Source organism: Lycium ferocissimum, chromosome 7 (genome assembly GCF_029784015.1).
Source record: "Lycium ferocissimum isolate CSIRO_LF1 chromosome 7, AGI_CSIRO_Lferr_CH_V1, whole genome shotgun sequence".
NCBI lineage: Eukaryota > Viridiplantae > Streptophyta > Magnoliopsida > Solanales > Solanaceae > Lycium > Lycium ferocissimum.
Genome location: NC_081348.1, coordinates 47,700,696 through 47,844,874, shown reverse-complemented (window position 1 = coordinate 47,844,874; position 144,179 = coordinate 47,700,696). Strand labels below are relative to the sequence as shown.

General features: G+C 34.8%; 6 protein-coding genes across 7 annotated transcripts; 4 read left to right on the top strand and 2 right to left on the bottom strand.

Annotated features, from left to right (window-relative positions):
* Positions 1-4,342: 4,342 nt before the first annotated feature.
* Positions 4,343-11,730, top strand: LOC132065456 (alcohol-forming fatty acyl-CoA reductase-like). The gene is made up of 10 exons (XM_059458862.1): positions 4,343-4,533; positions 4,652-4,755; positions 6,684-6,886; positions 6,982-7,082; positions 7,705-7,897; positions 9,248-9,409; positions 9,530-9,611; positions 10,223-10,495; positions 11,147-11,274; positions 11,386-11,730. Exons 1-10 carry the CDS (start codon positions 4,455-4,457, stop codon positions 11,537-11,539), a joined length of 1,479 nt encoding a protein of 492 aa, XP_059314845.1. The 5' UTR covers positions 4,343-4,454; the 3' UTR covers positions 11,540-11,730.
* Positions 11,731-35,826: 24,096 nt separating this feature from the next.
* LOC132065455 (fatty acyl-CoA reductase 1-like) lies at positions 35,827-42,669 on the top strand. Its single transcript, XM_059458860.1, has 10 exons — positions 35,827-36,014; positions 36,659-36,762; positions 38,373-38,578; positions 38,683-38,783; positions 39,239-39,431; positions 39,687-39,848; positions 40,015-40,096; positions 40,688-40,966; positions 41,657-41,784; positions 42,313-42,669. The coding sequence occupies exons 1-10, from the start codon at positions 35,936-35,938 to the stop codon at positions 42,458-42,460; spliced, it is 1,482 nt and encodes a 493-aa protein (XP_059314843.1). The 5' UTR covers positions 35,827-35,935; the 3' UTR covers positions 42,461-42,669.
* A 32,156-nt stretch (positions 42,670-74,825) lies between these two features.
* LOC132062272 (uncharacterized) lies at positions 74,826-75,245 on the bottom strand. The gene has a single exon (XM_059454873.1). The coding sequence runs from the start codon at positions 75,243-75,245 to the stop codon at positions 74,826-74,828; it is 420 nt and encodes a 139-aa protein (XP_059310856.1).
* Positions 75,246-84,775: 9,530 nt separating this feature from the next.
* Positions 84,776-90,062, top strand: LOC132065453 (flagellar radial spoke protein 5). Its single transcript, XM_059458858.1, is given in 10 exon segments — positions 84,776-84,991; positions 84,993-85,071; positions 86,581-86,665; positions 87,143-87,259; positions 87,922-87,986; positions 88,067-88,155; positions 88,236-88,315; positions 88,621-88,732; positions 89,171-89,290; positions 89,589-90,062. Coding segments are annotated over 10 exon segments (981 nt in total). The 5' UTR covers positions 84,776-84,943; the 3' UTR covers positions 89,775-90,062.
* A 2,262-nt stretch (positions 90,063-92,324) lies between these two features.
* On the top strand, positions 92,325-101,377 carry LOC132065454 (uncharacterized). Its single transcript, XM_059458859.1, has 6 exons — positions 92,325-92,535; positions 93,735-93,884; positions 93,966-94,039; positions 94,329-94,447; positions 95,092-95,175; positions 101,022-101,377. Exons 1-6 carry the CDS (start codon positions 92,529-92,531, stop codon positions 101,116-101,118), a joined length of 531 nt encoding a protein of 176 aa, XP_059314842.1. The 5' UTR covers positions 92,325-92,528; the 3' UTR covers positions 101,119-101,377.
* An 890-nt stretch (positions 101,378-102,267) lies between these two features.
* Positions 102,268-143,691, bottom strand: LOC132065451 (DNA polymerase epsilon catalytic subunit A-like). Of its 2 annotated transcripts, XM_059458856.1 has the most exons (49): positions 143,511-143,691; positions 142,872-142,937; positions 142,400-142,459; positions 142,197-142,292; positions 138,151-138,311; positions 137,863-137,951; positions 137,545-137,762; positions 137,107-137,193; positions 136,892-137,026; positions 136,188-136,310; positions 135,237-135,320; positions 133,576-133,740; positions 133,187-133,363; positions 127,710-127,823; positions 127,419-127,523; positions 125,766-125,884; positions 125,538-125,679; positions 125,358-125,452; positions 125,121-125,226; positions 124,942-125,021; positions 124,655-124,831; positions 124,367-124,454; positions 124,136-124,216; positions 123,859-124,002; positions 121,563-121,658; positions 121,216-121,416; positions 119,962-120,016; positions 119,737-119,879; positions 119,219-119,658; positions 117,600-117,744; positions 117,318-117,515; positions 117,150-117,224; positions 114,566-114,756; positions 111,229-111,412; positions 111,071-111,135; positions 108,449-108,575; positions 108,246-108,347; positions 108,075-108,158; positions 107,745-107,819; positions 107,547-107,606; positions 107,159-107,415; positions 107,034-107,082; positions 106,607-106,767; positions 106,449-106,515; positions 105,551-105,697; positions 105,186-105,356; positions 104,872-105,084; positions 103,359-103,465; positions 102,268-103,226 (listed from the first exon to the last, which is right to left on the bottom strand). In XM_059458856.1, exons 1-49 carry the CDS (start codon positions 143,676-143,678, stop codon positions 102,866-102,868), a joined length of 6,654 nt encoding a protein of 2,217 aa, XP_059314839.1. In that variant the 5' UTR covers positions 143,679-143,691; the 3' UTR covers positions 102,268-102,865. The 2 variants fall into 2 exon arrangements, with proteins under 2 accessions (XP_059314839.1, XP_059314840.1); XM_059458857.1 differs by lacking the exons at positions 137,107-137,193; positions 137,545-137,762; positions 137,863-137,951; ... (3 more) ...; positions 142,872-142,937; positions 143,511-143,691 and having other exon boundaries at positions 136,196-136,310; positions 136,892-137,031.
* Positions 143,692-144,179: the final 488 nt, after the last annotated feature.

The window sequence follows — 144,179 nt, the reverse complement described above, 5'->3', positions numbered from 1 at the left end:
ATGATAAACGAAAGTAAATTCAATAAAATCAATAGAGTCATTAATTAGCAATAAAAGAAATCTCATTCATCCAAGGGGATTCTATTGCAAACTGTTGTATCGACTTCACCAAACATACGCAGGATTGTAATGCATAAATTATATTTTATCGAATGTTTAGTTTGATATATTAAATATCAATATGTATAATTAAAATATTTTCTTACTTTTTAGACGAAATAATTTTTCTTACTATTTGAAGGTTAATTTGGTTACTTTTAGCAATTTAATCAATGTATTATTACTTTTTGTATTCTTATTTAATTTTTCAATCTTGCATAAAATAATAACTAAACTCCAGCATAATATACGCAGATATTATTTATCCTAACAAGGAAAAAAAACAACCCAACATGGGATAAACACTGTTGAAATTTATGCAGGTTGAAATCAAACAACCCAAATATATGTTATGTTATCTTTATGCATGTATTGAAATGTTTATAAATCCACTAATGCTTGAAATAAGGTAAGTTGTCTACGTCACATTTTTTGGGGTGTGGTCTTTTTTTCAAATTTTGCTGATGTGAAATACTTTGTGCACGGAACTGTCCTTTTTTATTGAAATGTTTATACATCCTATCAGAGGCCCCCTAAATATATACTGACGATAATTAAATATTATTATGATTAGGCGGATAAACTTTTTTACCCACTTTGCTAAAAATAGTAACAGTTAATTTCTCTGAATTTGGGCGGTGGGGGTGAGGCGGAGGGCAGATGGAACAGAAGAATTTGGTGGAATTGTGATTGGGTAGGTTAACTGTGACCTCCTACTGGATTTAATTAGGCCATCACATTGAACAAATCTTTAATGATTCCATACAGTATTTTCAAAATTCCTCTTAAATTAGAAATATAGCTAAAAGAAGAAAGTCAAACCAAGAATTTTAGATGCCAATGCTTTTATGACAAGTACTCCTCTTACTTTTTAAATATCATACTCTGTGTTAGGTACCCGTTCAAAGCTTGACTAATCCGAATTCATGCCTAATAAAACTCATTGAAGAGAAAGCATTTCTTATTAGGACTTTTTCATTTTTAGGGCTCGAACCCAAGACCTTTAATTAAAGATGCGGCGATGTTATTCATCCAATAACAATGTTGCCATGTTGGTGGGATTATTCCTATTAGATCTATATTATAATCATCAACTCAAACTCATCCATTTATTGATTGGTTTCAAGATACAAATGATATTCAAAAAACAATTGTTTTTTTTTTTCCTTCTTTTCTTGAACTCTGTCGAAAATTTTACTTGAATGAATTATCAGTTAAAAATTTGCTCCGTCAACCTATTGTCAAGTTGGGCCAAGAACTTGCATGATGACAATCTACAGCAGTACCCTGTATAAATTGGGTAGGCAGCAGATTTAGGTTATTCTCATATTTTAAATATTTGGATAAAATACTAACCACCGATTGAAACATATATTTACTTTATTTCAGTCTATGGGACATTGTTTTCATCTTAGACTGTTTAACGAAAACATACTGGCCTTTTTTTAATATCTGAAAACTATCAACTTTACATTTTTTTGTTATATTCTTAATGAGATTATCTTATAATCATAAAAATATCATGTTATATTTCAGATTTCAAATTGCAAAATTATACATTCAATTATATTTACTTCTTTAATCCATTTTAGTTTAAAAGAAAGCAGCAGCGAGGAACAACCCGCCCATACAGGAGGATGACATTTTGATAAAAATTCTGCCGCGTCAAACGTATTCATATAAATTGAAATGAAAAAGCATTAATTAGGCAGCAGAAAGTTAGAAGCTAGTCACATATACAGTTGAAATATTAATGGTGTGAATGGTAATACTACGGCCATAAAATAAAGACTTGGTCGAATTAATTGGACCTTCAATTGTGTCACTTTCATAGTACTACTTGTGTACTAGGAACAATCACAATACAATCATCAAAGGATGTGGTGCAGTGGATGAGACTACTCCTTCCTTAATCAGAAGTTTCGAATTTGAGCTCTTAGGGAGCGCTTCTCCCAAGAAATGAATCCTACCTGATGTGAATCCATATATGGTCGGGCTCCAATACGAATACCGAACACCGATTAAAAAACTGGAAAAAAAAAAAAAGCAGGCGCAAAACAAGACTAGGTCCCTCGACAAATTAAAGTTTCATAAGGATTTTTGACAGATCACAATTAGCAGGACCAGTTCCGTTAAATCAATACTTTTGCAAATAGTCACCGATGCAATGTACTTTCAAAAATAGGTGAATATGTGTCACAATCTGAGTTTTGGCACGCGTTATCCGTTTTGGGCCGACGTGTTTAACGAATTTGTCTAGTGGGCTATTTCATATGCGAGCGTAATTAATGTAAATTTGTGTTATGCGGTGAAATTCGCTTAAGGTATCATTATCATGTGCATCCTTTCTTAATAAACTTGCCAGACTAGAAAGTTGTTGGACTTTCTCTGTGACCTGCTCTTGTCAGCCGTCCTCCACATGGACATCACAGTATGAATTCAGTATTACACAGACATAGTTCTCTATTAAATTTATGTGATACTGTTTGACTAGATGCGAAATTTAAGAAAGAAATAAGACTTTTGGAACTTATAGAATAATACAAATCTTGGACGTTCGTGTGACTATGAATCGTTTCACTAAGAGTGAAACTTTTAAAATTAAATTGTTTTTATATATAAAAAACTGATATTCCATTTTTAGAAAAATTAAAAAGAAAAATATGTGAGATCAAGAGTATATATACGTGAATATTGTTAAAATTTTAACAAAGACTACGTTCCAGACTTAGAAATGTAAACGATATACAGTAATTAATAGTGAGAGTATACACATTATACACTCGTTAAGTTTAAATTTAAAATCCATCCGTCCTCTAAACCAAATAAGACTGTAAAAAGAATCAACTAAGCATCAGAGATATTGTCGTCCAATTGATTTGTCTACAAGGTTCAATGGATGCAGAATCTACTCAAGTTGTCTAAATTTTTGTGACTACAAAGTTCAAATTATAAATGAATGCTCACACCCTACCATTAAGATTCTTAATATTGAAAAATTCATCATTCTTTTTTAAAATTGTGGATTCCTTCCAATTATTTGTCGCACTCTTAGTAAATTATTTATAAATAAATTTATGTTATGCGTCGATATAATAAGTTCAAATGAAACCAGTGCTGCAATGTTGCATTCCCCTTTGGTTGACAAAGAAAATGGATTTTTAAAATTAAGCAGGAAAGCATCAAACAACAACTTCAAATACGCCATGCTACATTATAAAAAATAAAAAATAAAAAACAAATACGCCATGCTAGCTTATTAGGTAGGATTCATAACAATATAAATTGCATTTTTTTCCCTTCAATTTGTTTCAAAATTGAATATATAATAACTTATAATGGAACATTCGATTTTGTGAAATGTCTCCAAGAAGGTTGGTTGAACGGGATTAACCAAATTTAGCTCACCCTTTTCTTCCAAGCCCTTACCAAATTTATGACACACGTTTCTTCATTACTATATTACATGTAGGTGACCTCGCCAAGAAGGAAACAATTTTAAACAATAAAAATAAAAAATAATATTTAAAGTTGACTAGTTTTTGGTTTTTCGCCCGCCCGTTTCTTCATTACTATTACATGTAGGTGACCTCGCCAAGAAGGAAACAATTTTAAACAATAAAAATAAAAATAATATTTAAAGTTGACTTTTATGTTTTGGTTTTTCACCCGCCCGTTTCGGGGTTCAACCAATCTAGATATGTTTGCATCTGAGAGTCCCACTTTGACAGTAAAATACAATGACAAAGTGAGAATTTTCACTAAAAGAAGATTCAAATATAAAAAAATAAATATTCAAAGAAGCTACGAGAACTCAATGTCTGATATTATTTATATATATAAATAATTTTAATCTTGTATATATACATATGATGTAATTTTCTCATGGAAGCCTCTAGCTCCACCTCGGTAAAGCAATTTTCTACCGAAGACAATTTCATTTCTAATTAAAAATGAAGGCTTACCACCTATGCATCCATCAACGTGGATGGTATTTATTGATTTTGAAGTTTCACCTCACCATGTTTGGTTTGGGGTTACAATAAAGAATAGGTGTAATAGTTATTTAATAGGTGTAATAATTTTTTGTACACTAGACAGCATTACTTTTTCCAATGTACTGACATTTTCACCGACTTGCGTGTACTCAATCCCAATAACTATACGAACATCATTTGCAAAAAGAAAAATAAAGGCATTTTCTTCAACGCCCTTCTCAACTATATATAGAACATGCACCAAATTTGTTTCTATTGCTCTCGGCTCTTTTGTGTTTTCTCATATATAAAACACTATTCTCGTTCTTTCTTTCATACTCAAATATTTTCAGTTCATTTGTCACTGTCTTTAAAACAATGGAGTTAACAAGTGTTGTCAAGTTTCTTGAAAACAGAACCATTCTTGTTACTGGTGCCACTGGCTTTTTGGCAAAGAGTATATATTTAAATTCTCCTATTTTTACCCCCTCCCCCCTTTAATCTGGTTATTATTATTATTATTATTTTTGGCAAATATTTGAACCATTCTTGATATTTTAATTGTTTATTTGTAGTTTTTGTGGAGAAGATACTTAGGGTTCAACCAAATGTAAAGAAACTCTATCTTCTTCTAAGAGCTGCAGATGACAAGTCAGCCATGCAACGTTTCAATACTGAGGTACACAAATTTAATTAATTAAGCCTATTAATTAAATACCATCTTAATTCTGCGATGAAAACATTTTTAGTTTTTTTTTTTTCCTCTTATTTTCCTTCATTGTACCCTTTGGTGTGCGTGTGGATTTTATGGTGCACGAGATGCTTCGTGCACCATGCTGAGCCTTCCTTTATTATTTTTCTTGAACAAAAGCTTAATGTCGAGTCTCTTTCTTCTCTTCGTGATTCCATAAGCATGTTCAGTATATGTTTGAAGTATATGATCATTTTATCTAAAAGTTTAAATTGTTAGAGAGATAACACACTTTTCTTTATTTAATTATGACTTGAACAGGCCTTCTTACGTATGAATTTGGTTTTTTTTTATGTGTCAATCACGTGAAAATTCTTTTTGATAATGGAGGTAGTGAGATTCGAAAACGAGACTTCTTCCTGATATCATGTTGAAGTGTGACACTATTTCAGTTAAAGCTTAAGTTGTTTGATAGAGAACACATTTTTATTTTGTTCAACTATATCTTCAACCAGACATACCGCTTTCCTTTCCACAATAAAATAGTAAGTTATAAAAAGCTTGTTGATTTTAAAAAGAATTGTGCAATGTAGGAAAAAAATGTTATTTACAATTTTCCAAATTCAAACAAAAAAAAAAAAAAAAAAAAAAAGAGAAAAAGAGGAGAATTGAAACCCAGAGGAAACTCCAGTACGTACAAGAACAACGAAAATTGAAACCTCGGACCCCATGACAGCTGAAAAGTGAGCAATATTAAGAAAATATTTTTCTCTAAATATGAAGAATTATAATCCTTTACTTTAAATTTACCAAACCATATCTTCGATTTCACAATCTACTTTTCTTGGCAATGAACCCGTTTGGATTGGCTTATAGGCTAAAATTTGTTTGCATACATATAAATTAAAAAAATAAGTTGGGGTAGTAACTTATTTTTTTTAGCTTATAGTTCGTTTTCGACTTATAAGTTCGCTTTAGATAAACTAAGTTAAATGGGTCCAATTATTTTTTTGAGCTTATTTTAAGACAAACGACTTTAAATGAGCTACCACCCAAACACTAAAAAAAAAAAAATTTTATAAGCCCAACTTATAAGCCAATCTAAACGGGCTCAATATGTACATTAATAAGTAACATGTACTATTACCTGAAGCCAAAACAAAAAAAAGTGTTACCATTTCTTTATTTCAGAATATTGCACATTACGACTATCATCATTTGAACTCAATTTTTTTAATCGATGGCCATGACATTAATTAGTTCCGTTCAGAATAGACCCCACACTTTTTCTTTGTACCCTTTTGCGCCTTGTCAAAATCAGAAACTGATCAACAAGTATAAACACAAACCTAACCATGATTCAAAGTAATTAAACCAAATATTTCTCTGGTTAACAAGAAAACATAGGAAGAAAATTACAACTGTCTGTTTTTTTTTTTCTCACCCGGTATTCCGGTACTCAGTTTTGGGATCCGATTAATTTTATTTCACGCCGAGAAAATTCCATTCCGGAGTAAAGCGCTTCTTATCAAACAATAAAAAATTCAGGATTTAAGCTCTATGAGTTCAATTTTTAAAGTTTTCAGCATTGAACTCATTTTACTTTTTAAATTATGTGTTCAGACATACTATTTTTGCAGTTCTAATACATTTTTATGCATTATTTTATGTTTCACATTAAAAGTATTGCGTTCAGATGAACCCTGCAATACAACACTCCATCCGCTCCTGTTACGAAATTCGACTCCATATCAGGGCTCGAATCCTAGATATCTGATTAAGGGTGGAGGAGTATTTATCATTCCAGCGCAACCTTTAGTGGTGAACATATATAGCTGTCAATCATATCACTAATTAATCATTTAAGAATTGACTTTACACCTATATGTGCAATAACTAATATATTTTTTAAACAGGTAGTGGCAAAGGACTTATTCAAAGTTCTAAGAGAAAAATGTGGGCCAAATTTTACTACTTTTGTTTCACAAAGGACCACAATTGTACCTGGTGACATAACTTGCGAGAATTTAGGTGTGAATGACTCAAATTTGTTGGATGAAATGTGGAAGGAAGTAGATATTGTTGTTAATCTAGCTGCAACTACCAACTTTGATGAAAGGTACCCGCCAATATAATATATGTTTTGTACATTTTTTAATTAAATATTGAGTTTATTATGTTTTTTAATTCAACTATATGTATTCTGATATGTAGATATGATGTGGCCTTGGGAATTAATACATTTGGAGCTAGACATGTCCTCAACTTTGCCAAGAAGTGTAATAAATTAAAGGTTCTGCTTCATGTGTCAACTGGTTAGTGTACCTATCTTATAAAATAATATATTAAACCTCTCTATTTATTAAAAAATTACATTTTTTACCTCAATGCTTGTAATTAACCTAGTCTTCCCTTCTATGTACGTTTGCAAAATCAAATTGGTGAAAAGTAAGTCATAATAATTTTGCAATAATGCATAGTAGCTATATATAATACTCCATAAAATATCTATCTTTATGACGAAATGTAGATGTGCTCCTTACATTTTCAGTCTAGTTTCTAATCTTTTCTGAACTTGATATATATGTATATATATATATATATCTCAGAAACCAAAAAGGAAACAACTACTCTCTGTTCAATTTCAATGTCTTACTTTCATTTTTAGTCTGTTTGAAACATATTATCTCTTTTTATATTTGGTAACTCTTTAATTCCACCTTTATAAATGACATATTTAAACGTACAAGATTCAAAGAGTATTTTGGTGCATTATCATATCCTTAGTTAAAGACCATAAGCTTCAAACTATATCTTATTTTCTTAAACTTTGTGCCTAATCAAACTAGGGCACTTAAATCCAAACAAACAAAGGGAGTATAAAATACAAGTAAATCATGATTTTTTATTATTTTTTAATTTGGTTTTTTTTCCCAGCATATGTATGTGGTGAAAAGGAAGGGTTGATGTTGGAGAAACCATATAATATGGGTGAAGCCCTAAATGGGACATTAGGGTTAGATATTGAATCAGAAAGGAAAGTGATGGAGGAAACATTGAAACAACTCAAAGCTGAAGATGCTTCTGAGAAATCAATTACAACAGCAATGAAGGAGCTTGGCCTGGAAAGGTATGCATTAATTGTTAATCTGTCGTTAAATACTTTTTAGCTAACAAATTATTGTGATAATTCTCACTAATACGTCGTTAAATAAAATTATCAATTTTTTTGTTGTTTAGCGACAAATAACTCCATTTTTTCTTTTGTAATGGAGACTAGCTAATTAAAGATGACGTCTTACAGACTAAGTTGAGAATAACGATCGATTGTCTTTCGAAGATAGTCGAGTACTCGTGGATGCCCATTCATGCTAATAGAGTTTAAGTTTTTAATGTTTGACATCATAAACAATATTTACACAAAATTGAGTTATTTATTAGATAATTACAAGCAAATTTTTTGATAACTTTTAATTGATAAGCTGATAAATATGATAATTAACCTACAATTACCGGTTAAAATTTGCTAGTGGTTGGGAAATAAGTTATCCTAGGATTACTTATTCTGAGATTAACTATTTCGTCCTCCCACAGGAATAAAATAGCACCACAATTTTCGGATAATTAATCCCGGAAATACGGCGATTTTATCCCAATCAAATTTGGGATAAACTCATCTCAAATTTAATCTCGAGATTATTTATCCCTTATCTCTTGTACCACACGAATATAAGTTAAATCTGTTCTAACAATAGGCAACATAGCTAGGCTCTCTGTTTCAGTTTTTTTCTTAATTGCTCGGAATACTTATCTTTTTAGTTCCATGTCTTTTCCAATATGTTGACATGACCAATAAAAGTTTGATTGAACAAAGACCATTAGCATTAATATAGGAGTACATAATAATATTGATGTGAAATTCCAGAAGAGGAGTATTTTTCTGATTTCACTGTACTGAATCAATGAGCCCTACTTTATTTTGTGAAAGGATAATGTTCAAGTTTAATTTGAGAAGCAAGATATGACATCTTTGAGTTGTAAAGTTTAATGATTTATAATTTATTATAGTATAAACTAGTGTATACTCTCCCTGTTATATTCCTTTTTAGTCTGTATAAAAAAAAAATATCACCTTTCAATATTATAAATAATTTAATTTTAAAATTTTGATTTTGCCCTTAATTAGATGATTTATAGTCACACAATGTCTAAGGTTTGTTTTAGATTTACAAATTTAAAAAATCTTCCTTCTTGCTTAACAGTGCCACATATATTGAAAACAAGGGAGTATAAATTCTTATACTATCAGTGCAATTGTCTTCGATTATAACATGTCACATAGCATGTTTTACAAGTTTCCAGTTCATGTTTGTTATAGAAAATTACTTACAGTTGAATTTGAAGTAACCTAACAGTATAAAAATCATTTACAGTCAGTCACAATTAATTTCTTTCGCATTTTTTTTTTTTTATCATGAAGAGCGAGGAAATATGGATGGCCAAATACATATGTATTCACAAAGGCAATGGGAGAAATGCTTTTGGGAAAATTGAAAGAAGAAGTACCTCTTGTTACTGTTCGTCCTACTATCGTAACTAGCACTTTTAAAGAACCTTTTCCTGGTTGGGTGGAAGGTATCAGGTACTCACCAAATCAAAACTTTTCATAAGAAATTCAATTTTTTAATGATTTTTCTAAATTTATTTTCACATGTTGCAAAAATAATTGTTTTGTCTTATATTTATTTATGAAAATTTGCAGAACTATTGACAGTTTAGCAGTTGGATATGGTAAAGGAAGAATAACTTGCTTCCTTGGCAATCCTAAAACCGTATTGGATGTGGTAAGTATTTATGCTACAATTATTTAGCCATGTGTACTATTAATGGTACGATTTAATTAAGTTATATATATGTTTATATTAAAATTGTTTCTATATTATCGGCATGATTAAGCAGATTATAGCATATTATTATTTATATGGGTTTCAAATGTATGCAATAACATGTCAAAAGCATTTTTCATCGTCGGTATAATTTGACATGTTAATACCCATTTTACTAAGTTACCAGTTAATATTCATTATGAATTATCTATACTAACCTCATAAATGATAATCTTTCTATATTTTTTCGTGCATAGGATTTAAACTCTTCTAAAGTTTAGCACATATCATACTTGTGTTTAAGAGTTGTCCGATGTTACCATAAAAAATTATGGTAGGATGGATAGAATTTCTCTACCCTTAATTATAGGTCCCCGATTTGAGCCCTCAGAAAGGACCTTCCCCTTTAATGAGTCTTATGGAGCGACCGGGCCTCAAAATAAGTACTAGATGTCGTATGAACCAATTTTTTTTTTTTTGTGCAATTAACTATTTTAAGTCAACTTAATATGATAGTGTAAGACACGCTTGCATAGGTAGTGTTTGCATTAATATTTTGTCTTTTTTAGATTCCAGCAGATATGGTGGTGAATTCAATGATAGTAGCCATGGCGGCTCATGCTGATCAAAAGGGAAGTGAGAACATATACCATATTGGATCCTCAGTTTCAAACCCAATGGAAATCATTAATCTTAGAGATTTTGGATTCAATTACTTCACAAAAAATCCATGGATCAACAAAGTGGATGGAAAACCTATTATTGTTGGCAAGGTTACAATTTTGGGTAGCATGGATAGTTTTCAAAAATACATGGCCCTTCATTACTTGCTTCCTCTGAAGGTTTGCTTCATTTCTTTGTTTTAACAAAATAGTAATTTATTACATACTACATATATATACCAGCAACAAATTCAAACGATTATGATTAGGGAGGTAAAAAAAATTTAACCTCCTGATTAAACATGTTAAGATCACATAATAACTTATGTCATGTCCATTCAGACTGGAGTTAATTGGGTTGAGCATAGATCCTTATTGATTGGCAAAATTTTGGTCATGTATGGCTCGTCCAAAAGATTTGATTAATTTGAGCTGCATATATATATATATTCCAAATTCAATCAGAAAAAAAAAATTAAAAAAAAGGAAGTCTTTTGAGTTAGTTATAGCCATAACAAACCAGTGTGATTCAGTAATTAAACAAAATGATTTGTCGATCTTAACCTAAGAAAATATTAAGCGCATTATGAGACAATTCAGTTTATTTATTTAATTTGTTTTAACAAAATAAATATAGTTCAACCTGTCCGTTTGACACATAATGTTTCTTTCCTTTTGACACTGGGAAAAACTTTTAATGCAAGACTTATTCCTATATTGTTGACTTGTTTTGAATTTCTTTTCCAAGCTTTCAAAATTTTCTTTGATATCTGTTTATTCTATTATCAGTGTTTTATAACTATTTTTTTTTTTTTTTTTCGTTCTATGTAGGGACTAGAGATAGTAAACGCAGCATGTTGTCAATATTTTCAAGGCAAATACTTGCAGCTTTACAGGAGAATCAAATTTGTAATGCGATTGATAGACCTTTATGGACCCTATTTATTCTTCAAGACAGCGTAAGTAAAATCCTCATTTAGATATTATAAAATATTAAACCGTTCTTTCAATTTTAATTTTATTTTATGGCTTCATCAACTAATTTATATAATTAATTGAATTCTCTACAGATTCGACGATTTAAATACAGAAAAATTACGTATGGCAGCAAGAGAGAGTGGCATTGAAACAGACATTTTCTACTTTGACCCAAAGATTATCAATTGGGAAGATTATTTCACGAAAATTCATCTTCCTGGAGTTGTAAGATACGTATTTAAGTGATTTATTATTAATACTGAAATTTGATCAGTATTATATAAATTAGATGATTTATATTGCTAGGGTGAATTAAAGTTTTCCATTTAATTTTAAATTGTATCAAAATGTATTTTGCCGTTACGAATTACATTCAGTTTATCTATTTCAATTTGTTGTATCCTTGACCCTTTTTGTTCTAAATGAAGATGTTATATCATCCTTTGTTGAAATAATTTTTTATTAAGTTGGCTTGGAAATACACAAAGGTTGTGAACGTTTGTTATTTGGTTTGCATGCACACACCTTTCTATGGCTATTGAAAGTTGAATGATATTTTTCTTATGGAGCTTATGATATCTGTCATTTTCTAGGAGAATGAGATATCACGCCCAATTGTAACGTTTGATTTTTTTTATTTTTTTTTAAAGTTTGCCTGCATTGCTTGAAGTGGCGTCAGGTCTTCTTGGTCACCAGCTATGATAGTGGTAATTTCTTTATATATATATATAAAGTATAAAAATAAGACAAGAGGGGCATCAATAAGTAATTTGGAACAGATCAAGGGCAAATTTATTTATTTATTGTCCACGTGTTTTACTTATACGACAATGTAAAATCGTCAATATCGATAAATTAAAGTACGTCAGCTGAAACTCTCTAATGATACATAGTTTTTAATTATACACTTTTAACGGAGGAACGAAGAATATAGAAGATTAATCTCGCAACAATTAGGGGTAAATGTGAACCTTTTTATGACATATTTAAACTTAAGATTAACAATAAAGCCACTTTCAGGGCTTCCATTTAAAACATAACTAGCTAGCGTTTGTAAAATATTTAAAACAAGCCGCTTCTTGATCTGAATGGCACATGGCCACTTGTTTTCACATTTCTTCTCCAAATTCTTGCTGATTTCTGGTTTAGCCAAGTACCCAAAAAAAAAAAAAAAAAAAAACTTAGTAGTTTGTGAATTTTTACACCTAAAAAACTAGATAACAAGCACGGTAGAGATGAATATACTGATTTTAAGAAAATCTGCTCATAGGGTGCTTAAAAATATATTTGGACTAAATGTTGATGATGCTCAGCTAATCAAGGGAAAGAACATATATCAAAATAAAAGGTGATGTAGGTGTAGCACAAGTTACTTTAGGGCCCACTACAAAAAAGAAATTATAATTAGCTACAAATTTTGTCGCTAACTTGTCGTTAAATTGTTCGTAGTTAACAGAGTTTTTCAATAATCTGTCACTAAATAGAATTAGCAATGAATTTTTGCTGTTTAGCTACAGAATTTGTCAGTCGCTAATTCTTTTCTTTTTTTTTGGTAGTGTTGTTAGTTATAAACTTTAGATATTGTGTCATCAAGTTCGAACTCTTTCATCAAAAGAATCACCAATACAATTTTAAAAACTTCATACACTTTTTACTTACTAAAACAACTTTTAACCATTAGATATTATGGTTATGTCAAGGACCATACTTCATTTTCTTAGTTCTAACAATATAAAATTTGTTGATGAATCTCTTAGCTGCTTTATTGATGTATTCATAATCGTCTTCTTCTCTCATCTTAAGTAAAAAGGAAGGAGAAGTGGATTCCTGTCGTTCTTTTTAAGTTTGTGACTATATTTTAAATATATTGAAAGCTGATTATGTTTATGTTTTAAACAAGGCAAAAGACATAGATTGACCCTTAAACTATACTCCAAAAGTCATTTTCACACTTTAACTTTAGTAGTGACCTATAACACACCTAATATATGAAAAAGTGATATTATTTGCTCCCTGAGAGCTGATGTGGCATAAAATGTAAAAATAATTAAAAAATAGGCGCGTTTTAATTAAAATTAATTCATTTTTCCTTTTTTTTAATACCAAATTTATATTTTTTTAATCCCACCCCCACCCCCCCACCCGTCCCTTTCTTCTTCATTTCCCCGGCCCTCCCACCTTTCTTCTCCATACTCACCCACCCACACCTTTCTTCTGCACTCCCTTTTTCTTTCTTATCTTCTCTCCTCCCCCTCATTTCCTCCATTTTTCTTATCATATCCTTCATTGTAATTTTTCAGAGGATCAAAATTAGTATTTCTTGGTGTTCATTGACGAAAATTGGAATTCAAGAATTCTTTAGGGACCAAAATAACTGGAAAGAAAAATTAAAAAATAAAATTGCAAATGAAAGATGAATGTCTTTGCTCTCAAATCAATGGTGACTTTCTATTGTGATTTATGGTGATGGGTTGGTGGGGAATGATAAAGAGGAATTGATAGTGGTATTTTGATTTTGGTGGTGGCTATTGAAATCATTGAAGGTGATGGTAGATGAAATTAATGGTAATGATATCGTGACTTTTTCTGGTGTTGGTGGTGGTCTGAAATTGCAGTGCTGGGGGCGGCGTGACGATGGTGCTGGCGGCGTGAAGGATTTCGGGGGTGGGCGGCATGAAGCATTTAGGGGGTGGGGGCGGCGTGACGGTGGTGACTGGTGGCGTGAAGGAGTTGGGGAGTGGGGGGGTGGCGTGAAGGTGGAGAAGAAATTGTGGGGGGGGGGGGGGGTTTGAAATGAAGAAGGAGGTGGAAAATCAATTTTTTTGTTAAAATTTAAAAATCATTGTTTACTTTAATTTTGTGAATAAAATTAAAAAAAAAAAAAGAAGCAAAATTGTGAAAGAATAAATGACGTGTTGCTGACGTGTCGCGCGCGTGTGGAGCACTTCCACATCTGAGACTGGTTATATGTGCGTCAGGGAGCAAATAATATCACTTTTTCATATATTAGGTGTGTAATAGGTCACTACTAAAGTTAAAGTGTGAAAATGACTTTTGGGATATAGTTTAAGGGTCAATTTATGTCTTTACCCTTTAAACAATGATCTTAAAAATGGTTACCAGTGCACTTAGGCCCATTTTATAAAGACGGGGTTCGATTCTTTCATTTGGGAAAGAAAGCTGGAGTTGGTTCAATTTTCGGGCTGCTAGATAGGATTTGCATGTACACTAACATTTTTTTGTACGGAATGTCCTTCAAAGGCACTGGTCTTTATTTTTTGTTCCTCAAATTTGAAATCTTTAAGTTTTGTTCTTTGCCTAAAATTCATGGATTCTGAGTTCAAATCCAACTCAGTCAAATATTAAAAAAAAAATTGCAAGGTAGAAGTTTGTAGCAAAGTTAGGCTTTAAGGCAGAGGTTTGTAAAATTCCAACTAAGTAAAAAAAAAAATATATATATATATATATATATCCTTGAAACTCTGCCTTCCGAATCCAAACTCTGCCCTGCGATTTTTTTAAATTTTTGACTAAGCGGGAGTTCGAATCCAAAACCAAGAAATTTTTAGTGAAGGCCAAAATTAAAGACCACCAATTTAAGGGACTAAAATTAAAGACCAGTGCCTTTGAAGAACAATCGTGCAAATGACCCGTATACTAATGGGTCAACACTTATTGGGCTAAGGAATTAATTCTTGGGCTCTAAAATAAAGGGATATAAGTGAAGTAATTGCACGGTTTGCCTTTCAAATGGACTGGTCTTTATTAGGGAAAAAAACAAAAAAAATGTCTTTTATGATACCATGTCAGTATATGATATATACGACATGGGTAATTGGGTATCATAAAAGACCAAGGAGTTCTTTGCAAGGAACGAATCAGTCCTTTATGATATTTTGGCAGTATATGATATACCATGTGGGTATCATACAGGACTGAGAAGTGTATTTTTAGTGTTTAAGGAATGAATTAGTCTCTATGAGACCTGTTAGTATATGATATATGCCATGTGAGTATCATAGAGGATTGAGTAGAGTTATTTTTTTAAGAAATAAGTATGCCATATAAGATACCTTGTCAGTATATGATGTATGGCAGGTTGGTATCATAGAGGATATATCTTGTAAGTATATGATATATACCATGTGGATATCATATAAGATTGAGTTGTGTTTTTCTTGAAGGAATGAACCAGTCCTCTATGATTCCCTATCAGTATATGATATATACCAAGTGGGTATCATATAGGACTGAGTTTTTTTTTTTTTTTTTTGAGGAAATGAATCAAGCCTTTATGATACGCTGTCAGTATATGATTTATGCCATGTGGGTATCATTCAGGACTGCCAAATATTTTTTTATTATTTGATAAGGAATGAATTAGTCCTTATGATACCCTGTTAGTATATGATAAATACCCTACATAGAGGATTGAGTTGTGTTTTTCTTGAAGGAATGAATCAATTATTGTGATACCCTATCAATATTAGATATATACCATATGGGTTTCATAGAGGATTGAGCTGTGTTTTTCTTGAATGAATGAACCAATCTTTGTGATACCCTATACGTATATGATATACACCATGTGAGTATCATAGATTTTGAAAAATGAGTCGGTCTTCTATGATATCTTGTCAGTATATAATATATCATGTGAGTCATTCATCCATGATACATTGTGAGTATATGATATATACTATGTGAATATCATATATGATTGAGTTAGATTTTTCTTGAAGGAATGAAGCAGTCCTCTATGATACCCTATCAGTAGATGATATATACCATGGGGGTATCATAGTGGACCGAGGACTGTTTTTCTTGAATAAATGAACCAGGCCTCTATGATACCTTGTCAGTATATGATATATACCATGAGGGTATCATAAAGGGCTTAGTAGTGTTTTTCTTGAGAAAACGAACCATTCCTCTATGATACTTTGTCAGTATATGATATATACTATGTGGGCATCATAAAGGATCAGGCAAAGGTTGGAATGAATCATACCTATGATACCCTATCAGTATGTGATATATATCAGGTTGATATCATAGAGGGCTGAGTGTTTTTCTTGAAGGAATGAACTGTCAGTCCGTTATGATACCTGTCAATATATGATATACTATTTGGGTACCATAGAGCGCTGAGTAGTATTTTTTGAAGGAATGAATCAATCTTCTATGATACCCTGTCGTATATGATATATACCATGTGGGTATCGTAGAGGATTGGGTTGTGTTTTTATTGAAGGGATGAATTAGTCCTCTATGATCCTTTGTCAATATATGATATATACCAGGTTGGTATCTTAGAGGACTGAGTGTTTTTCTTGAAATAATGAACCGCCAGTCCGGTATGATATCCTGTTAGTATATGATATATACCATATGGGTATCATAGTATACAGCAACAGTATACTTCAACTGCTACTGATTTAATGTACTGTATGCTAGAATAAATTATTTTTTGAGATATGGAATAAAATAAAAAAATAAAAAGATAAAGGAGCCAAAAGGTGTGTATAATCTAGATTATGAAAAAAAATTGAAAAAATAAAGGAGCCAAAAAATTGAAAAAAGAAAAAAAAAAAAGGAGAGAAATAAAGGAGCCAAAAGGTGTGTATAACTAGATTATGAAAAAAAAATTGAAAAAAAAATTAAAAAAGGAGAAAAAAGTAAATGAAAATCACCAGAAATTTAAAAAGAAGAATAAATAAAATAGCAAAAAGATGAATGAAATTTGATTATGGAGATAAAAAAGAAAAAAATAAATGAAATTAAAAAGGAACAAAAAATAAAGAAATAAAAAATATAGAAAAAAATGAAAAGAAAGGAGTTAGAATTAAATATGGAATCAGATTATGGTGAAAAAGAAAATAAAATATAGTGTGATTTGGAAAAAAATAAATGAGCAAAAAAGGAGAAAAAAGAAAAAAAAAAAGAGAAAAAAGAAAAGAAGAAAAGAAAGAAAAACAAGATAAGAAGTAGAAAAATAAAAAAAAGAAAAGAATGAAAAAAGAGATAATTACCTACAAGAGCTACAATTGGTATTAAGGGTAAATAGTTTTGGGGGTATGAAAGTAAGGTGGGCATGGAAGGGTAATTATTTTGTGTGTAGTGGACATTGGTGTTCTTTCCCCTTAATGCCCTTCAAATGGGCTGACCTTGAATTTGTCCTTCAAAATCGTACTGATGCCAATAGGGGCATAAGTTCTTTAAGGCCGCTGGCATAACTTATGGATATAATGATGTGTAACGTATGTCCCTATAGGCATAAGTTCAATTTTGAAAGGTAAAATTAAATACCAATCCATTTGAAGGGTAACCGTGCAAATGACCCGATTTAAGCGGGTCATTTGCGCTTTTTCCCCTGTTTTGTGTTGGTCTTTAATTTTTTTCCCTTCGAAATTGAACTTATGCCTAGAGGGACATAAGTTACGCATCATAATTATCAACAAGTTATTCCTACCAGCTTGAAGAACTTTTGCCCCACTAGGCATAAATTCGATTTTGAAGGGCCAAAAAATTAAAGACCATCCCATTTGAAGGGAAAATATTAAAAACCAGTCCATTTGAAGGGAAAACCGTGCAATTATTTCGATATACGTAGGTACCAGTGATGAAAGCTGCAAAGAGTTTGGACCCCTCATTGGGCTATTTTATATGTTTAGATGACATTCTTTCTCTGGTAACTTACGAAATTTTTACACTTCAATCTAAAAATTTGGAAGTTATTTAGAAGACAGTCTAATATCTTGCCTGTAAAGTTAAGCAGTCTATTAGCAAACTTTAGACCTGAGTCTAACATTGCCCCAATAATAATTCCCAAAGAAATATAGCATTGCTAGGTCTTGTTCAATCTACCCTTAAACTCGTATAGAGAATATGCTATAGATGTTGCATGACTATACTTTGAAGTAAATGAGGTATTGATATTGGATAGGTGAAGGGAGAAGCAGCTGATATCCGGTTGGTTGATACTTGATACATATCCCACACTCTACATATTTCTCTTGGTTAAATAAAATCTTTTATTTATCAAGAAAACGTGGACTCGAACATTTTATATATGTTAAAACTTAACAAAATATGCACCAAGAGGTAGACTTCGAACCCAATAAATAATATAGGGTTAGTAAAATCTCGAACTCTAACTCATAATGTTCAAATGTTGGATTCATCTCTGACTTTAATTTTTGTTTCCATTAAAGACTTAAAATTGATGAGTCTTTAATCACTCATTTTTGAGTCTTTGATCGTTTGTCCTTCTTGAGTCTTTGATCGTTTGTCCTTCTTTTAGAAGCTAGCCCATTGCATGATTCCTATTTTCCATTAGATTTTTTCAATTTGAAGTTGCATCCTAGTTTTCGTTTCTCACTTTTTCTTACACTTCATTTTCTTAAATGAAAAAGAACGTGAAATTAACACTCAAAAGATAGAATGACATATAGTTAATGTTACAAATATTTCATCGCTAAAGTCTGCACTTACACTTTTGTATAGTAGGATTTATTCAATTATTCTATAAGTTGAAATCGTCGGTTTAGAGTTCCATTGAAATTTCTCGAAAAGCCAAGTGGTAGATTTAGTCTGTTCACCTAATCAAAATTGTTCATTCCCTCTTATCAACGGACAAAAAGACAGGAAAACAAAAATGTTAAATTAAATTCAGATTGTGGGACTGCTATAAATGTAAGCTCTAGTCAGGGATGGAGCTAGGGCACATGGGATCATTTGAATTTCCTTGTTAAACAAATTACACTATATATATACAGGAAAACAAAAATGTTAAATTAAATTCAGATTTGGGATCGCTATAAATGTAAGCTCTAGTCGTGATGGAGCTAGGGCACATGGGATCATTTGAATTTCCTTGTTAAACAAATTACAATATATATATATATATATATATATATATAGGGAAGCGCAAGGGGCTCATCCAAATCTCCTTCTTTGAAAAATTACATTGTTTATTAAATATCAAAATTGTTTATTATGTGTACATAATAGAAGTCGAATGCGCTTGATATTCATGTGTTTACTTCTTTGTATTTCAAATCTTAAGTGAAAATCCTAACTCCGTCACTTTATATAGTAGATGTTGAATCCCCTTGATTTATTTACGTGTTTACTTCTACATATTACAGAATTCCCTTAGTGAAAATACTGCTAGTAAATTCCCTAGCCTTTTTCATATGGTAACCTCTCTATACATTGAATTCCATTATTGAAAATTCTCGCTCCGCGAGTGACTCTATTGCCATGTTTTGGACTTTTAGTTCAATCCTTGTGGTCATTTCTGTTGGTCCATTAAAGGTCTAATAAACAAGTTTATTGAAGTTTTTGCACCGATTGTCCTTCAAACGCACTGGTCTTTAATTTTTGCCTCTACAGCTTATTAAATGAAATATTCAAATCTGTTTCACTCAGCATAAGTTCTGTAATATTTATTTTCGGAAACTGAACTTTTGCTTTGCTTGGCATAAGTTCTGTAGGAATTAAGTTATGCGACATAAGTTGTGTAGTATTTTCAGAATTTGTTGTAGTGTTTAGAAACTGGAGTTATGTCTTTTGGGGCATATGTTCTTTATCCTTTTTCGTGCCTGTTTTTGTGGAGTTTAATGTGTTTTTGGCCTTTTTATTTTGAGTTTTGGCAGAGCAAAATCAAAACTTATGCCACGCAAAAAGTGCTGAAGGACAAAATTAAAGAACACAAATTTGAGGGGCAAAAATTAAATGGGAAAATACCACTCTGTGTCTATTTGGAGAAAATATTTACCCGAAATGGCTCATATTTCTAATATTGGCTGAAATAGCCCTTTTATACATTATTATACACTTTTATACAAGGTTGATACATTATCTACCGGAAGTGTATAATATTGTACATCGTGTGTATAAACACGGTTGGAAAAAGCATGGGCTATGATGTAAATTAAAAATATATCTACCTAGCTGTAAAGAATGGGCTATGATGTAAATTAAAAATATATTTACCTAGCTGTAAAGAATGGGCTATGATGTAAATTAAAAATATATCTACGTGGATGTAATATTTTATGCTGGATTGTATATATTAAAATTATCCAAATTAAATACTACCACGAAAAAGCGCACTTCTGAGAATGACCCAAGTGGATTCATTTGCCTTAATTGCGTCGGTGGGTGACAATAAACATATCTATGGAATTTAATGAAATAACTGTAGAAAAATATAGCAGAAGAAAAGTAAATTGGGGAAACCTTCTGCTAGTCCAAGATCGTTAACTAAGATCGGAAGATTCAACTAAAGAAGAGGAAGCTATGAAATGGAGAACTTGGTTATGGAAGAAGACTTCTTGAATTGGCTTGAATGATTTTGTATTGGGTTGGTTACAAATGACTAAGGTCACCCCTATTTATACTTGTGTAGGGATGGTTCTAGAAATATTTCTAGATACATTCATAAGAAAAATTTAATTATCTCTTTCTTCTAGCACTACTCAGAATATCTAGATATTTTTATCATCTACTATAAATATCTAAGTGTCTAGAATTTTTAGACATTTCCTAAATACAATATATATCAAAGATAGTAAATTATAACTTTCTAGAAACTCTTCTAAATATCTATGATATTTTTGTTCTTCTAAAAAATTAACTTTAATTTTTCACACTCTCCCTTAAAGTAATTTTTTGGAAGCTAGAAGCTATCTCGAACTTATCGTGGAAGAACTCAGACGAAGCTTTTGAGCGTGCCATGGTGAAGATCTCAACAATATTTTCCCGACATTTCTTCCTTCTTCAAATGATGATGGTTTTCCGCTAATAATTGGGCCTCCAAAGAAACATGAATATGTCTTGATAAAATTTTCATCTCTGTTACGGGCAGACTTGCCACTATTTCTTTTTGGCCTTTGCGAATCACGTGAATCATCTTCATGCTGAATTTCACATTTTTGAGTTTCCAAACTCCCCCTTTCTCTTAGCTCCTTAACAATTGTGTTGTCTGGAGAAGCACCTGAGTCGGTGACGATCTGACCATGAATTTCCTTCGAAGCCTCAATACCAAAGATAGGATCCACCACTAGATTCCCTTTCCAACTCCTCAATAAATTGTTTGGCAGCTTCAGAGCTTCCAAAAATCACACCGTTTGTATCTCCATATGAAATTGAACCTTCAAGGTCAACCTCTTCATTTATTTGACTGTCAGCTTCTCCATCTGCTTCCAGTATTTGATCTGAGCTAGTGATTGACTCTGATACGGCAGATGATTGACCAAAGACTTCAACTTCCACTACAATTTCCTCAATGCTTTCTCCAGAATGGTCACCATTGCCATATATAGTTTCAGACACTGCCTGCTCAGGTTCTACTTCAACATCCTTCATGTCCAGCCTTTGATTGATTTGGCCATCGGTTGCGTTGATTACCTCTACCGAAGCTACCATGTCACCAGTTTGAATGTCTTTGAAATCTTCTTACTTCTTGTTGATGTCACCAATGCCTTCCTTCTCCACGTGATGGACCGTATTATTTTCTGTCACAATTACATCATAATCATTGTGTTCTCAGAAGTTGGAAAATTTAGATTCATCTCCAAAGGAGACGGTGTCCACATCCTGAATTCACGAACCAGACTCTTTCGAAATTAAGGGAAGCCAAGTCATCTACTGCTCGAGTTTCAGCTACGAAACACCTTCTCCAGTCTTCTTTTTCTTCATGAGCTCTCTCGGTTTGAGCCATGTTGCTTTTCTTGGCTCGGCAAAATATTTTTATATGTCCTAATTCACCACATCGGTAACATTTAATAGTCTTCTTACCATTATTAGAGGACTCCTCCTTCTGTCTTGGCGAGCTTGAACCCTCATGGAATTGAAAATGTGTCATCTCTCTTGAGCCCCTTCGCTTTTGTCTTCCTTTAAAATTCCTCTTGTTAGCTACAAGAGCATTTTCTTTCCCTTCTTTAATAGTCACACTAGCCATCTATTTGGCTAGTAGCTCCTGTGATGATAAAAGATTCTCAAACTCTTCCAAGGATGGTTGTTGAGCCTATCCTTGAATTGATGTAACAAAAGGAATATATTCTGACTTCAAACCACGAATGATAATTCTTCTCATTTGTGCTTCAGAGATAGCCTCGTCCGCATTTAAGAAAGAGATTTCTGAACATAAGTTCTTAATCCTCACAAAGTACTCGGCAATAGAAAGATTACCTTGAGTGGTGTTCGCCAATTCATTCTCCAATATCTATAGTCGGGCTCCATCCTTCTTGTTGAACAACCGATTGAGGGTCCTCCATATCTCATGAGCTGATTTGCACCTTATAATATGCTTAAACAAGTTGTGTGAAATGGACCTCTTTACGATGAATTCCGCCTTTGCATTAATCTGCTTCCACTCTTGCATGCGACGCCATTTTCCGGTTCGTCGGCAGGAGGACTTGTGTTACTCTCATTAACAACATCCCACAAATCCTCACCAGCAAGGTATGACTCCATACAAGTCTTCCATACCTTGTAATTGGACTGATTCAACAATTCCATCCCCAATTCATTAACACGACCGCTCAAATCCATTTAGAAAAACTAGTTGGTTATGGAAGAAAACTTCTTGAATTGGCTTGAATGACTTTGTATTGGGTTGGTTACAAAATGACTAAGGTCACCCCTATTTATACTTGTGTAGGGATGGTTCTAGAAATACTTCTAGATACATCCATAAGAAAAATCTAGTCATGAATTTCTTCTAGCACTGCTTAGAATATCTAGATATTTCTATCATCTACTATAAATATCTAAGTGTCTAGAATTTCTAGACATTTCCTAAATACAATATATATCAAAGATATTACATTATAACTTTCTAGAAACTCTTCTAAATATCTATGATATTTTTGTTCTTCCAAAAAATTAACTTTTAATTTTTCACAATAACTCTCTATTTGGACCATATATATTCGATAGAGCTGCATGGAATTTTCGAAGCAAACAAATTGGATATAAAAATTATTGGTGATTAAATAAAGTATCCGCGTATCTAGAGTTTCTTCCACTTCTTTCAAATTTAATTCCAATAATGTCTAAGGAGAGGAGGAGGAAGACAGAAACAATTAATTAGAACAAAATGAATAATAATTGGTCGAAAATGTGACTACGTTGCAAGAAGAGATGAATTGCCATTAATAGAGGGATAAAAGCTAGTTAATGAAAGGTGTCGAAAGGTAGCTGAATTATAACTTGTAAATGAGCTGAACATATAGACCACCCACAATTAATGATTTTCACCCCTCAACTTTGCTTAATCCCTCCCTCAATTTTGAACAATAGACACTCTCCCCCTTTTGTCCTATGTAATGTTTATTTTACCTTCAACATTTTCAATCTTCCATTTATGTAATACCTTTTATATTATATAATTTTTTTAACCTAGGTATTTATAGATTTTTATTTAAATTCATATTATAAGTAGAATACACCTTTTATGAATTCATCACAAAATCTACTGTTACTTTTTATGATTGATATTTTAATATTACATGCATTAAGTCTGTGTATATATATTTTCTATATATAAACGAGTTTTGGTTGTCATTAATGGAATATTTTAAATTATAATTTAAAATTTATTTATAATAAAAAAATCTTTTTTTATAGAATATACCTTTATATTTATTAATTATTTTGATTACGTGCATTGAAATTTATTTATAAAGTTATTATTACCAGTTATTTTTACTTGTATAAATAGATATCAGAGTTTTGATTGTAATTAATAAAAAAAATTTATTCTTCTCATTTATTTCATTACAGAAAGGCATTAAGTTATATACTCAACTAGTATTTCTCACTTTTCTTTTGCCATCTCGAAAATAATATTTATTTTTTATAGGAAATTTGTTACATAGATTAAAGAGATACAAATCATAATTTTAAAGAAGTAAAAGAAAAAAAAAGACAAGTTGATAATGTAAGGGTAAAATAGGAATTTAAAAAAGTCAATTAGGATAAAGGGGGGGGGGGGGGGGGGAGAATGACTATTGTTTAAAGTTGGAGGGTGAAAATCATTTTCACCCACAATTAATTGATATGTATATATTAAAGTTTTTTATTTTAATGAATCTATAGATATTTAGATTTGGGTGAAAATCATTTACACCCCCAACTATGCTTTATAAATCAAACTCCCCCCTCAACTTTTAACAATAGACATTCTTCCCCTTTTATCCTAATTGACTTTTTTAAATGCCTATTTTACCCTTACATTATCAATTGTTGTCTTCTTTTAAATCATGATATTTTTAATTTTTTTAATTTTGCTAGGCGAAGAAACAAGTGAGAAATACTAATTGATTATATAAGTTAATGATGTTCTATAATAAAATAAATTAACAGAATAAATAAAAAATTAATTCTATTAAAAATTATAAAAACTTTAATATTTATTTATACAAGTGAAAAATTCACAATAACTTCATAAATATATTTCTATGCAGGTAAAACAAAAACAATTGAAAAATAGATGCAATTTTTTAAGAATGCTTTATCTATACTGTAAATGAATTTTATTATAATTTAAGAAATATTCCATTAGTGACAACCAGTTGTGTATTTATATAAACAATAGATAATAAGAGAGAATGAAACTTAAATATACACACATGCATGTACATACATATATACATACTTACTGCATATAATATTGAAATAACAATCATAAAAAATAGCATTAGATTTTGTAAAAAATTTCATAAAAGTATATTCAACTTATAATGTTATTGAACTTAGATAAGAATCTATAGATATCTAGATTAAAAAGATAAATATTATATATATTATAAAAATGTATTACATAAATGAAGGATTGAAAAAAATAAGGGTGGAACAGTCATTGCATTGGATAAAGGGGGAGAATGTCTATTGTTCAAAGTTGAGGGGGGATTTTGATTTTTAAAGCATAGTTGGGATCCCAAAGCTTAGGGTGTGATGTTATCTTAAAAAGACAACTTAGGTCGAAGATTCGTACAATGAGCTATGTAAATTGTAACGACCCGTTTGGCCGTCATAGTGTTTTGACCCATTTACCCTTTTTGACCCTTCTCCCAGTCCCGTTAGTATGATTTATGACTTAGTGAAGTCATTGGTTTGGTTCACGAAAGGTTTGAGTCTGATTTGAGTCATTGGTGGAGGAACTAGTTAAGTTAAAGAATTAGAGTTGACCACGGTCAACATCGGGTTAAGATAACCTTGTGTCAATGCTTTGAAAGTTCCAACAAGTTTGTATAATAATTTTGGACTTGTCCATAAGTTTTGATGAGGTTCCAAAGAGTTTCAGATAGATTTGGGGTTTGTCGCGCTCGTATTCGCTATAGTTCGTTGGTTATAAAGTGCACCATATTGATCAAACTAACTTTGTTTTGTGTTTTTATTGGACCATTAGATCCATATCGTAATTATGAAGCTATAGCAAAAAGAATCGTCGTATTTCGCCTTCATATGAGAGAGTTATAATATTTTAACGCGGTATCGGGGGGGGGGGGGGGGGGGGGGGGGGGGGGGGGGGGGTCCGCAGCTCGAAACTAGTTACCGCTGCAACGAAGCTAAGGACCGCTGCAATGAAAACGGACGGGGCGGGGGGTGGGGGAAGGAGGTGGGCAGAAACCTATTTTTATATTGAGGAGGGGGGCCAACTTTGACCGTTCTAAGGCGCTTCGAAAACAGAAGGCTCGTATGGAGTAGTTCGTGGCTCTGCCGCATTCGAGGTAGGTTACGATTTACTTTAGTTAGACTTTGATTAGTGAAACATATATATTGTGTAGAATTGACGGGAGAAAGCATGATTAGGTCTTCGGACAAGATGTATAATTGGATATTACCTAGGTTGGTATGACTTCTGATTATGTGGGCTTGTCGCCATTACTTTATGTATTGAATAGGTGGTGTATTTGTTGTGATATGGGAAGGAAGGAGTTAATATGTATACTCGTGTTTTTGGTTGTGGCCCTGTTATGGTGAGTAGGTTCGTTACTTTAATTGCTGGGTTGTGATACGTGTTGCACTCATCTCTATCTGGTTATGACATTTATCATCGGAGAAAGGAACGTAATGAGACTAGGCCTTAGTCCTGTTGTATAATTGTGATGATATCATGCATGACATACATTCTCATTTCACATATACATTGATATCGAATTATGACTTGGTGCTGATAATGATACATGAGAAAATGGAGCACTTGATGTCGTAAGATTTAGTTGTGAGGCGTACTTGCTATATTTAGGAGTAAAAGGTATTATAGACTCTTTATGACGATTGAGATGGGTTGTATGATTCATTCCATAGTTGAGTCGATTTATCTAAATCTTGATATGACTTATGGCATTATGACTTGTTGTACCTTCATTGTTATTTTAGTGCATTGATTTACCATATTTACGCCCATTTCTGCATTCATACATTATGGAAATGGTTTGGAATTGTTGAAAGGAAGGTGTTCATATATACCCTTCACTGATTGATTGAGATAGTTGTATAATTAGGCTATGGTTGAGCAGAGTTATTGGTAAGTCTTGATATGACTTGTGTTACTATGACTTTACTTCATTGTTTCTGGCTTTGATATATGTTCAGTTATTCATTGTGATTCGATTATGAGGCATTGTTGATGAGATTTTGAGATGGAGCATATACATCTATTGAGGCACATTTGATAGGGGTGACGATATGGCCTAGTTGTGAGCTCGTGGTCAGAGGTTCGTTCCGAAATGAGTGGTACATGGACTCCATGGGTCCCCTGTAGGTCATGACTATTTGGGAAAAATATTACCATTTAGCATGTGTGTACATGTTTGGAGTAATTGGCTAGTGCATTGCATTGTACATCATTACATTTTATTCTGCATCATCACATGGCTTCTTATTTCTGATTTGGTATGTTTTGTTGTACCTTTGTTATGGCATGGATCGGATTATGGACTGGACCGAAATGGTGGACTAGTGACTCTGCCTAGTTCCAGGACTTAGATTTGTGATTATAGACTTGAGATTATTGAGACTTGTTGGACTTGTGGTTTAGAAGCTTCACCTTAGGTTGTGATTCAGTTATGTGATATGTTGTGACCTTGATTTGGGTATTATGTGTCTATCTGCTTATCTTGATTGATTTTATGCTTATATGCGTGAACTAATCTTAGGCTGCCTATGATGGTTACTCAGTACGTGTTGTTTGTACTGATGCTACTCTTATTGTACTCTTCTTTTGAGTGCAGAGTCTGTTGCTAGTTCCAGTTCCTATCATCTAGAGTGATCTGAGTCTACTTGATCGAGATTCCAGGTGAGTTTTGGCTAGATCTGCGATCCGGAGACTCTTCCTTTGCATTTGGCTGTCTACTTTGTATTCTTGCGACAGTATTGATATTTTGAGATTTCTATTTTCTTATCAGACTTGTATCTTCTTGGTAGTAGCTCTTGTACTAGTCCAGACCAGATTTTGGGGTTGTTGTTACTTCCGCACTTGTTATCAATATAATTTGAATTTGTTAACTAAATCATTGTTTATTTTCGCATAATTTTTATAAATGATTAAAACAAGTTGGGAATGGTTCGCCTGCCTGGGGGGACAGTGTAAGTGCCATCACAATTCACGAATTGGGTCGTGAGATAAATGGTACCTTGTACATGGTCTTATCTCATACCATCACCATTAGCTTCTAAATAAGCACGTGTATTTTTTGTCGTCCTAAAAAAACCTTTGGTGGGGCCTCCAAGGAGAAATTCCTAATATATCCCAAAGCTTAGGCTATGATGTTATCTTAAAAAGACAACTTGGGCTGTGAAGATTTGTACAATGAGCTATGTAAATGGTACCTTGTACTTGGTCTTATCCCATACCATCACTATTAGCTTTTAAATAAACACGTGTATATTTTGTCGTCCTCACAAACCTTTGGTGGGGCCTCCTAGGAGAAATTCCTAATATATCCCAAAGCTTAGGCTGTGATGTTATCTTAAAAAGATAACTTAGGCTGTGAAGATTTGTACAATGAGCTATGTAAATGGTACCTTGTACTTGGTCTTATCTCATACCATCACCATTAGCTTCTAAATAAACACGTATATTTTTTTTCGTCCTCACAAACCTTTGGTGGGGAATCCTAGGAGAAATTCCTAATATATCCCAAAGCTTAGGCTGTGATGTTATCTTAAAAAGACAATTTAGGCTGTGAAGATTTGTACAATGAGCTATGTAAATGGTACCTTGTACTTGGTCTTATCTCATACCATCACCATTAGCTTCTAAATAAACACGTGTATTTTTTGTCGTCCTCACAAACCTTTGGTGGAGCACCCTAGGAGAAATTCCTAATATATCCCAAAGCTTAGGCTGTGATGTTATCGTAAAATGACAACTTAGGCTGTGAAGATTGATACAATGAGCTATGCAAATGGTACCTTGTATTTGGTCTTATCTCATACCATCACCATTAGCTTTTTAAGCACGTATGTTTTTTTTCCTCCTTACAAACCTTTGGTGGGGTCTCCTAGGAGAAATTCCTAATATATCCCAAACCTTGGGCTGTTATGTTTTCTTAAAAAGACAACTTAGCCTTTGAAGATTTGTATAATGAGCTAGGTAAATGGTACCTTGTACTTGGTCTTATCTCATACCATCACCATTAGCTTCTAAATAAACACGTGTATTTTTGGCGTCCTCATAAACATTTGGTGGGGCCTCCTAGGATAAATTCCTAATTGGTGAAAATCAATTACACCTCCCAACTATGCTTTAAAAATCAAACTCACCCCTTAACTTTGAACAATAGACATTCTCCTCTCTTTATCCTAATTGACTTTTTTAAATGTCTATTTTACCCTTACATTATCAATTTTTGTCTTTTTTTTTTTAAACTTCTTTTAAATCATGATATCTTTCATTTTTTTTTTTAATTCTGCTAGGCGATGAAAAAAGTGAGAAATACTAATTGATTATATAAGTTAATGATGTTCTATAATAAAATAAATTAACAGAATAAATAAAAAATTAATTCTATTAAAAATAATAAAAACGTTAATACTTATTTATACGAGTGAAAAAGTCACAATAACTTCACAAATATATTTTTATGCAGGTAAAACAAAAACAATTGAAAAATAGATGCAAATTTTTAAGAATGCTTTATTTATACTGTAATAAATTATATTATAACTTAAGAAATATTCCATTAGTGACAACCACTTGTGTATTTATATAAACAATAGATAATAAGAGAGAAATGAAACTTAAATATACACACATGAATGTACATACATATATACATACTTACTGCATATAATATTGAAATAACAATCATAAAATAGCATTAGATTTTGTAAAAAATTTCATAAAAGTATTATTTGACTTATAGTGTTAATGAACTTAGATAAGAATCTATAAATATCTAGATTAAAAAGATAAATATTATATATAATATAAAAACGTATTACATAAATGAAGGATTGGAAAAAACAAGGGTGAAATAGTCATTGCATTGGATAAAGGGGGAGAATGTCTATTGTTGAAAGTTGAGGGGAGATTTTGATTTTTAAAGCAAAGTTAGGATCCCAAAGCTTAGGCAGTGATGTCATCTTAAAAAGACAACTTAGGCTGTGAAGATTTGTACAATGAGCTATGTAAATGGTATCTTGTACTTGGTCTTATCTCATACCATCACCATTAGCTTCTAAATAAACATGTGTTTTTTGTCGTCCTCACAAACATTTGGTGGTGCTACCTAGGAGAAATTCCTAATATATCCCAAAGCTTAGGTTGTGATGTTATCTTAAAAAGACAACTTAGGCTGTGAAGATTTGTACAATGAGTTATGTAAATGGTACCTTGTACTTGGTCTTATCCCATACCATGACCATTAGCTTCTAAATAAACACGTGTATTTTTTGTCATCCTCACAAGACTTTGGTGGGGCTTCCTAGGAGAAATTCCTAATATATCCCAAAGCTTAGGCTGTGATGTTCTCTTAAAAAGACAATTTAGGCTGTGAAAATTTGTACAGTGAGTTATGTAAATGGTCCCCTGTACTTGGTCTTATCTCATACCATCACCATTAGCTTATAAATAAACACGTATATTTTTTTTCGTCCTCACAAACCTTTGGTGGGGCCTCCTAGGAGAAATTCCTAATATATCCCAAAGCTTAGATTGTGGTGTTATCTTAAAAAGACAAGGTAACGCCTTTGAAGATTTGTACAATGAGCTATGTAAATGGTACCTTGTACTTGGTCTTATCTCATACCATCACCATTAGCTTCTAAATAAACACGTTTATATCAAAGGGGACACAAAAACTTTAGAAGCAGTAACAGTTAGAACCAGTAACAACTAAAGGGCACACAGAACTTTAGGACTAACCACATGATTTTGTAACAACTCAGTAGCTAGCAATAGGATTCAGGATCCTTCTAGTTTAGAAAATAGGATAGCTACTGTTGTTAACATCTTGTTTCCCATTGGATTTCTAACGGCTCTCGTGTTCTCTTTACATAATTTAATATAAGAAGTATCTTCATTACCAATCAAAGAAAAAACACATCATTTTACCAAATAGTACATTTTTCGGTTCGATCCCCTAAATATAAGGCTAAATTGTTGGCAAATCCTGTCATAGTGATGAGAGATTTAGGCAGCTTCCCGAAGCGTATGCATTACTCCAAAACGTAATAGAATAGTCCTTGTTTCACATTGAAAAACAAATAAAAGGAAATATATACAAATTAATCAAAGGGGACACTGAGACCAACATGAATATAATTGTGGTGTGATGGTTGGCATAATCAGAGGTTTCACATTCGAGCTTCTGAAAATAGAAAAAAAAATTGTTGGGAGCGCCGACCCCAAAAATAGGCCATATAATATGCGATTCGAATTTAATCGAGTTTCAATACGGATATCGACCACCGAATGAAAAATCCAAAACACACAAAGGGGGACACAGAACTTTAGAACTAACCACGTGGTTTTACCTACTCAGAGAAACAACTGGACATGCTGGCACGTGCATGTTACAGTACTTATCCACCAATAGTTAGAAATGGAGTGAACCAAAACGAAATATGGCCAAACTTTTGGTCAAATTAGCCGCTCAATTAATACTGTAGGTTATCAACTTTCCATCCAATTTCTTAGCGGCGATCCATGTCCGCGCTTAGCTGTTTTCGCATTTGTCCGTCCAAAGTCCTTTCCATTTTGCGTAAGTAGTAGGAGTGGACGGTAGCGTATGCAGAATATGAAATTGTTTGACTGGATCTATCGAAAACAATCCTCTACCCCATAAGGTCTGCATATTTTACTTGTGGGATTATACTGGATATGTTGATGTTGTTGTTATTGTTGTTTGACTGGACATAAAGTTTAAGAATAAAAGAAGGACTTTTGAAACTTGTGATCCAAAAGATAATATTGTTAGGATATCTAAAGGATAACTATATGGTTATTTAAATTGTATCCTATAGTTTTCAAATTCATGCTTTGGATAGACTTACCAGACTCCTTATCCCATGAGGAGTTTATCTCCTCTGTATGTATATATTACGTACATGTATATTACAAGAGATCGAAAAAGAGAACCCTAATTATCTCTAACTCTATCAAATATATCATTTTTTTTTTGGACTGATTATCTATATATTATGTACGTGTATGTTACAAGAGATTGAAGACGAGAACCATAATTATCTCTAACTCTTTCAAATATATCATTTTTTTTTTGACCGACTAAAAAAAATTATTGTCACATAAATTGAGATGGAGGGAGTAACTTTCCTTGACAAGTTCCCGTCCCGTTCTTAGCAGCGTTACGAAACAATCTAACATTACTTTAGTTGAAAGAATTGTGTTGTTGCTCAATTTAAGCCACATGGTTTTTGGCAAAAAGCCGCATTCAAGAAGGTTCAAACACCCATCTTTATTAGCAATTAGAAAGGGCATCACTTGCTTCTTTTGATTGTTCTTTCTTTCCTGAGAGCTAGATCTAGAGTCAAAACAAACTAGTTGTACATATCGCCTTATTTGGTTGAATAAAATATTTCTCTGTTTGACCAAAAAAAAATAAAAAATAAAACGACATCAACGATAGTATGCAATTTTTGTTATACAACTGCGCCCTGTCACTTTATATATAATTATTTTGTATACATACTATTTATAATCTTATCCTTGAGTCGAATGATTGATGTCACTTCTTCGACCAACTTATAAAGGATTAAGAATTTCTCTTCTACCCCTAAATGACTCATATTTTCTACACAGAACATACATACACACACACACACTAATTTCTATCGTGCTTTGCACGAATCATATAAGCGGTTGAATGTTATGAAATGTGTACTTAAAATAACATATTTTCAACTGCATATATATTCTTAATAATTGTAAGATATTCTAATTTTATCCAATACAGAATAATTTCTTATAAAAATAATATAATTTTGAAGGGCATAAAAATTGATCGATATCATCTAATCAACATTGAAGTAAATGTCATAGATAATTATTGGAGGAAGATTGTTCAACATCAAATTTCCTTCATCTACTACAACTATTCGTCCTAGTTCTGAAAACTAAAATTAAAACAATGGAGTATTTGGCTAAGAAAAATAAATGTGGATTGAAAAATTATTTCGGAGGGCCAAACAAATAACTACCATTTACAGAGCACTTGCGGTTCTAAGAATCATATTCGATATATTTTTGACATAACTAAGTACCTGAATAGAAATAATAAAAGCAAATAAAAATATAATAATATGAAGAAATAAACTTAAACAAAAAATATTGTTTTTCTTGTAACGTTTAATGTCGTAGTTCTCTTCACTTACAAACTTTATTTTCATAAAGTTATTCTTGAACGTTTGTTTGTTTAACTATGAATTTTTAATTGATTGAATTGATTTGAATAGGTTAATCAGCTTGACAAATTAATTATGTAAATAACAATATGCCTTGCTACAAATCCTTTTATTGGGAGGTGAAATAAGCGTCCTTTGTAATGCAGAGGTTTCCTAGTAAGTAATACTCCCACCTTCCTTCTGGCTTTCTTACCTTTAAAATAGAGCATGGTCATCTGAAACCAATACGACACCATAATAATAGCCTGTTTGGCCAAGCATTTTTTTCTCCCCAAAAGTACTTATTTTTTTTCAATAAGTGCTTATTTTAAAAAAGTATGGTGTTTGGACAAGCTTTTGAGAGAAAATAAGTGTTTCTGGGGAGTAGTAGAAGCAGTTTTCCAGAGCTTAAAAAAAAGAGCTTTTGCCCAAAAGTTTTGAAAAACATTTTTGAGAAAAATACACTTAAAAGCACTTTAAAAAGCTTGGTCAAATACTATTTGCTGCTCAAAAGTGCTTTCTAAATTAATTGGCTAAACACAAACTGTTTTTCACCCAAAGTACTTTTCGAATTAAGCTGATTTTAGAAGCTTGGCCAAACATGCTATAAGTTGACTGCATAAAACTAAGCTATGACACACACACGCTAGAGGTCGTCTCAAGGAACGTGAGAAAAAAGATTTAGGCCACAAGCTTAGAATTAATGACGGAGGCACGATTTTCACTAAAGAGTTCAAAATATGAAGAAGTAAATATGCGAAAATTACGGTTTAAAAAGTGGAACGAAGCGGCGAAGGGCAGCTAGAACCTGAAAAAATATTCATAAGAATCTCTTAATACCAAGCATAATCGAAGTTAACCCCTATTAGGGAGAATTATTAGCACAAGTGAGAATTACCCAGATCAAATCAGACGTGGATGAAAGCAAACCAACTCTTCGGACAACTTTTAAGATTATGATGGAAGTCTTGATCCTCTTAAGAAGTTAAGATTACTCCTATCTCAAGTTGCTTCATATTTAAAAATTTATCTCAAATACAAATATACATGTGCACGTAGGTGTTTTTATTTTTTGTGTTAGACTCTGAGTTGGATTATCAATTGAAATTTGAAGTCTATTGCATTACGAATTCAAAAGGTCCAATTTTTAGTTATATGTATGTATGTGAAAAATTAATAACTTCAATAGATATTAAAATTCAAATTAACCTATAATTTTAAAAGTGAAAGTGCTCATCCCTCCACAACATTTTAAACAATTAAACCGAGAAACTATTTGACGTTACCTTTTCTTATAAATAATAATTCAGACTTTCACCTTTCGTGATTGGGATTTGTGGGTGTGGGGGAGTTGGATTTGTCATTAATCCTTGTCTCGTACATGCACATAAATACAAATAGCAGAAAAATACAAACTAGGTGAACCTAACCTCCAGTCATGGCACGTATTGGTTAAACTAGTCAACTACCTTGGTTATATGACGTTACGTAGTTTCTAATATGTAACCATTGTATATATCATTTGATTGGTGTGCACAAAACTTTGTCGACTGCCTATATAATACCAACTCTAGATACGAAAAGTATCAAATTCTACGTATTGACCAAATAGCAAATGCCTTTTACATGAGCCACAAATAAATGGATTAATTCTCGACTAATCTAAGATCATCTTTCTTAGATGAGTTTAAGTTAATATACTATTGTAAAAAAAAAAAAAAATTATATTAGTAGGTCACTTACATAAGCGGAATCAGGATTTAAACTTTATGAGTTCTAAATTTTAGGATAGCGACATAATTAGGTGTTAGTAACTGGATTCTAGATTTAATTTTTATACATAATTCGTGAACATCTTAATACAAGTATAAGGTTTGAACTAAAGTTACTGGGTTTGGCCGAACATCGTACACATCAGCTTCTAGGTCCGCCCCTGGTCACCTATACCCGTTGTAAAAGATATTTTGTCTTATTTTCAAGATACAAATCACACATTTCAAGGAGATTTATTTGCAAATATTCTTTGAATAACCTGGTATTATATAAATTATTTACACTAACAGTGTACAAATAACTTAAATCTTAAGACAAATTAAAAAATACCAAAAAGAATGAAGGGCTGTTAGGTTGTCGTAATATGTGATGGAAGTTTTACGACAGGATCTTTGGAGAATTATATCACAGATTAATTATTGCTCTATTTCTTGTAATTAGGGTCATAAATGCTACTTTTTGATAGTAAGGGTTAAGCATTTGCTTCCACTCTTGGCTTTTTATTACTCCATCCGTCCCATATTAGTTGGTCACATTACTAAAAATATATGTCCCAAAATACTTGTCCATTTACAAAATCAAGATACAATTAATTAAGTTTTCCCTATTTTATCCTTACCATTAACTTTTTTTCAAAGTAACCAGTATTGATTAGAGTATAATTTATTGGAGAGAGATAAGGGTAATATAGTAAAAATACACTTTCATTTATGATTTCTTAAAAAGCGTGTAAAGGAGAAAGTGAGTACCCTTGACTTAAGGAAATGAGGTGACCTAAATTTTAGGTAAGTGGAAAACCTACAGTGTTAATTATTGAAGCCGCCTCTTTAAAATCGTTTAATTTGTGCTCTTCAAGTTTTTTTCTGCCTCTATATATATTGAGAGATGAGTGCATGAGTTTCATATCAAAATACTATCATTTTTTAAAAAAAATCACTATTTTGTATAGTGCATGAGATCAAGTGTTTACAATAAAATTTAGCTGCCCAAATTCTTGATTACACCATGGAAGCGTCTAATATTGAACCTTTTCTAGATGGCAAGACTATTTTCATTACTGGTGCTACTGGTTTCCTTGCAAAAAGTACACACATTCTCTCCCTCTCTTACATATTATTTGTTATTATAGCGTTCTAAACTTTTGTAATTAGCAAACTTCCCAGTTTCCAAGTGTCAAGTCCCCAGGTTTTGTGAGCATCGAAAGTGTTATTTTCCCTTTAGTCTTCTCTTAGGTGCTGCCGAAATCAACTTATTTTGAGAAATTTATTTCTTATCAAAAGTGCTTACTGAAAAAATGATCCAAGAGAGTCGTAGATTGTGTTTGGCTAAATCTTTGGAGAAGTATTTTTTATAAGAATCCTTATTTAGCTAATTTTTTAAGAAAGTACTTTCAAATGTCAAATTTGGAAAACGAAGTTATAAATAGGAAATTTAATTTGGTTTGATATGGGTATTCATGATCAAAAACACTTAATTTTAGAAGAAACAATTTTTTTCAGCTTTTGCTTAAAGGTTGAGAACAACTTCTGCTACTACATTTTTTTAAAAATGAGCACTTTTAGACTTTCATAAACTTGATCAAAAAGGCTAGAAATCAGTGATGCAAGGAACTATAATTTTTATTTTGCTATCAAGAAACTTTATCATAGTATAAATACTATCAGTTCACTTAAGCTTTAAAAAAATTACTTATATGTGTTTTTTTTTATTTGTTTTTGTAATATGTAGTTCTGGTTGAGAAGATACTTCGGATTCAACCAAATGTGAAAAAATTATTCCTTCTGGTAAGAGCTGCAGACACAAAATCAGCCCAAAAACGATTTACTAATGAGGTAAAGCATATTGTATTTTTTTGTTTGTTTTTCATTATTTGATTTCATCATCTATTTTTTTTTTTTGATTTCTTAATTATTTGGTGTCCATTACTCACGTTTGAGCTCGAATAATCTGAATCCGTGCTAGAATGTTTTATTTTGCTGTTAAAACACTTTCTACCAAAGACGACTTTGTTCCCCGAAGAGTTCATTTAATTTGAACAATACTATTAAGAATATTTTATATTAAGACCTGTCTTTATTAATGTTCCAAGAATGTCTTCTTTTGCTGAAATGGAAGTCTTTTTTCCCATGCTTATGCAATACTTTTTCATTAATTTGTTTGTTTTCCTTGTTAAAAAGATAGTAATACTATGTATTATGCATCATATATTGAGATACAGGTTCATTTCTTGCACGAAAATTGTCCTTATTCACTAGAACTGACTCTAAATTTTCTAATAAAAATAGTTCCTAATTTATTTGCTCTAACTGCTTCCTGACCAAACATAAGAGGAACTTCTAGGTACAAAAAGTTCCATCACTATTTTGTTATGATAAAAGGACTTTGTGTACGAGATTTATTCAAAATCCTTCTTAATTATATTAGATTTTTTTTCTATATAGAAAATATCATTATTCTGGGGGAAAGGTTAGACCCTGGACCCGTACCTATCAATTAACGTTAGAAAGTGAACATGGAGATGGGAACATGATGTCTTAACTATATTAGATGAGGCGTTATGGAAAGGAAAAAAACGTCGAACCTCATAGAATTACTATTAGTTCTGTTTCAAAGAAAAAACAATTATGGTGGTGGGGTTTAGGCCTACAACCTTACATGTCAATTAATATCCAAAAAGTGAATACATAGAGACGGGAACATAATGTCTAACTATATTAGAGTCGAGAGAGTAAATAATGGACCAAAGAAGTTACCTAACCTAAGTCATTGTAAAATATACGGGAGGTGTGTTTCTCTTTTGCCACATCTTATATTTAATGGATGTTAGATTTTTTTTTTCTTTTTTTTTTTCTTGTTATAGCAAAATAACCTAGGCAATTTCTCGCATATAAGTGGTAGTAATATTTGAAGGATGAACTTAGACAACCGTCCATTCAATTGATTAAATATAAAATAGATGGTGAATATATATTATGCATAATTCATGTATAATGTATTTATACCCGTGTATGATTTTTGTATAATCTATGTATACATGCTAAGAAATATAAACATTGAACCCGATCCAATACTTGTGTAGAGATCTCTAAGTATTTACTATCAAGAGTTTAACTCCTCTATATTGATAGTATTTTTTTTTTTTTTTACATTATCATATATATTATCGAAGAAATAATTATATGTAAAGTGGAGCTAGTAATTACCTGAAAAATAAAACGAACAATATTGATATTGTCTGGGAGTACAAGTGGGGTGGTTGGGGGGGGGGGGGGGGAGCTACGTGGTGCAAGGGGGTTCATTCCTACCCAATTGGCCAGAAAATTGTTTTATATCGTAAATGTTGAATTTTCTTGTCTTCTCCATGTGTTAATTTATTTATATTTTGTATGCTGATCTTAATGAAAAATCTGGCTCCGACGTTAATATTTGCAAGTTTTCACAGGTTATGCAGACTCAATTGTTTAGTGTTCTAAGAGAAAAGATAGGTGCAAATAACCTGAACTCTCTCATAAAAGAGAAGGTATTTCCAGTCGCTGGTGACATTTCATTTGAGGATTTTGGGATTGAAAACTCAGAGATGAAAGATAAAATGTCAAAAGAAATTGACATAATCATAAATTCAGCTGCAACTACTAGATTTGATGAGAGGTATGCATAATACATCTTATTTAATAGACATAATTTAATTTGATTCAATTTACTTAGTTTCCCTATTGTTAATTTCACTAATATCCTTTTTGTTCTTCTTGTAGATATGATATTGCCATGAATATCAATGTCCTAGGTGCCCTTAACGTCCTCAAGTTTGCTAAAAGATGTGAAAATGTGAACATTATTGCTCATGTATCCACTGGTCAGTTTTTAAAGATCTTCATAAGGGACCTTAATTATGTTATTTATTTTTGAAACAAAAATATGTGATTCTCTTTTGATGTACTTTTTCCGACCTATTTTATGTGGCAATACTTTGCCTTCTAGTTTATTCAAAAAAGAATATCTTTAGTTGCGGAGCTTGAGGGCCGAAATATTCGAACCCCCTTAGCCGGAAACACATTGTATACGTAGATGTTGAATCCTCTTGATAGGAATCTTGTCTCCGCCACTGAATGTCGTATTGCCTTTAACGTGATGATTTACGGCCACACAACTGCTATCGCTTGTTTTTGACCACATGTTTCAAAAGTTTTTATTTCTTTCTTAAACTCCGTGTTCAATCAAACACCACCGCATAAATTGAGACAAACAAAGTATATATTATTATTGTTAAAATTTCTTGAAGAACTTGTCTTATAATAATCTTTGTCGTAGCATATGTTTGTGGAGAAGGGGAAGGAGTAATACCAGAGAAATCATTCAGTTTGGGTGAGACACTCAACAAAGACACAAAATTAGACATTGATGTGGAGAGGAAAGTGATAGAGGACAAACTCAAGGAACTTGAAGCTCAAAACTTGACAATAAAGGAAGTAACAATGGCCATGAGAGATCTAGGCATTCAAAGGTTGGCAAAGTCTCAACTCATAGAATTTTTTAAATAATATATATAGAAGTTGTTTTGTGATTTAACTTATATATATTGATATTGAAAGAAAAATGCATTATTATTGTAGTCTAATAAACATTGGAGCATTAATAATAAAAGTTGTCTTCGTCGGTTTGAGCCGTGGAATTAACCATTGATCTTTTTATTGATGCAACAAAGTCATACTTACCAATTGTTTTTATTACATTAACATGGCTTATATTGATCTTTTAGGGCAACTATGCATGGATGGCCAAACACATATTCCTTCACAAAAGCCATGGGAGAGATGCTTTTAGGTCACTATAAGGAGAATTTACAACTTGCTATAATACGTCCAACAATTATCACTAGCACTTATAAAGAGCCATTTCCAGGATGGATTGAAGGAGTGAAGTAAGTGAATCACCAAAATTTATAAATTCCAAAATACATCCTTTTTTATTATGACCATCACTAATTGGACAACTAGTGTTACTCAAATTCTTGAGATCATGATAATTAAAATAAAGCACAGCATTTAAAGAAGTGACTCATGTCTCTCATATATTTTCAATTGCAGGACAGTGGATTCTTTTATTTTGGCATATGGTAAAGGAGTGTTGAATTTCAGCTTCGGTGACCCAAATTCTTATATTGACGCGGTATGTGCTCTCTATATACTAAGTTCAATTTATGGTACTATCAGTTTCATTTTATATGATTTTTTTTTTATTGATCTGTTTTAAGAAAAAACTAATATTCTTATATTTGAAAATAGTTAACTTGACACTTCTTTTTTTTTTACTCTTAATGAGAGTTTTTTTAAAGCCGCACTAAGATCATGACATGTTTAAGGCACATATTTAAAATTTTTTATAGCCGCACAAATGTATTGGCATTTTAAGATCATAACTTTCAAAAATCATTATTTTTTCTTAAACAAATTTGTGCCTATTCAAATTATGTTATATAAATTAGAATGAAGGGAGTACATATCTCCCAAGAAAAAGAACGGAATCTCTTAAGTTATTTGCACCGTTAGTGTAAAGAATGTTTACACTATCGGGTCATTTTTACGTATTGTAATAGGTAACATGTCATATTGTAAGATTATAAATGCTACATTTTTAAAAGGCTTGCTTATAAATATCTAGTGTAAAAAATATATTTATCGTGTGTTGATATATATAACTTAAACTCTTTGCTAAATTATAAGGAAAATATTTTTACCCTTTTCACCTCTTTAATTACAGATTCCAGGTGATATGGTGGTGAATGCAATCCTTGCAGCAATTATAGCACATACTGGAAATCAATATAATTCTTCTCAAGGATTGATATATCACATCAGTTCTTCTAGAAGAAATCCCCTAAAATCTTCTGATATTCGATTGTTCTTGTTTAATTACTTCACCAAAAATCCATGGATCAACAAAGATGGGAACATCATCAAAGTGGGGATGCCTACACTATTTAACAGCATGGATAGCTTTCGAAAATACATTTCAACCTATTATTGGCCACTGTTAAAGGTTTCTTTTTAATATATAGTAATATTTTTTCATCTTGATACAATTTTCCCTGGCTGATGTTTTAGGTACTTAAAAGTAACCATCTAAAGAGTTGAATAGCCCATCTTGAAATGAAATTCGTTTGAACCATCTCTTTTGCAAATCCCATATATGGAATGCTTGGACACTTTTCTTCCCTATTATTGAAAAATAGCTTGGAGTTTCACACGTGAACTTTGAAATTCCATAACAGTGGCTATTTTTCAATTATAGGAGCTGAAAGATGGCTATTTGTGAATTTCATCAGTGAATTAGGGAATTCAAATGTTGTGTCTTTTGGATTAAAGCCCAAAGGAACAAATTCATAAGGCCCTAAAGGTTGGCTCATATTGAATAGTACTTTAACCCTTAAGCCCGGCCCAATCTTCAAGAAAATAGCTGTATCGTGTAGTTTCACTTTTGGAATTAACTCCAGGTCAGTGATTATTGTTCGATATAATTACAAGACTTGAAAAACGGCTATTTGTGAATTTTATCAAAAAAATGAGTTCATGGCTAATGCGAGTTTACAGTTAGTAATTAATTAATCAAACTGTTAAGTAAATTATGATTGCCTATGGTTAAAACCCTTTATTGTGTGCCAAAAACTTTTTATTGTTGATCATGATAAATTCGGTGAAACTAACTTGTGGTTTATTTCTTATGTCTTAGATACTTGAGTTGGCAAATCTATTATCATGGCGTAGTTTTGACAAAACATACAAGGATACGAAAAGGAAGATTGATATGGCTATACGTCTAGCTGAACTCTACAAACCTTATTTGCTTTTCCATGGAAGGTATTTGAATCTTTGAATTTTTTATCTCTTTCCCAATTACTTCATTAGGTATATGTGATGCACTTTCCTTTTTAGTCCGTTTTAAAAAGAATGATGTAATTATAAATTTGAAAACAATTAGCTTTACACTTTTCATTTTATTTAATGAGAAGCTTTTTAACCACACAAATGTTATGACATGTTTAAAATCACAAGTTTCAAAATTTATAGCGACAGATATGCTATAACATGTTGTAGACTAGGGGTAGCAAAGCTAGCCCGGGTAAATATAACCTACCCAAGTTTGAGTAATTAATGACCGGCCCATTTATTAGCTTAGCCGTTTTGACCCGCTCTATTCAATCCGTATTTAAGATCACAAGTTTCAAAATCGTAATTTTTTTAAAACTCTATATCGATTTAAACTAGGTAACATAAATTGAAAGGAGCGAGGAGTACTTATAGTTGCTTAATTAGCATCAGTAAAATCAACTCTCAGACTAATAAAGTACACTTCTAAAACTTATATTCTTTTTCTTTTTTTGTTAGCTTTGATGATGCTAACACAGAGGGGTTGAGAATGGCAATGAAAGAATGCAACATGGATGATGTGCTCAACTTTGATCCAAGTTGCATCATATGGGAGGATTACTTCATGAAGACTCACCTCCCTGGAGCTGTGAAGCACATATTCTAGGGATTATTTTTGAAAATTAATTATTCATGTATTAGTTTCTTCTTTCAGCATATGGTGAGATAATCATGCTGTATTTGCAATAAAAATGTTAAAAAAAAAAAAATGGAGAGTACAATTATTTTCATTCTTGTAAACGTAATTTGTCCAGGACAACAATATAAAATGTTGTGTCTGTGAAGTTAATTATTTCAAACGTTCTTTTAATTATATATTACCTGGCATGTGATTGCTAATTCGATTACGCATATTCCGTACCTTAAAATAAATAGAGAATCAAGCAAGCAAACATATACTAATTTGGTATGGTAGACTTGGTCGATTATGTTTGACAGAAAAGAGTTATATTAGAAAAGAAACTAAAGTTATCTTGGCCGATATGATTCTGAATTATTGAATTATATTATATGCAACTTGTGAATCTTGTCTCAACGAAAAAATGATCACATCATCATTAATTCTTTAAAATGTGAGAAAGGGCATATGAATAAATTATTAGCATTGATTCATATATATGTTTTTCTGATCCATAAAAATTCATGTTGATTGAGGATATTCTTATTTTGTCACTCGCACTGATTATCTTTCGGTATGGTTATGTGAAAATTAAATTAGTTAGAGCATGAGTATAACTAAATAATCTAATAAAGATGAAGAATATCTTTAGTACCATTTTCTTAAATATCTAAAGGTAAAATGAGATTCTGTCCAAATGAAAACTTCTAATTGGAAAACCACAAACAATGGTGTCGCAAAAAGAAGGAATTAAGTAAAGAAAAAATAATAGAATTTGATGAAGTCCAAGAATCTAATAAAGAACATAGATGAAGTCCTCTTATTCACTTGGAAAGTGTAAATAAAGCAAATAAAAAACTTAATCGGCAAAATCAAACTTAATATTTTTTTTTGAATCAACCAAAGGATAATGTTAAATACTAAGAGTCATTACATATAATAAGGGTGTTACATTGAGCACCAGCCATGGTATTCCTAGCAAGTATTTCTTTACGACCCAGCCAGAGGGCCATGACGGGCACCCGGAGCTAACCTACCGAAAGACCTCTTAACATGCTTCTCATTATCACTCTAGGTGGGCCATGAAAGATAACTTATGAATATTATAATCTATAAGGGCATGAATCCATAAAAATAATAGCTCATCTATATGATCATCATCAACTATGTCCATATTATATATATATATATATATAGACAAGCCGACAAGGCCTGCCAAAAATGATGTACAAAAATATGAACCGGTAAGGTTATGGAACATCGAACTATATACATCTGTCTACGAGCCTCTACAAGGAGTGCATAACATCATAAAGACGGGACAGGACCCCGCTGTGCCCAAATATGTACACAAGAGAATAATACCACTAGACTGCAGCTCCGATGCAAGTGGAGCGCTCCTGAGAAGTCGCTGATGAAACACCTAAGGATCTTTTCCGTCTCCTTGACTACCTGCGGGCATGAACGCAGCGTCCACAAGAAAAGGACGTCAGTACGAATAATGTACTGAGTATGTAAGGCATGAATAGCATCATAATGAAAGAATGCGAATAACATGAGATGAATAGATCAAATTATAGCTCAGAGGGCGGCTGTTATGCCTACTTAACTTTTCTCTAAAGAAAACGTTATCATACATACATACATACATAATAATACCGTACCCGTCCATGTAGGCTCGGTGTCCTTCGTACCCGGTCATAACAAGGCTCGGTGTTATCTGTACTCAACTGTAGCGGTGTGCACAATAGGTGCCGTACCCGGCCGACTATAGCGCGGCTCGGTGTGAGAAAATACATAAATATATAGATAGTATACATGAGAATCCAAAGGAAACTTTACAACTCTATCGGAGTGACATAAGGTCGGTGAACCTCCAATTGCCATTATAGAATCATCATAATCATCTTCATCATAGAGAATATTTATCAACAATATCATAAGAACTTTAAGAACTATGAGCTTCTAGCATTTCTAAGAATAGGGATATTATGGATATCATGTATAGGTTCAAAACAAGGAATCATGTCTTAGGAAAGAAAGGGTTAGCCTTAACATACCTTGTCTCCTTGGTTATACGGATCCCGCGAGTCCTCGTACGCTCTAGGAATGATTATCTACAGTAAATAAAGTATCTTTATCAACGATGGGTTCATAACTTATAAGAGAACTCATTAGACATTTTGTCGAACACCTCATGTGCATTAGATTCATGTAGGTTGTTTTCCTCAATCCTATACGTATTTCGGTACCAATAATCCTTCACTAGTTCCTTTTCATCTTCACAACTCACTTAACAATCCAACAACTTCATATTACAACTTTATTTGCACAAACCAGCCCAACAACATCACAACCATACCAAGTCTAGAACAATTCATAACTCAAACATAGCTAACAACAAGTTCTAGCACAACTTAAACCTTTCTTTCACAATTTCTCCTTCCCATAAGTTGTGTAAATGCCAAATAATGCTATAAACATGAAGATGGAGTGATAATCTTACCTTCAATCATAAGGATCACTCTAAGTTTGAAATTCCTTCACCTCCAAGAAGTCTCCAAATTCAACACCACAAGAGGAAGAACAATCTAATGATGATCATGGAATTCTTTTTGTTAGAATCACTTAGTTTGCCCTTGATTTTGGTCTTAGATCATGTGAGGACTTGTAGAGAGAGTTTTGGAAGTTTCTAGGCCCAAAAATGGTGAAATAATGATTTAGGGTCGAAGTGGGTCTATTTATAGTAGTCCAGAAAATTCTGGACCAACACAACATGCATCGAGGTTTGCGGCGACACAAAGCGCTGTTTAAGAGCCGCATGTTGTGTAGCAGACCTTGCAACATCACCAAAATTTTCTGTCACACTATGCTGCACAATTGCGTCTCTCAAAGCGTGCTTTACGGCCCACATGTTGTGCTCTGAGAGCCACATATTATGCCATAATGTGACACTTTGTCGAACTTTCGCTGAAACTTAACTCCGATGATCCGACAAGTCTTAAACCTCCCCGAAGCTTACTAAACATGGTTTTACTCTCTTATATACCCAAGATGGACATATCTATCCTCATGACCTCAAAAAATTTGTCCTGCTTCCCATGACTAGGACAACTAGTACTTGGCAAAACTCAACGTACAAAAATGCGACGTGCAATATCCTTCCCCTTTAGAAACATTCATCCTCGAATGTTAGACCCTTAGGAATTCTACAAAAATTTCGCCAGAATTTCTCCTGTAAATATGATACTACTATCCTGTCATAACAACCCAAAATATACAACGCCTCACGGGGCTACAACAACAACAACAATAATGGCCACACACGACCAAAACATCATAAAAATAAAGCATTACGCACCTGAAAACAATGGTGTCTCTGTCTGAACCTCCTCTGGGGGTGGAAACAAATGTGGATACCTGGACTTCATATCTTCCTCAGCTTCGCAAGTCATTTCTTCTCTATTATTGTTTCTCCGACATCTTTGGTTCTTAATCTCCGAACTTGTCTATCTAGAATAGCAATGGGAACTTATTCGTAGGACAATTGCTCAGTAACTTGAACATCATCTATGGGTATAACTCTGGAAGGATTTCCAATGCACTTGCGGAGCATTGATACATGGAAAACTGGATGGACTGACTCCAGATCTGAAGGCAGCTCTAACTCATAGGCCACCTGGCCTACTTTGCGTACGATCCTATAAGGTCCAATGTACCGAGGACTAATCTTACCCTTTTTACAGAACCTCATGACGCCCTTCATCGGCGACACCTTCAAGAATACGCTGTCATTAACTTGGAATTCCAGGTTTCGTCGGCGATTATCTGTATAAGACTTCTGTCGACTTTGGGCTGTCAATTATCGGTCCTCAATAAGCTTGACCTTCTCCACTGCTTGCTGGATCAAATCTGGCCCTATTAACTTAGTTTCCCCTACTTTGAACCATCCAATTGGTGATCTGCATTTCTGCCCATGTAAAGCCTCATACGGGTTCATCTGAATGCTGGAATGATAACTATTGTTATAGGCAAACTCAATAAGCGGTAAGTGATCATCCCAACTACCTCCAAAATCTAACACACATGCCCGTAGCATATCTTTGAGAGTCTGAATAGTACGTTCAGCTTGTCCATCAGTTTGGGGGTGAAATCTTGTGCTAAAACTCACTTGAATTCCCAAACCCTCTTGGAAAGACTTCCAGAAGTTAGCTGTAAACTGCGCACCTCTGTCAGAGATAATGGATATTGGAACACCATGGATTCGTACTATCTCCTTGATATAAAGCTTTGCATAATCTTTAGCTGAATATGTAGTCCTGACAAGCAAAAAATGAGCCGATTTCGTAAGTCTATCCACAATTACCCATATGAAGTCTATCCACAATTACCTATATGGAATCATACTTACACTGAGAATGAGGTAAGCCTGTAATGAAATTCATATTGATTACTTCCCATTTCTAAGTCGGAATTTCAATACCCTGCAATAATTCACCGGGCTTCTGATGGTCAATCTTTACCTGCTGACAGTTAGGACATTGAGCTAGGAACTCTGCTATGTCTTTCTTCATTCCATCCCGCCAGTAAATTGTCCTAACGTCATGATACATCTTTGTTGCTCCCAGATGAATATAATAACGGGAACAATGGGATTCTTCCAAAATTTGGTGACGTAACCCTGCAATATCGGGAACACATAGTCTGCTATGGTACCTGAGAACTCCATCTGCAGAAGTCTCAAATGGTGACTTCTTCTTCTGAGAGAACGTATTTCTATAATGAACTAACACGGGATCCTCATACTGGCGCTCTTTCACCTGAGCTACTAAAGACGAGACAGCTGAATCCTGAACAGTGACTTCTGTATCGCCCGAATCCCATAATCGGACTCCTAGGCTAGCCAATCACGCTGGAGCCCATGAGCTAGCTCCCTTTTCTCTGGATGAACGTCACATAAACTACCTATGGATTTGCGGCTAAGAGCATCAGCTACCACATTCACCTTTCCAGGATGATATAAAATACTAATATCATAATCTTTCAATATCTCTAATCGTCGCCTTTGCCGTAAATTCAACTCTTTCTGTTTGAAAATATACTGGAGACTCTTGTGGTCTGTATAGATATCAACATGAATGCTGTACAAATAATGCCTCCACATCTTCAATGCATGAATCACCGCAGTCAACTCTAGATCATGGGTCGGGTAGTTTTTCTCATGCTTCCGCTACTGCCTTGAAGCATAAGCAATAACTTTACCGTGCTGCATCAACACACAACCTAGTCCGACACCTGAAGCATCACAATAAATAACGTAACCCTCCGATCCTTCTGGAAGTGTCAGGACCGGGGCCAAAGTCAATCTATTCTTCAGCTCCTGAAAACCACATTCACAAGCATCCGTCCATTGAAATTTAGCTGATTTATGAGTTAACTTCGTCAGCGGCGCAAAAATGGAAGAAAAACCTTCTACAAATCTTCTGTAATAACCTGCTAACCCCAGAAACCTATGAACTTCAGTAGGTGTTGTAGGTCTTGGCCAAGTCTTCACGACAATCTTTTGGGTATCCACTCGAATACCATCAGCTGAAAAGCGACCGAATTCAACCAAAACTCACATTTTGAGAACTTTACGTATAACTTTCGAGCCTGAAGAATTCTAAGGACAACACGTAAATGGTCTGCATGTTCTGCCTCAGATCGAGAACATACCAAGATATCATAGACAAATACGATCACGAAAAAATCCAAGAAAGGCCTGAATATACTATTCATCAAATCTATGATTACCGCCCAGTGCATTAGTCAGTCCGAACGATATCACCCAAAACTCGAAATGACCATATCTAGTTCTGAAGGCCGTTTTCGGAATGTCTTTCTCTCTAACTCTCACCTGGTGATACCCGGATCGTAAATCTATTTTGAGAACCATTTGGAACCCTGTAGCTGATCAAATAAATTATCAATTCTTGGAAGCAGATACTTGTTCTTTATTGTCACCTTATTCAGCTATCTGTAATAAATACACATTCGCAAGGAGCCATCTTTCTTTCTTACAAACAACACAGGTGCTCCCCATGGCAACGAGCTAAGCCTAATAAAGCCTTTTTTCTAGCTAATCTTTTAATTGATCTTTCAACTCTCTCAATTCTGCAGGTGCTATTCTATAAGGAGGAATAGATATGGGCTTGATATCCGGTAGCACATCAATGGCAAAATTAATCTCCCGTTCTGGTGGAAGACCTGGTAGCTCATTCGAAAACACATCCGGAAACTCATTAACTACCGGGACAGACTGAAGAGTCGGCGGCTTGGCTTCTGTATCTTGAACCCAGACTAAATAATAAATACAACCTTTAGCAATCATATTCTTTGCCTTGAGATAGGAAATAAACCTATCTCTTGGAGATGCTGTATTACCCGTCCATTCTAGAACTGCCTCTCGAAAACTGAAAATGAACCATTTCTGTTCTACAATCAACATTGGCATAACAAGAAGCCAACCAATCTATACCCATAATAACATCAAAATCTACCATATTTAATTCAACCAAATCAGCCATAGTATGATGGTCACAGACTATAACCACACAATTTCTATATACCTGACTAGCTATCACTGGGTCACCAACGGGTGTAGATACCTTAAAAGGTTTAATCGAATCAGGTTTCACCCCAAACCGACCAGTAACATAAGGAGTAACATATGACAATGTAGAACCTAGATCAACCAATGTATATACATCGTGAGAGAATACTGATAATATACCTGTGACAACATCGGGGGAAAACTCAAGATCCTCTCGCCCAGCCAGTGCATAAATACGGTGCTGAGAACCACTCGTACTGGACGCTCCTCCTCTACCTCTACCACGGCCTACTGGTGTCTGTGAGCTTTACCCTGGAGGGCGTACAGATGATGAAAAACCAGCTGCTGATCCTATAGGTTGGACAATACCTCTACCACCTCTCGATGGATAGTCACGCATAACATAGCCTGGCTGACCGCAGGCATGACAAACATCCGAACCTAACCGGCACTGTCCCTAATGTAGCTTACCACACTGAGTACATCGTGGTAAAGGCGGCCTCATCTGACCTGAATCACCCCTATATTGAGAACCTAAAACTCTGGAACTCTGACCCGATCCGAAATGAATAGGTCGATCAAATCTCTTGCCTGCAAAGAGCGGAGGTGCACTAGCTGTTGAATGACCAGAGCGTCTAGAATACTGTTGCCTCTGGTCCCCTCTGAACTCACTAATATCACCTGAGGATCTGGCCCTCTTACTATATCCCCTATCATATTCACGCTTACTCCCCCGCTTCTGCTGTCGCTCCTCAAGATTCTAGGCATGGGCCTGAATACGAGAAATATCCATACCATCCTCAAGTGAGACCATCAAGCAATCATCAATCAAATGTGGCCCCAACCATTCACAAATCGGTGGACGCGATCTCGCATATCAGCTACCATGGCTGGAGCATACCTGGCCAAAGAATTAAAATGAAGGCTATACTCTTGAACACTCAAGTTCCCCTATCTGAGGTTCAGGAACCTATCAGCTCTGGCCCGTCGAACCTCTGGCGGCATATAATGCCAAAAGAAAGCATCTACAAACTCTATCATACAGGTGGAGGCGCGTTAACCCCTCTAGAAGACATCCAGATAACATATCAATGAATAGCAAGATCCCTTAATCTATATGAGGCCAACTCTACCGACTTAACATCTGAAGCGTGCATTACCCGCAATGTCCTCAATATCTCATCTATGAAGTTCTGTGGGTCCTCATCTGGTTTTGACCCAAAAATTTCTGGAGGGTCCAAAGTAATGATATCATGAACTCGTGCACTAACAACCCTATTACCATGACTCGCACCCTGCCTCTGGGCCTAAGCGGCTACTAACTGAGTCAACAACTGGACTGCGTCTCGCAAGTCCTGATCTGGAGCAACAGGGGGAGGGGCTGGAGGCTGAGGGGCCGGAGGGACTGGAGCCCTTCCATGCTCTTCTGCCACTAGAGGAATAGAGGTAGCATGCAAGGGAGTAGCACTTTGAGCCTCGCTATGTCCTAACTCAGCCGGGGGTTCTCGGCTAGTACCTTCTCCAGCAGCGCCCAGTATTGCGCTAACTTTCTTCTTTCTCGGAGGCATCATTCAAAATTAAACAGGGAAAAATTAGATAGTTACATTCTTAACTTGGTTCTATCGCACGATCTAAGATGAAAAAGAAGGTCAATAGTTCCTAAATGCCCTGTAACCTCCTGTTTATAAGTGTAGCGCACTTCACACCCATAAACAAGACTCTACCGGAGACGGCTCGTAGACACACCCTAGGACGAACTGCTCTGATATCACTTCTGTCACGACCCAGTCGGAGAGCCATGACGAGCACTCGGAGCTAACCTACCGAGCACCTCTTAACATGATTCTCATTATCACTCTAGGTGGGCCATGAAAGATAACTTATGAATATTATAATTTATAAGGGCATGAATCCACAAAAATAATAGCTCATCTATATGATCATCATCAACTATGCCCAAAATAATGTACAAAAAATATGAACCGGTAAGGTTATGGAACATCTAACTATATACATCTGTCTACGAGCCTCTACAAAGAGTGCATACCATCATAAAGACGGGACAAGACCCCGCTGTGCCCAAATATGTGCACAAGAGAATAATACCACTAAAATGCAGCTCTGACGCAAGTTGAGCGCTCCTGAGAAGTCACTGATGAAGCGCCTAAGGATCTTATCCGTCTCCTTGCCTACCTGCGGGCATGAACGCAGCGTCCACAAGAAAAGGACGTCAGTACGAATAATGTACTGAGTATGTAAGGCATGAATATCATCATAATGAAAGAATGCGAATAACATGAGATGAAGAGATCAAATTATAGCTCAGAGGGCGGCTGTTATGCCTACTTAACTTTTCTCTAAAGAAAACGTTATCATACATAAATAATAATACCGTACCCGTCCATGTAGGCTCGGTGTCCCTCGTACCCGGCCATAACAAGACTCGGTGTTATACGTCCCCAACTGTAGTGGTGTGCACAATAGGTGTCGTACCCGACCGACTATAGCGCAGCTCAGTGTAAGAAAATACATAAATATATAGATAGTATACATGAGACTCCAAAAGAAACTTTACAACTCTATCGGAGTGACATAAGGTCGGTGAACCTCCGATTTCCATTATAGAATCATCATAATCATCTTCATCATAGAGAATATTTATTAACAACATCATAAGAACTTTAAGAACTATGAGCTTCTAGCATTTCTAAGAATAGGGATATTATGGATATCATGTATAGGTTCACAACAAGGAATCATGTCTTAGGAAAGAAAGGGTTAGCCTTAACATACATTGTCTCCTTGGTTATACGGATCCCCGAGTCCTCGTGCGCTCTACGAATGATTATCTACAGTAAATAAAGTATCCGTATCAACAATAGGTTCATAACTTATAAGAGGACTCATTAAACATTTTGTTGAACACCTCATGTGCATCAGATTCATGTAGCTTATTTTCCTCAACCCTATACCTATTTCGGTACATCAATCCTTCACTAGTTCCTTTTCATCTTCACAACTCACTTAACAATCCAATAACTTCATATTACAACTTTATTTGCACAAACCAGCCCAACAACATCACAACCATACCAAGTCTAAAACAATTCATAAGTCAAAAATAGCTAACAACAAGTTCTAGCACAGCTTAAACCTTACTTTCACAATTTCTCCTTCCCATAAGTTGTGTAAATGCCAAATAATGCTATAAACATGAAGATGGAGTGATAATCTTACCTTCAATCACAAGGATCACACTAAGTTCAAAATTCCTTCACCTCCAAGAAGTCTCCAAATTCAACACCACAAGAGGAAGAACAACCTAATGATGATCATGGAATTCTTTATGTTAGAATCACTTGATTTGCCCTTGATTTTGGTCTTAGATCATGTGAGGACTTGTAGAGAGAGTTTTGAAAGTTTCTAGGCCCAAAAATGGTGAAATAATGATTTAGGGTCGAAGTGGGTCTATTTATAGTAGTCTAGAAAATTCTGGACCGACACAACATGCAACGAGGTTTGCTGCGTCGCAAAGCGCACTTTAAGAGCTGCATGTTGTGTCGCAGACCTTGCAACATCACCAAAATTTTCTGTCACACTATGCTGCACAACTGCGACTCTCAAAACGTGCTTTGCGGCCCGCATGTTGTGCTCTGAGAGCCACATATTGCCACATAATGTGACACTTTGCCGAACTTTCGCTGAAACTTAACTCCGATGATCCAACAAGCCTTAAACCTCCCTGAAGCTTACTAAACATGGTTTTACTCTCTTATATACCCAAGATGGACATATCTATCCTCATGACCTCACAAAATCTATCCTGCTTCCCAAGACTAGGACAACTAGTACTTGGCGAAACTCAACGTACAAAAATGCGAGATGTAACAATTTCTTTCCTTTTTTGGTTTCTCATTCAGTGTGGCCGAGTCTCAACTAATCTAATATTTTTTGCGCGAATTTCCCTTCAAAGGCGTTGGTCTTTAATTTTTGTCTCTAAATTATTGGTCTTTAATTTTTACCCTTCACTTAAAAAAGTGGCCGAAAATACCCCGAGGTTCTGGGTTCGAACCCCCGCTCAGTAAAAAAAATTGCAAGGTAAGGCTTCATGACTTAAGGCGATTTTTTATTTTTTATTACACTGCTGGGAATCTATAGAAGTTAGGTCTTAAGGCCTGATTTTTGCCCGAATAGACCTAATTTGCTACGAAATTCTGCCTTGAGAATTTTTTTTATACTATACTGGAATTCAAACCCAAAATCTCAGGGGTATTTTCAGCCACTTAAAGTGCCGAAGGCCAAAAATTAAAGACCACCCCCGAATAAGGCCATTTGTGCGAATGACCGCTTAAATCCCATTTGCAAGGAAAACGTTCTCACACATTGATAGATTTTGGCCAAAACTTAGGATATATCGAGCTTAGGCAAATATAAGCACGGTTAAAATTTGTATTGACTAAGAGTGCATTTACACATCTTAGTTTTAAAATTTGGAAAGACAAGAGTGCGCATCTTGATCCGAGCATCTGAACACATTGAATAATTATAATCATACAGGTGTTAGACAAATATAGGATCAAGAGTGCGTTTGCGCATCTTGATGATTAGAGACAAGTGTTGAGGGAGCGAGACGTGTTGCGATTAGTTCAAACTCGTTAAATGAGTTAAAAAAAGAGCGGTAAAAAACAAATGCAATGAAACAAGGTGAGTTGCAAAATAATTCATGAAATCTCCTGCAAAATAAAATAAAAGAGAGCTAGGGAACATTATCTTATTTAGACCGAAGGTGTGTTTACGCATCTTGGCTAAAACAAACGGTAATAATACGGGAGCCATGGTTAAATAAACACAATTTATCCATACTAAGTTTAGACAGATATAAGTCAATACCCCATTGATAACGTCCCTGATGATTTTTCCTGGTGATATCTTTGATCGGATGCTGACAAGGGCTGATGATCAGAAGAACATGTTTGTTTTTGATGAAAAGTTTTACATTGATGAAACTACTAGAAACAAAGAGGTTCTTCCCACCGACAATCAGTGGGAAATTTGTATTATAAAACATGATTTTTCATCTCAATCTCACCAAATCAGCTCACTAGAAAGACGCATGATGGGAAACAGGTTCCATTGAAACACGGTGTGAAAACACTTATATTTTTTCTTTTCTCAATGATTCAATCAAAATATATCTGGGAATAGCCATTGAACATTTTTCAGTGGAATTAAATTTCAATGGGAAAATAGTCATTTTCTACTAGTGTGAAGCTATTAATCTCATCTTGGGTGCGGAAGACACTCTGTGTTTAGCTTCAGTATGGTGTTTTTGGTTGGTCTCGAGTAATCCACGAATGGAGAAGGAAATCGTCAGAGAAATACTTTAGAAAGAGGAAAGCAAAAATTTGCAGCAAGTGGTATACATGCACGCTTCCATTTGCGAAAGCATGAGACTTTACCCTCCAATCCCTCAAGAATCAAAGCAAGCAACGGAAGATGACATTTGGACTGAGGGAACCAAGGTGAAGAAGGGAACGCGCGTTTTGTACAACATTTTTGTGATGGGGCGATCACCAGAACTGTGGGGTGAAAATTGGGCGGATTTTGAACCCGAGAGCAGTGGCGGAGCTGGAAATTTTGGTAAGGTTGTTCAAATATTGACGGGTATATAATTTTTTCCCGATGAATGAGTGCAACGAAATTTTGTTAACATCATCACTGCACACCCGCCTAAAGATTTATGGTCCATTTGATTTCGCAAGTTATTCTTGATAAGTTTCATTGCTAGAAAACTCTTATGGTGATTACAATATCAAATGACAACAACAACATACCCAGTGTACGTAATCCCACAAGTGGAGAACAACAAGGGGCATTCCGAGAATGTTACAAAGCGAGAGATAACGATTAATTAATTTTCTTGGAAAAAAAAAAGAACAAAGTTGGATAATTAAAATGTTCACAGAAGCAATTAAAAAAGAAAAGAGAACAAAATAAGTGGTTGCTAACTTGCTATTAGATCTCGTTGTCTTCTTTTTAACAATACGTCTTCTTCTTTTCTAGAAAATAGGAAGGAAAGAAGAAAGACTAAAGGAGCTTCAACAAATGAATCCAACATAACTCCAAAAGACTAAAGGAGCTTCAACAAATGAGTCCAACGTAACTCCAAACCAACATAGGAATAAACCAAATGCAAATCATAACTCAAATACAAATAAGTTTAGTCAGAACATGGAAGAAAATAAGTGTAAATACAAATCAACCAAGTAGTGTTGACACTCAATTTTCACCCTATTCTATTCCAATTTATTTTCTTGGGCTTCTAAATTTATTGATAAACTAAATACTTTCTATTCACTACTATGTTAGTAATATTGCTACTATTATTTATAAGTATTGTTACTGTAATATTACTATGTTAATATTACCCTCACATTACTACTTATTTATTACTTGTTAATTATAAAGTTAAAAAATATTTCTTATTTTATTACTCATTACCTATATTTTTATAGCTTTTATTACTAAAATTAATATTATGACTATTAATTACTAATTGTGTGATTTATGACATATACTTTTCAAGTAAATAATTGGTCCCTAAATAATTCTATAAAAAGGCCTGAAGAATTGGATTAGAATTGGGAAAAGACCAACAATTTAGCTTCACAGATGACCCCAAATCACGGCCCAAACAAGTCATTCTCATCAGCAGCCCATCTTACACTCAACCCAACCCATAATTCTTTTAACACATTCCTTAACCCTAAAAAAAAAAGGAGCAGCCGCACACCCTCATTTCTCCATTTTCCATTTCTACACAAGAATACGTTAAGTCACAGCCATGGACAGACCTTGTTCGAGCCATATTTGTGCAAGAGTTCTCTTTCTCCGTGCTTAGCTTACACATCTCAGTGTCTCTTTCCAGTCCCATGCTGCGAGACGCGTTAAAAACTTCAAATGTTAGAAGAGATCGCACCTTTTCGGGTAACGTCTGAACCATCACGTGAAGGATCTTGACTTTGTCCAAAATCCTTGAAACGACTATTTTGACCAAAGATTCAAAATCCGAACTCCATTATCCTGCCAAAATTCTAACCCCAATTTTCTCCTACAAATACTACTCTAAATACTCAGCGAAAGGGAGGTTTTTTTGGGAACATCCAAAAAAAAAAAAAAAAAAACATTGAACATTGATAAGGCAAAAATACATATATAAATTAAGTTGTTATTTAATTTTAAATATTAATATTTCTATATTTTATTTGCAGGAAATATCATAATTTAATAAATAAATCAAGAGAGCAAAATGAAGAAGAAGATCCAAAAAAGGAAAAGCAAAAGAAAGAGAAAGGAGGTGCTGCAAAGATGAAATAAATTAGACAAATTCTCTTAAATGTGGGACCCACAAACTGAAACGAAAACAAGAAGAAAACGAAAAAGGAAGAAAAATGACGTGAATGAAGAAAAAGAAAAGGAAGTGCTGCAAAGATAAAAACAATTGTGCAAATTTTCCTTAATGTGGGACCCATCAAAATTGAAACAAAAATAACAAAAGGAAAGGAAAGAAATGGTACATATTCAATTCAAGGGAAAAAGTGGAGTCTTCCACTTGCAAATTGCTAAATGAAAAGATGAAAGCGTGAATACAATATTTGGTTGTGGGCGCTATCGTTGCCATTGGCCAACTTGAAAGAAAATCAAGGTAACACAACTTGCCAAGATTGGAAAGAGAAAATACTATTCACGGCCTTAAAGCCTTTGCACCAATACAGAGGGTTGGAGAGAACGAAAAATTTGGAGAAGAAGCTGCAGATACAATTCTTCTCATTCTTAAGCTTCTTCTTCTATTATTTCTTCAATTGTTTAATGTTAGGAAATTATTCTAGTTCCTACTTTTAATTAAATAACATAATTATTCTTCTTGAATATTTCTTCTATTTTCTTATTAATGGATAAGAATATTTCCATTAGTTGTATTAACTCCAATATGGAGTAACTTTCTTTTGTGTTGGGAGAATGACTGATCTTGATATTTCTATATAATAGTAGATATTATTCCTTAATTTTACGTGTTTGAGCAGAAGCTTTCTATTTAACTTTTATATGCTTTATTGTTAGATGTTATTTTATTTGTTAATGTTTATCTAATTTATACTACCAATTATCTTGTTACTAATTCTGTAATCGAGAGAGGCGGAAGAAGTAACATAGTTAATTGTCGTATTGATAGATGTTAACATTTATTTAGTGACATCTATCGTTTTTATGTCGTAATTAATTTTACACTTATTTGTAATCGAAAGAGGCGGATAATATATTGATTAGTTATAGCAAGTAAGGTAACCGAAAGAGACTTACTATAAAGAGCATGTTTCAGTTCAAGCATATATTTCTGGTGCTTTAATATTACTATTTTGATAATTAATTTGTATAACCGAGAGGAGTGCGATTAATTCTTCAACTTAAGTAATAATATATAAATGTAATCGTGAAAGGCATTTGTACATTTATGAGAAATAGAAATTGAAGATTAAAGAATTTACTTTATAATAGAAATATCAAGTGAAGTCAGGATCTCAACACCTTTTATTATATTTTTGAAAAATCAAAATATATCTCCATTGCTCTATTTGCGTATTTTTAGTTAATTAACTTACAACTCAACTCTTTCTGATTTTCTCAAATAGTAATTAAAACAAGAAACGACTGTAGAATAGATAAACCAATCTCTGTGGGTTCGACATCTTTCTATACTATTATTTGACAGAGTACGAGTTAAAATATATATACGCCAGACACTCGTCAAACATCTTGAAATCTTACTATACACAACATTCTATCTTTTCGATACTACTCTAAACTTTAGGATCCTTTGAACTTTTCATCTGTCTCTATTGGCTTGTTGCCCTAACAGATACGGTATTATTCATTCGTCGAGTTTCGAATCTATTCATAATGAGAGAGTAGATTCGAGGCCGTCAACGTCCCCCTTCACTACACCAACAAAAGGTCCGTGAATCTTAAGCTTCATTTTTTTTCGCTGTTTTTCTTTCGCTGCTAGTTTGTAAAGAAATGTTTCTGTTTTAGATAAAATCCTGTTTGATGCTTATGTGAACATGTTTTTACCTCTGATGTGTTGATGTATCATGAGAATAGACTTTAAGCATTCCTTTTGTCGATTCTTGTGCCGTTTGGATTTAACTCACCGTTCTGGAAATCATGTATTAAGGGGGGTCTTTATCCAGCTCGGAAAAATGTAAAGGTTCTAATTTTGGAAGTTTATTTGAGCGTGCACATCTTGCTTAACTAATATAAGCATAGCTTTGGGAGCATGTATCAAGATTAGATGTACTGCTTTACTCACTTAAACATTGAATAATGAGAAAGTTTCTAAAGATAAGTATTAGTGTACTCAAAGTATTTAAATGTTTAGTCATACATAGGACTTAAATGTTTCGTTGGCAAAATAGATTGAGATGACAGAATATGTATTCATCCAGTGTATTCTATGCTTTAATATTAGGAATTAAAATGCACAAACTCTTTCATGTACTAGATATCATGGAAATAGATATTTGACTTGCATCTCTTTGGACCGCTGAATTTGTTTAGGTTCGAAACATAAATCTGTACGCAGTAGTGCGTTTAACTGTCCTTTCTTATATGTTGTGCACTTTTGGACCTTTTATAAGCGAACAATCTCATTTGTCAAAATCAAAAGTGACTTTTAAAGGGTACGAGCATGTTTCTTTGTTTATTCACGTGTTGTATTTGGTGTGAAACTTAACTTTTTGTTCATGTCTTTAAGGTCTTTATTCATGTATATATTTGCAGTGTCTTTCTTGAACTTACAGGTCATTGTGAATTGAATGATAGTGCTACTTTACTTTGTTTAATTATTTTTCATAAAAAAGAATCATATCGTTACTCTAATCTTTTGTTACTTTTCTTTGTTTACATGAACACCGGAGCCGAAGAGTTTCGCTTTGAAACTACGACACCTCGCATGGAGTCTGCACGTCCTCACTGTTACTCGCCTTTGCACTGTTCAAACATCGATTTACAGAAGAAATTTTTTGTCCTCCTGTTACAGCCTAACATGGCCATTCATTTATTTCTGCTTGTTTTTGCTTACTTATGATGGTGAATGATTTTTATTTTCAATTATGTACTTACTGTTGAAGGTACAACTGTTATACAATTAATTAATGACTAAGCCGTAATTAGCTATTTAAAGTCTTTGCCTTATAACATTATTTTTCAGGACTAATAACTCAATAACTTTAGGTTATTGAACATTTGTAAGACGTACTGTTTTGAGTGGTACTTTGGTTTTAAACTAAAAAAAAATAGTCGTTTCTTTAAAAAAAAATAACAAGGATTATAGTAGATCCATTTAATTTAAAAAAAAAATTTAGCTTTAGCTTACTTTTAATATTAACTGTTTTCTTACACAAAAAATGTATTCGGAGACCCACTTAAATCCGAAGCTTCTTTCTACTTTTCAAAGAAGTCAGTTTGTTAAAGTGTCCGTTATTTCAATCAATCTATGGAATACAAAACAATTCTTTTCCAAAATTAGCTTAACTGAGCATTTCCTTCCATTGTTTTGTTTTGAACGTACTTTTAGTTTTTCACTTACACTTGGCCTTTTTTAATAATTAAGTCCGGTCGGTTAATCGTTTTTAATGGATCTTAAAGGATGCTTAATACCTTCCCTTTAGATTAATTGAACCCTTACCTAGAATCTCGTATGTTTAGTAGACTTTAAAACGGAGTTGACTTTAGACAATAACTTTAATTAACCTTAGGTGTCCTAATTCACCATAAATAATTAGGTGGCGACTCCTTAGTTTTAATTAACCCTGGAATTACCGGAATGTTGTAAATCATTTTGACTTCGATTAAAATGGGGTATAACAAGTAGCTTCAGACATTGTTTGTATGTTTTCTTTTAAAGAAAGAAGATGATTAGCGTTTGACGCAAGCTTTAAACCGTGACTTTTAGGTAAAATTGAATACCCTTTACCTCTAAGCTATCTATCTCAATTATTTTAAAGGTGTTCAAAATTTAATTTATATCCAGTTAACTATAATATCTAATCCATATACTAGTACCATTTTCCAGCCAAGGGTGTGCAGGTGACCACCCTTGGCCATGAGTGGCTCCGCCACTGCCCGAGAGGCGGTTGGAAAGAGATGGTAGAACAACGGAATGGAGGTTTATTCCAAGGGACCCTTTCACATATCCGGTGTTTCAAGCAGGGCCAAGGACTTGAATTGGAAAAGAAATTGCTTTCATGCAGATAAAATTAGTGGCAATAATTGTGCTAAGGCGGTTTCAGCTTATTCCGGCCATGGAAGGTTTTAGTCCGGTTTATGGTTCGTGCATGACATCCAAGATTAAAAATGGCTTCCCAGTGCGAATTCTACAACGTCGCTAAAATTTATAACGCTGTTACTACTTTAAGTTTGAAGCACCATGAGCATTTTGCGTTATATTTCTTCTTCCTATATTATGTGCTTTTTATTTATTTATTTACTTCGGATATATAAGGAGTAATAAAGTTCCTTCCTTCTGTTTTGTTTGAGATATAATATTGAATTCAGTTACTTATGTGTACCCATCAGGTTTGATTTAAAACATAAGGGGTCGTTTGGTTCACGGGCAAAGTTATCTCAAAATTATAGCCTTGAGATTATAATTTCGGGACTAATTTATTCTATCTCCTAGGTGAAACAAAACAACACTAAGTTTGAGCTAAAAATTTATTTTGGGATTAGTTATACCTTCAAACAAAGTAGTATAACTTTAATTCCAAACTGAATCTTGAGATATTCCACCTTATCCCAACAACCAAATGACCCCTAACTTTCCTGCTAATTAGGTCTATTTTTGCTCCATGTCAAGATGATACTGAAAGCAAAAGAGAATGCTGTTTTTGCTGTCATAGGCTTCCAGGGACTAATTTATTCCATCTCCTAGGTGAGATAAAATAATATCATGTTTGAGGTTTAAATTCATCTTGAGATTAGTTATACCTTCAAACAAAATAGTATAAATTTAAGTTCAAACTTAATCCTGAGACATTCCACCGACGACCCCTAACTTTCCTGCTAATGTGGTCTATTTTTGCTCCATGTCAAGACGATACTGAAAGCACAAGAGATTGCTATTTTTGCTGTCATAAGCTTATAATTAAAGCAAATTACCCCTGGTTCTATTATATGGGAGATATGGAAAAATAGGTGCTCGTGCATACTGGGAGATATGGAAAAATAGGTGCTCGTGTGTACTGGGGCGATTTTAGGCCCTATTTTTGGAGCACGTAACACATGGTCTCTCCGTAAAATTAGGTATTTTATGTATATATTTTCTAAAATTAGTATAATACTACTTACTGGAACACATACTATAAAAGACTAAATGGTGCACTTGGTTGAAAGTTGAGTTATTTACCTAAGGAACTAGGGATCAATTCCCGCAATCCTAGATTCGCCTATGCTCGTAAATATGAGAACCTACAAAAATTTGTGTATGATAGAATGGAGTACATATAGAATTGGCTCGATTATCAAAGTAGCTCTGGGAATGGCCTATGCTATATATTGAATTTCTAAAAGCAATTCATATTGAGACATGAGCTAAAATCAGGGGCGGAACTACAGGGTCCTTCGTCGGGAAATTACACTGTATATATAAGGTTAATTTGTTTAGTTATGTATAAATATAATAGGTTTTGAATCTCCTTAGCACAATATCAGCTTCAGCACAGTGGTCGAAGGGCATAATGTTGAGCCCATTGTTAGGGGTTTTAGTCTTGCTTTCGATGAGTTCTAGAATATTGTCACTAAGAAAAAGCATTGTTATTTTTCTAAGCTTAAATTGAAGTTTCAATAAACAAAGCAAAGTTTTAGAACTTCTTAGGCTTTTGCTTTCTCCTGCTGTTATGTTTTTTCAACATTCTACCTTTAGTTTTCATATAAGGATAAAAATATTCGAAAAATACATTGTATAAAACCTTTTAGTATTCATTTTTATTTTTAATTAAAAATTACCTTCGTGTTTTCTAATTTGGTGAAGACGTTCTTTGGTGATATTAAAAAAGACCCGCTTCTTATATAACGAAGAAAAGAAAAGAATAAAAATTTAAAAGTATGTATTCTTCGAATCTACTCCACGTCCAAAAAATCTATTAGGATTTCCTCTACATCTTTAGACAAACGAGAAATAAGCTTTATGAACATCGGAGATTGGAAAGGAAGACAATTAACCACATTTAAAATTCACCGAAAAATATTATTTAAGGGGCTATCGTTTCAATTCAAATTATTTAAGGGGCTATCATTTCAATTCGAAATGTGAAGGAGGTAATATTTATCAACAATTAAAAAAAAGGAGGGGAGGGGAGGGGGGGGGGGGTTAGTAAAATTTACTTTAATAAGTAAAAGCAATAATCTTATTTATCCATATATATATATACATGAGATTTATTTATATGGATTACACATGTAACTTATTTGAATAAGTTAAATTCAGTTAATCATTAATAGAACTAAACAAATCTCATCATGCAAAATCACAAGAAAACTCAACCTCCATAGAAGAAAAACGTGACATTTTCAGTACTTTCAACAATTTTTTTCTTTCGTAACTGAAATGTAATAAATGTAGACTTATTATTTTTGGACTTATACATTAAATGATGTTAGTATACATATTAATTAGAAGTTGATGATAAAAATTAGGCAGCTCACTCAGAAAAAGAATACTTCATTGATGAATTCATGAGCTTTTCTTGTTGATTTTGTTGAGTCTTTTATTTCTACTTTGAGGTTTGATCTCCAGGTAAATAGAAAAAGAAAAAGATTACATATATAAATTTTATTTACTTAGATTAAGTTCATTTTATCTCTATATAGAACATGATTCATTTTACCTATAACATTTATTTCATGAGTAACACTTTTAACAAAGTTTGGTTAGTTTAACATAATTTTCTTCTGTTATCATAGTTCGAGAATGATTGATCTTCATGGTTATTACTAGTTTAATTTATAAGAAGTTTGTTGATCATGACCAAAAAAATTATAAAATTTTCATGTCTCTTTTTCATCATGTAGCTTAACTAATTTCAAATCCTTCAAAATTAAATTAGTCATTTGGTAATTTTTGGTTTTCTTATTGTTTGTTCTTCTTCTTTCAGTGAATTTAGTTTTTATTTTTCTCTCAAACCTTTCGACTTGAAAGTAAAACACTTTAAAGTTTAAAGTAGGTGTTTTTTCATTTACTTCTTGTAATCAGGTACAATTCTGCTAGTTCGGCAGAATTCAAGAGCTTTGGGGTAGACGTTGTTTTTAAAGTATTTGTATTTAAAAAATGAATTTAATATGTGTATATAATTTATCCATAACATGTAAACTCTAAATGTTAGTTCTGCTTCTGCATATATATAGTTATTTTTCTTTAATCTCCTCATGCTTTGATTTTACTTTTTCAGCGCGAAATGGCATTGAGAATTTTGACGAAAATCCAACTAGCACTTCTTAATCAAACTAGACGGTCTATGCCCGTGCTGTGCACGGGCCCAACACTTTAGATTATAGTGCATCTATGTGTATGTAGTTGTGTTTGGATACTGTTTATATATATATACATACTATGTTCAAAACACGATTAAATTAACATTGTAGTTTGTGCTCCGTATTTAAAATTTTATTATATTAGTGTTTACTACGAATACAAAATCGGCAAATTTATTAATATTTTTTAAAAGAGAAGACTTGTTTAAAAGGAAACTATTTTCCCTTCATTGAGATAAAATAATAGCAATATTTAGCACCAGTTGATACTTTCAATTTTAATTCGATTAATTTAAAGGTGTAAAATACTTATTATTTGATTTTGTTAATATGAGGTTCACTTTTTTTTCCGTGAGTTTAGAGATGGTGGGTTCCAAAAGTATGGGCCACCCTTTTATAGGGTGCACTTTTTTTTTTTGACATTATTAGTTTGTACTATTTATATATATATATATATATATATATACACACACTATCCTCAAAACACGATTAATATAATATTGTAGTTTGGTAACTTCGTATCTAAAACTTTATTATATTAAAGTTTACGAATACAAAGTCTGCACTTTTTCTTTTTTGACATTATTTATTTTTTTAATATGGGATTCACTTTTTTATATTGCTTGGTGGTGTTTAGTATGGGGCCCACCCCTTTTTTTTTAAGGGGCTACGGACGACGAACGGGGTCCACTTTTTTTTTCCGTGAGTTTAGAGATGGTGGGTTCCACTTTTTTTTCTTTTTTTTTATTTTTATATTGCTTGGTGTTGTTTAGTATGGGGCCCACCCTTTATAGGGTGCACTTTTTTTTTTTTGACATTATTAGTTTGCACTATTTTTATACATATAATATATATATACTATCCTCAAAACACGATTAATATAATATTATAGTTTGCGCTTCGTATTTAAAACTTTATTATATTAGTATTTGCTCAAAACACTAATATAATAAAGTTTTAAAAAAACTACAATGTTATATTAATCGTGTTTTGAATATATATATATTATATGCATAAAAATAGTGCAAACTAATAACGTCCAAAAGGGTGAGCCCCATACTAAACAACACCAAGCAATATAAAAAAAAAAAACTGAATCCCACATATATATATATATATATATATATATATATATTAATATAAAATGACCGTTTGATTTTCTAAACATTTTTGTATTTTAAGTATGTTCTTTATATAATTTCATTTGCTCCCTCTAATGGGTTGATACTCAATGTGGCAATGAATCCATCTTATTGATTTAATTGTTTGATTTTTTTAAGCACTTTTTTTTTTTAACATTGTTTGTTGATTTAATTGTTTGATTTTTTTTTGTTTGTTTTTTTTATTATGGGATTCACTTTTTTTTTTTTTTGATATTCTTGATTTTGTTAATATCCTTCCACTTTTTTTTTTTCTTATGAGTTTGGATGTGGTGGGTTCCACTTGTTTTTCTTCTCTTTTTTTTTTTAATTACTGGTTGGTGTTTAATATGGGACCCACAAATTACTGGTTGGTGTTTAATATGGGACCCATAATTTTTTTTAAATATTAGTAGTTGTTTAAAATATGTGGGCCACAATTTTTTTTTAAATATTAGTAGTTGTTTTTAAATATTAGCACTTGTTTAAAATAAGTGGGCCCATATTTTTTTTTGGGCCCACAAACGGACGACGAAAAAGTTGCCCACACCCACCTTTCTATATAGTAGTAATGTTGAAAAAGGTAGAATCTAACTTGTCACTATCTCTATCTTATTTGCACTTTTTTTTTGGATAAAAAAATTAATTTCTTAGTGGAGTTTTGGTGTGTTAGACTTGATTAATATCTTCAATTGTTCTTCTGCAGGGTTTAGTGAATAATGAATTTGAACATTTGATGATTGCTAAGAGGGCACAAAATCCTCAATTTGTAATACAAACAATTGAGGAATATGGTGCTGAGGTGGAAGCTATTATGTCGCAGATGAAAAATGACATGTAGTACCCTTTTAAATTCGAAAACCACATATCTATGGTTTTAACAAAGGCACCAAATTTAATAATTCTATAATAAGTTTATTTTTATATATTCATATCATGCAATTATTTTCTTCACCTTTAATTTCTTATATATCGACCATTTTGCAGTGATATTCCTGATGTTGATTTTTCTCATTTGGTTGCATTATGCGACCTTGTCAGAGAGAAAAGTACAAGGTGATCAAAATCTACTAAACATTTACTGATTTACTTGCTCTTTGATTTGTAACAGAATTTATAGAAAAAAATTGAATTTAGGTTGTACCACCAATGTGGCAAGTGCAGTTTCTTCTGATTTTCTTGAGACCCCTTAATTAGTATTTAGTAGCAATAGATAAAATTCTTAGTCAGTGTGTAGTTACGGTCTACAGTTTAAAACTCCGTTCCTTATACTTACTCCATATACCAACATATTTCCTTTTGTACACGACTAAGTGGCATTGAAACCCTAACGTATCCTTTCTGAGCCTTCATATAGCTTTCGTTCCTTCACGTATAGATGGCAATTTGGCTTCGCTATCATTCATGACTTGGTATAGATCCATATAATTATCAGTTTTACCGCTGGAATGCCTATATTATAGTCGGCCTTTTAAATGTCTTCTTTGTTCTTTCTTATAAAACATTTGACTATGTAATGAAATTAAAACTTCCTATGTAGATCTTAGAATGGTTCAAATTTGTGCCCAATAGATTCAATGGAATCTCATAAAGATATGATTATGTTGTGGTAAACTGTCAAATTATTATATGCCCAATTCTTTAGCATCTGGGAAAATCAAACAATTTTTCATTGACTATTATTTTTCTCAAACTCTTTTTAATTAATATTTTGACTTAGTACTATAATTTTGGTGTAGTTTTCAAATATGTAATTTTATTTTTAAATCTTAAAGAATTAAATACTTTGAAACTCGTATCCTGAACCCCCTAATTCATTAAATTCGGATATAAGGTGTATCTATTTGTAGCCTATATAAAATAAAAGGAATTTTTTGGTTCTGCATTTGTGTATTTCTTATTAGATTTATTTTATGTTACTAATCAAGATTATTAATTGCTGTCGATGGTATAGGATTGGTGCTGCGCAAGTGAATTCTGCATGTATGCTTCTCGTTCGTGCTTGTGAGCAAAGAAACAAAAAGAAGTAAGAAATATCTTTGATTTCTCCCCTTTATGCTTAAGCAAAGTTTTAGTGAACTTTTTTGTATATCATTGTGACTCCTTGAACTTAACCCATAATTTAAGATATTTGGCCCTTTTGGACATTGCTTTTTTTCAACCATTTTTTTTTTTTTCGAAAATTTTCGGCGGTTGTCCCTTTTAGATAGCTATTTAGTAAATGATTCCTTTTTTTTTTTTTTTTTTTTTTTTTTTTTTACAACTTATGAACCTTTCAGACTACAATCCAAATATCGGTTTTGAGCATCTGAAAATCGTATGAGAAAACGTTAGATCATGATCTAAATTTATAAGTTATTCAAACGTTATACAACAATCTAATGTTTTGTCCGTAAGATTGAGAAATATATTAGCAAACATTAGACCTGAGTCTTATGTTATCTGGAACGGTAATCTTTCAAGAGCTATATTTGTACAACGTAATTTTTAAAAATAGGGACAAATTTAAATGGTGACCTAAAAGAGGGAATTTTGCTTAAATCAGCCCCTTCTCCTTTTTTTTTTTCAAAAAATTGATTATATATTATAGTCTATTTTTCACTCCAACTTGAAGTCTAGTTTTTCAACCTTGAAAAAAAGTGGTTAAAAAAACACTTTTTCAAGTAAAAAAAAGTTCCCTCACAAAACTTTAAGATTTCTTCAAATGAAATGCATGTCAAACACAGCGTCAATTTGTAAATACTCTTTTCAACTTAAACTTCAGATACTACTTTGTGGTAAGGTCTGCGACCCTACCTAGACCCCACTTTGCGGGATTATACTGGGTATGTTCTTGTTGTGTGCTACTTTTTTTTTTTTTTCAAATATCACCAAACTCATGTCCAAACGCTTTAGGTTCTCTCTTTAATGTGAAAAATATTGATATATAAATGTTACTGTATATAATTTACAACTTTTGTTTGGCATCATTTCAGGTTTTCCCAAACCTTGGAGTTGTTAAGGAATGATTTCTCAACTACTCAAAGCCAATTGGAAGGTTATGCTCGGGTACGTACTTAGCCTAAACAGAAATTAATTAATTAAGTGTCCTTTAATTTTTAGTTTTCTTATTAACTTCATTTTATAATTAAAAGATGTCATTTACGTCTTCAGATGGAGAGAAGGATTATCATAGTGCAAAGGGGTCAAGTTGGAAGCTCAAGTTCTTAAAGGAAAATATTTCAAATTATGTTATATGTATTTTGGAATATTTGGGGTCCATGTGTGTCATTGTATTTGGTTCAAGACAAGAGTTGTTTATTTACTTCTATGATAAGTATTTCACTATGGACTTTTAGTTTATCGTGGTTGACAGAAACTAGTTGCCTTTATTTATTCAAACCAACATGCAACCTATTGTCAAACCTCTAACAACATTGTTTGTTCAAATTTTTTTAATTGCTATAGGAAAATGTTGTTGTAAAAAATATATGATATAAAAAAATGGATTCCAATGAAAACATGCCAATAAATAATGAGATATTATTATAGAGATAATTGTTATAGAGAGATCTGATTGCATTTTTTTTTACTATGTCAAAGGTGTAAATACTAGAGGACTGAAAATTATTTAAGCTCAATGAACTAACCTATATGCGTACATTAAACATATGTAGTGCACTAGAAGAATCTTTTCCCTCTCCTACCTTTTTTTTGGAAGGATCATATTGTATTATTGGAGATATGATTAATAGATAAGTAGCCAGGCAGCTCCAATGCTATTGCACCATAGGATAGGAGCATGAGGAAGATGAAAATCAGGGAATGAGCCCAAGTTAATTATGTGACATCACTTACCTTTATACTCATATTCCATAGACGACCTATAGCCATTGTTCTTTGCTCATACGAGGACCATCAAAGCAAATTAGGACAAAGATATTTAATTTAGCTCTGTTGACAACAAAGAATATGATCTGGTCTTTTCGATGTAAGATATTGAAGAGCCACCAACAACATGTCTATAGAGACTTAAGTCATGACAAGGATAATCTATCACCCTTGAAGAGTTTCACATTAGTAGCCATATATGAGTGCTAATTATAGGCTTACAGTTAAACATACCTACCTTGATTAGTAATTTTGTGATATATGTGATCTTGTCCTTGATGGAGAAAGCTCGACCTAGGTTGTCAGGATGGACTAGAGAAATTAGTTGCTACAACCTGTGAGCCCAATGTCAACAATATAAATTATAAAGAGATCATAAGCAACAAAGTTTTTAGTTGGCTAGATGATGTTATATGATGAACAGTTAGAAGGATAAAAGAGTCATTTCAATTGTTAGTTTGTTGCAATTGATCACTGGCAGAAAAATTGGTTACAATAGGAAGTGGGATGGTCTTTAGTCTATAAATCTGATTGTATTCCTTCATTACAATTCATTGAATAGATTTCTAAATTTTCTCTACTTTCTTGACAAATCTGCAACTTTGTTCAGGAGCTCATCATCCCGTAAATTTCTTAAGATTTGCACTGCAGCTCTCTGCTTTCTTAAAAGCACTATGAAGCTGTTATAGATAAATAAAGAGACATTGGTAAAAGCAACAATAATAAGAGAATCCGTGACTTTTGTAGTACCAAAAAAAAAAAAAGTTAAACCAAACTAACACAAAAAAAAAAAACTTTGAATTAACATTTCGGGTGGTTTTCAAAACTTTAAAATATCATATAACCTATAAACTATATTATCATTCGAAGTTGTTACTTTTTAATTTTCAATTATTAATTGAAAATTAAAAAGTTACAACTTCGAATGATAATTGAAAATTAAAAAGTAACAACTTCGAATGATAATATAGTTTATAGGTTATATGATATTTCAAAGTTTTGAAAACCACCCGAAATGTTAATTCAAAGTTTTTTTTTTCATTTCATGCAAAAATTAAATAAGTTATTATCTTCTTATTTGATAATATTAGGGCTTAAGATGAGATTTATTCATTTCTCTATAATAGTTCTTCATAATTAAAAGTTACTACTTTTTAACATTTGAAATATTATTTTCCAAACCCAAAATGGTAAGCTATTGAGTAAAATTAGTCTATTTAATATTAAGATTAATTAAATATAATTAGGTTATGACGCGTGCAGCAATGGTTGACGAATAGGCTAGAGGAAATTATTTTCGATATTGCCAAATTTAGCAACTTGTACATAGTAACTATGCAATGGCAAAAAACTCTTTGGTCAAATAACTAATTGACCTCTTTTTGGATAAAGAGTACTTTATCCTATTGCACTGCAAGGTGTCAAATAACTAATGGACCTCTTTTGGATAAAGCCCTATTGCAGAGCTTGGAATTAGCATTATTCACGCACAAAATTTGTGCGTGAAAGGCAACCGTTAATCTTGCAACATCCTTTCACGCACTAAATTAGTGCGTGAAAACTACTTATGTTTTTTTTTTTTTTTTTGTTAGTTTGGTTCAACTTTTTTTTTTTTGTACTACAAAAGTCGCGGATTCATAATGAGATGTTGGTAAAGCTTAGTTTACCAAGCCCTTGGAGCTTGTTCAAGACCATATACAAATTGAAAAATAAATTGATGGTTTTTTGTATTACAAAATTAATTATATACAACAAGAATAACTAATATATGCCTATAATTCACGGCTTGACCAACATGCTAAGCTTCAAATTAAGGTTCCAATTAATGCTCACTCCATTCCCAGTTTATTAGCACTAACATAAGATCATATAAAAAGCACCATTACTAATAAACTTCATACATTTTAAGCTAACTTTCAAACTCATTAAAATAAATTGATTGAAGTATATTTGAGCTAAAATCAACACATCTAATATAGTTTAATCAATGTATTGTAGATACGCTTATTCTTATTCTATATTCTATCTCGCAAATATATAATAGTACATAGATTCATGTGTATTCATGTGCAATTTAATACGAGTATTATCTATTTAATACCGTCAATCAAGTGTTGTATTAGTTATGTAGCAATCATAGATTTATTAGACGATCAATCAAACACGATATTATTTTATATGAACTTTTATATAGGTATTAATTGCTCCGATATCACAAATAGACAACATCCTCCGAACGTAAGCTAGTTTCTTTTACCGAATTTCATGGACTATAATAAATATATTTGGAATGTCATGTTTATTTTATATTTTAATGGTAACACATTAAAATCTACACCCTATTGGACTTTATGTTACTACTATACTAGGAAGTCTAAATTAGTAGCGCTATAAATTAAATAATATTAACCTTGGACCATTATTTCAAATGTGTCTGAATAAGAAATTCATTAATACATTGATGGGAATTTTACATAAATGATTACATTTTGTGGATTTAAAATTTGTCATAGCTATATTTTCAGTATTTACATGGCATAGCTATTTGTTTTTTTTGCTGTATTCGTTTTTTTTTTTTTTTTCGCTGTATACATTTTTTTCACTGTATACCTTTTTTTCACTGTATACATTTTTTTCGCTGTATTCATGAATACAATGAATTTTTTTCTTCTTTTTTCATTGTATTCATGAAATGACTATCTTTATTCATAAACGGGCTCGTTGCATTCATGAATACAGCGAGTAAAACTGAATACATAAAAACATATATACTCCAAAAATTAACAAATACACACTAAAAAAAATGAATACAATCTAAAAATTTAACCAAAAAAACTCAAAAAAGTGAATACAATCGCCGTATTCGTGAATACAACAACACCAACCACTAGTTCCGGCCAGATCTGGCACCGATTTCCGGCCAGATCTGCCGCAAATTTCGCAACAACAACAACAATCCTTAAAATACATCCAGATCTGAGATACAAAAAATAAAATATGCTTAGATCTGAGAAAATACACTCAGATCTTACAAAATCTGATTTGACGACGGAGAGACGATGGTGGCGGTGGCCATGGATTCATTCCATCATGTCGAGTCTAATTATTTTCAATTTTCATCCCAGTTGAAGAAGCAACATTGCTAACCCAGACTACTTTTCAGTGTTAATTCCATTAAATTAGTGTTCTTCTCCACTAATAACACATCTAAAAATCTGATTTGTTAATTTTGAGATTTTGGTCTAGTATACTTATTTGCGCAACGGGTAACCTCACCCAATCTTAAGCATATCAGTATTTAATCAATAACACCTAAGTAACCTTTGACAAAATTTTAGTCGATCACTTTTCAATTAGTGTTTCTCTAATTAGATGAGGATACTTTTGAAATAAAACCTACTTTGGGATTTTTTATCCTAAAGTTCAATAAATGAAGCAATGTTTTAGAACTTTTTTGGATTTTGCTTTCTCCTCCTGTTATGTTTTCTCAACATTCTATCTTTAATTTTCATATAAGGATAAAAAGATTCGAAGAGTACATCATACAAAACATTTTACCGGCGCATTAATTTTCTTAAATGTATCTAGCATGTATTTTGAATTAAAATATTATCATTTGTGTTATCTAATTTAGTGAAGACGGCGTTGTTTGGTGGTACTGAAAAATACATGCTTCTTATGTAACGAGGAAAAGAAAGGTATATATACAGATAAAAATTTATTATTCTTAAATCTGCTCCACACCCAAGAAAACATTAGAATTTCCTCGTCATCTTTAGAAAAACAGGAAATAAGCTTTATGAACAATAGAGATCGTAAAAGAACGCAATCAATCATATTTAAGACTCACAGAAAATTATTGCTCAAGAGAGTTATCGTTTCCATTCAAATTGAGATGGGGTAACATTCTGAACAATTAAAAGTTAAGGGGGTTAAGTGAAATTTACTCTAATATATATGTAATTTACAAAATTCTTAGTTATCTAGAGATTTATTTACATGGATTACACATGTAATCCCTTATTTGAATAATTTAAATTCAGCTAATCATTAATAGAACCAAACAAATCTCATCATGCAAAATCACAAGAAACTCAACCCACACAGAAGAAAAGCCTGACATTTGCAAAACTCTCAACAATTTTTTTCTTCTTTTTGGTAACTAACAGCTTTCATTAATCACTAGTAAATCATTACAGCACCATAACATAGTTCATCACAAAATAGCTATCTAAATTAACTATATCAACTACATACACAACCTATATTAGCAGCTACAACTCAATAGAGTCAAACAATAAATCCCTGAATTAGCATTTGAATCTCAGGCGCAGCTCTGACAAAGCAAATATAGGCAAGTTCTCTTGCAACACTCTCCACCCCTCTGCTTTTTTTTTTTTTTTTAAAGACCCTATGGTTTCTCTCTATCCGAATAGCATGGATGACTTCGGCATATACCATTCTGAACAGTCTAGCTCTTTCTGATCTCTCTTTCCCATTGGTGATTGCCCAGTGCACATATTGATCCCAGGTACCAATAGTAGTGACTGGTATATTGATCCAATGTAGGATTCTAGCCCGTAGTCTGAGAGTGTAACTACATGATACAGATAAATGGTCTCCGTTTTCAGTAGTATTTTTGCAAAGTGCACATGTTGGTTCTACATTCATCCTCCACTTTAATAACCTGTCAGCCGTGAGCATCCTCCCATGAAAGTGAATCCACATGGTAAACATAGTTTTTGCCCTTGCATCATTTTGGAACACCATACATTTCCATACCATTGGTTCATGCCTCTCCAGGAGTTGAAAATAAATATGTCTGATCATACTTCTACCTAGCCTGTTAGGAATGAGAGCTTTCTCTAAAATCCTTCTGGCATCAATGATCTGTCTAACCATCCAGATTGCCTATTTGGGGATAGGAGTTGTTTGGACAGTATGATTCTTGATCTAGTAAGAGTGGATCCACCTCATCCATAGCCTATCCTGCTTGTTAGCCAAATCTCAGCATATTTGAGCAATTGCAGCATTGTTCCATAAGGACAGATGAGTGAGGTTCAATCCACCACTTGCTTTAGGTGAGCAGACCCTATCCTAAGCCACTAGGGTCTTTTTTGTGATAGCATAGTTCCCGACCACACATAACTTTAACAGTAAAAGCATCAATTACTTTCAACACATGAGCTGGCAGAATATACGACTGTGCCCAATATGCTTGAATACCAAATAAAACTGTTTGTACTAAGAAAGATTTTTTGCAGTCCATGAGGATATCTTTTTGACAATCTTCTCAATCAATGGTTGCCTTTGTACTAATGTAATATTCTTAGTAGCCAATGGAATACCTAAATACTTAAAAGGAAGTTCTCTGTGCGAATAACAAAGGAATTGTAGTATCTTGTTCCTCTCATTCATTGTCACTCCTCCAAAATACACTAAGCTTTGGCTCAGATTTGCTTGCAAACCAGAAGCCATAGAAAACCTAAGAAAGTAGTTATGGAGAGTTGTAACAGAGGCTACGTCACCCCTTGCAAAAGGAAGTAAGTCATCCGCAAAACTAAGATGAGTAATTCCCAGTTTTGAGCATTCTAGGGTGAAATTTAAAAGTCTTGTCTTCCTTCAAAATAATGAGACTTCTACTCAGATACTCTATCACTACAAATAGGAAAGAGGATAGAGGGTCCCCTTATCTAAGTCCATTATCTGCATTGAAAGGCTCTGTAGACTCCCCATTCACAAAAGTAGTGTAGTTAGCTGTCTTTACACATTTCATCAACCATCCACTAAATTCCATAGGGAACCCAAGCTTTTCTAAAATCTGCTCCAAGTACACCCATTCAACCGAGTCATAAGCTTTCTAGAGATCAATATTTATCTGGCACTTATCATAAATATGCTTCATATTGTATGCTTTCGCCAACTTATGTAGTATGATGTCATCAGATATTCTTCTCCCAGGAATGAATCTAGACTGAGCTTCACATATGATGGAGGCAATAACTTTCTATAACCTAGCAGCTAGAACTTTTGAGATCATTTTGTATAACATGTTATAGCATACAATAGGTCTATAGTCCTCCACTGTCACAGGATTAGCCACCTTAGGCACCCATGTAAGAGTAGTACAGTTGATGGCCTTATACATCTTTCCTGTATTGAAAAATTATTTCACTGATGCAATAACATCTATGTGTATCACTATCCATGCCTTCTTGAAAAAGCAAGCATTAAAGCCATTAATTCCAGGGGCCTTATCATTATCAATAGCATGTAGTCTATCTATAATTTTTTGATCAGTCATAGGAGCACACAGAGCCATTTTCTGATGTTGTGTGAGTGCAAGTCCTTTCTTCATAATTGTTCTATCCATAGCAGGAAGCGATGTTGCTGCCCTTCCTATTAACCCCTTATCAAACTCAATGTTTTCTTTTTGTATGTCAGCCGGAGTAGTAAGCTTGTGCCCATCTAGAGACATAAGTTCACATACTTGTTTCATTTGTGTTATTTCTTGCATAACTGCAAAGAAATACTTTGTGTTAGAATCCCCAAGTTTAATCCATTTTGCTTTTGACTTTTGCTTCATTACACTTCTTCCACCAAAGACCACTTTTCAAGGGTCTGGGGTAGCCTCTTCTCTGTATCCGGCAGATTATCACTGTACTAGTTATTCAACTGCATTTGAGTAATCTTGAGTTCTGCCTTAGCCTGATATATCTGTTGTTTCACATTTTTGAACTCTCTATTGTTCAGTGTCTTAAGCTTTGGTTTGACTCCCTTCAATCAACCAGACGTTCCTCATACCCCATTGGGCCCTCTGTTGTCTCCAAGCTTCAGTGACTATTGGTATGAATTTAGTATGCTCAACTAGCACATTAAAGAATCTGAATGGAAGCTTTTTAGGCTGAGGTGCTGCATACAGTTTAAGTACCATATGAGAGTGATCAAAGATCATTGGCAAATCATACTCAATTTGCACATGCCCCCAAGACTTCATCCAGTCACAATTGCTCTGTCCAATCTGCTCCATATCCTATCTACCCCTGGCTGTTTATTAGTCCAAGTATAGAAATCCCCTTTTCCAGACTAGTTCATTGAGTGATAGGTTATACAATCAGAGAAGTCCTGTATTTCATTTTGAGTGACAGGGTTGCCCATTAGCATGTCATTTAGGGAAAGTACATCATTAAAATCACCCCCATAATAACCAAGGCTTATTCACAGTCTTACCAATTCTTTGCAGTCCAAGCCATAATGATTTCCTTTGATCTAGGCCATTGAATCCATGGATTATAGTAACTACAGCTTCAAACCCATCAGTTTTCCCCTTCACCATACAGTGCAGGAATTGAGCCTCCATTTCTATCAGTGCCACATCATGCCATTGAGGGTCCCAGATGAACCGTGCCCTCCTTTTTGCTGCATCCTGATAATTATTCAAACACTCTCATCCATGAACTATATTCTTCAAAACTCCTTTATTTTTGTAAGCTTTCACTCTAGTTTCGACTAACCCTACTAGTTTAATACGATTACTAAATATGTACTGTCCCAATTCTTTCTGTTTATACCTTTTATTCACACCCCTTATGTTCCAACATAACCACTTCATATAGATTTGATGATGCCCCCACCTCTATAGAGGGAAGTGTATGAGGATTCACATTTCCACTAGCCAGCTTCTCGAATGCATTCTTAGTAACAGTAGGAGTCTTCAGCACAGGGAAGTTTGCAAGATCAAGTGGTGGACTAGATTGTTATGGAAAAAGTTGATCATTTGCATTTTCCAACTCAGAATATATTAGTTATGGAAATATGATTATTTAACCTCCAACTTCAAGATTGAGTTTTAGGATTTTAACTACATCTATTTAAGAGAGTAATTAATAAATACCATAAAGGTCAGATTGTGCAATTAGTTTATTCCTAAATTTGGTTAAATTATGCGGTGATCCTATCAGACATCTATATATATATAAGCCAAACACTCTTATTTTATATCCAGAGCTACTCACTCATATATTCTACTTTTCTTTTTCTTTGTGTACCAAAATATGACTAAAAGGGGGATTAAGGCCATTAAGAATCTCAGTCCGAGTACGAAAAAAAATCATTCTAAAAAAAAAGATTAGATTCACTATGTAAGAAAGCAAAAGAGTTGTCTATTCTACGTGATATAGCAGTCGATATAATTGATTTTAGTACTCCTACAGATACTGATGCTTTTGCTTGGCCGTTTCTAGCTCGAGCTACTGACATATAAGGAATTATTCTGCTCGCCTTGTGGACAGAAATGAAAATAAGGTAGTTAAACATGACACCTATCTTCAATTAAAAGTGGACGATGAGGGAGAAAAAATTAATAAACTAGAGCAAATGGTTGAGGAGAAGGAAGTGAAGTATCTCTTCAACCAAACTTGTTGAGCAAAAAGATGTTTTGATGAATTTGATGCTAGAGAAGTTAAAGGTTTGAAAAACTACTTGCTGTTAAGAGTACCAAACTTGAGGAGAGGAAACAACAACTCAATGAGAATGTTGCTAAAGAAATTGATGTTAATGACAACAATCTGGAGAAGAGAATGATGAGCATCCTTAGGGTGTTGATTGAGCATGTAATACTTTTTATTTTTTCGATCACTGTTTTGTCATCTTGTCTTTTAATAGAATTTCGTAGTTCTAAGTTTGTGGCTCATTGTTCAACTATTTATGTTATTGTTGCTATTTTAATGATATATGAAAAATATTCTATTTAAGTCTTGTCAACCTATTTATATGTATCCCTTAACTTTTCATAAAAAAAAAAAAAACATGTTATATGGGGGTCAAGAATCGGGTTGAGAGTCGTGAGGTCTCACGTTAAAATTCTAGCGGAGATAAATATACTATAATTTCTTTCCATCTATTCAAATTTTGGTGGACAAAATTACCCAATACTTAGCACAAACTAATCCGGACATCATGATGATAAAAAGAAAACTAATTATATGTGTAAAATTTGAGATTTTAGTCCGGTATACCTACTTGTGCAACGACCAGTAATCTCATCCAATCATAAGCATATCATTAAGTAATCAATAACAACTAATAACCTTTGACACAATTTTAGCCAATCACTTCAATTAGTGTTTCTCTAATTAGGATGAGGAAACTTACCAAATAAATACTCACAAAACCTACATTGGGATCTCATACCGTCTCAACGATATGTTAGTTGTGATGCCATCATCTCTATGAGTAACATGAGTAATTTGAATTGTCTGCTGTCCTATCTTTAAAATTTCACCTATTGTCCTTTTCAATTAGGAAATATTGAAATGTTGAGGGATTTGACCACTAGTTCATACAATCGGGAAAAAGGGGGATTAGGAGACAAATTGCTCCTATATTATGCAAAATTGAATAAAAGGGGCAGAAATATTGATGCTTACCGGTGTTCTATATGAATAAGACACAAATTGTATGGTAAGTTTTGTATATCAATTTTCATGCATGGCATTGATCAACCATCATTTATATTTAAGGTTGACGAAGTTTCTAGCAAAACTTACTAAATTTGAACATACCTTAGTTGAAGAATAAGAAATTATACTTCAGATATTTAGAAGTAACCTTAAGAAGTAAAGGGTTTCGTTTCTGATGAATATCAATTGTTTTCAATACTGATACATACATATTTTATACACCCGAGATGTTATGTAAAAAGTTGAACATTTGTATTTTTCAATTTCAAGTATAATCATTATGGAAATTTGATTATTTCTCCAACATCAAGATTACTGTGTTTTAGGATTAATTTTAACTACATCTATTTAAGAAAGTACAACAACAACATACCCAGTATAATCCCCACCAGGTGGGGTTTAGGGAGGGTAGAGTGTACGGAGATCTTATTCCTACCTTTTGACGGGTAGGGATCAGGTTGTTTCCGATAGACACCCGACTCAAGGAGAGATGAAAAAGCATCAGTAATAATAAACAGTACTAATAAGCAGTAATAGCAGCAAGATAATAGGACGACGAAGTAAAAGAAACAATCAGATAGTGCTACAGATAAGAACAAGCAATCCAAAGCAGTATAGAAAGGCATGACAAAAGAATAAGAGATATGCGAATGCTAGAATAAAAATACAGGAAAATGACGGAAATAATACTAGACCAGCAAGAAAGAAAGGTGTACTACTAATCCTACTACTAGCCTTCTACCCTAATCTTCGACCTCCACGCCTTCCTATCTAGGGTCATGTCCTCGGTAAGCTAAAGACTAGTCATATCCTGCCTAATCACCGTCATATCCTGCCTAATCACCTTCCCCCAATACTTCTTCAGCCTTCCTCTACCTCTCTTCCAGCCCTCCCTTGCCAGCTTCTCACACCTCTTCGCCGGCGCATCTGTGCCTCTCCTCTGGACATGTCCGAACCATCTCAGTCTCGCCTACCGCATCTTGTCTGCCACGGAGTCCGCCCCTACCTTGTCTCGAATCTCTTCATTTCTGAGAATATTTCTCCTAGTTAGCTCACACATCCATCTCAACTTCTTCATTTCTGCAACTTTCATGTTCTGAACATGAGAGTTCTTGACTGGCTAACACTCTGCCCCATACAGCATCATCGGTCTCACCACTACTCTGTAGGACTTACCTTTAAGTCTTGGTAGCACCTCTTTATCACACAAAACACCAGATGCGAGCCTCTATCTCGATCACCTTGCTCCAAAACGATGTGTGACATCCTCGTCAATCTCCACATTACCTTGGAAAGTAATTGAAAAATATTTTAAAAGTCAGATTATGGAATACTTAGTTTATTTCTAGATTTGGTCAAATTATCTCAATCAACTCTAAGTTATTTGATTATGTGGTCCTATCAGGCATCTATACATATAATAAGTCAACACTCTTATTGCATATTCATTAGATAGGTGCTCAAGTCATATATTCTACTCTGCTCCTTTTTCAGCGTACCATATATGAGGCATATGATCAGAAAGGGGCTTAGAAATACTAGGAATCTCAATGAGTAGAAAAGCCATTTAGATAAAAGATTAGCATCACTATAGAAGAAAACGAAAGAATTGTATGTTCTACGTGAGATAGAAGTCGCTCTAAGTACTTTTAGTTCCGGAGAAATCAGTGTTTTTGCTTGACATTCTTTAACCTAAAGCTAATGGCATAGTAAAGGACTATTTAGCGTGCTCCGAGATTCAAAGGCAAAAGAAAGTCAATTAAACATAAAACCTACCTTCAAGGAAAGTGAACGCGCAACAAAAATATATTAAGAAAATAAGAAAACGGTTGAGGAGAAGGAAATAGAGAACTTCGTTAACCAACTTGTTGAGGTAAAAAGCTTCCATAAATTTGATGTTAGAAAAATTAAAATTTATTAATGTTAATGGTTGTTATTAACTTGACGAAAGGAAGAAACAACCTAAAGAACATGTATGTAGATGAAAATGTGTAAATGAAACTGATGCTAATTACAACAATGTTGGAGTAGAGAATGACAGACATCCTTGCGAGGTTGATTGAGTATGTAATTTTTTATCTTTTCTATCATTGTTTCGTCAGTATTTCCTAGTTATTAGTTTGTTGCTCATTGTTCATCTAGTTATCTAATCACTAAGAAACTTAACAGAGCTTCACGTGTTCATGAAAATACCTATTAAATTTAAGAAGAAGTGATCTTAACTAATACCTAAATGATAAAATAACAACAAACCAAAAGATTTTAAAAAAGTTCTAACCTTAATTAAATAATAGGAATGCATTAACACTTCATTAATGACATCAAAGTTAGGATTAGATGGGAACACATAAGGTAGTTTAAATATTTACATCTAAGAACATTTGACTCATTATTTATTGCTTCTATTTTTCATATTCAGATTTTACCATAATTTGCAACCGAAGAAATTATCTCTTACACTATTTTAAGTATTACAAAAGATAATTAATAACATTTAGAAAAAATGAAAACATAAGTACCGAGAGGAGAAATATTTGTATCTTTTTTTCCCTTAATGAACCAGTAACACAACAACAAGAACTATAACAACATACTCGGCGCAATTTTACAAGTGGGGTCTAGGAGAGTGGTGTGTATGCAGGTCTTACTCCTACCTTGTGAAGGTAGAGAGACTATGTTCGGAAGACCCTCGACTCAAGTAAAACGTTTTCAAAGCAGGTATGAAAAAGTAATTCCTTATTTTATTCCATTTATTTGCTATTTTCCAAAAAGTTTATAATTATCTACCTTCATTTTTCAACTAAAAGGGTGTCTTAGATGAAAAGACCTGACCACTCATTTGCCAAGAATGGTTAAACTCGTCATTAACCAGCAGCAATTGCTAGTAATGAGATAAAAGTGTATAATTATAGAAAACCACAATGGACCAAAAGACAAAATCTTGAAGCACAAAAAAAAAAATCAATTCTTTGCTAGCAATGGTAGAAGTATAAGGAGAAGAAGGGTGGTGCCCATAATTAAAACCTTACCCATTTTAAGGACTGCGGTTGTTTTGATGAAAATGGGACTAGAAACAATTAAACAAACAAATTTCAAAGGAAATTGTTAATTTGAGGGTGTGGGGTGTTGATTAGTTTACTGGGTTGCGGGTCGGATTTAATTGAGATCCCTTCGAAACCGGATAATTTTAAGTAAAATTAGGTATTTGAGGTTGATTGGGAAGATTTCGTCAATTGAGCAATTTTTGTTAACTTTCGTAGCGGCAAGGCGTAAATAGTACTCTCTCCGTTCCAATTTAAGTGTCTTAATTTGGTTAAGAAATTTTCTCGTGAAACACAAAATTTTATTTTAAAAGATTTCTTTTTTTAAAAGTAATTTTCAAAAAAGCAATTTTGTAACTTTAAAAGCCATGTTTACAATTAATTAAAAAAGATTTTTGAAAGGTATTAATGTTTGGTCAAGCTTTTAAAAAAATGTTTATTTGTATTTTTCTCAAAAGTACTTTTCAAAAAAGTCTTTTGGGCTATTTTTTTGCTTCAAAAACTACTTCTTTACTCCCCGTAAGCACTTATTTCTCGAGCAATTCGCGAGTGCCCTTCTTCTTTGGGGTGATCTTTAAATTTTGCCCTTCATATATGAAATTTTTAAATTTTGCCCTTCAAATCCCATGGGTTTCAGTTCGAACCCACACGGTCAAAATTTTAAAAAAATTCGCAAGGCGAGTTTAAATTTATTATGCTTTCATGGCATACAACATGAAGGAATTAGCAAAGTTATGCGGACCGGCATACTTATGCCTTGTATGGGCGACTTGGCATAAGTATGCGATTCGTATAACTTTGATAATTCCTTCACAAGTTTATCTGATCCCAAGATAAAAGTTTGCCCTTTAAAAGTATGCCCCCCATCGGTATAAACATGTTAAGGATTTACCAAACTTATGCGATGGGGGCATACTTATGCCTTATGGGCAAACTTTGCCTTGAAGCATATATATGTATTTTTTCAAGCATATAAACCAAAGTTACATGGAAAAGTATTATCTTTGTAACCAAATGTCCATCCCGGATACAAATTCACACTTTGCCTGGCAATACAAAGTAGTTAGCAATTGTTGATAGACTTCGGAAATTTGGCATTCAAGTGCCACACGATTGCATCTTCGTAGCGACCTAAGAACATTTTCCCATCTTTATTTTGAATGCTCCATCACAAAAGGACGTGGTACAGATTGTTGGTATGGTCGGGGTACACTTTTAGAAGAATAGAGGGGCAAAATGAAATCAAATGGATCTCACACATTGCTAGACACAAATCGGCGGTGCTCCATTACTTGCCGCATTTTTGGTATGCTAGTGGCATTGGTTTGGAGAGAAAGGAACCTACTCGAGATTTCAAAATACTCGCTTTCTTCCGATAGACTTTGCGAGAGATTGCACAACATATTCACATCCAAGGCAAAGAACAACTTCAAACGGCAGAGAGCTCTTCTGCTATGAATTGCTATCCCTAGTAAGTGTAGTTGATTGAAACCGGCCGTTTTTTTTTTAATGTAATAGTTGCTCTAGTTTGACTTATACAAGTTAGTGAGTAGGAATTTTACCATGTACGATTGAAGGTCGGCTTTAACTTTGTCTTTGTAAAAAAGTTTTTTGGATGGAATAAAATAGACTTTCAACCAAAAAAAAAAAGTTTGCCTTATAAGGCAAAGTTTAAATTTTGGCCCCTCCGGCAGTACTTTTAGTTATGTTTAACTAAAAGTCATGTAGTGCGTACTTTGTCTTGAGGGTGACTTTTAGTTATGCGGATCCGATAAATTTTTAACTTTTTCTTAAAAATTGTATCTTTGGATCCGGCATACACTCCCGATCTGCCTTGCGAAATTATTTTTTTATTTTATGCCTCGAGCGGGGGTTCGAACCTTAACTTCATGTATTCGCTCATCTTTCCAAGCAAAGGGCAAAATTTAAAGACCACAAATATGAAGGGCAAAATTTAAAGACCACAAATTTGAGGGGCAAAATTTAAAGACCACCCCAAACGAAGGGCAATCCGTGCAAAAAAATGTATTTTCTCCCAAAAGCTTAGCCAAACACCTCACTTTTTTTCAAATAAGCACTTATTGAAAAAATAAGTACTTTTGGAGAAAAAATAAGCTTGGCCAAATAGGCTATAGGTCTAAAGTTTAAGGAATAAAGAGAAACTTTTGAATCTTGTGGTCCTAAATACTAAAATGTCCTTTTGAATCTTATAATTTTTGAACTTGCAGAATGTTTGATTTATCAACTTACTAAATATAGATAATACGAGAGAATATCTATTGTTCATAGTTAAGAGTGAGTTTGATTGTTAAAGCAAAGTTGGGGGCATAAATAATTTTCACGGGATATTATGGAGAAAAGGCCATAAATAGTCTCTTATCTATGGGAGTAGGTCTAAAATGGTCCCTTAACTATATACTTATCGGTTTTAGTCCTTTAACTATCCAAAAACTTATCAAATTTGGTCTCCGTCTATTTTTTTATACAAACTCATAAACCTTCGTGAGATTAATCGTTAAACCATTCCTCAGACCTATATTTCTCTCTCCCTGCTTCTTTTTCCTCATGTTCATTCTTTAACCTCAACTTTTTTCCTCAAGTTCTCTCTCGCATTTCGTCACCGACGGACTGCGTCGGTTAAAACCGACCTAGTCCGTCGATTTTGTTAAAAAAAAATGACGTGTTTTTTTTTTTAAAATTAAAGAATGAAATGTAGGAACTTGGAATCGAACCTGGGTATATTCCTTGGCATTAAAGGGCTTTACCACCAGACCACTGATATTTTTTGTTCATATACTTATATTGATTTAATTTATACTATTTTTTCGCTCTAAAAATCGATGGAGTCCGTCTTCGTTAGTTTTTTTATAAAAATATAAAAATAAAAAACCAACGTACTCCATCGGTTTATTTTAGAAAATAATATATAAAATAATTATATTTTTTCGTGCATTTTTGTGCAAAAAATAACCGACACAGTCCGTTGGTTTTTTTTTTAAAAAAAGATTTAAAAAAATTATTGAAAAAACCGACGGAATCCATCGGTCTTTCTGTCGGTTTTTCCATCGGTTTTTATCAATTTTTTAGCAGTGTTTGAGAAGAATGGTTACAGAAATTTTGTGCTTGAGTTTGTCTTTTCGAATTTTAGAGACTCGAGAGCGACACGTTTGTTTAAAATGCTTTTTTTTTTTTTTTTTTTTAACAAGAGGAACTTGAGGAAAAAGAAGCAGGGAGAGAGAAATATAGGTTTGAGGAATGATTTAACGATTAATCTCATGAAATTTTATGAGTTTGTATGCTGTTTGTATAAAAAAATAAACGGAGATCAAATTTGATAAATTTTTGAATAGTTAAAGGACTAAAATCGATAAGTGTATAGTTAAGGGACCATTTCAGACCTGCTCCCATAGATAAGAGACTATTTATGGCCTTTTCTCGGATATTATGCATATAACAAATTGTAGGGTCATAATCGTCACTGGACAAATACATATCACCTCCACCCGATTAACAAATAATAGGAAAGCAAAAACTCTGTAGAAATTTTTTTTAAAAAAAATGGGTTCGACCTCCATATCTACACAACAAGCATTATGCAATCTCCAAAAAATCACTCCTTTTAGGTACAGTAGCAGTATTAGAAGTATAAAGAGTGGTAATGGACAGCGAAGAAGGGCAGCGGTGGCAGAGATTAGGTGTTGTTCGTCGTCGTCGGCGGCGGCGGCGGTGGAGAAAGAGAAGCGGCGGGAAGTGTTGAAGAATGGTGAGGATGTGTTGGAGATATGCAGAGTGTTGAATGGGATGTGGCAGACAAGTGGTGGTTGGGGAAGAATTGATAGAAACGATGCTGTTGAAGCTATGCTTAATTATGCTGATTCTGGTCTTTCTACTTTCGACATGGCTGACCACTGTACGATACTCCATTTCCGTCGAGTGTCTTACTTTTCTTTTTTATCTGTTCCATGAAGATAGTAAGTTGATAATCCTACGTGTCAAGTTTATAACACTTGCCACCTAAGTCGACAATTTAAATATCCAAGTTTCTCCAATTTACTTGGGCACAATTTGACTCAAGTTTATAACACTTGCCACGTAAGCTGATAATTTAAATATCCTACGTGGCAAGTTTCTCCAGATAAGATATAAAATTTTAAAAAAAGAAGAAGATTTTTGAAATTTATGGCCTAAAACAAATCTTTATGTGGTTATAAATTATTTCATTAAATGTAAAAGGAAAATTTTAAATTATTTGTAGTTATAGAAATGTGACATTCTTTTTGGACAGATTAAAAAAGAAAGGGTGATATACTAAAAGTTGTGATTGGTTTGTTTTGTTTGTTATAGTTACCGTCTGTGTTAGAGGTTCTTGTGTGTTATATTTGGACACGTCTGCATATATCTGTTAGCTTTTTGACTTTTCCTTATTTAACCCCTTTTCTTTGAGAGTTTTCAATTTCTTACCATAGATGTTGTTCTGTTTGCACTTATGGTCCTCTTCATAAGGGTATGTTAGTCAATTGCATTAATTTTTTTTATTTTTTAAAAAGAAAAAAAAAATGAAGTTACTTTATTGTCCCCAAAAGGGAAGACTTTATTTCGTTGTTTTGCTGCTCGGCCAAAAATAATTACGGACGCTAGCCAATATACATATAATATATATTTGCCGGTTATATGTTGGTGGGCGGCTATTTAAGTTAATATTTCCTTTTTTAGAAAAGAAAAGGGTATTTGGAAAAAAAATCCAAAAATAACTGGACAGACAATGGATAAGGAGCTAAAAGATCAAAACAGATAAGAGAAGCCTTATTTCAAATGAACCAGTGACTACTCATATTTTAGTGTCACTCTATGTAAAGTGGGGATAATTGTTCAACTACCCTTTAGACTATCTTATTGATCAAGAATGGCAGAGCTCTTGAACAACAGTTTCAGCCAATTCTCCTTGAACTCAATCAAGATAAAGTCTTTTAGAGCAACTAAAGAAAGAACATTAATGCCAAGGCGATTCCGGTGCTTGTTAACTGAAGATAAGCAACGGGCGATAGTTAAGAATGGGAATGATTCACTGGATATATGTAGAGTTGTTAATGGGATGTGGCAGACTAGTGGTGGGTGGGGAAGAATTGAACGAGACAGTGCAGTTGATGCTATGCTTCAATATGCTGATGCTGGACTTAACACTTTCGACTTGGCTGATATATGTAAACCTTAAATTTGATGAATTCATCTTGTTGTTCAATTTCATGCTGGTGGACTGTTTTCTATGTGGCACATGACTTGTATTGTATTAATCGATCCGGTACTGTTGATACATGCTAATGGAACATATTTTGTAGGATTAGAGAAGTTTTTGATCAGTTGGATCACAAAGACTCAATGTTTAAAAGTAAATGTCTTTTTATCATGGTTGCCTTTGCAGATGGACCTGCCGAAGATCTTTATGGCATCTTCATTAACAGAGTACGCAGAGAGCGCCCACCAGAATTGCTAGAAACTGTGAGAGGGTGAGTCACAAAGGCATGCTTCTTTATTAAGGGCCCGTTTGGACATGAATATTTTTTCCTTTTCTCAAAAAAAACAAAATATATAAACAATGTTTGGTTGCACATTAGAATGATTTTTTCAAATTAACCAGTTTTTCAAGTGAAAAATATTTCCCCAGTCACAAAACTTCAACTTTTTTCCAAGTGAAATGCATGTCCAAACACAACTTCAACTTCCAAATACCTTTTTTCAGCTTCAACTTCAAATTATTTTTTTCAAATATCACTCAATTCATGTCCAAACGCTACTAAGATTGGTCAGCGAGTAGAATGTAATTGCCCTTATGAATGAATCCACATATCTCCTGTTAACTGCGATGGTACCAGCATTTGATTTCAAATACTCGAAAATTTGCACAACTAAGCATAGAATGCTCTGTGTTAGCTTGAAGTAGCAATTCAACCCGTAAACTTTTTTCTTCTGATTTTGCAATGCAGTCTTACAAAATGGGTGCCACCACCGGTTAAGATGACCCGCAGTTTTGTTAGTCAGAGCATTGATGTTTCGAGGAAAAGGATGGATGTTGCATCCTTGGACATGCTTCAATTTCATTGGTAATAACCACCCGTAGTCTTTGTTAATATACAACTCAATGTCATTGTTCAACTGTTGGGAAATGGCAGCTATAAACTAATCATAGGCGGTTAATCTGCTGTTTAGGTGTGAAATAACACCAGGGAGTTATAGCTCTTCTTATTAATCTCGGGGTTTAATTTGGTTTACCATAAAAAGAGCATACTTTAAGTTGCATTTGACAATAGGTCAAGGGCACCATTAAAGAAACCATATCTTGTTCTATTCTCAAAAGTACAAAATCATTATTTTGTAAGAAATTTAGTTTCCTTGAGGTTTTCGATCTTCTAAGATAAAGCATTGAAGCAATCTCTTGAAAAATGAGTTTTATTGTTTCCTTCTTAAATCCTATCCTTAATGTGGATATAACTGCTTCACCATGTAAGTTTCCACTATAGAACTAGCAGCCCACTTCTTAAATACTCCATGTAGTATATAACGACGTTTTTACCTTTATGAACTTCAAAATAAAGTCTCATCAGATCAGATAAATTTTGGCCTTTGGGACCCGAGAAGAGTTCGTGTTCTCATAACACTATCCAGGGTAAATCATAGTCTTTTCATTAATCAACTGACTTAATAAGGAATCAGGAAAGAAAACTTTAAGTTTCTCTTACTCTTTGCTATTCTGCTTGAACACCAGGTGGGACTACTCTAATTCTGGTTACCTAGACGCACTAAAGCATCTCACAGATCTAAAAGGAGAAGGTTAGTTGTATATTGCTGTCTCAGAGCTTTTCATCTCGCAGTTGTCGATTAGGCTATATAGTGACATAGCTGACATGCAGGCAAGATTAAGACCATTGCTCTGACTAATTTTGACACTGAGAGATTAAGGATAATTCTGGAAAATGAAATTCCAGTTGTCAGCAATCAGGTATTGAGTTCTAAGCAGTTCTCATTGTTTTGCCATTTGCTCCGTATTTCAGCTCTGAAGTAAAAGGATTTGTTTGGCAGGTACAACATTCAATTGTTGACATGCGCCCTCAACAGAAAATGGCAGAGCTTTGTCAGCTTACAGGAGTCAAACTTATAACGTCTCTCTCTCACTCAACTTGTGATGGTGCAGCAAATTTGCTGCAACATTACATAACACTTGTTCAATTTGTTAAATGCTTGCGTAACTGCTTAAGATTAGATGCAGTCTAGTTTTCTCTAGTTCTGGCATTCCAAAAATGAGCATCTCCATTATTACCTTTCAGTAATCTGCAACCAAAAAAGGACCTTCATTTTTGGTCACCTAAATGTGACATCGTCAAGCATAAATGACTTGTTGCTTTCAGTGCTATGTTGTACAAGGCAGTGCACTTCTGATGTACTTCTAAATTTGCTTTGGATGCAGGTATGGAACAGTAATGGGAGGGTTATTATCTGAAAAGTTCCTTGATACCAACTTAACGATACCTTTTGCTGGCCCTGCATTGAACACTCCTTCACTACAGAAGTACAAAAGGGTAATTTCCCTTGAAAAACTACTTTTTGCAGTATGTTTGAATGTGTTATTCCTCTGTAGAGGGTATTATGTTCTGAGTACCAAGAACGTAGTTGAATAAAAAGATAAGTTGGGGGCCTTCTCTTTTTCTCTGTTTATTGATGGGATAGGTGGCTAGGTCATCCGGGCCGAGGGGTAGAGCTAGTATGGAAAGTGCGGGTTCGGCAGAACCTAGTAACTTTGATCTAAACCCAGTATATTTGTTGAGAAATCCACTGAATATGTACATATAATAAACTTCAGAACTCAAAACCTTCAAATCTTGGATCCACCTGTATCTGGGGCTATAAGGAATCTGAACATAACATACTGTATTGTCTGTCCTCCTGTTTCCATGGCATTAGAAATGCTTTTCTTTTACTGTGTATCCCCAAAAAAAAAAAAAAAAAAAAAAATGCAGATGGTTGACGCTTGGGGTGGGTGGAGTCTCTTCCAAGAGTTGCTCAGGACAATGAAAACTGTGGCCAACAAACATGGAGTCTCCATTCCAACAGTTGCTGTGAGATATATACTGGATCAGGTATTTTCCAGTTTTCATCATTTTCTTGCATCTCAAAAGAGTTTAAGTTATATACATGTCAGTACAAAATATTTTTACACTATTACGTCAACTAATGGATATTTACAAATTACAAGTAAGTCTCCTTAAAATGTGGAATTCTTAATCTCGAAAATAAGACAGGTTATCCTTACGACCGTAAGGATGACCTGATAGCGTAAAACATACTTTACATTGACGGTGTATATAACTTAAACTCAAAAATGATTCATTTTAACTCTTCTGATTCATTTTGACAAAATCTGTTGTGCAACTGCAGCCAGGCGTGGCAGGATCAATGATAGGTGTTAGGCTCGGTCTGTCGCAACACATTAAAGATGCCAATGCTGTGTTTTCTCTTGTTCTTGATGAAGAGGACGTTAGCAACATCCTTCAAGTAACAAACAAGGGTAAAGATCTTCAAAAAGTTATTGGCGACTGCGGAGATGAATACAGGCGTGCTTAGAGCCACAGGGGCAGATCCACCATAGAAGCTACCGGTTATGATCAAATTCATAAATTTAACATCCTGGATCAGCTTATATAGAGCCATGAAAAGGGTCATTTTTATTTTTTCTACAAACTTGTAGAGTAGTATCTATGAAAAAAGTCATAGCAGGCAATGTTTGGGTATTGAGTTGTAGATTCTGCAGGCTTTGAAATTGCAAAACAAGCCTCTGTGTTACTTTTTCTACTATATGATGTATTGTAAAAGTTTAATTTTATAGAAAAGCAAACATCTTTGTTGGGATTATTCAACAGGAAAGTAGAAATTTAATTTAGTCTTTGAAATGACAAAAATGGTCCCTTATGTTTGATGGTAAGTTTAAAAAGTCCCTTAGTATGCACTGAACAGTTAAGACACTTTTTTAGTTTTAATCAAATGTTTACCTAGGAGGTCTGGCGGGAACTCTGGCGAAAAAAATGAGGAATTAGTGGAACCAAACGTTCTGAGGTATAATTTTTATAGTTTCTGTTATTTTTTGATTTATTTTTAAAATTTGATGTTGTTTTTTGAGGTGTAAGTTCTATTATTTTTTATGTCTTTTTGGTATCTAGCGCAGCTTTTGTACTTGGTGTAATATTTCCGTCAAATCTAACTAATTTAAATTGTTAAATATTCGACATAAAATGTTATTTTTGGCAAATCTAAAGAACCAAAACTGTTAGAGCAATCCATCACGAAACCACCGGCGCAACTCCACGGCAACACTTCTCCTTCAGCCTATCACCATCGTGAAAATAGAAAGTATTTAATGAAAACTCACATTTGGAAGTATATAATTTATAATTTATGTTTTTTTTTTAATCTATTTCAACAGTTTGGTGTAACTTTTTGGGGTGAAGTTTTTGTTATTTTCAGCTCATCTTTTGTGTCTTGGGTAGCTTTTTATGTTGCAATTTTTGAAATTTTAATAGAAATGTCTATGAATCTGATTATTTTTTTCACTATTTTTCTCTAAATTTAACAATCAAAGTTTGATAAATATTTGACGGAGACTAAAAAATATTCATTTCTGACAAGCTTATAAAATTAAAATAGCTCAACTAATACGTAGGGCTTATTTGTTTACAAGGGATAAGAGATAAATAATTATGGGATTAAATTTTAGATGAATTCATTTCACATTTGGTTGGGATAAAATTACAGTCTAACTAATTTCAAAATTAATTGTCCCGTTATTATAGTGTTATTTATCCCTGGGAATACAGGATAACTAATCCCGAAATAACTAATTCCGATAACTAATCCCGACATAAGTAATCAGGCTATCTCAACATACCCTCTACTTCTCTTTTGAGCAATATTATATACTGAATATTTCTTTGGTTCATTTTCTTTTTTTTTTTGGGTCCTGAAATCTGGTAATTCATTTCTTTTTCTTCACACTATCTTCAGTTTCTTGAATACATAATAGAATAATGAAATCTTGAACTGAAATGCAGAATTTGTATGGCTTTAAGTTAAATCCCAATTTACTAACAACAATGTTACCCACATAGTGTTTGACAATATGCTTCACTGAATAAATTCACCGAATTCGGGTGTCAGTGTTACTCCAATAGAATAGGATGACTTGATGCCCACATAGTGTTTGACAATATGCTTCAATGAATAAATTTTAACTCCTCAAGTGCTTGAATGGAATAGGATGACTTGATGACCACATAGTGTTTGACAATATGCTTCACTGAATAAATTTTAACTCCTCAAGTGCTTGAATAGAATAGGATAAAGTGATGCCCACATAGTGTTTGACAATATGCTTCAGTGAATAAATCACTCCATTTGGGGTGTTAGTTGTAACTCCTCGGGTGCTCGAATTGATGCTCACATAATGTTTGACAATATGCTTCAGTGATTAAATTACTTGGAGTCATGTAATGTTTGAAAGTGGTGTTAAATGTTGATTTGAGTTTTGATTAATTATTAACGGATACTAAGAGGTTACAACAACAACAACATAATAACCAGTCTAGTCGCACAAGTGGGGTCTGGGGAGGGTAGTGTGTACGCAGACCGTTTTAAGAGGTTATTTTGATGCCAAACGTCTTGTTATAAATTCTCCGAATTGGGGTGGTAGTGTAACTCCTCAAATGTTCAAATAGAATAGGATGACTTGATGGCCACATAGTGTTTGACAATATGCTTCACTGAACAAATTACTTGTTGACATCTCTCTGTGTGAATTTGAAAATGGTGTGAAATGTTGATCATGAGTTTGATTAATTGTTAACGGATATCCGTTTGGGGTTTGATCAGAAAGTTAATTAAGTGGCTTTGTCATTTCAGTTACCTAGCTGTATGATAATGTTTTAATTGATTTGGATTGTGCTTCGGTGATTAATCTCTCTGCTGCTGGTTTCTTAACACTATAAACTTGGAATGCTATTACGTTTATGCTAATGAGAATGATTTTTATGAACGAAAATTGGGGGGAAGTGAAGCTTGGTCGAATTTAAAGATAATGCTGCAAATGCAAATCTTTCTCTTCTACTCTCTTAACTTTTCTTTTGGTTTATTTTGTAGCGAAGTGCAGCAATCAGTTAAAAATATTATTTTTACCTAACACAAGGAATACACTCACCCCCTTACCAAGTACCCCGTGCATCTATATCGACTTGGGATCTTGAAGACGTTCATAGAGGGTCTGTGAAAACTCACTTCTTTGGTGCATAGAATCGAACATCTGCTGGGCCATAGTAAAAGGAGGGCACCATGGATGGTAACTCAAAACTCTTTGCATATTATTTGTCTCTTCAACTTTGTTTAATTTATTTTCCCCTTTCCCCAAGCTTTCGTTTTGATTTTTCTTGAGCCGAAAGAATGTAAATTATTCAGTAAATTAGAAACGTTCATGGTTTTCCTATGTCAATTTTCATGGATTGCTTATCCATGTATTCAGGAATATTGGGTGAAACGGTATTATGGACACTCTCTCTTGCATTGGGTATTGAAATACTGTGTATTTCCTTTGCACTAGCATGAATTTATACAAAGTGTTTACTTACTAAAAGCAGTGTTGTTAAGTGTTAACAGCACACTTCAAACAAGCTTAAGCCCTGAACCTTGATGCAACATGTTGACATATAATATAATTAAGTAATTAGAAAGTGTGTTCTCTCTAACAGTGGTTGTAAGGTTTTAGATTGAGAAGCCACACACTTTCTATATGGTATCAGAGCAAGCAGAAGGGTCAAGTCTCATCGCTTCCCATTATCAAAGAAAAATTTCCACATGCTTGATCCATGAGAAAGATCAGGCCCGCACGTGAGGGCCGTGTTGAGATATAATTCAATTAAGTAATTATAAAATATGCTCTCTCCAACAGTTTAAGCTTTTAGATGAGATGATTGCACAATTCTACACAACATCGGTTGGTGCTTCGCCCTCAACAAAGTTTTGGTGCAAGCACCAAGGCATTGAGCATGCGCCTCAAAGCAATGAGCTATATTTTAAAGAGGGAATAAAGACAACTATAACATGCAAAATAATAAAATAATTGTTAATGAAATAGTATGAATGACGGTACTATAGATTAGGATCGGAGCTATAGGAAATTAGAGATTTATAGTAACAAAACTAAATCTATTATAAGTAAAAAAATAATCTTTAGGTTCATAATTCAAAATGGTGGTTCATTATATATATATATATATATATATATATATATATATATATATATATTGCATTACATATATTTCTTAGATTCTTTGCATTTCTCCAGATATTTGCCTTTGAAAACACTGTTTAAAGGGGAAATAAGAATAAAGATAAATAAGCTTTTTAAAGAACTGTAGCTGAGCTTCTGAGACTCGACATTACTTGCACTTTTGCCTTTGGTTAATTGAACTGAAAGAGGCAGTGCAAAGGATTCAGCAGTTTGACTTATGCTTGATATTTGTTTTACGTTTTGTCATTTAGTTGATTCACAGCAGACTATGGAGGAAACTATCCTGGTGGGTGATGATCTGATGATGGGCCCACCATCACCAGTCATTCCACCTGAAATAGCGTCTCATGTACTCGAAGGTGTTGATCTCTGTGACGGAATCTTGAGGAATCTGTTCCTGTGTATGTCTTTCTTTTCCTGAATGATCCTTCTCTGATTCATGTGGTTTATAATGCTCATCGAGTCAAGATTTTGCTTTTTAGGCTTACAAATCAATGATATCGAGCCATTCTGTCAGGATGAGATTGCTTTATATCGGCAATGTGCAGAGAGAAGGGTGAGAATGATAACAAACGAATTAATCTCTTAACATTTTTGCTCATGTAAAGTTGTTTTCCATGTATTTCAAATGAGGTTTTTGGTTGCTTGAGAAAATAACTTTATGCTGTTTAGAGATTCTTATGCCAATAGAAAATATAGAGAATTTCTAGTACGTTGCATTTTAATTTTTCTTTTGGATGAATTTAATTGGGGGAGCATGCTTAGTGAGGATTCATATAGCCGACTCTGATTTGCTTGGGATTGAAACATAGTTGTTATTGATAATCATAAGTTGTCATCTGTAGGATAAGGAGCTCCGGCAACGGCTTCAAGATAGTGAACAGAAATTAGGGATGTCAATGCCTCTAGATCAAGCAAAAGAAAGAGCCACTCAACTAGAATCAGAAGCCACATCACTGGAGAGGTATGTTAGAGTCAAAATTAGTAATGATATTGCTGATTCTGTTTTTTCCTTGGCATCGACTCATATAAGTATTTAGTCAGCTCTAACTTACCGGCTATCTCTGAGCATAATGCAGCTCCTTTGCATGAAGTTAACATTATAATGTGTGCAGTTTATTTGTGTATAAGCCTTGATAATGTAAACAGGATAATCAGTCTGAATCTATTATTTTAGGTGAAAATAACCAATAATAGTAGTTGCTTTATTGGAGTCCGACCTGACCTTTGAGAAATTACTAGTATCGGTAAAACAAGAATAACATGCTTATTCATTATGTTTGACTGATGAAGATGTACTGTATTTCAGTGTTGGTTTGTCTTCATGTTCACTGACAAAGTGTTTCCTGGTGCCAGTTCTTTCTTGAATTGTCTTGTGCTCTAGTTGAAACCATTATGAGATATGGCTGAAAAAAAGGTATAAAATATTGGAATTCTCATCCTGGATATAAAACCTATCCAATTTAACATTTTTGTCAGACTTGAATCCTGCATATTTTGATGGTGTCGTTTGCCCTTAAAGGTAGTTTACCCTTTTGTTTACAGCATTTTGGGATGATTTATATGCAGTAAGTATTTGCTCTAACATGTCTTCTTTTTTGGTTCTAGGCGCTTGATTTTGGCAAGTGGACTTGAAGGTATGGAAGGTTTTCGGCAGCGATGGAGTCTACATGGTCGCCTAACTGATACCAAGTATGATAACTGATTCTTCTGTTAGCATTTGCCTAACCCCTACCTTTGCAATTGGTGAAGGGGCACACTTCATCTAGCATAACATTTATTGAGAAGGGAACTTGGGAAAAACTGTGCTTTAGATTTTGTGGATCATTTAATGTAAAATCCAGTTGCTCTATTTTTTTAAAATAACACTAAGCATGCCGTTACTTGTGCTATAAACTATAACGCGATGAAACCTTATATTTGGGAATAGTATTCTTTCGATTTAGTGGATCATCTGATTTCTGTACTTTGCATGTGGTACAATCAGCTATCTCAAAAGATTGGACATTCTATCTCAATTTTTCAATGGACATCCTATATCCGATGGATTGTTTTGAGATCATAATGTTCCATAGACCATGGTAGTGTATCTTATTCTGCCAATTGAAGACACAGCTAGAGTTGGTTAAAAAACTTAAGATGTTGAAATATGCATAAGATGGCCTGTAAGTCTCATGAGATGAATCTATCTTAAGCTTGAATAACTTAGGTTGACAAACCAATCAGAGCTACTTAGGTCTAGGCAAAGCAGAGTTAAGCTGGAATATCTGCAAGCCAGTTCCTAGAGGTTTATGTTGTCCTTAAATCAATGGCATTTCTTTCTTATTTCACAATTATTCAGTTAAACATGAAATCTTAGAAGAAAACTGAAAGCTTTCACAGAATGCAAAGCTTACTTTATTCACAGAACTGTACAGTATTTATACTAGAACAAAAAGATCAGAAAAAACTAATGAATCCCTAATTCATAGGAGATCCTTAAATCAAGGGATTTCCTCTTAACTATTTTCCTAGAATAACTCCTAGTATCTTTTCCTAAAATACATCATATCACATATTTATAGGAGCAGATTATAATCAAATCTGCCAGCTCATTCACAGAGCAGATTGTGATTAAATCTGCCAGCTCATTCAACACTCCCCTCAAGTTGGCATGTACATGTCGAACATGCCTAACTTGTTGACAAAGGTCTCAAAGGTAGTTCTGAAAAGACCTTTTGTGAAAATATCTGCAACTTGTTCTTTTGTTGGTACAAAAGGGATACACACGCTTCCATCTTCAATCTTCTCTTTAATGAAGTGTCTGTCCACTTCAACATGTTTTGTTCTGTCATGTTGAACTGGATTATGAGCAATGCTTATGGCAGCCTTATTGTCGCAATACAACTTCATTGGTAGACTCATAGGTCTTCTTAGTTCTTGCAATAATCTCTTGAGCCATAACATTTCACAAATTCCATGTGCCATGGATCGATACTCAGCCTCAGCGCTACTTCGAGCCACCACGTTTTGCTTCTTACTTCTCCATGTCACTAAATTTCCCCATACAAATGTGCAATATCCAGATGTAGACCTTCTATCCGTAGATGAACCAGCCCAGTCCGCATCCGTATAAGCCTCAACACTTCTTTGCTCATTCTTTCTGAAGAACAACCCTTTCCCAGGGAACTCTTTAGATACCTTAGGATTCGATAAACAGCTTCTCGGTGTTCTTCTCGTGGAGAATGCATGAATTGACTGACTAGACTCACAGCAAAGGCGATATCAGGTCTAGTATGAGACAAGTAAATCAACTTGCCTACCAATCTCTGATATTGGCCCCTATCAATCAATTTTCCTTCCTTTGCAAACTTTACATTTGGGTCAATTGGAGTTTCAGCTGGTCTACAACCACTCATTCCTGTTTCTTTTAACAAATCAAGAACATACTTCCTTTGTGAGACTATAATTCCTTTCTTTGATCGGGCAACCTCCATGCCAAGAAAATACTTCAGCGGGCCTAAGTCCTTTATCTCAAATTCTGAGGCAAGACGTTCCTTCAAATTTTTTATTTCAACCACATCATCTCCTGTGAGGATGATATCATCGACGTACACTATAAGAACTGTTGTTTTTCCTTCTAGTGAATGTCGAGTAAACAATGTGTGATCTGCTTGTCCTTGCACATACCCTTGCTTCTTCACGAATTGAGTAAATCTTTCGAACCAAGCCCGTGGAGCCTGTTTGAGGCCATAAAGAGATTTTCTAAGTCTACATATCTTTGACTTGTACTTCTCTTCAAAACCTGGCGGGGGTTCCATATAGACTTCTTCCTCTAATTGCCCGTTCAAGAAAGCACTCTTCACATGTAACTGTTCAAGAGACCAATCAAGATTTACCGCGATTGTCAAGAGAACTCTAATTGAGTTTAGCTTAGCTACTGGAGCAAACGTCTCGACATAGTCAATGCCATATGTTTGCGTAAATCCCTTTGCTACTAGGCGGGCCTTATACCTCTCCAAGGACCCGTCTGATTTGAATTTGGTGGTGAACACCCATTTGCAGCCCACTGGTTTTTTTCCTTTTGGTAGATCCACCAACTCCCATGTGTCATTTTTTTCAAGAGCTCGCATTTCCTCCAAAATAGCCTCCTTCCACTCGGGAACTCGTAGAGCATCCTGCACATTTTTGGAATCTCCACACTAGAAAGTTGTGAAGTAAAGGCTGAATAACTAGGAGACAACTTTTTATAGGACACAAACATAGAAATAGGATATTTAGAGGGATTTCTAACACCTTTGCGTTTTGCAATAGGAAGATCCAGATCTGAGAAGGAATTAGAATTAGAATCAGGTGGAAGATTACCTTGGATTCCAGTAAGGTCCCGCGGAACTGACTGTTGATAGTGTTGAGAATTTTCGGTCTTTTTGCCTTGAGTTCGGTTCCTTCTCGAATACACCTGTATTTCTTTTGTTTGTTCTCTGTTTCCATTTTTAATTTTGTCATCTGAAGGCTCTACAGGTTCATTATCAGAGTTCTTATCATTTAAGTCACTTGGGTCCCTATTATCTCTTGGATCACACTTATTCATATCTTCTCCTATATCCCTCACATTAGCATTTATCGTAAAGTCTAGCTCCTTATTTGTCTGATGTCTAGTTTCCTCAATATCCCAAAAAGACGAATCTTCACCTACATGATACTCCCCCTGAAGATGAGTAGTAAAATAGAGTTGGGACTCAAAAAAGTTAGATCCATTGTGACAATTATCCTTCTAGCATGTGGATCATAACACTTATATCCCTTTTGACTTGGAGCATATCCTACAAAAACACACTTCCTAGCTCGCGGTTCAAGTTTACTACGATTATGAGGATGAATATGAACAAACGTTGTACACCCAAAAACCTTCAGTGGCAGATCTGCAGTTAGTCTAGAACTAGGAAAACTCTCTCTGAATACATTAAAAGGTGTTCTAAATTTGAGAGGCCGGGATGGCATCCTATTAATAAGGTAAGTAGCAGTCAAGAGAGCCTCTCCCCAAAGGTACTGTGGAGCTTTACTAGTAAACATTAAAGCCCTCGTTACCTCTAAAAGGTGCCTATTCTTCCTTTCTGCGATGCCATTTTGTTGAGGTGTATCTGGACAAGAGCTTTGGTGTACTACCCCATTTTTTCTGAAAAAACTTCCTAATTGTTCATTAAAAAATTCACGACCATTATCACTTCGGAAAATCTTGATTTTTTCATTAAATTGTGTTTCTACCATGACATAGAAAGTTTCAAACACATTTTTTACCTCCGTTTTGTCCTTCAATAAATAAACCCAACTCAGTCTAGTATGATCGTCAATAAAAGTTACAAACCATCGCTTTCCAGACATTGTTGAAATCCTAGATGGTCCCCAAACATCACTATGAATCATCGTAAAAGGCTTTGAAGCCTGATACTTTTGAGAGGGAAAAAAAGATCGGTGATGCTTAGCCATTTCACAGAATTCACATTGGAACAAAGACGGATTTTTATTTCTAAATAGTTGAGGTAACAAATGTCTTAAATAATAAAAACTAGGATGTCCAAGCCTATAGTGCCAAAGCATGACTTTATTCAAAACAGAAGTAGAGTTCAAACAAATTGGATTCAGTTGTAGTGAGTTGTTCCCATTCTCAAGAAAATAAAGACCTCCAGATTCTCTAGCACTGCCAATCGTCTTCCCCGAGACCTTGTCCTGAAATTCACACAAATCAGAGTCAAAAATAGCACGACAATTAAGAGAACGGGTTAATTTACTGACAGAAACCAGGTTGCAAGAAAGTTTTGGAACATGAAGGATATCATGAAGTGCGAGAGATGGTGATAATTTAACAGTTCCTTTTCCAGCAATTGCAGAGAAGGAACCATCAGCTATCTTGACTTTATTATTCCCTGCACAAGGAGTGTAAGTAGAGAAAAATGGGAACTTCCTGTCATGTGATCACTAGCTCCTGAATCTATGATCCAAAGATTTATTTGGTTAGATTTGGCACTAAGAAAAGCGGACGGTACAATACCTGTTTCAGCAAAAGAACAAGAAGGATTAGAAAGATTTGGTGCACTAGGACGAAATTGTGGAGATTGAAGGAGTTTGTGCAGAATTTCCAGTTGTTCCTTTGTGAATGGAGATGTTTCTGGAGAAGACTGCTGTCCCTGATCAAAACAAGTTTGGAAAGCCTGACAATGTTGATATTGAGAGCCACGATTATCAACTCCTTTCTTCTTCCAGTTTGGTGGTTTCCCATGAATCTTCCAACATGTTTCACGGGTGTGCCAGTGTTTTTTACAATGATCGCACCATGGCTTTTTCTTTTTGTCGTCTTCATTTTTCACTGTTACAAGAGCTGAAGAGTCTATGGCAGGTTTTAGTTCAAGGTTAAAATCAGGTTTTAGCATAACTTTCCTCCTAGTTTCCTCTCTCCTAACTTCATAAAAGGTTTCACGAAGTGAGGGCAAAGGTTCTTTCCTAGGATTCGTGACCTAACCTCGTCAAACTCCCGGTTTAGTCCTGCTAAAAAAAGGTAAACTCTCTCATTTTCTTCCCTTCTTTTTGCTTTCACACTATCCACCGGACACTCCCATTCATCATTGTAACACTGGTCTAATTCCTGCCACAGAGACACCATTTCATTATAATAAGCAGTGACTTCCCTCTCACCCTGCTTAGCTTGCCATAGTTTAATTTTTAACTCAAAAATTTGAGAGGCATTTTCTACATCAGAATATGTCTCCCTAACAGCTTCCCACACATCTTTAGCAGTGGGTAGAAAAAGATAAGGTTTACCTATGACTGGTTCCATGGAATTTATTAGCCAGGCAATCACGAGTGAGTTCTCTGATCTCCAAGTTTTCAACTTTGGGTCTCCGACTTCTGGCTTTTTTCGTCTCTCCGGTCAGATGTCCCAACTTTCCACGGCCATCGATTGCAAGCTTTACGGACTGTGCCCATTCCAGATAGTTCTTCCCGTTTAATCGATGAGAAGTTAACTGGAAGGGCATGTGAGAAGCATCGCCTCCTTGTGCCATCAGATTTTCTGTCGGAGAAGAACTTTTGTCTTCTGTTGATGTTCCAGAAGAATCTGTTTTGCCCATATGGTTTTAGGGATAAAACTCCCACTCTGATACCATGAAAGCTTTCACAGAATGCAAAGCTTACTTTATTCACAGAACTGTACAGTATTTATACTAGAACAAAAAGATCAGAAAAAACTAATGAATCCCTAATTCATAGGAGATCCTTAAATCAAGGGATTTCCTCTTAACTATTTTCCTAGAATAACTCCTAGTATCTTTTCCTAAAATACATCATATCACATATTTATAGGAGCAGATTATAATCAAATCTGCCAGCTCATTCACAGAGCAGATTGTGATTAAATCTGCCAGCTCATTCAACAAAAACTATCTGAAAAAGCATTGCTGAAAACGAAGAAGTAGAAGCTATGTGCAAATAGCCCGTCCATTAACGACAATGCATATCATACTTCCTTGTGTAGAAGCTTTTGTTTAAATTTAATCCGCGTGCAGGAGAAGGCTGGAGGCCCTGAAGGGGGGAATGGACAACAGGAAGAAGGATGAGCCAGCTGAAAATGTCCCTACCAAGAAAAGATGGTTCTTCTGGTGAAAACAATGGTTACAGGGTCGGTTATATTACTCTCACCATCCAACAAATTGTTTCTATTGTACTTTTTTTTTTATTGCCAATGCTGTTCCTTTCTTGCTCCTTGTTTTCTTCCTTTTTGAGAAAGGGGATTTGAGCCTTTTTTTTTTTACTGGTAGAGAACCTCACGCTTAAATATGTATACTGTAGTTCGATAATGCAGGAATGAAGTAGCTCATGTGTTTAGTGTTAAAAGTGTGTTCTTAGAGGATTTCGGAGGGGGGGGGGGGAAGGACTTTCATTTCCATTACCGCAATCTATGCTCTGGACTTTTGAGAGGAAAATTTGTACTTAGCTTTCCTTATTTGATGCATCGATTGTTACTGCAGCTGGCAACAACACTTGCAATAAAAACATCAATGTCCTCTTTTCCTGGTTTGATGGATTTCATTCTAAATGGATGACCTAATCATCTTAGTGTCCAGAACCATGCTTGTGTTAGTGAATATCAGCAGAATGTCGAAGTGTAATATTGTCGGATATGAAAGCATACAGAATTTCACAAATGCTTTGGTAGGATACCAAGTCAATTCCGTATTTTATTGACTGAGAAACCCGTCTGGGATCAACCCTTTGAGGCAACAACACTGCTGGAAACTCAGATTAATGAGTCCGCCCTTCTACCCTTCACTTGAATACCAAGCTTAATTCGCATAGTGGAAGGTTTGGACCTATGACCTAAGTCCCTCAACCTTGCCACTTTAACCAAGCCCTGGAGGCTGTTGAAAGGATAACGAACCAATTCCAAGTAATATATTGACATATCACTATGGATACGAACCAATGTTGTTATACGACTAACTAGTCCAGCGTATTGTAATCTTGCAAGTCTTAGTAAAATTAGAGCCATGTAATGGAGAAGGATATTTAGTTATCTCTATGAACAAATGACCTAAGCGAACCTTTATATTCCGTGACTGACTAAGTGAGAAGAAAACTATTCAGGAAAGCAAATATATCTGCGTGCGCGCGCGCATTCCTCCTGAGGCAGAGCGACAGCGGCAATGTGACGAAATGAGCAAACATAGCCCTGTACAATTAATAGAAAAAGAATTATCCTGCAAAAGTCTTTTGTGTTAACTCAAATATCTTATGTGTAAAATTAAAGATCTCTTGTAAAATAGACATAAAACTAAAACTAAATCTATAAAATAATTAGATGATACAGTTGACTACCTTGTCATTTACTAATAAAAAAAGGATGACTATTTACATTTTACTGCTCTTGCATTACGAATATCATACAGCTCAACTCTTGTAGCATAAATACAAAAAGAAGTATCATTTCTAGCGCATGATACAGAAAATCTTGCTAAGATGTTGAATTGGTCCTTCCATATAAGTAATTATCTGCATGCTCTCTATATAAATCAGTTTCCACCAAACCAGTAAATCTGGAGTTGAGCATAGGTACTGGAGGCAACACTTTTTCTTTTTTCCTCACCGAAAAAAGGGTGCAGATGTTGAGATAACTGGCACTTCTGTAGCACTCCTCGAGAGCATTTACCGTAGCCCATGCAGACAGCTGAATAAAAAGGATCAGCTCTCATTTTATGGACTCCTAGAATACGATGGGAATAATGTTTGTATCGATAAGATTAAATCTTGCTTTGGATGCCATGAGAAACCCTTGCACCATGCAGAGCAGCCAGCAAATGTTAGTGTTCAAACTGTTGTCACTGCTAATGAGCCACGCTTATCTGATACTTGTTTATCTGGCTTCCAAAATCCAAGAAGTGCATTCTTGGAGCAATTGAAACTTTTGATTTATGGCTATATTCAAGAAAATTTGCATTTTACTGCAGAAATCCGAGACATTTTCCTTGCAGCTAAATGATCCGGCACAAGTACAGTGGTCTGCTAAATGTGCAGCTTTAATCTGGTGGCATTTTAGGCATACCAGATCCTGAAGATGGTATAGCCTCTCTCTCTGACGCACAATTTGAACAAGAGCATTTTCCATTGCTTCACGATCATAAGGTTGCCCACACTGGGGCACAGCACAACGCCACTCCTGAGAAATCAAAGCTTTGTCTCGACACAGGTCAAGGTCTCTGCAGTCGTTGCAGTAACTGAAAGCAACAGATCATGGAAATTAGAAAGCAACTAATATCCTGGATATTCTAGAGAAGATAAAGCCCAGCAGTGGCAGATAAGTAACACCTATCTCCCCTACATTTAACACCTATCTCCCCTACATTTACCTGCAAATGACATTTGGAAGGGTATATGATACAGAGAGACTACGAAATTCTGCCTCCGGAGCGAATTCCCTCACACGAACAAGTTTTAATAGATTTCTCCTCATGATCTGCATAATAGGAAGCAATAAAAACTAATTAATGGCGAGCTGCAATGAAATGTTAACTAGTGAAAATCCAACTTATCTTTAGCCATTAATAGACTGTCACACGCTAAGTTTTTTTATATATAAAAGCATCGTTCTTTTTGGAGTATACTCAAAAAGATATGAGCGTCGTATAAAATATATTGGATGGAGCATTCCCAATAGAAATTAAGAACCGAGGGGGTGGGGGGGGGGGAAGGGGAGCTAGGTGTTAGCAAAGGGTTGAATTGAATCTCACTCGCCAAAAATTATACTGCAAAAATAGGAAAAAAAATAACTTATTAATTATATTAAATTGTTGAAATCCACATTTCAATAGGCATCACTAGATAATTTAGCTTATGATATGACACGGCGAAGTAATCATATTTATTCAAATCAGAATCTCTAAGTTCTAAGCGCACAACAAATTGGAACTAAAAACATTAGCAGAACATACTGGTTTATTGAGAAGGAAATATGACGTACTATTACAATGAAGGATGTTAAAAAAGGGACCTCGAGCCTAACTCAACCCGAAAAGCTAAATTTTGTGGTGAAGATTGCCCAAGATCATATAAGGAGACCAATTACCCATCCCACAACCAATGTGGGATTTCTAACCACCCCCCTCCCCCCCAACCTCCCAAGGGTGGATATTTGGAGCGTGAACAATAAAACATGGCAGCGCAACATCAAGTAAACCAAGAACTGGGACAGCTTTGATACCATGTTAAGAAATGGATTGGGCCTAACTCAACCACAAAATCTAGCTCTGAGGTGTAGATTACCCAAATCATATGTGGAGACCAATTACTCATCCCACATCCCAGGTGTCCAGTCCTGGGCATGCATACTTGGTCTCCTTAATTTGGTTTGGCGAAATCCTCACCTCAAGACCTAGTATTTGGAGTTGAGTTAGGCCTAAGATTCATTTCTTAGCAAAGGAGAAACTAGAAAAAGCCTTCAGACAGATGCATGATGCAGAACAAAAATCATTTCTATGAGTTATAGTCTATGAAATCACAGGTAAATGAGAAAGGTCCTTCGCATTTACAAACCTTTTCATTTTGGGAGCAAGAGAAGAAAAAGGACCAAAAAGGAAAAGAAGGCAATAAGCACATAACACCAGAACATAGGACCATTGAGAGTTTTGCATTGTTGCCAAAAGAGCATAACACGGACTATTTTGCAGCTTTGTCACGATAGCAATGCATAGGTGCTAACAAGCCTAAATAACAAGCATTGAGAAGCAGAACACATTAACTAACAGCCAAGGAGGCTGGATATACAAGACACAGGGCAGTCGTTTTGGCACATAATAAATAGGTATTACTAATGCATATTTCGTTAGTTAGTAAGAAAAGGGACTATTGAAAAGCGTTTAATACCAGAACTTCATGCTGCACATTCTGGTCAAGGGCCAAAACTGCACAGACATGCTTAATGAACTCTAAGGCTGGATCTCCCTTCTGGACGTGGCTATAAGATTGTGGGTTTGCATCTGATGTCTCCTGGGTCTTCTGAGAGTTGTTCATCACTTTCATTTGAAGATTTGGGTCACAAACAATTTTCAGAAGTTTGTCAGTGAAGTAAGTTCGGATCTGCAGGCAGAATTTTCTAAAGTTAAGCTCTCACATGTTAACGAACCCAGCACAAAATTGACAATGACGAGGGATGCCTATGAATGATTCATAGAAGATACCTTCTTTTTTAGATCATCTGCCATTTGCAAATCAAATGTTTCAGCAAGTGCCGCAGGGATTGATGGTGTGCAAAAATCACCATCACTAGTAGATGCTCGATGTGTAGCTTGTTCTTGTGCATATTTCCATGGAACATACATAAACTCCGAAACAATCAAAATGAAGTGATCCTGCATGAAAGATCAGCACCGATTAATAAGGTAGAACACCTTAACAAGGAGACTGGGGATCAACTGTGTTTTGTTGCAATATGGTGCGACCAAGTTAACTTGCACTTTTAATATTGGTGGGTCCACTTGTATCTTGTTGCACCTTCATATAATAAAAGCAATGTTCCTGTCTAGTTTCTAGCTGGGGGAAATACCTGAGTTGCCTTCGGTAAATTTTCTGCAATGTTCCAGCTTGACACAATGTCGACTTGAGGTTCACCACACACACTTTCTTCACCTGGTTCTGAGTTAGCTTCTAAAGGCCCATCACTAAGTCTAGCTTGAATTCCGCCATAATTGTACTATCATAAAAGGAAAGTTGTAAGACGGAAATTAAATAAATGAGGATAGAAAGAACATCTCAGAATAATGGAATACTCCATGAGGCAAGATATCCAATTTTTTTCAATATTATTTACAAATGGATTCTACCTACCGATTTGATGCATTTGCAATTTCATTTAGATTAACTTAGGCCATCATATCTAACATTCATTTGGGTTGAAAAGATAATACTCCGTCCCAATTTATGTGGCACCCTTTGACTTGGCACAAAGTTTAAGAAAGAAAGGTTGACTTTTGAAATGTGTGGTCTAAAACAAATCTTAGACAATTGTGTGGCTATAAATCATTTCATTAAAGTTAAAAGGGGAATTTTAAAGTTAAATTGTTTCTAATTATAGAAAGGTGACATTCTTTTTGGGACAAACTAAAAAGGAAATGGTGCCACAAAAATTGGGACAGAGGGAGTACAAGTTATTTCCCAGCACAAAGAAGGCTGGCTAGGGCAAACTACTGCAAGAGATATCTAGTGAGCAACAAATTCATCAACGCGAATTCAAAAGCAGGGAGTCAAGGAAATTAATGATTCGAAGAAAAATGTGACAACAACTAGTATACAGCTAGAGACTCAGAACATGATCGTCTCCTATCTAAAATTCTCAATGCATGTATCAGCATTGACTTATACACAACAAAAGGATAAGGAAAAGACAGAACAGAAAGCTAGAATGTTAATAACAAAAACAAATAAAGCCAACTGCCACAGCTAACCTGATCCATGAAAAGCAATGAGTGCCAGAACTGCAAGGGCTCAAGTTCAATCCACTCAAATAATTCTCTGCAGATACATAAGAGTAAGGGAAGACATCCAAAAATAACTAAATCTGTTGAGGAAAAAAAAAAAAAAACTTCAGATTCAAGAGATCGACCTTGTTTGTACATTTTTAATAACACTATCACAGTAGGCTTTGGCTGCAGATACATCTGACTTCCCAGTGTCAATGATAATTTTTGAGAAGCTGGCAAACACAATAGCAGCACCCAATTTTCGGAGTTCAGCCACAAGCAACGCAAACATCTTTTGCATAACCTGCCAATTATGAAAATATTAAAGCACCAGTTTTGATGAGTGCAAAAAGAAATGGAAACCACGTGTGAATGAATTATCATGCTGGGACACATTCCAGAGAAATAGATGTCTTCAATGTCTTATGTTTCAATAAAGTATTTGTTTAGGAGTTGGAGAAGGACTGTCACAGTACTAATAACAACAAGGCACATCATGCATCTAGACTGCCAATAGAACTCATTATGTCCTTTTCAGACAACCCAGAAGTTTGTTATTCAAGAAATTACCTTGTGAAGCATATTGTGAAGAGCTGGGTCATGCAGTCTAGATCGCGGGCTGCAAAAGTTAGAAGGACAATGTAGCATTAGCTATCAAATATAATTGTGAACAAATGTGAAAGAAGCAAGCAAACCTGCAGAGCCATCGGTACAAATGTTGCAGCATTGCATCAGCAAATATGTTTCCTGATGTTACTGCATCTGTAAGGCACCTCTGAATCAAATGCTTGAGTACACGAAATGCAGGTGCACAGGAGGTCGTTGCATCAGAGTAGTACTGTTCATTAGTAAAACTCGTCATAGGGTCCTGGTCCAGTCCAAACAGAGTGCCTCCTTCCATTTCATTTACTTGGTTGCTTTTCAGTAGAGCGTCGACAGCCAGATGATGAATCTAATCACAGAATCAGAAATAAGAAGATTTTTTAAGTAAAAATTTTAATAGTATTACCTGTGTATTGGGAACTTTATACCAGACATACATAGGAAAGAAGCAACTGAAAGAAAATTGATGGAAATTTAGACCTTCAGCTCAACAGTGACTTTTCTATATGCACCCGGGTAAGTAAGAACCGGTTGATTGACCTGCTTTCATAAAACACAAGATTGCTTAAAATGTGAGCAAGGAAAATGTCAGAAGGATAAAATTTCTCTTGAATAATCAGTAAGAGAAATAAAGAAAGCAGATACTATTATAAAAGAAGTTGATATGTTAAATTTGACCTCATCCATAAACGATGATACTTCATCATTTATGCCCCCCAAGTCAGGGATGCCATTATCAGATATCCACAAGACCTGTGAGAATCAAAGATTTATATGATCATGTAAGGATATCTAAAAAATGCATTTATGATGCACAGAAAAAAAATTAAGTTGGCAGAGAGTTACAACAAATATTCTTGCTTGCAAAAGTGCAAGATGAGAGAAACATAGGAAACAAAAAAAATTAAAAAGCCACTTATGAAGGTGAATATATGAGCACTCTATACCATCAGAAAGATTAAACCTGTCATCAAGTAAAGAAGTACAGTTCAATATGAATGAGATAACCTGTTGCTGATCACGAAGTGCTCTAGAAAAGAAGATATCTGCTGTATGCATGAGCCAATCAACATCAAAATTCCCCATGGGAACCTACAAATGAGGCAATTGGAAACTTTAACATTCAGAACTTTCTTTGATTATGCTATACTGGAGAGGAGAGAGTAATAAAGAAATTACATGGGCATATCTTGAGAGAGTGATCCTTTCATTTAGCCACTGGGAGGATGTCACACACCGCTGCATTCCAATCTTTGCTGCTACATTTTGCCAGCCTAGTGCCTGAAAAGGAGAAATTTTTCTTTGTTTCATTGAGTTATACATAACGATAAGATACACAAACCAATTGCTCCTTAATCCGGTACTATCATCAATTGTTGGACCTGATATTGGCTATCCCGAACATTACAAGGGATACTGATGCAAGGAAAATCATGCAAAGCTCGTACGCCAGACTTCAGTAAATGGGCATTAGGGCACTCAATCATGGCTACTGCAGGTCCATGATTCCTGTATGTCAACAAACAGATTTATATGAGACACTTACCAAATGATATGGGGCTAAATATGTAAGAAAAATGTTCTGGAAAAAGCTGAATCTTTCCTGATAGCTCGAGTTCAATATTTACAACAACAACAACAACAACAACAACCCGGTGAAATCCCACAACGTTGGGTGCAGGGAGGAGTAGAGTGTCTGAGACCTTACTCCTACCAAGGTAGGACGGCTGTTTCCGAAAGACCCTCGGCTCAATAGAAAGCATAAAAAGAGGTCAAATAAGGCCAAGAAATTCAAAGCGATATGTTTCTGTTTCAAGATAGGAAAACACAAACAGAAACATAAATTTGATAACTCCAAAATATGTCTTATCAGTCTTGAGATTCCCCCAACATCCAAAATTGTATAGCATGTTACAAGCAAACAACCTCTCTCTCTCTCTCTCTCGGTGTAGGATGTGTCTGTGTGTGGACGGCCTGGATGTTTAACTTGTCATCACACATGCAATCACGATGGTCTATTCTTATTGATGCTGCTCAAGTTCATAACCATGTCTACCAATGAAGAATTGGGTGATACTATAATGCTTGTATTAGCCAAAAACAGGTTGATCAAATTCAATATGTTCAAAATTCAAGGAGAAATAATTCATTCCTCCCAGTTAAGTAGCTTAGAAGTTAAGAGTATCACATATTGGTTGAGGAAATGGATTGTTGTCTCTTTATATGGTTTAAGGTAATCCTCACCTTTGAACTAGCTTTTGTTCTTGTGTTTGGCCAACAATCCATTTTCTTAACATGCTCCGAGGAGACTCGGAGCACTTCCCAGTGGAGATGGTGTTGCACCAGGGATCAGCTCTTAGCCCATTTTTATTTGCTCTAGTGATGGATTGTCTGACACGGCGAATTCAAGGTGAGGTGCCATGGTGTATGTTATTTGCGGATGACATAGTCTTGATCGACGAGACACGCGGCGGGTGAACGGCTAAGGCTTTGGAGGTTTGAAGACAAACTGCGGGTCTAAAGGGTTCGAAGTTGAGTAGGACCAAGAGAGGAGTACATGGAGTGCGAGTTCAATGACGTGACACGCGGGCACAGCGTGGAAGTGAGGCTTGGTACCCGAGGCCGTCGAAGAAAAGAAGTTTCAAATATCTTGGGTCTATTATACAAGAAAATGGGGATATTGACGATGATGTCTCACGTCGTATTGGCGCGAGTGGATGGTACGAGAGGCTTGCTTCGGGAGTGTTGTGTGATAAGAAAAGCCACTCCAAAACTTAAAGGCAAGTTCTACAAAGTGGTTGTGAGACCGACCTTGTTGTACGGGGCAGAGTGTTGGGCAGTCAAGAGCTCTCACGTCCAAAAGATGAAAGTTGCGAAAATGAGAATGTTGCGATGGATGTGTGGGCACACCATGCGAGATAAGATTAGGAATGAAGATATCCGGGATAAGGTTGGAGTAAACGTCGAGTGGAGGACAAGATGAGGGAAGCGAGGCGAGATGGTTTGGGCATGTGAGGAGGAGAGGCACAGATTCCCCAGTGCGGAGGTGTGAGAGGTTAGCTATGGATGGTTTCAGAAGAGGTAGGGGTAGGCCGAAAAAGTATTAGGGAAGGTCTTTGCGACAGGACATGCGCGAGGTTCGGCTTGAGGGGACATGACCTTAGATAGAAGGTTTTGGAGGACTCGAATTAGGGTAGAAGGCTAGTAGGTAGTGGCCCCACATTTCGATCTATAGTCTATTGTCCTTTGTTTCTTGCTACTATATGTTGTTTTAACTTGTACTTTGATTATCTTATTTATTTGTGGTAGCCATCGCTCCTTTTTTTCGATTTTTTTTTGACTTATTCGCTTTCTTTAGTTTCGTTTGCATTTTTGCTTTGTTGCTTGTGCTATCTAACCTTTCTCGTTATGTTTTCTCTTAAGCCGAGGGTCTTTTGGAAACAACCTCCCTATCTTCCGAGATAGGGGTATGGTCTGCGTACACTTTACCCTCCCCAGACCCCACATTGTGGGATTTCACTGGGTATGTTGTTGTTGTTATCAAAGCCACACCCATCCCTATTCAAGGTTGACCCAATGTGCTTCCCCAATATTATCTTATTCACACTTTAGATGTCTAGTCCTGCGCGTACGGGATGTGTTACAGTATCCCACATTAGTTGAGAAAAGGGCTGGTTGTCACCTTATACGGTTTTGGCAATCCTCACCCTAGCTAACTCTTGGAGTCAACAAAGGCCCACCGTCCATTTTCTTACCAAAAAAAACTATTGTGCGTCAACATTTCCTGGCATATAAATAGTGTGAGATATGGTTCAACATATGTACCAGCAAGCCACTAAGGATTCGAGATGGATGATCCTACAGAATGTTGTTTAGGCTAAAGAAATTGTATACTATCAGCCTCCAGACTAAAAAGGTAAGAAATAAATTTCAAACTATATGATTGACAAGAGGGCATACTAAGAACAAATAGAATGATGAGGATTAAGATAATGGAAAATAACCTATGCTCATTAATTGCTCTCTGTAGAATCCTCTCAGCGTCCTTGATGTACCCGACGTAATCCACCTAAACAAGAGCCAAAATATAAGAGGATGAGAATGAGATCAAAGCCAAAACATTATTTAAGTGAATGCTATTTTGAGGACACAACGACCTTACCTTGAAACTAATGCCTTCCTTTTGTGTGATAGGCTGCCCAGACAATGTCTGGGAAGCTTCATAAAAATGTCTTTCAAGAATGTGTGGTGATAATTCCTTGTTTTGAAATGGATTAACAACCACAACATGTACCACCTTGGACGCAGGAAAATGTCCTACGTAAATAGCTCGTCCATCGGACACGCTGAAATGTAATTCAGATATCACATATTAAGTCTTAATAACTTGCAAAATCTGTAATGTGAACCTAAACAGTTGTGTGACTAAATCCAGAAGAAGCAAAATTGGCTGCGAAAATCGACGCCCAATTACACAAGCAACATGCCTGCAATTGAAGTTAAACAATTATTATCGTTCTAACAAACTACTTGATCAATGCTAGTGATGACCGATATGTTTGCTTACACCTATGGAAAAATTCAAGAATTGGTTATTCAAAGTAAAATGTTAAGGCTCTGATTTGGTTGCACTTGGATTAGAAAACCACTGGTTTTTGGTTTAGTTTTGGTAGAATAAGGGTCCTTTTTGGACCAAAAATGTAAAACGTGTCTGTTTGAATTTAGTTTTGCTTCAATTTTTGGTTGGTTCTGGGAGGACATTCTGGAAGAATTGGTTTTGTTTTCTTTTTTCTAAAAGCAAACGTGAGTGTTTGGATTTGGTTTTCATTGAACTAATTTCCAGTTTGTGTAGAGAGAATTGGTATTGGGCTGTCTTTTTGGAAAATTGCCACTAAAACCTTAAACATCATAGAGACTTCCAACGTAGTAATTCCCTGGCACCACTTAGTGTCAGTTCTGTTTTTAATAGATTTACTAGTTTACCAGTTCCAAAAAAACATATTAGAGACTTAATAGTACCAGTTTCAAAAAAAAAAAAAAAAAAAAAAAAAAAAACATATTAGAGACTTTCATGTAAGTGAAATTAATTAAAACCCGCTGAACATCTTTTGTATTCTACCAAATGTAGTTTAGAATAAAAGATCAAATTAAGGGAAATAATCAAAATTTGTCAGCCGAAACAGAGGCAAAAGTTCAATATTGAAAACTGAAAGCAGTGCCCAACAGACAGCCTAATGGATCAGGTAGTTTCAAAAAAAACACCCCTATATTTAAGAACACTTTGTCAATCAACTCAGTAAGAAAATAAGGGGCTACTAAGAGCATGTTTGTAAGACTATTTCCACTTATTGGTGATCTAGATCTGAATCATTCTGATTTAAGCCCATTAAGTGTAGTTTTTTGTTTTACAACTAGTTATTTGCTGTGCATAAATCTGGTTCATCAGATTTTTTATGGCCCAAAAAGATTCTTGGGTAGATGACCTTTCACCACCACTTCCACTCCCAACAAACAGCCACCATTGCTGATGTCATTATCAATCTCTCCTCTTCTTGTCTATACTCCTACTTTCCCTTCCTCATCTGTTCTCCTATAAATACCACCAACTGCCACAAACAGGTGGGAATAGAAGGAGTGGTACACAGCCATAGATCATCTAAAAAAGAGAGTTGCATAGAAGAAGAAAGGAAGATCCAAAAAGTAGCTGGAAGAAGCATATTTTCTGAGTTTCGACTTTGCTACTCCTTTTTGATTGTATGCCTTTCAGCATCATGTGAAAGTTGTAATATTCTATAAACATTGAGATTTATTTAATCAAATATTAAGCCTCATGTCCCTTCAATTTCTGATGCTTTTGTCGTGATTAATATGTCTTGCAATTGAAACTGATTTGCATTTTATAGAGAACAGATATAATAGAAACAAGGTTAGTTTAAAATAAGATTTTCTCAAACATTTTGTTGACAGAATATTCAATTACAATTTTATTTAAATTTTATATTTATTAACCCTTTTTTTTAAACTGGTAACTGTTATATTTATTAACTTTTAAATATGAAAAATTAGACACATTCAGATGCTGAGAAATCAAAGGTCTTACTTATCAAACATTGAAACTTTGAGATAATAGCTTAATAATTAGATATGTATTCCGATTCAAATATCTTAATCTTAAAACGGAAACAGCCCCTAAGATGCCATGAATTTGAGGAGTTGTAGCACAAGGATTCCTCTTTTTTTCAGCAGGAGAAAAGCATAGGCTACCCCGTTACATTTAACTCCTAGCAATGAGGTAGGTGCCACCTAGCCAAAGGACAACGATAAATGGAAAAAGGCATGTACATAATTGCATCCCCGGACCCAAAAGGCATCTCTGATAGATTAGCAAAGAAGACAAAAATAAGGTCAACAATTAGAATGTGTTGCACCAAATGAAATATCAAATCCCACTAGGATGAGCAATATTCAGAGAAAACTAAATGAACAAACACAGGACGCGACAAAATTACAATAACACAGATTAAACACAATTCCACTACCTCTGCACCAAAGACAGAGCAATTCAACTCTATTTTCAAGCTTGAAGTTGAAATTCCCATCCCCTAATATCCAATATGATCTGACTAAGAAATGGGAATAATCAATCGAAGAAATGAGCCAAACAGCTAACCCGTAAGCAATATCCAAGTCATTTACATAGAAGTGAGCAGAGTAAGGCAAGAAATTTGGATACCAACTAGATTTACATAAGAAAAATTAGGTCATCAATGGTTTGGAACTTCCAAGCTATTTTTAGAGTATTACCAAGCACTTCAAACTTTGCTTGCTGTAATTCTTAGACGGAACCAGGGTTGGCAAGTGAATGGGATTTAACTGGTAATTGATGGGTAATCATGTCTATAGAGTACCCAACAGTCGACCACAGGTCATGTTAGTGTAAGTTTGAGAGTTATAGGACTACTTCAGAATTTGGGATTTGGAACCTGGCCACTTTAACTATCAGAAGATAGAGGATCTTTTAATACATGGGGAGAATCTTTCATAGTCAAGTAAGAATATATTCAAATATTTGTTTGATGAAACAAAACTGTTATATGTATCCTCCTAATACAGTGTCACTGACCAACATGTTTCCTATATAGGACAAGCATTTACCATGCATGTTGAACTAAACATAATATATCATGATGTTGTTGTTGGACTACACTGTGTATTTTGTTGTTGAACTAAACATAATATATCATGATTCATCATCAACAACAACAACATACTCAGTATAATCCCACAAGTGGGGTCTGGGTACGCAGACCTTACCCCTACCTTGATGGGGTAGGAATGCTGTTTCCGATACCCTTGGCTCAAAGAAAAGAAGAATTCAAAGCAGGGTTGCAAGAATATATCATGATTCATCATAGAACATAAAATATCAAACTTGAAATGGAAAATCTAGCTGTAACTTTTAGCAGGTATATACTAGAATCAAAGGGGTCCGAACTTACCTATGATATATGTAGAAGAAAGCTATTGACTGATCCAAATACGGGCACTCAGTTGTTGTCTTCATATGCAGCTCATTCAAACTCCAACCATCTTGTGGATTCCTTTTCTTAGCTGCTTTATCAACTTTACAAACACAACCCGTCTGGAGAATAGCACTGAACTCTAATGGAACCTTTGTTTCATATATTCCCTGATCAAATAATCTCGTAAGCCATATTGCAGCAGTTATAGACAGATGTCCAACATTTAACCAGACGAGTATCGAGTAAGAGTTAAAGAGATATATTCTTTTTCAGTAAAAATATGAGATCACAATCATGCAACCCAGAACTATGAAACATAAAAAAACTAACATACATATATCTTGCTGAATGACTGGAGCGCATAGGGAAAATATCTATTTTGGTGAACCCCAGCGCATGCTCTATGATTGAAACTGGGAGTAAATCCTCTACACTTTAGGAATTACTTCTCAGGTATTATGATTGCCATTAACAAGGGGAAGATCCACCATTTTATATTGAGAGCATCTTTTGTTCATGAAAAGACTGTCTCTTGTCAGATTCATAAAGTATTGCGCTGCTGTTATTCATGGTCGTCATCTAGTACAAACAACAAAAAAACAGCACACCCAGTGTAATCCCACAAGTGGAGTCTGGGGAGGGTGGTGACTGGTGTGTACACAGCCTTACCCCTACCTTGTGAAGGTAGAGAGGTTGTTTCCAATAGACCCTCGGCTTAAGTAAAGCATATCAAAATCAAGTACAGAAAGGAAATACAGTAGTGGAGAAGCCATGCTAAAAATAAAGGAAAAGAGAACAGTAGTAACAACAAATAGTCCTCATCTAGTACAACAACAGCAACAAATTATGTTCCTCATCTAGTACCAACTTAAAATAATGTTACAAGTAAATATAATTTACATGGAATATTCTCCTCATTTAGAAAAAGGAAATTTGAGAAATAGGAAGAACGGAAGATAAAAGGAAACGTTTTCCATAAAATGTAAAATAATTAAGCTGGTAATGTCATTGTCTTTGAGAAAGAACTTTTTGAGAAAGATTAAGCTGGTAATATCATCCTATCTCAACAGCCAACAGCTAAGCTATTTATTGGTCCTGTGAATGCCGGTGCTCTATTCGGACCAAACACACCATAGATATTCAACTCTAGAAAAGGCTCAGGTAAAGGAAAACTTCATCAAAAAAGAAAGGCTCTGCTAAAGGAAAATGAAACTTGGAAGTTTTCATTCTTTGCTTTGATAAGCTTTCGTTGGCTTTGGTGGGAAAATTTAATGGTTTTGGTCAAAAAATATGAGTTAACAGATTTTTTTTAAAACTGGTAACTGTAATGTGTTAAGTGTTAACAGATCTTTGACTTTCATTTTATTATTACTTTTAACGCATGTCACGAAAATTTTCTAAACTATAATTTTGTTGGATTTTTTTTTTGGTTGTAATTTTGTTGGCATACACTATTCACAAACCAAGTGCAGAGTAACGGAAGACTTTATATCTTTCTTTCTTTTTCTTTTTTTTTTTTTTTTTTTTTTGTGTGTGTGTGTGTTGGGGGGTTGATGAATGTGGAAGACTTTTGATATCATAAATTGATAAATTATGATTTATGCTCTTGAGATCTATGATTTTTTCATATTTAAAACTAATTTTATAGAAATAAAATGGTACGGAGAGAAAAAAAAATGTTGAGACCATATTGTACCAATTTTTAATAAGGGTCATACTGTACCAAAATAACACATATTTGTGACGGTTCGTTTTTTGATAGATAATGCAAGTACTGTAAACCAGCAAAAAGATTGCTGGTGTAAGTATATCCAAAAGGGTAAGTACTTTACAGTGAGTGTAAAGAGCTAAGGAAGGAATGTTGTCTTAGCTTTCATACTTAGCACAGTACTTAATCCGACAAGAAAGTACAAATGCACTTGGATTTAGGAATATTTTCTTAGCTTTCATATTAATATTTTCCCCTTTAAGTTTCTTAATCCATTCTTCAGGTCATGTAATCTGACTGCCTTGCAATTAAACACTTTTTCAGGATATTCAAGAAAAAAAAAAAGTATGAAGTTTCAAGTTTATCGATCTAAAATTTGGCTAAATAACTTCAGTTGGATTTATACCCACACTCTTGTTATTGTCAATTCATTATATTCCATTTTTCAGCACATCCTCTTAATAAAAGAGCAAGACCACTATCAAACAATTATGAAATAAAACTATGTCATACATAACAAAATATCAAGCTACAGATTTCAAGTTTTTGAATATAGAATGGCAAAAGAAACATCATGAATGGAAAATTCTAGAACATCCTAACAGAGAAAAACATGTATGTGCAATTGGACAATTAAAACCATTATTATTAACAGTACACTTATCATACAATTGATTCAATTTCTTTAAAGAAAACAGAAGGGAAACACGTTGACGGATCATATAAAGGAACTTGACGTCAAAAGTAAACTTTTGTTTACATTTGTAATTTCCATTTATGAGTGAAGCACATGCACGCAGGCATGTTCAGGTTTATGAACAATAAAGCAATTTAGGCGAAAGGAATACTGACCTCCACTTCTGGATCAGCAAGGTGAGCTGCTAGCTTCTTGCTCTCTGACTTGAATTGATCCTCATCAATAATGACCTAGGGAAGAATAGAAACTGTGTAGTGACGGAACCTAAAATCTTTGCATCGGACTCATTAAAATACGATCAGAACTTATAATGATCAATGTACCTCAATTAAATTGTAGCTATGGCGTCCGTGAGGAAGAATCTTATTGACACGTCTTCCAGGAAATTCCTCTGTTATAGGAGCTTTGGAGTTGAGATAAAACACTCTGGGGATAGTCACTGAAATTTTGTGCATGCCTCCTTCCACAACTACCCATGCAAAAAATTGGCCATGCTGTGAACTTGGTTCAAGCTGAACTATCTGAAGGAAAGAAGGATTACATAAGCACCAATGGAAGAAATGAATTCAGCAGAATGCTCAATAAAACCATATGAGCAACATCACCTGCCAGTGACTTCGTGTGAGGGCTAATTCATGTCGCTCAAAGTAGGAATTAACCCCAGTTTTACCCTGGCGTTTGCGGTTTACCAGGCTATGAAACAATTCAGTACTGCCATTAACATGGTTTACTGTCCTTGAGGTATCCAACCTAACAAACACCAAGCACATCAGAAGAAGAACAAGCAATGATGCACCACAGAGAGTTCGATCGAAAAAGAAATGTTGAAATATTTGAATTTGAGTATCTGTTGTGCCTGATCTGATATATCTGTGCAAAAGTATTTAAATAGGAGATATTTATTAAAGTCCAAGACAACAATGATGAAAATTATACAGCAATGTGATATTCCCTATTATTTGGATAACGAGGTAGCTGCAGTAGGTGTGACTGGAGAAATATGTGATGATATGAATCATATAGCTAAGAGGTTTCCACCACCCATAAATAGAGGTCATTCTTCCTCAATATTTGCAGAGGTTTCCTCCACACATAAATAGATGTAGTTATTTTGTTATATTTGTACTCTATTCTTATGGTATGTTCTCATGGTACCAAGCACTATCAAGAAATAACAATATTTTCAATTCTCTCTGTAATCTCCAGGGAGTTTGTCAAAATTCTGTTACCTGCTCCTAGTGCCCACCAAATTCTTTACTACTTCCTTTTTGCTTTTGCTGTGACTATTGGATTCTTGTCACTACATCCATTCTAGTAACTATTTTTCTTCTAACTGTGGTGTCGCAGCCAGCTTGCGCACACTGTGACTGACCACAAGGTACCTGCTATCTCCCACCAGCATAGGTATCGGGTAACTCTGTCTACCAAGCCTTGGACAGATGGGATGAAATCACTTGGTGTTTTTGCCTAGTTCTCAACCCACTTCATGGACCACTATGTCACACCCTTGGGTGCCTTTTCTAGTGACTTAATCTCATAACTGTTCACTATTCTGGTTTACTATTCTGAGCACATCCGAGCACTATTCTGGCGAACATTATTCCACTGACATTGTATTTTGGCTTGGCGGTTGCGTCTGCTTTCTATTTCTTCATCTCCATCATATTAGCTATCAGTGGAGGAAACTTCTAAGGGTGGTTCTTTTTTTAAATTCAAAATCACAATCTACCATGTGTCTGCTCTAATACCATGTTAAATTCTGATGGTCACACAATTCAACATTAACTAATAATCATAGTGGGTTACCTCCTGACTACTCCATTGGTTCTCATTCTCAAATAGCAGTACTATTCCATGAAAGTTAAATTCTAATGCCCAATGGGATCTCTTTTTTGGGCTAATCTAGTAACTATAACTATTGGGCACAATATCTCTGCTCCAGCTTGAGGGGGAGTGTTACAGAGTGTTTATAAACTTCACTCTTAGTCATGTACAAAGCCATATTTAGGTTTGATTTGTACGAACCCTTCTTTATTTCCTTCCTCAGTTAGCACATATGTACTGCATTGAAACATTGCTAACCTATTAGAATAATACAGGTTCTTCCCTTTGATTACAATGTAGAAAGTTGTCTTACTTTCTATGCGTGATCTTTATATAGCTATGTTTGTAATAAATACGCTACATTTTAGAAAATTATTCCTTCTTATAGAGATAAGCATACCTTTGGCGTTTCCTTCCCTCGCGAATCTCTTTCCATTTTCTCTTTTTTTGCTGTAGCCATCCATGATAATCCACATTCCTGTCAATATCTTCCACAGCAGCAATTTCTTGCGAAGGTAACATCTTGCATAGACTGCTAGCTTGACCATTTTGCTGTTGACTGTCGACTTGAACACTAGTGTTTACTGGATGTTCTTTGTTGACTCCATGACGATGGACAACAGGCCTTGGACCAAATATAGTCGATTTACCACTCTGGTTAAAGTCTTCCAGGTCTTCAAGATTTTGCTGATTTTTAGAATGTTTACTGGCCACTGCATCATCTCTGTTCACTGAACTGAAGATATCATTTAATTTTCGTTGGCGAAATTTGTCTTCTTTTTCACGAACCTTCTTATGCAGCCAATCAGGATGAACCACCCTTGGGACAGGGTTTGAAACCTGAAAGCTCCAGAATCATGTACTGGAATTTGCAAATTACTGCATCTTAATCCATAAATTTAGACAGCTAACATGTACCTTCTGCATTGCAGCAGGAATTGTGATAATCTTTTGGATTGCTGAACCAAGCCGTTGCTTGTAATAAGACCAATCAATAATGGAGCGTATTCCTACTTCTGATGATATTTTGCACCACTTTTTGACATAGAACCTCATGATCTCTGAAGAGCCAAATGTATAAGCAACTAATGCGCTTTATGTAAGGTAAAAGATAAATAATAGCAAGTTAATGCAAAAACTTACCAGCATTAGTTTCAAATATGGCAACAGGAATAGCACGTTCGCTTACTGGGGTTCCCTGCACAGATAAGACAATTGTAAAATTAACTGCAGAAAGATAGTAGCCAAAATTATGGAAAGTAAGAAACATCTGAGTAGAAAAAATAATTTTATTGGTTAGTTACTCTATCTCTTCAATACCAGTTCACCCTTAATCCGAGAAACAACTGCATGCATCTTGGAACTATCTTTTTAAACAGAAATGATAGGAATGCCTCCAAAAGAAAACAACTGGCCTTCAATAATTTCTTTAGATTTCAGGACAACCAATTATATTAATTTGACCTTCGGTGGCCCTAGTTTTAAGATTTTCTTCCTTTTTCCCTCCAATATTCACATTGGACAAACTTATATCCAGAGAAGAAACATCACCACCTGAGTGACTACCAATGATTTATCTTATGAAAAGAAAATGGGCGAGAATAGTATTAAAACATCTAGTTTGTGAATGATGCACAATAGAGGAGCTCACAAGAAAGTTGAGGAAAGTCTGTAAGCAAGTAAAGTAACAAAATGGCATGTAAATAAGCTCAAGCCATGCATGTTCACAGAGAAATCTACTCTTGTAGCAAGTTATGCTCTTGAAACAACAATGTATGTCAACAATTCACAAAAGTTATATGGGCCAGGTAATTTGGCCCTTAGTAAGGCTTTCAAGGTTATGATAAACCAGTACAGCTTCAGATAACAACAGTTGCAGTAAATGAAGTCTAATCGCTTCATGATGTCAAAGGTAGAAACATGAAAAATTTATAGATCAGTACTGAAAGAAGTAAAAACCGGATATCTCTGTCCAGCCGGAACACTGAGGGCAAGAACTTTTAGGGGTTTTGGAAGGGGCATAGCATAGCATATTTCCTGGCCAAGATGAGGATTAATATTCTCAGAATTGACCACAACTTGTCCAAAAGAACTATTTTGGAAGTTAGAGACATCTTAACAGAACTTCATCCAAATGAGATAAGAATTATGCAGCTAAGAACAAATAACTCCATCTTTGTCAAATAGCATTTTGAAGCAGCCCTTTCTGATTTCCCCTCAGCTTTCGGACCAACTTCTTGGATGTGTCTCCATTTTCCTTCATGATATTATGGTTAAAGTAAAATCCAACACTAAATAAATAGTCATGGAAAAATCTTTATTGAATTGATCAGGAAACACAAGCTGATAACTCTGAATACAGGGGGGAACTAACAAACCAAGCTGCAACAGGTATACCTTTGGCTCACATGCAACAATATATTGACAAAGCAATCCTTTATCTTTGACCATTGCATCCCCCAGAAAATCAGCAAGCCGTTTAGCTGTAGTTACTGCACATGACTTTTGTGCACCATAATCAGCTAGAGACTTGCTCATTGTGCTTGATTCTGATATATACCCAAGCAACTCGCTGTCTGCAATATCTTGGCCTTGATTCTGGAGAAACAGTAGACTTATAACTGCAACTATAATAAATTTTGACAAATGCCACTTTTGATCGCATTTGCATAAGTTGTAATTATACATAGCATGATTAAAATTAAGAACATCAAAGTGGTTTGCTTAGATAAATTTTCACTTACGTCAAGCAGGTCAAGCCACCGATCTGCCACAGCAGCTACTGCTGAATAGCATTCCTCTAAGGTTGATCCATGGAGGAACTTATCAAAAAGCTCAGCCTGCAAAAACGTTTTCACCCAAGAATCAATTCGTATGATAACATAAAATAGATAAAACAAGTAACCACCAAAACTTTCAGTTGATCAGTTGTAGGATCCTCATTGACCATACTATTCAAGATTGAGTTGAATGGGCAATAGTAGCTATGATAATCAAATTATGCTAAGCGGTAGAATGCCAAAGAAAAATCTCACAGGATTAGAGCTGTATAAAAAGGTTCTTCAAGATCGAATTAGCTGTTTATAGGCAAGAGTGTGGCTACAACTCTCACACGGTATAGTAAAGTATAATTAAAAAGAAAAGAATAGACTTTTAACCGGTTCAAAAAATGCCAGCTACGTATAATGGCAAGAGTAGCAGTTTCTTTTGTCCAGAAAATATGAGTAACAGTAATGATGAAATGGTCTTAACTTCCTCACTCACTATTTCTTTTTCCTTTTTTTTTTTGATTAGGTAAATAATTTTATTAAAAATTAGGGGGGAAACCCCCGTATACAAGCGGTATACCAAAAGAGAGAACCTACATCAAAGTACGATTCTCTAAAGGAGAGACCCAATCTTTTATACAAATTGGGATCTCATGGAAACACCAAAAGGAAATTAGAAACAAAAGACTATTTTGCAACTTTATAAAGTCTTGTTCAACCCCTTCAAACGCTCTCCTGTTTCTCTCTCTCCATATAACCCACATAATTGCTAGTGGGACCCTAGGACTTTGTTTTAAATAGTATTCATACCAGACTTTATTTTAAATGGAGAAATCAAAAAAGTTGTGTTATAAAACATTCATTTGTGCATCCAAAATAGCCAGATGTTCCTTTCTCAGTCATTAGCTAGGACCACTATTTATAGATAACAGAAATTTTCAATTTACGAGATGCACACCATGTCAATCTTTCATGATAAACCAAAAGCAAAAGGGGGGGAAACAGGGGCCTCTTCCACATCAGGCTCTCTCAAAACCCTCCTAAATAAATCTCAGTAGTTCAGATCAGCCAGTAAATCCATCTAATACTAAGCAATGAGAAGGCCAATGCCTAAGGATATTAACCTACAAGGCAATGTGAAAGAATCACGTGATTTTAGATGTAAACAACCAGCAGACATGAATTTTAAGTACAGTAGAAAATGCATCTTATATTCCCAGATAATCTAACTCGCATCCTAATTAAGTCAAACTAGTCCTTTCAATTATTTTTCTCAACATCTAAAGTCACTGATTTAGCCAAGTGTGAATAACTTAGGACTTCTATACAAGAGATCGGAAATTAGAATCTGTCTGTGCCTAGAATAGAAAAATCCAACAAAAGACGTAATAAGATGTGTCATAACAACCCATTTAGTCAACTATGGAAGGAAATACGTTGGTGGTACCCTTAAATCTACTGTTAGCTGATATAGACCAGGGTCAAGAAGTTTAATATGAACTACTCCAAATCAAGATAACCATATGTTACCCCTACAAATGTGTAACGTAAACCTCGTTTCAGAAAACAGTACACTAGTATGGGATTCCATAAGTTGAATTACCAAGATATTTGTCTCATAAACTGTTAGAAAACATCTTGCATAAGAGTAACTGAGCAATGAAAGGCACAACCTAATAATCTGCATATTACTGCTCCATCTTGCCAAACACTGAACAATGATTGTTGACCCATTATATATCTTAAAGTTCCTCTGAATTTCAGAAAGAAAAGAAAACTACACTTTGGATGAGGTTTTTCCAAACATACTGGTGGTATCATTTAAAGAGGCCTACTCCCAAGTGTTCTGCATCTTAAAACCGGAGCAAATAGTTGTCCCCGTATTTCCTCACACTGAAATTATTAGCATTGCTCTAGATCACAGATCTATTAGTAAAAGGTCTTAGAATCGGACAGATGTGACATAACAATAAAAGAAAATGGAATCTGCAGTGAATGGGGGAACAGCTGGAATCAACAACTTAAACATGAAGGTCAGATGTTGGTCTTTCTTTTGTACAACAATAAGTGACAAGTGAATGGACACAGAGTAACTGGAGGAAATGATTTCAGAAAGTACACAGCAACAACAACTAGGCCTCAATCCCAAACAAGTTGGGACCAGCTTATGAATCCTCACGGACCATGTCCCTCAGAAAGTATATAGAAGAAAAAAACACCTTGCACTTGCAAGAAATGAATAAATTGGGTGTTCAACAAATGAAGTGAATACCTGGAAAACTTTGATGAGCTTTAGCTCACCTCTACGTTTAATCTCAAAACCTTTAAGCTCAGCAAGCGTACCATCATCATTGAAAACTGCATAGCGCTTCTTAATTAGAATACCTTCTTCCTTGGAAGCGGGAATAATCATTGCCTACTTGGAAGAAAAATTAAAAGGATAATCAAAATAGTTATCATGCCTTATTAAACAGCAGAAAGTTCCAAAAAGGGATGACACAACGAAGGCTGAAGTTTGCTTAAAGATGTGTTAGGTGTTTGTGCTTCACCTTATATGGTCCATCCACTTCAAACTCAATTGAGCATTCACTGTGTGTTGTATACGTCTTATTGATGGGATCCTTGAGCGTCTGAAAAATGGAAGAGGAAAATAGTTTCTTTATGCAGTAGAAAACAGTATTTCTAGTTTATTTATGGTTACAACAATAATAGACTAATAGTCATGCAAAAGTCATCTGAAAGTGAAACAAGCAGAGTACAGGACCAGTGTCCCCTCCAACCTGGTACTGATCATTGGTGTTGTTTCTTGCAACATCAACATTCAGCATGACACAAGGATAGGAGATTGTCAGCTTCTTCTTTGGATCTCTGAAATATACATCCATAATCATCATGATATCCAGTATAACAGCAAAAGAAAATACCATTCTTAATATAAAGACAAACCTCTACAAAGCAGAAAGCATCCCAGAAAATTAATATTTATGCAGTACAGATTACAAGAATAGAAGAAAGGGCAACAGCAATAACACTTGAAGAAACAATGCATATTAAGAACCAAATCATACTTTGTCTTGAAGGTATAATTCTCAGGGAAAGATCCTGGTAAACAACACCAAATACCATCTGTGTCTAATTCGAGGGGTTTTCCAATTTTTTCAACCAATAATCGAGCATTCTGAATGATTTTTGCACCAGTATATGTAACAACTCCAGCCATCTCCATTGAGTACCACCTTGCACCCCTGAAAGAGGGCAAAAGAGACTTTGTAGTTACACTGCCTGAAGACATATATTGCTACATAAAACAGTACAGGACAGTGTGCCGGGGAACAGTGAAAGCAAATAGACATACTTGCGCATGACATAACCGTAAAAGGAGTTTAAGATGCATTTATGAGCCAGCTGCAATGAATCATACACAACTACCATGTCCTGTGAAAAATCAATGAAAATGTAGAACGATTAGTGACATGTAGCATTCTCTCTACTTATCAAAGTTTAAAAAATAGAAAGACACATTAAATAAGGCACCTGTGCTTCTTGAATCTTTATGGAATTGCCACTAGCCTTTGCTTCAGACAGCTTACCCTTCCAAACTTTATTAAGCCCTTTGTATTCATACCTCCTATCTCGGAAACTTTTAACAGAAAGCAAAAATTCATATGAGCAAACTTGGGAACAGCTGAAAAGCTCCAAACTGATACTGTTGACATAGTACAGCAATTAAGAATACTAGGGATAAACAAACTGTGCATAAGCTTGTCTTACCTCCGTACGGTATCAACATAAAAAGGATTTTCTCGCATGCAGATCCCTGCTTCTCGAACTTCTGTGACCGGCTTTTCAAGAACTCTTTTATATGCCTAGGAAAATAGATTAAAAGGGACTATTTAATTGTCCTAGAAAAAGAATTTAAAGGAAGATGGCGTAGCAAAGTTAGCAACTTACCTTTTGACAGTATTTCTTTAAACGGTCCTTGAGCTTTATTTGTTGTTCTGCTTTAGGCAAATCAAGAAAAGACTTTGATCGTTGACCCTCTCCTACTTCAACAAGTTCAGACTCGAGTTGCCTCTTTATGTGGTAATAATCACTGATGTTGGTATAAACGAAATTTCAAGTTTCAGTAGCAATCTATCTAAAGTTGTCCATTTTGTATTATATGACTAGAAAATATACCTTCTTTTTGCCGTGTACATTTCACCACGCCAAACCCATTCAAGCTTCCGGAGACACTTTTTGCCAGGACGATTAAAATCGCATGCAGTGCATATCTCATCTGAAACTATTGATGGTGGCTGATGGAATCAAGTAACTAAAGTTAAATTCAAAAGGCTTCAAAATATAAAATGCACGCTACATACACAGTAAAGAGATAATGCCCCCAACATCAAGCTCCTCATCACTTAGGGAAGACAACGGAAGTAATAATCAGTATGTGTCAGCTGTTCAGCACATCATGTTTTGAATGCCAATTGGGTGTCAGCCATAAAAAATCCACATAAAGCCCATTGCAAACATCTAAAATATCTGCCGCATTGTTTTATTGTTACTCTTACGGTTGCCTCTTGAATCGGTTTCTTGAAATGACACAATACAAAATATATTGATGATACTCGTAAAATAGAATTATAATTTATTTATTAGTGGCCACGCCCTAGAGGATACACTTAAACTGCAGCTAAGTCAACCAATATTCACAGCATGGACTTCCAGGACAATGGATAAGTATAATTCTAGGGTAACGCAGTTGAAGAATTAGAATAATCATTCTAGTCCCCTCCAGATATGATTGGTTTTGGGTTAAGTATGCCCCTAGAATCTACTATTTAATTGATTCCCACTCTTCAACTCATCTCCGATTGAAACTTCTACTACAACTTATACCTTCTTCAGCCTTGTCTCCCCTAGAAACTCTTACAGCCGGATAATCACATTCTTAAGATTAACTCTATTCTTTGAAGTCTGGTGTTCTCAGAACGCCTATAGAAATTCATCTTCTAATGATTACCATGTGAGATTATCTTCATCCCGAGATTGCTCAAATTGTCAAGTTTTATGCAGGTCCATTAGACAAGGTAGTGTGCAATGACTATCCCCAGTTACAAGAAGTTAATCGCCTATGGACCAACCTGCTGACTCTAAAGCAGAATGCAACAAGAAAAAGTAACAGGTTTAAAAGTCAAACAAGATAGGCAGAGAACAAAACCCCAAAATTCTTCAACATCTAGCATCGTGCATTACTAGTCTTTAATTGTTCTTTCCTCACTCCCCAATTTTCAACTGTCTATTCCGGCTGCTAGAATCTAGATTGAATATTTCAAGTTTACTCTGTTGCCCATCAGCATAGTTAACTGTGCTAATACTGCTTTAATAGTCAAAACATTGTGCTACCCTTCTCTTTGCATCCAGACAGATGAAGATGTTAAAAGATAAATTTGTCTTGTTGTTTGGTAGGTAGTGAAGAAGTTGTGAAAAACTACTCCCTCTCATCTGAAATAACTGCCAACCTCCCTCTGGGACATTTTTAAGAGATGTCCGCTTCGCTAAAGCAAAATTCCAGCATCCACTTGCAGAGGAAAAAATTGACAGCCTACTTTATCCTAGTCTATTAACGGTTTACCTTATGAATTTCCTAATATACAAAAAATTAACTTGTCGGCCCATAATTTCTTCCATGTAAAACAGAAAATGGATTTTCAATTCCTCTAAACTATTCAGAACAGGGAAAAGAATACATTCGATCTGGGAAGAAAGAGTAACAAAAGCCATACATACTAACATGCCAGAGAAGAACATTCCTCAAGAAACGGACTACGAAAGGTGACATACCTGAAGCCTATTTGTAAGTATGATGTTTGGATACATGGCAGCTACATCAAGATGATATATGAGGGGGCATTCTTCAATTAAAGGATTATCTCGCAATCTCATTAACTGCAAATAGATGGTTAAGATGGTCAGAGAGGAGACAGATTCGGCATACATTTAAAGAATTTTCTGAGACTATTAGGAACGCAATAAGAAAGAAAGTCAGAGTAAGAGGAAATGACAAGAAAATGATAAACTTCCAAGACAATAAATCCCACTCATGTCGGATATGGCCATGCGGGGACGCACTACCTTTTCCACAATGGCATTCTTCACTTCATCATAATTTATGACAGATTTCAAGTCCATCTTCCCCTCAACCTCAATAGCATACTGCAGATCTCTATCAAGGTTGTTGATCAATAGCTGGAGCGTTGAGAAACTTAATGTCAGTAATAATACAATGGAATAGAAGAGACTAAAAATATATCAAAAGCTAACTATAATAGAAACCAAAGATTTTAGAAAGCAAGTATTTAAACAACTTAGGATGTAGTTATTGTGCACAAAAGCAAGACAGCCAGCTAACAGAAATGGATACTTCACAGTGAAGAGTTACTACACTCTTCTACAGCAACAAGCAGAGAACTGGGAGTTCAATTGGCCTTGGAAAATGCTTAGCACCCCCTAAAGCAGTCTATTTAGGATGGATAGCTGCAAAAGAGGCTTGTCCAACTCAAGCTGCTCTTCAAAAAGAGGCCTATCTCTCTGCAATAGATGTTTCTTATGTGAAGCTTCATTGGAAGCAAATAATCATCTTCTACTTCACTGTAAATTGTCCTGGCAGATATGGTCATGCATTCTTAACGTTTTAGGAGTCATCTGGGTGATGCACCCGGATGTGAGAAGCCTTATATCTTGCTGGCAAGGGCAGAGGATTAAAAAGAGGAAGAAGAAGACTTGGAAGACTGCCAAATATGCATCATGTGGACACTAAGGTTGGAGAGAGACATTAGATGCTTTGAAGGGAAGAAATTGCATCCATCCTTTGTAAAATATAGATGCTTAAAAACACTAGTTTATTTTTTTTGTTTGGAAACGGGTAAATTTGTATTCCTCAGCATTAAGGATATGCTGGAGACCTTAAAAAGTGTTCGTCTAAAAACAGAAAGAGAAAAGAGATACTTACAGGGATTTTAATAGGTCTACAAAATGATCTATATCCTCTAATCCTATATCTTTACACCAAAAGAAGAAAGATACTATACAATTCCATTTTACTTTCTGAGCGGAATTGGATCTATCTTCAAAACACCTCCCATTTCTTTCTTTCCGGATGGTCCACCAGATACAATGTGGGATCATCCTCCACCACTTCTTTTGACTCTTGCTACCTCCTCTTCTCATCCAACAACTTAGTAGATCTGCAGTATGCTCTGGCATAGTCCATGTTGTCTCTGTCAAGTTGAAAAATAGGGACCACAATTCTGCTGTGAATTTGCAGTGAAGAAAGAGGTGGTTGTTGGTTTCATCAGTTTCATTGCATAGAAAACATCTGGAGACTATGATGTTTCCTTTTTTCTTCAACACTTCATGAGTCAAACAAGCCCTCTTTGCCACTAACCAAGTGAAACATTTCACCTTGGTTGGTGCAGGACACTTCCAAATTTTTATCCAAAATCATTGGTGCTCCCCATTCTGCCCTATGTCCTCCTTTCTGTAAGCCCTGTTTTTACTGAGAATTGTCCATCACTGTTGTGTCTCCATCTCAAAGTGTCTGCATCAGTGTTGGTACCTTGGAAGTTACCAATCCTGCTCAACAGATCAGCCACCCCATCCGTCTCCCAATCAATCAAGAATATTCTGAAAGTTAAGTCCCATCCCTGTACACTCCATATTTCATTTGTAGTCAACTCTGGGTTATTGCATAAAATGAACAAGTCTGGATAAGCATCCTTCCAGAATCTTCTTTTTTTTTTTTTTTCCCAATCACCTACTTTCATCTTCAAGTTTCTTTCCAGTTTTGGCCAAAGTGCTCTTATAGTCTTCCAAACTCCAACTCCATAAGTACCATTGCAAACATTTGTACTCCAGTGATTGAGTTCACCAAACTTGCATTTGATAACCTCCTTCGGCAATGCATTTTCCTCAGTGTTGTACCTCCATAGCCATTTCATCAATAAGCTGTTATTTTGAGACCTCAAGTTTCTTATACCCAGCCCACCCCTTTCTTTCCCCTGCATTGCTACCTTCCATTTCACCAATTTGTAACCTTTGCCCTCTTTATTCCCTTGCCACAAGAATTCCCTTCTGAGTCTGTCTAGTTTTCCCGGGATGTTGGCTGGTAAGGGAAACAGAGACATAACACAAGTACGCAAAGAATCCAGAACAGAGTTGATCAGGATAAGCCTTCCTCCCAAAGATGCTTACAAACACTATATATATGGTGCAAGGGTAGTCCACTGGAAAACCCAACTCTCCTCTTGGAGTTTTTGGAGTATTTGATGTGTAACTATAGCTGTGAACCTGTTGATTTCTTTTGTACTTTTAATGTATCTTCTTGGTAATAATCTTCAATAAAATACTTTACCTTATAAAAAAGGGAACAATACAGCCAACTCTTTAGTAGTTGATAGCAACGAGTTATGAGATATATATTACTCCCTCCATCTAATTCTCTTTGACCTACTTTCTGCTTTAGTTTATTCCCAAAACAAGACTTCTTCCCTTAAATGGCAAAATCAGTAATTCGAAGTAGTCAGATTAACGTAGTCAAATTTTTTAAATTCTCAAAAAATAGTCAAATTAACATATGCTCCCTATTAACCCATATTCTACCAGAGATATTAATACCTTCATATTTCAAACCCTATTTTGACAAATAACCATCAAACTCAAATATAATACTTCACTAAAACAATGAACTCCTGAGCTCCATGAAAGGCGACCAAGATCATAAAAATTGGGATGAAAAAGAACTTCTAAGAGGTACTCACATAGTTTTAAACCAAATATTTATAGGGGTAAGAGACAACCTGCATTTTAAATTTAATGAATGAGGGACTAACACAAAACTTAACACTTAACACTACCTCTAATATTCTAATAGATTAACAATTTACATTGAGCACTAACAAAAATAGGACGACCATGAACAAAAGATATTTTTGCCAAACGAAGATTTCCAGAAAAACGGTCGAAGCTTTTTAAAATCAATTTCTAAAGTAAGAAGCACTTAAGTGCAGTACTACCGCACAACCACCACCGACAACCATCACACGCATCCGCTACCAACCACTACTGCACAACCATCACCACCAGCCAACACAACCAACCACCATCACCAGTAACCACCTCACAACTATCAGTGCAGACCACCACCAACACGAGATACCACCACCGCTAGCTTTTAGCGCGTACTTCATCAAACATAATTTTTAAACACAATGTAAATTAAGATTTTCTCTACTATTTTGTGAATATAATATTCAATAATTATTTATTAAAATTTTATATCTATTAATTTTTTAATAAAGACAAATTAATGGCATTCATATGCTGAGAAAAACATTCTTAATTATTCAGTGTTTTGATTTAGCAAATATTATCAGGTATGTACTAAGATTCACAAATCTTAATCTTAAGGAAACAACAAACAGTACCTTGGACTACTCTACCCATTATCTTAAAGTTGTATGCTTAGTTTCATTTACAATAAGGTTCTACAAAGACATTTCTTTAGAGAAACAACAACATACCCAGTGAAATCCCACAACGTGGGGTCCGGGGAGGGTAGAATGTACGCAGACCTTAAACCTACCTTGGGAGGTAGGAAGGCTGTTTCCGGTAGACCCTCGACACAAGAACAAGCAATTCAAGGCAGTATAATAGGTCATGGAAAAATAATATAAAAGGCATGATAAAGATGTATGTAAAAGCATAACAAAGATGTCCGTAAAAGAAAAAGGAAAAAAAAGGAAAGACAGAGAATACAAGAAACAACAAATAGTATCAGAATTCGAAAGACAAGAGACTACAAGAATAATACTACGCCTACTAGTATGACACACTCAACTAACTAGTAACCTGCTACCCTAATCCGTGTCCTCCATAACCTCCTATCTAAGGTCATGTCCTCGGTAAGTCGGACCTGCGCCATGTCCTGTCTAATCACCTCTCCCCAATACTTCTTCGGCCTACCTCAACCCCTCCTAAAACCGTCCATAGCCAGTCTCTCACACCTCCGAACTGGGGCATCCATGCACCACCTCTGCACATGCCTGAACCATCTCAGTCTCACTTCCCGCATCTTATCCTCCACAGAGGTCACTCCCACCTTGTCCCGAATGTCTTCATTTCTTATCCTATCTCTCCTAGTATGGCCACACAACCATTGCAGCATCCTCATTTCCTTAACTTTCATCTTCTGAACGTGAGAGCTCGACTGGCCAACACTCCGCCCCATACAACATAGTTGGTCAAACCACCACTCTGTAGAACTTGCCTTTAAGTTTAGGTGGAACCTTCTTATCACACAAGACTCCGGATGCGAGCCTCCATTTCATCCACCCCGCACCAATACGATATGTGACATCATCATCAAACTCTCCATTTCCTTAAATAATAGACCCAAGATACTTGAAACTAACTTTCTTTTGAATGGCCTGAGTACCCAGCTTCACTTCCCCATCCACCTCCTGCGTCCTGCTACTGAACTTGCACTCCAGGTATTCTGTCTTGGTCCTACTCAACTTGAACCCTTTAGACTCCAGAGTCCATCTCCAAACCTCCAACTTAGCGTTTACTCCACTGCTAGTCTCGCCAATCAGAACTATGTCGTCCGCGAATAACATACACCATGGCACCTCACCTTGGATTTGTCGCCTCAGTCCATCCATCACCAAGGCAAACAAAAATGAGCTAAGAGTTAATCCCTGGTGCAACCTCATAATCACTGGAAAGTGCTCCGAGTCTCCTCCCACTGTCCTTACCCTGGTCTTGGCTCCATCGTACATGTCCTTAATAGCCCTAAGGTACGCCACATGAACACCTCTAGTCTCCAAGCACCTCCACAGAACCTCTCTTAGGACTTCGTCACAAGCCTTTTCTAGGTCGATGAATACCATATGTAGGTCCTTCCTCTCCCTATACTGCTCCACAAGTCTCCATACAAGATGAATGGCTTATGTAGTCGAGCGCCCCAGCATGAACCCGAACTGGTTCTCGTAAATAGACACGCCTCTCCTCACCTTCATCTCCACCACTCTCTCCCAAACTTTCATAGAGTGGCTTAGTAGCTTGATATACCTACAGTTGTTACAACCTAGGCAATAATATCCAAGCTAATGTTAGTTCAACTTTAATTTAGAGTAGTAATCTGATAGACCGGATGGAACAAATTTTCACCTCATTATGAAACTTTGTTGCGTTTGTAATGAGACAGTTGGAGACCAAATATATTTTTACCTATAAAGTCAATTATTCTTGAAAATATAATCAACAAACATCCATGTATTCGGCCAAACTTTCATGTTGTCCAAAAAGTTTATAGTGCTATCAACTAGATGGTTTGAGGAGAAACGAGTCTTCTACTCCCTTTGTCCCAAAATAGATTACCTACTTCATTTCATGGAGATTAACAGAAATAATCTTAGGTAAATTGTTATAAGAAGTGATTATAGTTTAAAATGGTGAAAAAATAGAGTAACTAGTAGAAAGTAATTCATGAAGTAGTATTAGCACAGATTCGTCTAATCTGGAAGAAGAGAAAGCTTTATAAGATGGTTAACCTCATAGGCAGAAGGATCGAGTTTAAAACTGGTTGGAATGTCGGATCTGAATACACCACTTTCTAGGCATTCCACATGACCACCAATATATGTCTCACTGTCAAGGAGTTGACTACCATAAAACTTCTCTGGATCAGACTGGTGCTTGTTTGGACAAATAACATGTGCCTTATAAGCCTGCATGCATAAGAAATGCAGAAGAAAAAAACAAATAAGGCAGTTACCATACAGAAAAAAAGGGGAATGCATGAGTGGAGATTTTCTTCGTCCTCTTTTCCAAGTCCAGCAGAATCAAAACACTGAAGAGGCACCAACCCTAAAACTAAAAATCATAAACAAGGAACTTCCAGAGAACCCGAAACAAAAAAGGAGCTTCTAAAGACCCCTACCTGGACCATAAGAAGCATTTCACACAAAGTCCCACTTCCTTTGCGCAAGACTTCATCTGGTGGCATGGGTATTATGGTTGCAAGGGAGAAAATGAAGGGATGAACATAGGTCATATACAAGTAGTAAGTTGAAACAGCATCTGATACAGAATATGAAGCCATCATCTGCAAAATCATTTAAACACACAAGAGTTAGGTTATCCAGACTGTATTTCCTCCAGTGAATAAAGTGCAAAAGATGAAAAGACAACGAATGCAGTCCACATTTCCACTTTTCTATAGGTTTCTCGTAAGCACTCATACACAAAATTAGAAACCAAAATAACATTTGTACTCACTATGAAGAACAATTCAGCGAATCACAGTTGTTTGAGGGCAAACTATAGTACTCCCTCTGTCCCAATGTATGTGTCGCCTTTCGAATTTCAAGAGTCAAGCTTCTTAATTTTGATCGTGAATTCGGACATAGAATCTTTAAATTTTTTGAAATAAATTTACATATTTAAAAACTACATAAAAGATACAATACGTCACAACAATTAACAATTTAAAATATTTAAAAGGCATATGAAAAAATCGTGGTCAAAGAAAATTTTCTTCAGCAGAATCACAGTTTTTCAGGGGAAAAAATAGGACTCCCTCTGTCCCAATTTATGTGTTGTAGTTCGGATTTCGAGGTTCAAGCTTCTCAATTTTGATTGTGAATTTGGACATAGAATATTTTAGTTTTTTAAAATAAAATTTACATATTTAAAAACTATGTAAAAAATACTATATTTCACAACAATTAACAATTTCAAATACTTAAAGGGCATATGAAAAAGTCGGGGTCAAAGAAAACTCATTTGACTCTCGAAATCCGAATACCGCCACATAAGTTGGGATAGAGTGAGCATTAGACAGAATGGGAATCAGGGAAAACAATTGTTGAATGAGCTCTTCCCTTGGCTGCTAATTCCATGGATAAATACTCCAAAAGAAATTGGTAAAACCGAACAAGAAATTCATACCAGGAATCTACCAAGGTAATTCTTTCCATATTCTGGCTATGAATGTTAATAGTGGTACTGGAAGAGTGATGAGAAAGCTAATAAAGACATTTGTAAGATTCAAAAATGCTTCTTTTAAGAATGAAGATTCCAAAATGCTTTTGAGAGAAATAAATGGATCACAACCCTCAAATCAGAGAAGGGTATTTAGCTACCACATGCAGTAAGAGAAATTAATTCTTATATTCTAGCGTGTAATATGCAAAAGGGGGCCGGATTACAAAGTAACGGCGATGACTCAGAAGAAAAAGAAAACATCCCCTTTAATGGCAAGAACAGTCTTTGGACAAGAAAAAATTTCAAAGAGACATGTATTCATGCAGTAGGGAAATAAATGACTTGCAAGCTAAAGCTACACAAGTCTTGGATCCCCTCAGGCTACTCGTGTAGTCGTATGATATTAAATGATGATTGTGAAATCCTTAGATAATTGAAAGCTATAACATTTTCGTTATAAAATTGTCAAGCAGGGGTTCGGGTCTGTGCAATGTGGCTTCCATTTGGGTCAAATGAGCAAGTTATCAATCATGTCTAACACTTACTATAGCAAAATATCATCTTTGAAATTCATGCGGAACTTATTAAGATAAACCAACTTTGAATAGATCATACCTGTGGTTTTTCCTTTGCAAAGCGAACCATATCCTCAGGATTAACTTCTAGAGGATCATAACCCAACTTGGCCTTTGTAACAGCCTGAGTAGGAGTGGAACATGGCAATAGTTACATCAGATGTCACAGTGAAGAGTCTGATATTACCAGATATTTTGTCTAAATAGGTCGGAATTATAAGCAAGAAAATTGAGAAGTGAAATGACTTCTTCATTTGCCACAAATGAAAGAATCTTTTGGACCAACTTATCTGGTCATAATTCCCAAACATAAGGGGAACTCATTCACTTCTCATTTTTTGACTACCTTAAGAGAGCCATAATCATTCACTTTTCTTTCTTTATCTTCTTAAGTTGATTATGTGCCGTAAACTAGTTTCTTTGGAATTCTTTATTTCCAAATCTCTTTTTTTTTCCTCAAAAAAAAGTACTACAGATACCTATGTAATTCTGAAGAATCTTAACGGAGTGGGAAGCTTTTCTATGAGGAAAAAGAACTCTATAATTCTCCAACCAAAAATCATTAGGATCTGAAAATTTGGTTCTGAGCTACAATGGAAACTCCATAAAGCAAAAAAAATCTGTAATCTGATTGTAAAGGAAACTACCGCCATCCAGCTCAATTAATATCTTTACAAGCATATAAGTTTCAATCATTGCTAAGCAGCTAAGGGGGTTAAGGAAAGAAGAGATGACACTTTCAACAGATATGAGCTCTTAGGCAAAAGATATGTGGAGTCCACAGGAAAAATAAAACATTAATATTACTTTATCAACTGGAACCATTAACAAAAGCAGAGAACTAGTGTGAACTTCACACTGTGAAGACAAGAAAGATCCTACTGGAATACAGTAAGTCTTCACTAAAAGGTTAAAATCACAAGGAATCATGGAAAAAGAAGAATAAGAGAGCATGAACAATAAGAAAAGAAAAAGAGGTTATGAATTACACCTTCAGACCTTGGCTTCCTTGAGGAAGATAACTATCACGTTTGACCCAAGCGAAACAGTCCAGATGGCAAGCAAATTTAGCGCGACATTCCCCTTGATTCTTGTCACAGGAAAACCCAAGCTCCTGCAGCTCAAAAGAGATGCAGTGAGAAACTAAAAAGAATGTGTGTAACATGGGTTTCAGGCAGAAATAAGAAACTACAAAAACATAAAACAAAGAAAAAGAAGATGATATTAATATTGAAAACAATGATTTACATATTCATCTTGAGAATATAACACAACAGAAACAGGCAACCTCTATGAAACTATATGCGTGTAGTATTTACATCAATGCGGCAAGAGTTATCAGAGGAAAAATTGAAAACAAAATATTTTGGACAGTTATACTGAGCCCAAAGGACCTGAAACGCCTTACCGAGAGAAACAATTCGTATATTTTTGCCTCGGGACAGTGGACAAAGAAAAATTACAATGCTGTGAAGTTGGAAATGGACAGAGAGCAGAGCTAGCTAGATAATGAATTGGGTGCATCAGGAAAAATTTCTTAGACTTTATCAATGGTCGTATTATTTGGGCATTATCAGGAACAAAGTTGGCAAAGTAACATTGCTCCGGAAAACCATCAACAGAGAGAGAGTGAGAGAGAGAGAGAGAGAGAGAGAGAGATGCTGAATGGTAAATTAACAGTAAGGAGCTACGTACATCCTTCAGACTCAAACCATAATGAGTAGCTCTTGTCTCCACAAATGGCCAATCAAAGAAGTCACCATTATATGTTACATAGATACCGGGCTTCACCACTTGCATATGTGCAAACCAGTGTCTAAGGAGCCCTTCCTGCAACAAAATAATGTTGGAGAAGAGTGGACGTCTCAATCGCGAAGAAATACAGTGTAAAATTACAGAAAACATATTACCTCATTTTTCACATTTGTCACTTTAAAGTGCCCTTCATATTCTGGTTTTGGGGTATACTCTATATCCTCTATATCTTCCGCAACACACTGGAAATTCACAACAAATAGTTCCGTTAATTTATCAGAACAAACTGATTATAATTACATAAAATAATAATTAATTTACTTTTCCAAAATAAATAGATATGGATCTTTGTTTGTAGACGTATTGCTAAAGAATTCACATCAAGGAGGAGTCTCAGTAACAACAACCAGCTACATAAATCTATGCTAAGACCCTAAATGGGCAAACACAGTGAAAAAGATCTGAAGAACTCATGTAGATCGCCTATCACTATTTCTCAGATTTTTATAACAGATAGGTGAATGAATTCCACAAAACCTAGTCCAGAATAGAAAGTAAATGTAAGTAACACAAATGCAGTACAGAATGAGCACCTCTCTGTTAATAATGAGATAGCCTTGGCCATCAACCATATATGAGATCATCATTATGGAATCATATTCGGCATCAGGAAATTTAAGAGGAAGCTTTGTGGTTTCAATATCAAAGGCGCAAACATGAACTTCAGCTCGCTGCAAGAGATCAGTCCTCTTCTCTAACATAACACCGGAGCTCGATACACTGACATCATACCACTGACCACATCTAATATCTAATAAATGTAAATTTCAATGTTAAGATCAGAGCACATAAACAGTTAATTCAAAATTTTGAGAATTCAGAAAAATGAACAACACTGGAAAGGACATCACCATTGTCAATGGCAAAGCGAACATGGTAGGGGACATCATATTCACGTAGATCAGTGATATAATCTATAAAATCTTGACTTCGCTGCTTGCTGCATGTCAGGAAACAATCACCTCAGATTGGTGTACCACCATAATGAAACATAAATGAAAGGATTGGTATAAATTGGTAAGGAAATTAAACAATGTCAAAATAACTGATGGTAATCTAAAAGATATGTGAACTTCATTAAGTATTTAATGGATAGACAATTATGGTTATTGATACTATTTCAAAATATCAGAGACTACCTTTTCCCCGTCAGTATAGATTCATATGCTTCTATAGTATCAAACTTCGTTTGATTTCTCTCAACAATGTGTGTTAGATCCCTCTTCACGTGCATCAACTGTTGGACAGTGTCAAATGATACCTTTAAATATGATCTGTGTAGGCCAGACAGATGGTTTTTCTGAAAAAAAACGAAAAAAATATCAGAAAGAGACATTCTGGCATAAAAATAGATAGTGTAGGTATTAACCAGGAGTATGTAGAAATTTTTCCAACACAGGAGTAATGCTAAACCAGGCTGTTTACCTTGCTCTCGTGATGTGCAATCTAACATGCATTTTATGAGAAAAGACTACCTTTCAGTGAAACTTGGCTCTAGCAATACAATGTGGATACTTTGAACTTACAAGTACAATCCACTCTAGATTCACTTCTTACTTGAGCCATATGCCAACCCACTCTCCCTGCTCGCTAGAACAAATTAAGAAACTATTCTGCTAATTTTTTAAGGTAAAAAATTAAATTAATAATGGGAAATTTTCTGGTATAGATATAGTATACCTGAAGGTAGAGACTCTACCACATAATATGATTCTCTACTAACGACACTTAATCTTCTATACAAATCATAACATCATGGGTGCAACAAACAAAAAAAAGGAATAAGGCGCCAACAACAACAACATACCCAGTGTAATCCCACAAGTGGGGTCTGGGGAGGGTAGGATGCACACAGACCTTACCTCGACCTTTATGGGGTAGAGAGATAGACCCTCGGCTCAAAAGAAACAAAGTCAATGCACGATTGCAAGAGAAATAAGACAGCAATATATCAAGATAACAAACAAATGGAGCAACACATAGTAATACACACATAGGGGTAAAGATCTATGCGATACCAAAATAATACTACTAAAGAAAGGAGAAAAGGAGATGGAAAGGCTAGCTCCCCACCTATCTCACACATCGCTACAAAACTCAACTACCTACTAACCTGCTATCCTAATCCTTGACCTCCAAATCTTCCTATATAAGGTCATGTCCTCAGTCAACTGAAGTTGTGCCATATCCAATCTAATCACCTCCCCCCAGTTCAAATTCGGCTCGACTCTACCTCTCCTAACTCCTGCGACCGCCAATCTCTCACACCTCCTAATTGGCGCATCTTCACATGTCCGAACAATCTCAATCTCGCTTCCCTCATCTTGTCCGCCACGGAGGCCACTCAGACCTTGTCCCGTACATCTTCATTCCTAATCATATATCTCCTTGTATGACCACACATCCATCTAAGCATCCGCATCTCCATTACCTTCATCTTCTAAAGGTGAACGTTCTTGAATGGCCAGCATTTTGCCCCATTCAACAATGCTGGTCTAACCACTACTTTGTAGAACTTACCTTTTAGCCTAGGCGACACCTTCTTATCACAAAGCACCCCCAACGCAAGCCTCCATTTCATCCACCCTGCTCCAATACGATGTGTGACATCATCGTCAATCTCCCCATTCCCTTGTATTATGAACCAAAGATACTTGAAACTCTCTTTTTTGGGTATACCAGGCTCGATCTTCACTTCCACATCCGTCTCTCATACACACACGTCGAACTCGCACTCTATATACTCCGTCTTAATCCTGCTTAACCTGAAACCTTTCGATTCTAAGGTCGTTCTCCAAACTTCCAGCCTAGCATTAACTCCACTACGCGTCTCGTCAATCAAAATTGTATCGTCTGCAAATAACATACACCACGGCACCTCCTCCAGAATATGTCACGTCAATTCGCCAATCACTAAGGAAAATAGAAACAGGCTAAGGGCCGATCCCTGGTGCAACCCCATCATAATCGAAAAGTGTTCTGAATCCCCTTCCACTGTCCTAACTGAGTTTTGGCACCCTTGTACATGTCCTTAATTGCCCTGATGTAGGCCACAGGCACACCTCTAGACTCCAAGCATCTAAAGGACCTCCCGCGGAACTTTATCATATGCCTTCTCCAGATCAATGAACACCATGTGTAAGTCTCTCTTTTTGTTCCTATACTGCTCCACCAATCTCCTAACAAGATGAATAGCTTTTGTAGTCGAGCGCCCTGGCATGAATCCAAATTGGTTCTCGAATACCAACACATCCCTCCTCATCCTCATCTCCATCTCGATCACCCACTCCCACACTTTCATACTGTGGCTTAAGCAACTTGAGACCCCTATAATTATTGCAATTCTAAATATCGTCCTTGTTGTTGTACAACGGGACCATTGTACTCCACCTTCAATTATACATAGCCATTCTCTATTTATTCAAAAGCTCTACTATTTCTCTCCTTCCCTGGGCACATGGGTGCTAATAGCGCAACATCCCACACTCTTCGGATTCTCCTCCTTTTAAATGTCAATCTTGTACATTTGTAATCCATGGAAAAAACTAAAGTTAAGCTTGTAAGCTAGTAGAGATGCAGCTTATTGCTATGCGTTTCAAGTTTTCTTGGAGTAAAGCAGACTAGTATATGTGACCCAAAAAAAAAAGCTCATTGAGAGTTTGAAAAGAACTTGTTTACATCTTTATGCAGTTGCACCTTGTATACTCTGCTTTCTTGGGAGGGTAAAAAAATGCAACTTCGCCGGTTTTCTTTTATCCAAAAGAGAGAGGGAAAGCTAGTACATAAGCTCCTTTCTAGCATACTATATTTATAGTAGAACCCTGCCTCTTCTTTGTATCTCACGACCACTAAGTTATAAGTATCTTTCATGCTTATTTCACCTGAGAAAACATAATTGCAACAACTACACCTCAATCTCAAACAAGTTAAGATCAGCAGTATGAATCCTCTATGACCATCTCCATTAGATCCATCGCAGGCAAATATTACACAAAATAAAAACAAAAATGAGAAGTACTATAAGTTCTCTATATTTTCACTTGCATAAGAATATCTGATAGGGTTAAAAGACTCCTAGAAAGCATAGGACCTAATTAAGCATATTAACATGACTAAATCATATTCCCAACTAATTGGAATCGCCTAAATAGATCTTGTTCATTCGTTATGCCCTATCTTTTGCTAAGTGTCCATAGGTTCTAAGAGATTGTAGGTTTTTCAAAGACGATTCCCTGCCATTTGATACCTTCCCATTGTAACACCTTCTCTCACCATGGTTTCACCCCTATGGACCGATGCATCCGGGGTTTGACACATGACATAAACAAACCATCTCAAGTGACATTCTCCAATTTTATAATTAAATGTGGTCATTTTTAATATTGTCTAATCTTGTATGGCTGCACATCTATCTTTCATATGCATCTCCTTCAACCATCCCATTTTAACTCTATGTGTCACATCTTCATCTATTCCATTCTCCTGGAACAACGAGCCTAGGTATCTAAATTATTTAGATTTAGACACTACAATCTTGTCTAATCTCACCTTAAATTCACTCTTCTATGCTGACTAAACTTGCATTACATATATTCAGGCTTCTACTTACCCTAAAAAATAATTGGTTTCATTAAGTTCTTTTTGCAAAGTTGTTTCTTTAAACAGCTAACAGTTACAAAGAACAAACAAATGGCGGGAAGAGTGAATTATTTTCTATCACAGTGACATTCATCTCTAATAGTTTGAGCATGTTCCCAAGCTCAAAAAGTGAATTAACAAAAAAAACCCATTTTTTTCACACTGGTTCTTGCTCTGGTTCTTGCTTCCTAGACCTATATACAACCTTGAATCCAATTTTCTTTCACACTCTGCCACCTCGTGACTAGACATATGACCAACTTTCTCTTGTGCATAGCATTCAAACAATGATGACCCACAGATAAATATTTTAGTGATAACATGAAATGGGAAGTGGTAGGATGCAAAATCAAGCCACGTGCCTGCTGCATTTCTAGGCACACTTTATACATGCAATAGCCTTTTTTCTGGGGTGTCATAGTGGGATCCCACTCATATACACTCTACACTTCCATTAACATGGAACTTTTGAATATGAAAGCATTTATGAAACAAGCAAATCCTAAATTTGATGTTAAGAGACTAAATTTGATGTTAAGAGACTTACAAGATCAAGATCTTCTTTCTCTAAAACTTCAATGTCTGCTATTTGAGATTCATATCGCCTTCTCAGATATGCGTCGACATCCATTTCCATTTTATCCTATTTGACAAATGTGCAACAATCAACAAATGTATGAAATTTGGAAGAGAAGAACTTTCTTTTATTAGAGTACCCAAAGCTAGATAAAAGAAATTTAAGTGACTAACCTTTGTTGCCACGTAAAAATATGGCCTGAATTTGTACTTTGCTTTGAATGTTGAACCATCCTTCAATCGGAAAATTCACATATAAAAACTCACAAAAATTCACATTTCAATATTTTCCCTTCTCAGATCAATAAACATGTCTTGACTAAAATATCCAATCAATAACTCAGAGAATTGACATTTTGTCTTTTGCACATGAATAAACAACAAAATCAAAGTGATATTCCATAGGTATAATTATTACTCTCTCCATCCCAATTTAAGCGTCTTAGTTTGACCAGTGAAGTTAAGAAACAAAGGGAAACTTTTGAATCTTGTGGTCTTTAAATTAAAGTTGTGTGTAGCACTTTAACTCTTGTGGTGTTAAACTTGACATGTAAATAGTTGGAATTGTCTGTCAACTTACTAAATATAGAAAGAGCAGCAGACCAAATAGGAAAGTAAGACACTTAAATTGAGACAGAAGGACTACCTGACAAACAAAATAAAGATCGACGCAACTGTACGCTTTGCGAGTCTCCTGATCCTCCCACGATGACTACAAAATTAAACCCAAAAAAAAAAAAAAAAAAATCAAAATTTATTATTTCACCAAAAATTCAAACAGGTAAAAAAGGCGTAGTGGTAGTAGTAGTAGTACAGAGGCAAGAGTAAGAAGCCAGCTGAGTCATTTATCTCCTTCGGTGAAAATAAAGGAAAAATAACTACCACAAAATAATAAGATAATCGAAGTACAAGAGACCACAGATAATATCAGAAATCAAAGGACAATAAACTACAAGGATAATACTACGACTACTAGCATGGTAAAAAAAAAAACTCAAATTCATTTTTTTCACTAAAAAATATCCAAACAAATGCGGTAAAATTTGAGGCGTAGTAGTACGGTGCAAGAGACAACAGATAATAACAGAAATCAAAGGATAATACTATGACTACTAGTACTGGAAAAAAAAAATCAAAATTTATTTTTTCACCAAAAAATCAAACAAATGAGGTAAAATCTGAGTTGTAGTAGTACAGTAGGAGAGACAACAGATAAAAAGCTATTTATTCACTAAAAATTGAAATAAATGAGGGTAAAACTAGAGGTGTAGTTAGTAATAGTTACAGATGAAAGAGTGAGAAGCCAGCCAAGTCGTTTATCGCCTTCAGTGAAAACATCAAACCCTAGCTTAGATTCGAGTTGTTCTTCGGAGTTAAGTATTAGTTTTTGCTTCTTTGATATCCTCGTGTTGTCTCGCCGGTCCCATCGCCGGCTATTCTCGGCAGCATTCATCCTTTTTCCGATGGAAAAATGAAGTGTAGAAAAGGGATGTGAGATCGGAAAATGGAGATGAAGTTTGATTTCACAGTGTCTGAAAGAGGGAAAAGCAAAGGGGTGTAGGGTGTTTTCCCGCGCTTACTTTTTCTATGATTTTATTTGTTATTAATTATTTATTTATTCCAATATATAATACATTTAGCCCCCGTTTGGCCGCAAGAATTATTCACTTTATTTTGAAATTTTTTTTCATTTTTTTCCGGAATCAGCGTTTGGCCATTAGAATTCCGAATACAACTTGAAGTTGTAATACCAAAAACTCAAAAAACTTATTTTTCAAAAAAAATTCACTTTTTTCACTTTTTTACAACTACATTTCATCAAAAACTACAATTTCAAAAACTATGGTCAAATACAAATCCAACTCCAAAATTCCAAAAAAAAAGTGAATTTTTTTTTTGGTATCTTGGACAAACGTTAGCTGGTACCTCCAGTGGGCAGTATCCATTTAGTATT

Excerpts from the sequence above, each read along its gene's own strand:
- LOC132065456 (XM_059458862.1), top strand. The coding sequence starts at position 4,455 with ATGGAGTTAACAAGTGTTGTCAAGTTTCTTGAAAACAGAACCATTCTT. Across the intron at positions 9,410-9,529 it reads GGTTGGGTGGAAGGTATCAG|AACTATTGACAGTTTAGCAG; the intron begins GTACTCACCAAA and ends GAAAATTTGCAG. Across the intron at positions 10,496-11,146 it reads ATTACTTGCTTCCTCTGAAG|GGACTAGAGATAGTAAACGC; the intron begins GTTTGCTTCATT and ends CGTTCTATGTAG.
- LOC132065455 (XM_059458860.1), top strand. The coding sequence starts at position 35,936 with ATGGAAGCGTCTAATATTGAACCTTTTCTAGATGGCAAGACTATTTTC. Across the intron at positions 38,579-38,682 it reads ACTACTAGATTTGATGAGAG|ATATGATATTGCCATGAATA; the intron begins GTATGCATAATA and ends TTCTTCTTGTAG. Across the intron at positions 40,967-41,656 it reads ATTATTGGCCACTGTTAAAG|ATACTTGAGTTGGCAAATCT; the intron begins GTTTCTTTTTAA and ends CTTATGTCTTAG.
- LOC132062272 (XM_059454873.1), bottom strand. The coding sequence starts at position 75,245 with ATGAAGCAAAAGTCAAAAGCAAAATGGATTAAACTTGGGGATTCTAAC.
- LOC132065454 (XM_059458859.1), top strand. Across the intron at positions 93,885-93,965 it reads CTTGAGGAATCTGTTCCTGT|GCTTACAAATCAATGATATC; the intron begins GTATGTCTTTCT and ends TTTGCTTTTTAG. Across the intron at positions 95,176-101,021 it reads GGTCGCCTAACTGATACCAA|GAGAAGGCTGGAGGCCCTGA; the intron begins GTATGATAACTG and ends ATCCGCGTGCAG.
- LOC132065451 (XM_059458856.1), bottom strand. The coding sequence starts at position 143,678 with ATGAATGCTGCCGAGAATAGCCGGCGATGGGACCGGCGAGACAACACG. Across the intron at positions 137,952-138,150 it reads TCTATACTGACGGGGAAAAG|CAAGCAGCGAAGTCAAGATT; the intron begins GTAGTCTCTGAT and ends CCTGACATGCAG. Across the intron at positions 105,085-105,185 it reads CAGATGATCTAAAAAAGAAG|ATCCGAACTTACTTCACTGA; the intron begins GTATCTTCTATG and ends TTCTGCCTGCAG.